The sequence below is a fragment of the Equus przewalskii genome, chromosome 4 (assembly GCF_037783145.1).
Source record: "Equus przewalskii isolate Varuska chromosome 4, EquPr2, whole genome shotgun sequence".
In the NCBI taxonomy this organism is placed as follows: Eukaryota; Metazoa; Chordata; class Mammalia; order Perissodactyla; family Equidae; genus Equus; species Equus przewalskii.
Window position 1 is genome coordinate 800,268 of NC_091834.1, and position 108,767 is coordinate 909,034.

At 38.3% G+C, this 108,767-nt stretch overlaps 1 protein-coding gene across 3 annotated transcripts; it reads left to right on the top strand.

Annotated features, from left to right (window-relative positions):
* Window positions 1-658: 658 nt before the first annotated feature.
* On the top strand, window positions 659-66,552 carry GNAT3 (G protein subunit alpha transducin 3). 3 transcript variants are annotated; one of them, XM_070615358.1, is made up of 8 exons: window positions 659-985; window positions 36,094-36,136; window positions 41,623-41,764; window positions 48,041-48,198; window positions 52,432-52,560; window positions 62,086-62,215; window positions 62,404-62,557; window positions 64,419-66,552. In XM_070615358.1, exons 2-8 carry the CDS (start codon window positions 36,132-36,134, stop codon window positions 64,607-64,609), a joined length of 909 nt encoding a protein of 302 aa, XP_070471459.1. In that variant the 5' UTR covers window positions 659-985; window positions 36,094-36,131; the 3' UTR covers window positions 64,610-66,552. The 3 variants fall into 3 exon arrangements, with proteins under 3 accessions (XP_070471459.1, XP_008520176.1, XP_070471460.1); XM_008521954.2 differs by lacking the exon at window positions 659-985 and adding an exon at window positions 18,042-18,293; XM_070615359.1 differs by lacking the exons at window positions 659-985; window positions 36,094-36,136 and adding an exon at window positions 41,290-41,327 and having other exon boundaries at window positions 64,419-65,508.
* The last annotated feature ends 42,215 nt before the right edge of the window (window positions 66,553-108,767 follow it).

The following is a 108,767-nucleotide window of genomic DNA, read 5'->3' on the forward strand; positions in this document are numbered from 1 at the left end:
TAGGTCAATGAAACTACTCTATATGATACTATAATGGTGGATATATGTCATTACACATTTATCCAAACCCATAGAATGTACAACACAAAGAGTGAACCCAAATGCAAACTATGACTTTGGGTGACAATGATGTGTCAGTGTAGGTTCATCAGTTGTAACAAATGTACCACTCCGGTGGGCACGTTGATAATGAGGGAGGCTGTGCATGTCTGGGGACAGCGGTATATGGGAAACCTCCATACATTCTGCTCAACTTTGCTGTAAACCTAAAACTGCTCTAAAAAATTAAGCCTATTAAAAAAATGAAGAGACTGTGATTCCCTTGGATGTGGGAGTGAAGTGAGAGCAAGTGACAAAGACGCCTTGGTTGACCGAATCGAAATGGTGCTGCTCGGCACAGAAAATGCAATGTGAAGTGCAGGTTTGCTGGAGATTGTGTTGCAGATTGGGGGGGGCATTCCATTTTCTCATGAGGCATCTCACTTTATGTGATTTCCTGGGAAGCCAACTGTGAAAAAGCCTTTTGTAAAGAAAGCTCAATAGGGTGTGCTCTCAGGATCAACTTCTGCGGGGGAAGTAAAACTAGCAGAATGAGGCCGAGGGAGAGGCTGGGCTGCAAGGCAGTAAATAAAACATCTCAGCTGACCTCGCGGGGAGCGCTGAAGCTGGGGTAGCCCCTCAGATTGGTCCTGACTTGAGGCACCAGTCACTGGATGCAGTCCAGCCCCCTTGGAGATGTGTGACCTTGGGTGAGGTAGATGTTTTCGACTGAGGGAAATTTCTCGAGGGAACTGACAGCTGAGCTGTGAGGCAGCAACATTCTTGCAAGTCAGGAGGTAGGTCCTTCAGTCCTGGCGGAGGATGTGGGTGGCTAGACCCAGCATCCACACAGGATATGCATGGAAAATCCTGGTAAACACGTCCGTGAGGCCACCCACAGGATAAAGAATTGTGGCGGAGATATAGTCATCTCTGGTTACCTTAGGTGAGTGCTGTCAGAACGTCTCTTTTTGTCGCAAGACCGGGAAGAATATCATTTTTTTTAAACCGCCATATGCAAGGTACTGTTCTAATATTCTCTCATGTGTTAGTTCCTTTGTTTTTGACAATAGACTGATTTTAATATCTTGACTTTTAGAGAAGAAGACTCAAGCTCAGGGATATCTGCCTGACTTTCCATTCCCCTGTGTTGCTTCCTGAGGCAGCTTTGATAGCTTGATCTTTAGAGGGGAGAATGGGTCTGAATTATAAGATTCTTTTCACTGAGAGAGATTGGGAAAAGTGTGCCATTTGGAAAACGGGAAGTTCTAGGGGCCCTCTAAGCTTTTAAGGAAGAATGTACCAAGAGATAGAAGAGAAAAACTCTCAAAATGGTGGTAGAATGGTGAAAATAATGATTTCACTCACTTCATATCAAGATAAGAATTGGTCTCAGGTCAAATAAAATTAAGCCAATGATTATTCAGTAATGTTGACCGCCCAGTCTAGGTAAATGTCATGGTGGATAATAAAGTCCTTTCTACATTCCTCCAGTGGTCCACTACTGAGAGATGTTAGGGTTTGCATTACTTTTTAAATCTAAGAAAGAGGAAGGACAACCTGATTCTTAGTTATTTTGCATCTGACACAAATTGTTTGAGTCAACACATATAATACAAATGCAATCCCCTGAATGCTAGATCTGTGTTCCCTAGAAGAAATTTTCTAATTTACATAGCACATATTTCTGATTTTAAAATGAATACAACCAAGATATCCTGGACATGTGTGGGATTCATGATGAAAAATCACATAGAAATAATTTCAGGGAACAGTGAGATCAAAGAAAGAGTTTGTTTTAAGGAACATTGAAAAGTCCTGAGAGATTCTGCCTTGAACAGCAAACCTACAGAAATGTGGTGAGATATGAGACTAAACAGAAATATTGAAGCCATATAACAGAGAGATGAGAATAACAAGCCTTCAAAATCAATGGGGATTTTCAAATGGGGCTTTGGAAAATATTCTGAGCAGCACTGTGGAGAATGAAAGGGAGAGGTGAGAATGGCTGGCTGGGAAACTTGTTACCATGGTCTAAATAAGATGCCATCAGGGTCTGGACTCAGGGATGGAGAGGGGTATGCTCATAAGCCACACAATTGTGTATCACCACAGACCTAGATTTCATCCTATAGTTCTAAAATATCCTCCATTTTCAAAGTAAAATAATAGTCTCTTTCTTGATTATTGGTCATGAATTTTCAAATGCCTGTTACAGGTGGCCTCCAAGAGGTCCCTGGGTTTAATGCCAAATTAAATGAATAAAATGTTAGTCATATTATTTTCTATTTCAAATATGCTGTCATTTTTTCCAGATTCTGTTCATTTATATTATCATCCCAATTCAGAATAAAAAATGTCTTATTATTCCATCATATTATAACCACAGAGCAAATTCACTGCTATCATTACTTTTATTTCACAGATGAGCTAAGTGAGGCTCAGAGAGATTGGGTGTATAATTCAATTCACAAAAAGAGTGAAGGCAGGATCTTGAGCCCAGCCAACATGGTGCTGGTAGGTTTCTGCTTGTAAAATGCCACTTCCCCTTGGCTACTCCCTTCCTTAAGAATATTTATTGGCTCCTTCCACTCAATACAGTAAACTCCTTACCTTGGAATGCAATGCTCTTCACAATCTTGTCTCAATCTATCTTTCTAAACGTGTCTCCTATTGCTCCCAGACGCACAGAGTCCTTGAGCCACACTGATCTGTTCCTGGTAACTCACCAGCCCGCATCTTAAGCTCACCTGTGTCTGCGGGGGTTCCTGCCTCTCAGGACATGCCATGTCCTTCATCAGGGAAAGTCATATATGCTGCTCTGTATTGAACTCCAACGATCCTCCAGGCACTATGTTGGGAGTTTTACAGACATTATTTCTAATCTTCAAAAGAATGTTGTAAGTCTCTCATTTTACAAGCGAAGAAAATAAGTCCCTAGGGCCCACCAGGTGGGGTCTGCGTAAGTTCATGTGCTCTGCTTTGGTGGCCTGGGGTTCTCAACCCGGATCCTGGGCGAGGACCCACACACGGCTCATCAAGCCATGCCATGGCGGCATCCCACGTACAAAATAGAAGAAGATGAGCACAGATGTTAGCTCAGGGATGACCTTCCTCACCAAAAGAAAAAAGAAGAAAGAAAATAAGTCCCTAAATATTAAGAAATTTGCACAAGGTGACACAACCACCAAGAAAATGCTATGTCTGCCTATAAATTCCATGTCTTTTTAGTATTCTATACTGTGTTCTGAAAGCCTTTTCTTTTATCAATTTGAAATTTTACCCCTAAGTCAAAGCATAGCTAAAATCATAATTGCTTCGTATAAATTTTTTTATGTATAAAAGCATACAAAAGCCACAGGTCTCTCTGAATTCCTTGAATCTCATTTGTGTGTGTGTGTGTATGCAATTCTTTTGACATTAAGTGTAACCTCTTGTACCACAGTTGTCTTTTCGTGTATACTTGCATTGTTGCCCTAACCGTATTTTATATTCTTCAAGGGTGTCAGTCTTTTGTATGACTATAGTTCAGAACTTCAGAGGAGATATAAGTAGGGTTGAATAGGCAGACAAATCATTTGAGGATTTCCTAGGGAAAAGATCCTTCAATGGACACATGAAATTATTCTTCAGCTAGAACAATGAAAGGAGAGAAAAATGCACAGTGATTAAAACAGATTAATTTCCCTTTCTGCTGCCATCAAGCAGCTATCGTGTAATATCTAAGAGCCACTAGCTACTTGTAGCTATTTAAATTTAAATTCAAAATAATTAAAATCAAATAAAATTTAAAATGTACTTTCTCGGTTGTACTAGCCACATTTCAAGTGCTGAATGGCCATGTGTAGCTAGTGGACACTGTATTCCACTGGGCAGAAACAGAACATTTCCATTCATTGCAGAAGATTCTACTGAACAGTGCTGATTACAGCAAAAATAACATATAGTATTTTTTTAGATTTCTCTGTCTCCAAAGCCTATAGCTTATCAATTTGTATGGGCAACAAATCAGATATATAAATAATTTAAATAAACAGCAGTAAGTTCAATGAGTATTGCAAAAGTGGTCTCAGTAAAATTTTATATTTTTCAGAGAATATATAAACAGCTTTCAGGTTTGGGTGGCATTGGAAGTAGCAGATGCAGTGACATTTGAATTGGGCATTAATAAATATTTTGAGCTGAGAAAGTGCATTGCAGCAACAAAAGCAGCAAGAGGTTAATGATGAAAATCACGAAGGCTGGCAAAATGTGTGGAAAATAGTGATTCATTTCAAGTAGGATTTAGAACAAATATAGGAAAGAAACGTAAAATTCAGGAGAAAAGTGGATTGAGATCAACTAGCGTAGGTTTAAAAGTTTGTTTTTAATTTAAACAAGGGACGGGTTATAGGGGTGTTGCCATTTGTTCCTTGGGAAGATGAACCTTCCATTGCTATGATGCCAGATGGAAGACGAGTGTAGTTGAAAGAAAAGAGGAAGTAGTATTCTTCAGAAGAATCAGGGTGGGGGAAGCCTGAGCCTGGATAAAGGAGTTGTCAATGGAAGCAGAAAACCAGGGAAGGGCTAGGAAGCACTTTTGAGTGCCACCGAACCTATGCTAGGTGTAGAAAGAGAGGGAGAGCCAGAAGAGACTCAGATGTCAAGTGAGGCACAGAGAGAATTATGCTGCACAGGGAATGGGGAGGGCTCGGGAGGAAATGCAGTGGGTTTGGTTCCATTCACGTTAATTTTGAAGTGATACAGGACTAACCACAAGCTGAGGGTGGTCTAGGTGGAGGTAAGCGTTTGGGGTTCATCGTGAACCCTCAAGAGGAAATGAGATGGCCTGGGGAAGGAGCATGGGGTTTAGAAGACCGAAGCATGAAAGAATCTGGCTTCAGAAAAGAGGCACAGGGAAAGAGTTTAGTGAAGACGGAAGACAAGATGTGAAGGCAGAAAAGGATGATAGCCAAAGCGGGAATGCCCCGTGAGAGAGAAGCTTCAGAGAGATGAGTGGTTGGCAATCTCCAAGTTCACAAAGAATTCAACCCCTGAGGGAAGAAGGACTTGGTGATCTGGAGAACCTGAGTGACTGTTAAGACGTCTTCAGGAGAGTGGATGGGTGGGGTTATATGACGATATAAATGATTATGTAGATAGGAGTTGGTAAGGAAGTAGGTAACCTTTCATTCTTTCTCTTTTCTTATCATATCTCCAACACTTCTTCTCACTCTTGCTTCTTATTTCCCTGAGAAAATGGAAGCAATCACAAGAGACTTTTAGATGCTTCCACAACCACACCTAACAGCTGTCTGCTTCTGTGTCAATTTACTTTTCCTTCTCTCTTGTTACCACGGATGCATTTTCTGGTCTTCTACTCACAGACAAATGTCCACTTGTGCACTGCATCCCCCTCCTTCTCCCCTACTCAAGGACATCACTGCAACTGTAAAGTCCCTTCTCTATTACACTTTATCAAACTGTACATGTTTCCTCTCCACTGTATCTTTCTCATCAGTATATACAAAAGCATCCTCTTTGATCAACTTCCCCTACCAGTTACCCTACCAGCCTCTCCCTTCCTTTACAAGAAAGACTCTTGGCAGCAATGTCCACTGCCATGTCTAATTCCTCTCCTTCCTACTTTTTCACTTTTAATGCTGCCTTATAACTACTTTTATCAAGATCGACATTTCAGAATTCTGTGCCACCTCTAGATTCAGTCGAGGGCAGACTCTTCCCTGGGCCCCACAACTTAGAAATCCGTGCTCTGGCCCTTTACTGGCTAAGCTCCTCCCCTATTGAGCAAGGAGTTCATGAGGCCAGGGAGAAACACCAGCCGATGCTCCCCTCCCAGACCACATTCCGGAAACCAGGACCCCCTGGCTTCCTGCTAAAGTCACTTAAACACACTTCAGGATCTGCATGGGCTTCTTTCCTGAGTCTAACTCCTCGAGAGTAGTTCCCAGCACTGGTATGGTTAACCCTAGTCCAGAGGCATTGACAAAAAGCAGCTGTGTGTAGGGGTGTTAACGGAGCTTGGCCAGAGCTTGCCATGCAGGAGTTCTGTCATGTCAGAGCACAGAGCTGATAGTGGGAAGAGAAGAGAGCAGGATCCTTCCACTGTGAGACTTCAATATTGAAAAGGAGTCAGGGTGCACTGAATCTGAACATATCTTTTCATTGCATGATGAATTTACTTTTCTTTTTAAAGGAAAGAACATTTTTTTTTTAACTGTGCTAGCTTGATCTATAACATAAATATTTACATGTGTACTATGTGACTTCCTCATGCAAAACTCCGTCTTAGATTCTGTTCTCAGGAAACTTAATCTCAGAGAGTTGGTCCCAGGAGTGGTCCTAAGAAGCAGACTCTAAAATGGGATGTTAGAACTAGATGCCTACCCTCTACCTTCAACTTCTAGCCAGCTGGATGGTTAGAATCCCACTACAGGTAGTAGGTATGTTACTGATAGCCCCTGGCTTGCAGTAGCACTTTAGTTCTTAAAGCTTTCACTGGTAGTGACCTGAGATGGGAGATGGGATATCACTGAGAGGCAAAGTTCAGGTGGGCAAAATCTCGGTGTTTGAGTCACAGAAATGAGAAATTGTAAAGACTGTGGCTGGGAGCTCTCACTTCCACAGAGAAAGACGGTGGCAGGCCAAGAGTGATTAATCACCAATTTAACGCAAAGTACGAAAGCCAGAGCTTTTCCCTGTGCTGTGTGAGAAGAGACTTTCATGTCCTGCCGTGGAGATGAGAGCAGAAAAAGTGATGATCAGGTTCAGGACTTAGTTACAAGGAGAGGAGAGTTCTAGGGAAGATTGAATGTTTAACCTTGGCAAAACTACTACATCAAAGTCAAGGTCACCATCAGAAAGAAGTGGGACCCAAAGTCAGAATAGTAATGCCTGGGTTGATGCATCAAAAAATCCTGAATCCTTAGATTCCACTTGGACCCTCTGGGTCGGGCAAAAGTGGTACACTTACCCCTTTGGAAGGCTGGCCCTGCCCCTTCTTGAAGACAATGCAGAGCCTTTGTCTTGTAAGATAACATTCAACCTAGTGAGGATCTATACCCACTGCTCCTGGAGAGCAGGTCAATAACTATAATCTACTGATGACATAATCTGGCCAGAGAAGTTCTGGATCTGTTACAAGAAAGAGCCCACGTACCAAAACAGCTCCAGAAACTGACACGTACTTGCAGGAGCTGGAAGAGTATGTACATACACACACACACACACACACACACACACACATACATGAGTATAAATAAATAAAATTGGAGTGAGAGTGCTAGGCCAAAGGAAGGTGCAACATAAAGTTGCATAGAGGAGAGGCTTATGAAAGCCTTTCCTATGATACAGGGTGCCAACACCCCTGGAGGTGATATTTACATGTTTTATAGGATGGCTCTTGGCAAACTGGATATAGTGTTGCCGCATGGCAAATGGCAGAGGAAGGCAACAAAAGGCTCAGAGAAGTTGGCATCCCAGATTGGGAAACATCAGACTTTAGGAAATCACCAAATAGCTTTCCATGTGTTAAAATAATCAAGTAGGCACTACTAAGGGGATTTCAGCTTTATTGAGGCAATTCTTTATAGGCAGAGGTTGATGATAGAGAATGCAATTACATACCTAGGCTTCCTCAAGGCAATGGGAATAATAAGATCCCAAAATAATAGAGACCAGGTGCCAGCATTTAATTATGAAAATCAACATAGCTGTAATATTATAATGAGAGTAAAGGGCAAAGTGACAGCAGGAGATTCTGATGCACAGAGACCTGTGGAAAGAATTAATAGAAGAGAGGATCTTAAAGCCAAAAAAGGAGCAGGTAATATGAGTATTGCTCAGTTTAAACAACCACAAGAGTCAAGGGTGCTCATTGGGAAGATGAGGGTGGTCATCCTTGAAAAATGTTATGATCCCCTGTCCTATTTCCAGACCTCAGCTCTTTCTCAGAGCCAGAACTTAATTACTGAAAGGTCCTCATGAGGGAGAAACTTTTAACACCATGACAAATGCTTAGTGCGAAGATTCACTAAAAACATCCTATGAGTGGATCTTGATACCCAAGGACCAGCAGTAATATCACAACCCTCATGCTAGAGTGGAGACATATGGGAACTTGGTAATAAATGGCATCCTGGACCATATCAAGGTGACAGTGGATCAAGGTGATTCATAGCCCCAGCCAGTAGTCATTTCTCAAGTTCCTGAATGTAGAATTGGAATTAATATATGTGGCAGTTGGCGGAATCCTCATATCACGTTTTGGGCTGTACAGTAAGAGTTAGCATAGCGAAGAATATCAGATGGAAGCCTCTGTTACTGCCCCATCCAGTCCCCAGCTGTTGTGGTCCTTAAATGGGGGTATACTGATTCAGTCTTTGTTCTTCATTTCACTATAAATCTGAAAGACTATCTAAGCTTTGGGGCTCCCCATAGGATTGGCTGAGTCCTCTGTTACAACTGCATTGCAATACAATTTCTCCTTCTGCCAATATTGCTTCCTTCACTCACTTACATGAATTGTTCCAAAGGACACTTTCTAGTAAACTTCCTCCATGCGTTTTTTATAATAAAGTCAGTTTTCATGGAACTTTATCCAAAACAATTGCCTTTTCAGTTAGGTCTTCCCTGGACACATTATACAAAATTGTAGGGAGTTTGATCAAGATGTCAGCATAGGTGAACTCTGAACTACCTCCTCCCACAGATACAACAAATTTAGAAATACTGTTGGAACAATTACCCCTGAGAGAGACCTGAAAACGGAGTAAAAAGAACCCCCACAACAAGGGACAGCCCTGACTGAGGTGGAAGAGACAGAAATTCCTTCTGGAGAGAAAAAAGCCACCTTTGCGAGCTGTGGCACTTCACAGCCAGCTGGGAGCAATCCTAAGGTTCTCAGCCTTCCTTGGATGAGTGGGGTAGCCAAGCAGGGGAGCATTACCATTGTAAGTATCCTTTGGACTCAGCACACCCAATACAAGGGTCATAATATCTGGCTGTGCTGTCTACTAACAACAGGGAATACCCCTAGAAAAACCACCAGACATAAGGAAAAAAAAGCCTGCTCTTAAAGGGCTCACACACAAACTCACCTGTTTCAGAAAGCAATCTAAAATCTCAAGAAAGAAAGGTGCCCAGTCCTTTGGTGAAAAAAGACTCACCGGATAGGCTCTGGGTGCATCTCACTGAGAGGTGAGACCTCTCTAGGGACTGAGACATTGGCAGCTGCCATTACTGTGACCTAGTACAGGGGTGCTGACACAGATGTTGGCAGATGCTATTGGAATTCTTCTCCTGGCCTGTTAGCCCAGAGTCTGCCCCACCCACTAGAGCACTGATATAATCCAGCTAAGTCAGAACTGGCAGCCCACCCTAGGGACTGACCCATCCAAAATCAAGCCCTCAGGCAACACGTGGACCCACATAAGCAGGGTGCCTGGAACCTCTGCAGCCCAGTGAGCCCACCTCTGTGGAGCAGGGTGTATGTGAGGAGCAGATGGAGTGTGTGGGACCACTGCAGTAGGGTGACTGGGTTTGCTTCAGTGTGTTGGGGCATACACACAGGGCAGGACCGTTTTGATGGGTGTGTGGCCCTGTAGGGGGTGGGGTGAGCAAGAGAAGAAGAAAGGAACAGAGCAGAACTACTGAACACCTAGAAAAAAATTTAAAAAATAGCAGTAAGTACATTCTTATCAATAGCTACTTTAAATGTCAGTGGACTAAATGTTCAAATCAAAAGGCGTATGGTGGCCAATTGGATAAAAAACCAAGATCCATATATTCTGCATACAAAAGACACACTTCAGACCTAAAGACACTCATAAACTGAAAGTGAAGGGATGGAAAAAGATGCTTCATGCAAATGACAAAGAAAAGAAAGCTGAGGTAGCAATATTTATATCAGAAAAAATAGACTTTCAAACAAAAACTGTAACAAGAGACAAAGAAAAGCACTGCACAATTACAAACAGAACAATCCAACAAGAGGACATAACACTTGTAATATCTATGCACCCAACACAGGAGCACCTAAATACATAAAGCAATTATTAGCAGACATCAAAGGAGAAGCAGACAGTAACACAGTAATAGTGGGGGACTTTGACACTCCACTTCTATCAATGGATAGATCATCCAAACAGAAGATCGATAGCAAAACATTGGCCTTAAACGACACATTAGATCAGATGGACTTAGTAGACATATATAGAACATTCCATCCAAAAACCACAGAATACACATCCTTTTCAAATGCTCATGGAGAATTCTCCAGGATAGATCACATATTAGGCTGCAAAACAAGTCTCAATAAATTTAAGAAGATTAAAATAATACTGTGCACCTTTTCTGACTATAACAATATGAAAGTACAATGATATGAAAGTAGAATTTAACTACAGTAAGAAAATCAGAAATCGACAAATATGTGGAGATTAAACAAAATGCTACTGAACAACGATATAGTCAAGGAAGAAATCAAAAGAGAAAACAAAAAAATACCTGGAGACAAAGGAAAATGAGAATATGACATGGTAAAATCTATGGGATACAGCAAAAGCGGTTGGAAGAGGGAAGTTTATAGCAATTCAGGGCTACCTCAACAAACAGGAAAAGTCCCAAATAAACAATCTAACAGTGCACCTAAAAGAACTGGAAAAACAAGAGCGAAGTCCAAAATCAGCAGAAGGAAGGAAATAATAAAAATCAGAGCAGAAATAAATGAAATAGAGACTAAAAAAAAAAATACAAAAAGAATCAATGAAACTAACAGCTGGTTCTTTGAAAACAAGCAAAATTTACAAACTTCTAGCTAGACTCACCAAGAAAAAAAGAGAGAAGTCTCAAATAAATAAAATCAGAAATGAAAGAGGAGAAATTATAACACACATCTCAGAAATACAAAAGAATATAAGAGAATACTATGAAAAGATATATGTCAACAAATTGCATAATCTAGAAGAAACCACTAAATTCTTAGAATCACACAATCTTCCAAAACTGAATCAAGAATAAATAGAGAACTTGAATAGCCCAATCACCAGTAAGGAAATCAAACCAGTAATCAAAAATGAAAGTCCACGACCAGACGACTTCCCTGGAGAATTCTACCAAGCATTCAAAGTAGAATTAATATCTATCCTTCTCAAACTCTTCCAAAACATTGAAGAGGAGAGGAAGCTTCCTAACTTATTCTATGAGGTTAACATTACCCTGATACCAAAACCAGATAAGGACAACACAAAAAAAGAAAATTACAGGCCAACATCACTCATGAACATTGATGCAAAAATCTTCAACAAAATACTAGCAAATCAAATACAGCAATACATTAAAATAATCATACATCATGATCAAGTAGGATTTATTCCAGGGACACAGGGATAGTTCAACATCCACAAATTAATCAATGTGACACACCACATTAACAAAATGAAGAATAAAAACCACATGATCGTCTCAATAGTTGCAGAGAAAGCATTTGACAAGATACAGCATCCATTTATGATAAAAACTCTAAATAAAATGGATATAGAAGGAAAATATCTCAAAATAATAAAGGCCATGTATGACAAACCCACAGTTAACATCATTCTCAATGAGAAAAACTGAAAGCTATCCCTCTAAGAACGGGAACCAGACAAGGATGCCTATTTTCACCACTCTTACTTAACATAGTATTGGAAGTCCTAGCCAGAGCAATCAGGCAAGAAAAAGACTTAAAAGGGATCCAAATTGGAAAGAAAGAAGTGAAACTAGCATTATTTGCAGATGACATGATTTTATATATAGAAAACCCTAAAGAATTCACCAAAACAATTTTAGACATAATAAATGAATACAGTAAAGTTGCAGGATACAAAATCAACATACAAAAATCAGTTGTGTTTCTGTACACTAACCACAAAGTAGCAGAAAGAGAAATTAAAAATACAATCCCATTTACAACTGCAACAAAAAGAATAAAATAACTAGGAATAAATTTAACCGAAGAGGTGAAAGATCTGTACACTGAAAACTATAAAACATTGTTGAAAGAAATCGAAGAAGACAAAGAAATGGAAAGATATTCTGTGCTCTTAGATTGGAAGCATCAACATGGTTAAAATGGCCATACTTACTAAAGCAATCTACAGATTCAATGCAATCCCTATCAAAGTTCCAACACATTTCTCACAGAAACAGAACAAAGAATCCTAAGTTTATATGGAACAACAAAAGACTCCTAGCAGACAAAAGAATTCTGAGAACAAAGAACAAAGCTGGAGCTATCACACTCCCTGATTTCAAAATGTACTAAAAAGCTATGATAAGCAAAACAGTATGGTACTGGCACAAAAACAGACACACAGATCAATGGAACAGATTTGAGAGCCCTGAAATAAACCCATGCATATATGGTCAATTAATTTATGACAAAGGAGCCAAGAATATGTAATGAGGAAAGAATAGTCTCTTCAATAAATGGTGTTGGGAGAACTGGACAGCCACAGGCAAACGAATGAAAGTAGATCATTATCATTCACAAAAATTAACTCAAAATAGATTAAAGACTTGAATGTAAGACCTGAAACCATAAAAATTTTAGAAGAAAACATAGGCAGTACACTCTTCTACATCAGTCTTAGCAGCATATTTTAAAGTACCATGTCTGACCGGGCAAGGGAAACAATAGAAAAAAACAAGCAAATGGGATTACATCAAACTAAAAAGCTTCTGCACAGCAAAGGAAACCATCAACAAAATGAAAAGACAAGCTAACAATTGGGAGAAGATATTTGCAAACCATATATTAGATAAGGGGTTAATATCCAAAATAGGTAAAGAACTCATACATCTCAACAAACAAAAAACTAACAACCTAATTAAAAAATGGGCAAAAGATCTCAACAGACATTTCTCCAAAGAACATATACAGACAGCAACAGGTACATGAAAAGATGTTCAAAATCACTAACTGTCAGGGAAATGCAAATCAAAACTACAGTGAGATATCACCTCACGCCGTCAGAATGGCTGTAATTAACAAGACAGGAAACAACAAGTGTTGGAGAGGATGTGGAGAGAAGGGAACACTTATACACTGCTGGTGGGAGTGCAAACTGACACAGCCACTGTGGAAAACAGTATGGAGATTCTTCAAAAAGTTAAGAATAGGACTACCATATGATCCAGCTATTCCACTACTGGGTATTTATCCAAAGAACATGAAAACATAAATGTATACAGACATATGCACCCCTATGTTCATTAGAGCATTATTCACAATAGCCAAGACTTGGAAGCAACCCAGGTGCCCATCAAGGGATGAATGGATAAACAAGATGTGGTGCATATATGCACAATGGAATACTACTCAGCCACAAGAAATGATGAAATCCGGCCATTTGTGACGACATGGATGGACCTTGAGGGTATTATGCTAAGTGAAATAAGTCAGAGGGAGAAAGTCAAATACCATATGATCTCACTCATAAGTAGAAAATAAAATCAATGACAAATAAACACATAGAGACAGAGAATGGATTGGTGGTTATCAGAGGGGATGGGGGGGGCGAAAGTGGTGATTAGGCACGTGTGTGTGGTGATGGATGGTAATCAGTCTTTGACTGGGGAACACGATGTAGTCTACACAGAAATCAAAATATAATGATGTACACCTGAAATTTATATAATGTTATAAACCACTGTTACCACAATAAAAAATAAATAATTTTTGAAAATTCTAATCTCTCATCCTCACTACCATCCCCATACTCGTTATATCCAGTCTGCTTTTTTTCTTAACACTTACCACCATCTGTAATTCTATATGCTTTAAACATTTACCATGTTTATTGTCTCTGTGAACCCCCCACACACTCACCGGCCAGAATTTAAACTCTTTGTGGGGAGGTGTCCGACTAATTTGTTTACTGCTGAATCTCCCATGCCTGGTACATAACAAATGCTGAATATATCAGTTGTTGAATAAACGAATTCCTGCAATTCTAGAGGTAATATTTCACACTTGGAATCATTTGGGAAGGAGAATCGTGCATTTCCAAGATGGAGAAAAGAGCTTCAATCACCATATATCTATCAATCACCCAATTATTTCAGTCAACGGGATTTTCTTCCATGTCATCCCAGTTTAGAGCCTGCAAACAGGAGAGAACCAGAGGGTGTGGTCACCAGAAAGTATCTTGCCTAGTTAATGAGGAAGGACAAACTGATCAGCCACTAATTCCTCTTAGGAATTTGGAAAGTAAAGAATCACCCAATGGATGGCAGTCGATGTGAAACATAGTGGAGAACGTACATGTTAGGCTCTTTCTTAAAGATTAGGCATATGGAAAAAAGCTGTGGAAGAGCAAGATATTCCCAGTGAAGAGTGAAAGCGTGAGTGAAAGCTAAGTCGGGAACCTAATTACAAAAGAGAGAAACACCCAGCCATAACAGAGAATGTGTTATAAGAAGTAATGGGAAATATATTTGGATGGTTGGGAGGTACTATCTAGATTATTGAGTGTCTAGTGGCAAGACTAAGATAGGAGGCATAACAAGGTGTTCTTTGTGTTTTCAACAAGAAAAGCATCATAATGAAAGTTGGGTTTGACAGGTTAGATTGGAAAAGGGCAGAAACTAGAATCAGGAGAGCTGAGGAGGAGGCGGTTGCAATAATCAGGACTGAAGTTACCAAGGAATAAGTTAAGGGAGTAAGTGGAAACTTTGTGTTAAGGAGACACATTAAAAATTATCTTAAAGAAAAGAGGATTTGGGACAGGAAGGGTCTCTTGGGAAATAATTATGACTCATCTTCTTTGTCATTTAGGATTGTGATATCTTTTATTTCCAATAATTATTCTATATAATCATATCCTAATCTGTAAAAAAATTATGTAGAATAAGTAAGGGTAGAAATCAACTCCAATGAATAAAAATACGTATTTGTATTACCTCAAGACATAAGAGCTGTTCAGTACTGGCATCGTAAACTTATTGCACCATCCGACTGTACGTGAAACAGCGTGTTGTGCCCTATTCCCCAAGATCAAAAGACTGGCCTCAGGAAGTCTCCGGAGACAGGAGCTCTCTGGAGGAAACACCACGCACAGAGCTCCCACAAGTGCACACTGGAGCACCATTAGTAAAGGAAGGATGATTTGCCTCAAACTTCATGGGAATATGCAAGGATAAAGGTCATTGCTAAGGCAGCCAGGACTCAAACCCCCCAGGGACCCCATGCCTGAAGTCAACACCTCGTGCAAGATATGGAAACAAAATAAAGACCAGTACAGTTGGCAGCCATACAGATGACAGTTTCCAGAAGGAGCTGAGCCACTGAAGTCAGCCACGTGTCACATTCTCAGGGGAAATCCACCTTGATGACTGCAGAAGCCCAGGTAATACTGGCAAAAGGGACGCCTCCAAAAACGTAGGTTGAAATCTCAACATTAAAAGCAGGTGGGAAACAATTGCATGTCATCTCAAGCTAGATGTTGAATTATAACTGTAAAATGTCATTACTCAAACTTTTTAAAGGCCATTGGCCCCTTCTGACGATTCCACAGAGACCCTGACAAAGATTAGCAAGAGGAAGAATTATTCACACCATGCCATCTGGTGGCATTTCAGTGACCTTTACGGCTCGCTCTGGAGCAAGGTTTAACAAAAGAAGGGAGTGTGCTGTGTTATTTTTAAGGCTGAGAAAACAAAAGTGTAACTGTTGGGCTAACAGTTGTAATTACATATATCAACACTATTTCAGACTAAAACTGGGCTTTTTCATTGAATTTTTTAAGTCACTCTAAAATTTCTAGGGTGTTGAGATAGACCCACTATGACAATGAACCTTGGAAAGAAACCCTATTTATATTATCACCTCAGCAGGACACAAGAAAAAAGACTAGGTCTCTATCAATTTATTAACAAGAAATAATTTTTCAATACTTCCTATGGCCAGCCCTGTCCCAAATACTGTGGAAGACATCCAAGCTAATAATACATTGTCTCCATGCCAGTGAAATTTACTATTTCATTTTCTGCACTTTCTTAGGTCCAAAAAGCTATAATCCTAAGTGAGGCAACATGGAGCTGTGTTAATAACCACAGCTCATTAGTGACTCTGTGTCCCAGGGACCCAGGGGAGAGGGCTCTCCCCAGCTGGCCTCCCCTAAATACAGACACACCTTGAATTTTATGTCAAGACTATTTTAGTCGCTGATGAAAAAGTCACTAATCTCACAAAGCTGATGACAAAACATTCTGGGTTACACAGAAAAGTGGAAGCTCATCATTCTATGCAGGGCAGAAAATGCACCCTTCTACTCCTGAAAGAGCTGGTCAGTTTTAGTCAGTCACCTGACTTAGGAAGTCTAAGGGAAACACACACCCTTTCAAATCCACGGTATGTCCCCACCCAAAAGCTATGGGGTACATTTACTTGAATGGGAATTATACCAAAGTATCTTGTCAATTCATAATTGCTATGGGACATACAAGAATCTTGTGTATTCGGGGTACTGTGTATATTCAATTTTGATATGAAAACAATAGGCAAACAGAGATTTATTTTAATGTTTGTGTTCTTTTGTGTTTTGGGGTGAGTGTAAATAAACCAGGCAGTGCAAATCTTGTTCCTTTGGGCAGGCCCTTTGCATTGTAAAAGCAATACCACGTGATTTGCATGAACCTTGCATGTCGACCTTTCCACGTCTTATACTGTCATAGCACGGCTTTGGAGGGTTGAAATCCAGAAAGTTTTGACAATGCTTACATATCTACAGCCTCATATTTTATGTGCAAAAGTAAACAAAGCAGGAATATGTATTTAATTTGGCAGCCTATTTCCTTGCTGTATGAATATGCAAAACCCCACCTGTTCAGACTTTGCACACAATCCCACAAGAACAGCACTGAAGTGTTGAAGGACTGAGTGTATGCCAGCATTTCCTGGTCAGGCACATTCACAAATCCCAAAATTCGTGTTGAAAGATTTGCTTGAAGCCACAGGTAGCCAACTCTGTTTATAAGGAAAATATTGATCGACCAACTCACAAGTGTTTTATGCTTCATATAAACAATAGATGTACAACATAATCTCTGTCCCCAAGCTGGCAGATCTTCAAGAAATCAAGATATCTGTGGAGGCAGCTGAAAGGCATGAAACACATTTAGATGCATTTACTGTTCGTACTTTTCAGGAAGAACCAAATTACCTACTGTTTCAAAGAAGATTGCTTTTTATTCCCTTGGCACCAAATCAATAAAAGTCCTTCCAGCACAGCAGCTGTTGCTTAATGGCCCCAAAGAGTTAATGCATTGTCTCAGGTCAACACAGTGCAGTGTCTACACTGAGTGGGCCATCAGTTAATGTTGATGGATTCACTTTCTCACAAGCAGTAAAAGCTCAATTTATAGAGATGGATCCTCTGAGACTAAAATCAATAATTTAAGAGCCTAGTGTGTTGAATTCTATGTTTGTGGCAATACCGTATGCATAAATATAAGAACTACATTCATGTTTCCATTTTTAAAAAAAAGACGTTTTCTAGTTAACTGACAGATAATAGGAGATTCTCAATAATTTTGAGTCATAATCTAAGCATAGCGAGGCTATGCATTTGGATGATTCATTATAAATATTCTGATAGTGACATTGGAGTGATTATGAAGAATTTGGAGACTCAAATATCTGAAGGTAACACGCAAACTTGTTGATTAGTAATCATAACTTTAAATCACAGTAATAGAGATTGACTACCAGTGAGAAACATTCCATTTGAGCTGTTCATTGTAGACGATCTTTGGTGTATAGATTGTGACAAGTTTCTACGGTTTTGCATGCTATTCTTTAAGGAAGAAGAGCAGGTTTTGGAAGATGTGTCTAAAGGGGCCATCTAATTTGAAAGCAAGATGAGTTTCCTCTTTAGCTTCCAACCATACAACCGTAGGGTGGTGTGGTTTACCCTTTGATCAGGTGACAGCTCAGAAAGCATCCCCTTAGTCAAAGCAGCATCTTAGCGAGGGAGGGAGTAGGGTGTTGGTACTTCAGCAGAGCATTGCTCCTGCATCCCACGTCCAAACCAGAGCTGTGCTCCACGTTTGAAAAACTCTGAGCAAATAAACTGACGGGTATCTGACACACAAGATGGGGAGCGGAATTAGTTCCGAGAGCAAGGAGTCCGCCAAAAGATCAAAAGAACTGGAGAAGAAGCTTCAGGAAGATGCGGAGCGAGATGCAAGAACTGTCAAGTTGCTGTTATTAGGTAACATTTATTCCCCCACTACTTTCAAAAGACTGATTTTTTTTTCGGTCGTGGTATATTTACTTTTCTCAACCTTTAATTTCAAGTGGAATACCATGCGAGAGATTTATTGTAAAAATGTGTTTGGAAACTTAAATAGACTTTATGTGCGCTCTATAAATACTCACCAATATCTTTTTTGTTTAGTATTTTATTATGTGTTTTTTGGTTAAACAGAGAGACAGATATTTATTAGACGATTCAATTTCTCTGTCAATAATACGAGTTACTATTATTAAAAGAAAAGTCATATACATTTCTTATTTTATTGCATCCTAATCATTTCCTGAATGTGGCTTTTTAGTACTGAAAACAATCCTTGAATTACAAGTTATAAAGATTTGTGTTATTTTGTTTGAACAGAAATATGTTGAGCTGTTTGATATCAAAGTTAATGTTAGTTAATTACTTGTGCTGTTAAAATTAATTAGTCTCAACTTATTTAGAGAGTAATGATAAGGTACTTTAAATTATATTAACAATATTATTCAGGCTTCTGAAGACTGCCTGTAATATTGTCTGAATACTTGAAAAATACTTCACTTAAATCCCTTTAGGCTATTTGTATTCATTCTGGTCAAGAACTATGTCTCTGCTCTCTTTTCATTCCCGCAAAACTCAGCACAATGTTCTACCAAGACTATAAATTCAATAAATATTCAATGAATTGAAAATAATCTATATATCACACATTTTTCTAAACATAAACAATTTAACATGTAGTGGTCTCTGGAAGATAAATATGTTTTTGAAATAAAAACCTATAAAAAGAAAACAAAACAAAAACTTTAATGGCAGTTGTGTGTTCCTCCTGCTCTTAGTAATACACAAAAGGACTTCATTTTATTTCAGAATCTTCCACGCAACAAAATGCCCTCATTTTTTTTTTTTTTTGATGAGGAAGATTGTTGCTGAGCTAACATCCATGCCAACCTTCCTCTATTTTGTATGTGGGTCGCCACCACAGCATGGCTTGATGAGCGGTATGTGGGTCTGTGCCCAGGATCCGAGCCTGTGAACCCTGTACCTCCAAAGCAGAGCGCACGAACTTAACCACTATGCCACTGGGTTGGCCCTGTCCTCATTTTCTTAAGTGCCCCTTTACTGTGCCTAATTTGCTCCCAGAGGCAAGTGTGTCTCAGAAACCAGCTGTGGGATTCCCAGCACCTGCTCCTCAAAGGGAAGGAGATGCGCTTTCCCTCTGCGCACAGGCTCTGTGGCGCACACCTGCCCACAGCACAGGCAAGTACCCACCTGGACAGAGGCAGGTGACTCAGAAAGACGTGGGCCAGCTGTTATGAAACCAGCAAACACTCTTTCCCCAACACTCTAGAGCATTCTCTGAGGCTTTGATCAAGAGCGAAAGTAATGTGGACATAGAAAAAGCAAATAAAAGGCAAGAAGGAAGGCCAAACACTCCTATAAATGCATTCTCTGTCCCTCTTGTGCTAAAAACAACCGTACAGGAGAACAAAAAAGCACATTAAAAATCCCATGTTTGAATAAAATTCCAAAAGAATAGACATATTTTCAATACACTAATTATTTTTAGGTTAAAGTGGTGGGTTAGATCAAGAAGAAAGCGTTACTTTTTGTACCAGAGATATAAAACAATCATTCGTGGCACTGTTACGTCTTCTACTTTCCAAGACAATCACAATTACACAAATTCAGTCCCCAAGTTACCATATCATACGCTTGGATTTATTTGGTTCCAACAATATATGCACCTAACTTCTCAGTCACATCGTATTTATACAAAATAAATCAAATTCTCTTAAGCTCTTCCTATCTCAATTATGTTCCAAACACTTGCGTAAGGCTTCCCTTCTGGACGCTGAGCTCTGTGCTTGATGACCCGATCGTCGAGTTTAAATCAGCAAAGTCTTGTAACAACTCTGCTTTGATTCTCGTCTTTGAATTGAACTCCAGTTCTCTAAACTGTAATTTTTATATTCAACTTGGCCTCATTAAGACATAAAAGTATTCACTGGACCTAAACTAAACCTCCCCATCCAATGAAGAAATTGATTTGATTTCTCTTATCTTTGAAACAATGATTCTCATTCATTAGTGTGGTCTGAACAAGAGTTTGTATCAACAAGCACGTGTCATGTTAAACCCTAGCAATGATCAGACCCTGAGTCTAATTCTATTTTTATAAAAGTTAGAAATCAAAAAAACATTTGTGGCAGAATTCACTCTTTATGCTTATCCTCTTATTATCTGACGGATTTCTAGGTGCTAAACATAACACGACTTTCCAAATTTCACGTGTACTGTAAGTAGATGGACCATTTGGTATCATTGGACACAAGATTTCACCGAATCTGAAGAGCTGATGAAGTGCTACTTTGCAGAAAAAGGATCACCTTGCAGACATGGTCCTCCTTTTTATGGCTTTCAGACATTTAGTAAAATTACAGAAGAGATGCTCAATCTTTTTCTTTAGCAAAAAGCTGGCTTCTAAGAAATGTTGGCGATGGCTCACGTACTCCTGGGACATTTGATAACTGCCATCAAGACAATAATGTCATGTGCTTAAAAAAAAAAATACCCCGTAAAGATGCCCTGGAAAGAGTACATTTAATAAGAAAAACAAATTCTAATGAATAAGATGTTCTTTTGCAGACTTCCTAAGTTAGTTTTTTGACGTCTTAAGTTACAAATGTTTGGATAAACTTTCATTCTATTCAAAAGAAACGCCTGCCATCAAATTGTGGGATCAGTATGATAGTGTTTCCATGTTTCCCACATCTCCTCTTTTTATATTTATTTCAAATTTCAGTTTGAATTTATTTATCTTACCACATTACTTTCTTTTTTTATCTTTGACAAATTTCCATCACCTAAGCTGGCTCGGTTCAAAGCTTTACGGGAGGCATAGGGAAGAACTTAGCTTTGTTTGTTCTTCGTGTTGGAAACATTGCCACTCGCTCCACAGCTCTCAGGGACGATGATGTAATCAGCTGCCGCCGGTGGTTTCCAGCCATGTCACAGATTGTTAGTCGTCGGTGCTCTTTTGCTTTAGTTCTGAAATTTTTATTCTTTATTTTTCTGTGTGCTATATTGTAAACATCACACTGTTATTTTTTTAATGGTGCCATCTGAGTTTCATTGTCTTAAAGTATTATTCTAATCATCTGACTCTTAAAAAGATGAACTTGGATGGAGCCTAAAGATAAAAGAATATCTACTTTAAATGTTTTTATTTTTATTTACTCAGCTAATCATCATTTTCAGATGTCGTAAATGGTCCCACTTACTCAACAAATGGATTTTTGAAGCTGTGTCTTTTTCTACTATGACAGTAGGAGAATTATAATGATTCTGACACTATCTAAAAGCTTGTTACAAAATAACCGGTAAAATAAAACTTGCACAGAATTAGCTAAATAGGTTTATCCACCTGGCAGACTGGGGAGAAGACAATTTAATAGTCGTGGAGTAGAATGTGTTTTTAAGCCCTTTGAGGTAAAAATTAGTTTGCTAATACTTTCAACAAATGTTATGCTTTTTTCACTTCTCTGAGTGAAACGAGAGATGAGAAGAGTAACCACAAAAAGATTGAGTACCAAATGATGGGGCTAGCCATGTGGCCTCAGAGAAACCACGGGTGTCAGAGTGTTGTGTGAGCTGTAAAAATCCAGATGGATGTGGTTTATTCTCGTTGTGTAATAGATTCCTAAATCTGAAATAAATCAAAAGTCAATAAGGTATACAATTTTTCTTCCTTTTATGTACACCTAAGAGAAAAGAGGACATAAGACTGAGGTTAAATCAAAGTTCTTATTTTTATTCTGTTTTTAAAAAATAGGTCTTTATTTTTTAGTTTTAGAAAGAATCTCTAGATATGAGTAGAAGAGAATGCAGAGAACTGGAGATGGCCCTGATTCGCTGCCTAGATTATAAATTCATCAAGTGTAAGAAATTCTATTTTGAATTTCCATTACACCAATAGAGTCAGAGCTTATCTATGGATGTGATCAGATAAACAGATCCCCCGGAATAACTACATTAAGATTAACCAATACATTGCTTTCTGATCAACTAGTGATAGAAGAATCTTGTGGAAAACATGTAGGACATATTCCTAAGCAATGTTTCCAATTTTTTATTTTGCTTTATTCATCCAAACTAAAGCCTTTCTTTCCTTCTTCTAATAATAACACATTTTTGTTTTAAAATATTATAAAATAATTTATTTTATTTTCTGTTTGTAAAAATATCCCGTCTTGGGGAGACATGAATACATTTAATACAAATGTTTAAAATTGCTTTTCAGTAAAGTGGAGAGAAAACAGGCAAAAAGTTCTTCCTGGAGAGTTTCAAATTGTCTGCAAAGTGCAATGGACTGTTTGCGCTGTAACAATTTAACAGTTCCAGAGACAAAGACAGATATTTATAATGGCCCATTTATTTATAAAGAATGTCAGAGGGCAGCATCCAATAGCTTTGCTGTTTAGTACTTTTAACACGTCTTTCTAAAGTCCCTTTTTTCCAACAGGCAAAAGCGTGTACACAAATGCTTTCCATGTGTTTGGTTGTCTTATCTCAAATAATCAGCACATCTTAAAAATAGACTCCAAGTCTCTTATGTGAAAGATGCAAACCGTTTATTGAGGTACATTCCCTAGTCTGCCAGATGATGTTACTTGTTATAATGAGATTAAAGTTCCTGTCTTGCTGAGGTGACTCTTGTCAACCGTAATTTAACAGAACCTCTCTAGTAATATCACAGAATATTTTAATATTCACTTTTTCATTCATACCCTGAATTATCAATTCAGGAACAGTACTGCACCTTTAAAGACATTTATATAAGCAACGTGAGCAGTTAATACAAAGCTGTTTGCCCCTCGGTGCTGTTAGAAAGGAAGAGGGCGGTGAAACATTGGATAGTGTAGACTCCATGATGTTTCATATAAAATGTAGCTCCAATTAAGATTTTAGGCTCCGATTCAGAATCCAGCTCCCTACTGGAGTTCCCTGCAAACACTGATGTGTAAATACATCAATGTGGAATTTGAACCGGAAGAAGTAGGATTCAAGATGAGACTGAGGGTGAGACTCATCCAGAGATAAAAAATACCCATTCAGGGGCCAGCCTCGTGGCTGGGTGGTTAAGTGCACACACTCCACTTCTGCGGCCCAGGGTTTCACTGCTTCGGATCCTGGAGGCGGACATGGCACCGCTCATCAGGCCATGCTGAGGCGGCGTCCCACATGCCACAACCAGAAGGACCTACGACTAGAATATACAGCTATGTACCAGGGGGCTTTGAGGAGAAGAAGGAAAGGAAATGAAAGGAGATGAGCAACAGATACTAGCTCAGGTGCCAATCTTTTAAAAAAACCCCAAATACCCATTCAGTTTATTAGCTCCTGATGCTTATAAAGTAGAAGACGTGAGTTTAATTCCTGCCTCAATATTTTATGTTTAAATAGAATAAATTTGCTACTTTGAATTGTTCCTTTTTTTAATCATGGTAACATTGGTTTACAACATTATATAAATTTCCAGTGTACATCATTGCATTTTGAAAAATATGCCCACTACCAGGGTCCTAACCCCAGAGATTGATTTATTTGACCAGAATCAGATGCAGGTGTGATATATATATATATGTATATATATATAAATTTTTTTTTTTTTTTTTTTTTTGGTGAGGAAGATTGGTCGTGAGCTAACATCTGTTGCCAGTCGTCCTCTTTTTGCTTGAGGAAGATTGGCCCTCAGCTAACATCTGTGCCAGTCTTCCTCTATTTTATGTGGTACACCACCACAGCATGGCTTGATGAGCAGTGTGTAGGTCTGCGCCTGGGATCCGAACCCAGAACCCCAGGCCACCGAAGCAGAGTGCGTGAACTTAACCATTATGCCACTGGGCTGGCGCTGTTTCATTTTAGCTCTGTTTCTGATAGAATGAATCTCATATTTCTCTCCACTGCTTCTGTTATTGTTTTCAATCTACAAAAAAAATTGTATGAAATAGATATCGTTATTTTCATTATGGAGAAGAAGAAAATGAGAACTTAAGATTAATTCTGTTTCTAAGACCACAAATTAGTTTACAGGAAAACAAAGCCTCATGTTTTTATCTGTGTCAGTTTTAAATTAGCATCTGCATTTGAAGCTCTATGAAACAGAGAACACATCTGCTTTGCTTTTCACTGAATTGCCCTGGCTTAGCAGGAAAGCGTGCCTCGTGCACGGAGCAAAGACAGAATCAGAATCTAAAAGGTTTCTGAGAGTCGTTCATGGTAACTAAAGCACAGACGTACATTTGGCTCGTGGAAATAGAGCTAGAAAAGAGCCATATGTGCGATTCCATAAGGAGTTTGTTTTTTAAGTCACCAGGAACACATTGATGGGTTTTAAGAATCTAAGTGAGAATGAGAATACTTGGATTTCTTTGTCAAAGACCATCCTGGCTACACTGTGAGACAAAGATCTCATGAGGATGTTTGAGGTAGCGAGGCCAGTTAGGAAATTGTCACTACTATGCAAATATTTGATAAGATTGTAAATGAAGACAGAAATTACGAGTTTGGAAGTAAGATTTGAGGGACATTAGGAAACAAAATCCACAGACCTTGATGGCTGACTGCATGTGGGTGTCAAGTGAGAGGAATGATGATGGGCAGAATTGGGTATAGTGATTATGTTATTCATCGGTGTGTGAAACTCAGGACAAAGTTTAGGTTGGGGAAGAAATGAAAGGAGTAACAATTTGGGACATCCAAATTTGTGATATTTGTGGCACAATCAAAAGGAGATATCCATTAAATAGATAAACATATGGGTCTGGAAATTAGGAAGGATAACTTGAGTGAGAGCCATAGATCTGATATAGTCTATCCTCTGTGTTCCTTTTCATCCAGTGTGTGTGGGCTGAACATGTAATCAACAAAGGCCTTTATTCGAACCTTAATTTATATAAAACATTGTGTACATAGCTGCTCCCACAGTTATGAACACTTAGACAAATATCAGTTTATCATCTATGTTTCTATCTAAAATAGGCCTATGTGAGAAAAATCACAAAATTCTGTATTTATTTTCCTCCCTTTTTAGGTTAAAAGGTATATTCATAAGCTAAGAAAGATGACAAATTTGTTAAAATACTCCAAAATCCAAGAAGACTTACATGACGTATTCAATATTATCAGATTTTTTAAAACAAGTATAAAATTGGAAATATTCAGATGAAATTTCATTAGGAAAGAGTTCATAGCCACAACATTCTTTCCCACAAGTGAAGCATGCTGGTTTGGCTGATGAGGAATTTTATGGATTCACGATGCTTATTATTACTGTGTCGCAGAAGGAGGTACCCAAACATACTAATAGTCGTAGAAATATATCTGACACCACATGCCTACTGATGTGATACACTGAAAAAAACCAGTATTATTTATACCATATTTATGCTAAAATATTTAATTGAATCTAATCATCAAACATATACAGAATTGGACATTATGTAATAAATTGTCCTAGACCTTAGAAAAATGTCATGAAAACAAAATAGCAACAACAACAACATGACAAGGGAAATGTTCTAAATTAAAAGAGTTTAAATAGCATTATAACCAAAGGAAATGTATAAACTTTGGTTGGATCTTGGATCCAAGAAATATAAACGGTATGAAAAGCATATTTTGGAACAATCAGACAAATATGAATATGGAGTGTATATTAGATAACATTTTGGATTAATATAAATTTTCTTAAGCCTGAAAATAGTATTGTGGTTTAGTATTGAAAAATAGCCTTATTCTTAGAAGACATATTCTGAAATATTTATGAGTGAAGTGTCTGATTGCTTTCAAAGTGTCAGCAGAACAAAGCATATGAATATATACATGCATGTGTGTGCAAGTTTATATCTATATAAAACCTGTATAATATATGTATAGGAAAGAAGGCAAACACAACAAAGCACCAATAACTGGTAACGGTGAACGTTATAAAATGCAAGTTTCTAATGTACTATTTTCTCAAACTTCTGTAGGTTTTAAGACTATCAAAATAAAAAGTTTGGGGAAAAGGAGTGAACATTAGGATATTAATTATTTTTCTGGTAAAAGAAAGTATACAAATTTATCTGCAAATTCATCCATTTAGCTTTACAAATGAATTCTACCAAATAGCTCATGAATAGATCATTTAAAAATTACATAAGCTTTTTTTAGGAAATTCTTCTCAGTGTATTAACTGACAACCTTGACAACAAATTTTGAAAAGACGATAATCACAGGCCAATCTCCCTCGCAAACATAGATACAAAAACCAAAGCAAAATGTTAGCAAACTGATTCCAGCAATGTATAAAATGTAAACATAAATTAATTAAATAGTGTGGGGGGGTATCCCAAGAATGGCTGGTTGAAATACTAGTAGAACGTTAATTAATGTTATTCACCAAGTTATCAAAATAAAGGAAAAAAGCATCACGACTATGTCAGGGCACGCACACACAATGTAGATAAACTTCTTTCATCCGTTCACGCCATTGTTGGTGGCGAGCGTTTAGCGTTGTTGACTACAGACAGTAACAAGGACTTAGAATGATGGATGGGAGTGACGCACTTTCCTGCCCTTGACCTTCTCCTCTTCAATGCTCTTCTCAGCGGTTTGGGTGAAGGTGGATAAGGCAGCATTTCACACGAGTAAGATTCAGGGTTTGGAAGGATATAGTAACAGATAAAGTTAAAATTCCAAGTGATCTCAACTAGCAGAAACGCTTTGCCCGAATAAGTAAGATGGAATTTAATAGATACTGTTAATTGAGGTTCAAAATCAATTATACACACGTATGTGGGAGAATCTGTTTGCTAAGTGGTGATGTGGAAAAGAGTAGAAAAAATTTAACTACTGCAAGCCCAATATATGATAAAGCTACAAAGAATAAAAGAAAGCAGACAAACTAATCATGGTCCTTATTAAGAAAAGTGTTCTACGTATTTAAAAACAAGTACCAGGCCTGAGGCCAACCTAGGTTGCATTTCTATCCTGCTCCATCAGAAAATCAGTGCTGTTGATAAAAGACCTGGTATATGGCACAATTTTCAGTTCCAGAGTTCCAGAAGGGCATCGGCTCTTGCATGGAGTGTGGTTCAGAGGGTAAGGGTCAAAAAACCACGTTCCATGAGAAAGGATTAAAGGAATGGAACACATTAATACTTAAAAAGTCTCTTAGAAAAGAGAGAGCGCACGCTTCAAATAACAGAAAACGTGGAGAGCTCACTGTATGTTAGAGTGTGTCCCAGGCATTTCACATCTGTCATTTAATCTGCCAAAACGCCAAGAGGTAGATATTAATAACCCAATTTTATAAAAGAGGAAACCGACTCTCAGAGAGATTAAATCTGATCAAGACACTCCAAGTCAGAAATGTGTGCCAGTTCATATTTATTTAATTCCAAAACATGAGAATGCCTACTGCATTTTCCTGCCTTCTGTCTAGACTGTTTGAAGTGCTGTCGGGAGGGAGAGACTGATAATCTTGTTGTTGCTCCATGAGAAAGAGGAATGGTGAGTGGAACAAAATGAAGTTGGTTCAAAAAGGGCTACTCTCAAACTATTACATGCCAACAGTCTCCCAACCGATGACAAGCAGACACTGCATCCCAACATGTCTACGAAAGCACAGTGCTTTCATATTAATTCAAAATAAGTGAATTTAAAATAATGTATAAGTGTTGCAATCATTTTGATGTTGACATTACTAGCGCATAGTTAAAAAGAAAGCAACAGCATAGCATTCACGTGGGAGTCAGGAGACAGTTTGTTTCAAGGTACATCTGGGACTTGGGTGACTATCATAATCTCTACTGGATATATTTTTCTTGTGTGTAGAAGGAAGAAATGTGCATAGCTGGTTGCTTTCTAAAGTTTCCTCCTTCTGTACAATTATGTGATTTTTAAGACCAACTCCAAAACACCTTCTGCATAACCGTTAGTCAAAGTGTTTATTCTCTTTTTGTTTGTTTTAACATGTTGTACCAAATAAGCAATGAAGCCTTGAGTGTGTTCAGTTGAAGTTTAGTTATAGGTGTAGATATCATGTAGCTTTAAAATCGTTTTTAGTATTTGTAAATTAAAATGTGGACTAGAATCTCTAATTTATTCTTATTAAGAATGAAATAATTTGAGTGTTAAAGTATGAATTAAGCACAAATTTAAATATTTAACTACTTAAGGCACTATCTACTTCAAAGAAATAAATGCGTATCTTGGTAAAATTCCCTTGGTGCCCCTTGACCCAGATAATAACTTTAGTGATGGCCGCAGTCTTGAAGGAAAAGATTATTTGAGGACACCCACGGCCCGTGTGAACGTGCTGTTCGAGGTCTATATTTGACTCTGGAACATGATCTAATCTTACAAGAATGGAATGATTATTGTGAACTAAGACCTAGAAACATTGTGAGAATGGGCCTCAACGCTTTCTGAAATAACTTTGCAGTGGAGTTCCAAACAATAAACGAGATTTTTGGAGAGATTGCTTTTCTTCAGGAATTTTCCCGTTAGTGCTGTGTTTGACTATACTGGAGCTTCGTATAGAAAGACTGAAGTCGCTATGTTGAGCCAGGAGTGATCCAGAAACCTTTTTTAAAGGCTTCCAAGGGAAAGAAGTAATGTTTCATTATAGTTTTATAAAAATCTACATTTTTTAAAGCAGTTGATCATTCTGCTTATCTGAGACACATCCTTCATGACCAGCTGAGTTATAAAGACTCTTTATGTAATAACGTACCCACTGGCGTCAGAAATAACTTTGGAAACTTGCCATGTCGTAGTGTCATCTGTATGACTACCGGTTGGCCACATTTGTGAAGCCTGAAAGACGATTTTGAATGTACATTAACTCTCTGACATTGTCTAAAAGTCACTTTTTTTCAGATTTATGATAAATTTTTTGCTAGTCAGTAATACAGAATGAATATAATGAAATTGGATTATGATTATTTAACAGTTTTAATGTATTCAATACCGGTTCTTAGTGGATACTGTATTCGTCCATGATGTATATGCTGATACAATTCGGAAAAATTCTTTACACATTTTTTTTCATTATTCTCAAGGTAGATAATTTATTTAAGTGAAAATTCTCTAAATTTCTTTCACTTCATGTAGAAGTCATAGATATTATAGAATTATTTAAAGAAATGTTTATTGATAGAAACGAGACATTCTTTTCTCGGTCTCAGATTTTCTCGGCAGTTTCTCTCCCCGATATTTCCACTCTGTTTGAACAAAATACAGCACTAAATACAGCGGAGCGGACAAGTACTGGGGTTCCTATTGGGCCCGTCGGTTTTCCTCCCACTTCCCCGTCACTCAGCGATTTTCCATATAGCAAAATTGAAAAAATATATTTGAAGAAGTGAGATATTCTCCAAATCCATCAACTGGCTAGGATGATGATATAATTTCTACCGTCCACGTCTATTGTTGGCGAGTTTAAAACAAAAACCATCAAGAGCAGTTTTATAATCTTGTTGGATAACTTTCCTTTCAAAGTGACACACATCCTGGAGCAAAATAGCTATTTTTCTAAAGCCAGCAAAGCAAGATATTGTGCAAAGCTCACTGATCTGCTCTTGCCACTCTTGCAAACAAGCAGTGCTCAGCTTTGTAAAATAATATAGCCAGTCGTCTTCTGAAAATGGGTGAGGTGATATTTTAGTGTGATTTTTATTTTATTCTCGAATGTTTCGTGATTGGACATGGCAGCCTCCATTCAACGAGGCACTCGTGCCCAATCTGTCACTTTGCGTTTATGTTAACAAAAGTCTGTGAAGAAAGGTTAGCAAATTGCTGGGGTTGATTTTGCGTTCATCAACTTTGTTCCAAATTTCACAGTGTGGTGTGGACCACACTAGCACAAAACCACAAAGCCAAGTGCGCTGGAGGTTTACCCAAGAGGAAGAATCCACACGTCACGACCAGGCAATACAGCATCGCTTCCCAGGGCCCCCCCACTCTGCTTTCCTCAGTGTCCTACAAGGCGGGCAGCTGTTTCAGGTAACGGCAGAAATAAGATCCATTTGGGTATGCCCGAGACAAGACAAGTTTGCCGTGAAATAGAACTAAATTGCAAATGTATATGACCTTGCAAATCAGGCAGAAATGTTTCAATGTGGAAAAAAAAGATACATAATACTGAGGACAAAATGTTATTTTTGGAGTGTCAGTTTTCTTCGTACTGTTCTCGGTGCAACGAATGAAGACCCCGGCCCTTGTGGTGTTTACCTTGCAGTGACGAAAGACAGACAGGAAAAATTGAAAACACCATGTGAATCGTTTGTAAGGTTGTAGAATAAGATAAGCGCTAGGAACAAAGTGGAGTAGGCAAAGGACGATAAAGTGGGTGACAGTGGGGTTAAATATCTACATAGGGTAGTCGGAGTCCTCTGGTTCAACATATATTTTGATGTAATTTGAATAAAATTCTGAGACTCGGGGTTACCAAAAGTCATATTACTTTTGCTTCCACAAAATCATACTAGTTTTGGTAAAACTAGGCACTTGACTACCAAGCTGAGGGATATGTCTATGTCTATTAGTTTTCATGAATTTAGGGTTTTCCCTGGGAAATTTTAAAATTGTCTTAGTTGTGCTACTTTGAAGTAGGTCCAAAATTTGCAGGCACACGGAGACTTCAAAGATATCCTATGACCCAGTTCCTGGAACTTCCAGTAAATACCGAGCCCTCTGCTTCTCTTAAAGCTACAGAAATTAGTATGAGACTGAAAATTTACTGCTGGGCATTTTATGCCAGACCCTTGGTCACTATCATTTTTCAATATCATATTTTTAATGATAAGTGTTCATTGTAACCTGAGGAAACATCCTAAAGGACATGATTTTGCATCGATTATAAAATACTGAGTTTTCCTCAGTACTTTAGAGATTTATTGGTGATTCTATCTAAACATTTTACAAACAAATTCATATTATCAAGTTTTATCAACTCTTGGTGACTCTGCTTTTCTCCCGTCTGTAAAACCAGAACTTTTAAACTTCAAGAAGCCCCCTGAATTTGCTCCTTCCCCACCCCCATCCCTCACATGTCGACTCATAAATAAGTAAAAACTAAAAAGTTTGTTCTTGTACTCTATCCATACCTTACATATTGTAGTAATTTTAAGGAAATTCTTTCATCTTTTTTGCTCTCGAGTCATATTCATTTTCAGTTTCTTTTCATGTGGCAGTCACCCTTACACCATTATCATTTTAAACATCCTTGTATGAATCCTCCTGAGTCCCACGGCATTTATTCTACTGCTGAGAATACAGCTATAAATATGTAATGCCCTACTTTATAAAGCAGACATAGATTCAAGTTATTATGGCAGCATAGTGTTGAAGTGTTTTGATTTACGTGCTGTATTCTTCCTAATAATGACATATAATGTTGTTGGTTTTCTAAATGTTGGTGGTTTATATTTTTTCAACAAGATTATCGAGACAAAATTTATATATAATAATTTACAGATACTTAAAGGGTCCAATTTGATGACCTCTGACAGATGTATACACCCACGAAACCATCACTATCATGGTCAAGATACTGATATTTTCATCACCTCCCCATTTTTCTCATGCCGCTTTGTGATCCATCCCTTCCTCCTCCCTCTTGTACAGGTAACCAGTGATGTGGATTCTGTCACTGTGCTGTGGTTTGTACTTTCTAGAATTTTTTTTTAATTTTTTTTTTTCGGATGTACATCGTATTTCAAATTCTGGATACATTACATCATGTTCACCACCCGAACACTAATTATAGTGCATCCCCTCACATGTGAGCCTGATCACCCCTTGTGCCCTCCCCCCTCCCCCCTTCCCCAATGGTAACCACCAGTCCAATCTCCAATGCTATGTGCTTTTTTTTTTTGTCGTTTGTATCTTCTACTTATGAGTGAGCTCATATGGTATTTGACTTTCTCCCTCTGACTTATTTCACTCAGCATAATACCCTCAAGGTCCATCCATGTTGTCACAAATGGCCGGATTTCATCATTTCTTATGGCTGAGTAGTAGTCCGTCATGTACAAACACCACATCTTCTTTATCCATTCGTCCCTTGATGGGCACCAAGGTGCTTCCAAGTCTTGGCTATTGTGTATAATGCCGCAATGAACATAGGGGTGCAGGTATCTTTATGCCTTTGTGTTTTCAAGATCTTTGGATAAATACCCAGCAGTGGAATAGCTGGATCATATGGTAGATCTATTCTTAATTTTCTGAGGATACTCCAAACTGTTTTCCATAGTGGCTGCACCAGTTTGCACTCCCACCAGCAGTATACAAGGGTTCCCTTCTCTTTACATCCTCTCCAACATTTGTTGTTTCCTGACTTGTTAATTATAGCCATTCTGACCAGAGTGAGGTGATACCTCATTGCAGTTTTGATTTGCATTTCCCTGATAGCTAACGATGTTGAGCATCTTTTCATATACCTGTTGGCCATCCGTATATCTTCTTTGGAGAAATCTCTGTTCAGATCTTTTTCCCATTTTTGAATTGGGTTGTTGGTTTTTTTGTTGTCAAGCTGTATGAGTTCTTTGTATATTTTGGATATTAACCCCTTATCTGATATATGGTTTGCAAATATCTTCTCCCAGTTAGGTTGTCTTTTCGTTTTGTTGATGGTTTCCTTTGCAGTGCAGAAGATTTTTAGTTTGATGTAGTCCCATTTGTTCATTTTTTCTTTTGTTTCCCTTGCCCGGTCAGACATGGGACTTGAAAATATGCTGCTCAGACCAATGTCATACAGCGTACTGCCTATGTTTTCTTCTAGAGGTCTCATGGTTTCAGGTCTTACATTCAAGTCTTTAATCCATTTTGAGTTGATTTTTGTGCACGGTGTAAGGTAATGGTCTACATTCATTCTTTTGCATAGCAATCTATAGATTCAATGCAATCCCTATCAAAGTTCCAACAGCATTTTTCACAGAAATAGAAGAAAGAATCCTAAAATTTATATGGAACAACAAAAGACCCCGAATAGCCAAAGGATTCCTGAGAAAAAAGAACAAAGCTGGAGGTATCACACTCCCTGATTTCAAATTATACTACAAAGCCATAGCAACCAAAACAGCATGGTACTGGCACAAAAACAGACACACAGATCAATGGAACAAAATTGAGAGCCCAGAAGTAAATCCACACGTTTATGGACAGCTAATATTCGACAAGGGAGCCAAGAGTATACCATGGAGAAAGGAGCGTCTCTTCAATAAATGGTGTTGGGAAAACTGTACTTTCTAGAATTTTATGTAAATAGAATAAATGTACTGTGGAGTATACAGAATAAATATACATACGGAATGTATAAAACAAATATACCCTTTTGTACCTTGCTTCTTTCACTGGGCATAATTATCTTGAGTTCACTGATGTTGTTGTGTGTGTCTATAGTTTGTTTCCTTTTATTGCTGGTTGCATTTTGTTGCAAAGATATGCTGCGTTTTGTTTATTTGTTTACCTGTTATTGGGCATTTGGGTGTCACTGCTTTGGGACTATTACGAGTAAAGCCGTTAGGAACATTCCTGTACAAATCCTAGAGAGGACACACATTTTCATTTCTTTGGAGTAGATACCTAGGAAGGTAATTGCTGGATTACACGATGCGTGTGTGCTTAATGTTTTAAGAGACTGCTACCTGTTTTCCAAAGTGACTGTACCATTTTCCTTCCAACCAGCAACGTCAGAGTATTTCAATTGCTCCACATCCTTGCCAATTCTTGGTATTGTGAACTTTTAAATTTTAGCCATTCTAACGGATATGTCATGCCATCTCTCTTTGGTTTAATTTGCATTTCCTTGATTACTAATGATATTGAACATTTTTTAATAAGATTATTGGTCACATATATCTTCCTTTGAGAAATATCAATTCAAATTTTTTTGTCTAATTTTATTGTTATGTCTTATTATGAACTTATCAGAATTTTTGTAAACCTAGCTACCAGTCTTTTGTTTGCTATATGTGATGTGAATATTTTCTCCTAGTCAGAGGCTTGTCATTTCATTTTCTTTTTCTTTTTTTTTTTTTGAGGAAGATTAGTCCTGAGCTAACTACTACCAATCCTCCTCTTTATGCTGAGGAAGACTGGCTCTGAGCTCACATCCATGCCCATCTTCCTCTGCTTTATATGTGTGATGACTGCCACAGCATGGCTTGCCAAGTGGTGCCGTGCCTGCACCTGGGATCTGAACTGGGGAACCCCAGGCCACCGAAGCAGAACATGCAAACTTAACCGCTGCACCACTGGGATGGCCCCAGTCATTTCATTTTCTTAATAATGTCTTTTGAAGAGCAAACATTTTTAACTTTGATTGGTCCAATTTATCAATTTTTTACTTTTTGCTTGTTTGTTTTTATGTCTTATCTCAGAAAATTTTGGCTACTGCAAGGTTACAAAGATTTTTCATCCACGTATCCCTCTCGAACTTTCATAGTTTTAGTATATATACGTATATTTATCAATCACTACAAATTATTTCTAGTGTGTTGTCATATAAGAGTTTTTCCACATCTGGTTGCTCCCACATCATTTGTTTAACATGTGAAGGGTATCTTTATACTGTTCTCCTTACAAAACGTTGCAAAATTTCTTACATCTTGGGATTTTCAGACTACCTTGCTTTATGTTTTATTTTGCACTAGAGATTGCAAAGAATTTCATGCTTATTATGTCATTGTAGTCTTCTAATAATCTTGTGAGTTAAGTATTCTCAATTTACAGATGAGGAAATTAAGGTGTTAAAGGACTTGTGAAGATATTTCACACACACACGCACACACATGGAGCCAAAACTCAAAGCCAGGTCATCACATTTTACTTCACTACTTCTCAGTTTTCATTTCCCAAGGAAATACTTCTTAATGGCAAAGGAGACTCAAGAAATATGTTCAAAAAGCCTTGAGACATAGCCTGAACAATGGTTGATTTTTTTCACTAAAAGTTCATGTTTTATATTCTAAAATTCATGTGACTTTTGTATTCCTCTACATGATGTTTGCAGAATGGACAAGACCAAAGTAAAGTTGTATGTTGTATGTCATCAATTAAACAAATGTTCCAGGTAAGTGCAGCAGGTTCCCTATGATGCTACTGCTGTCCGCCCCAGGAATGTGGAATCCATCCCCAGACACTCCCGTGTCATTCTCACCCCTTGGCTCTTGAGGTTTGTTTAGTGCTATTAGCAACTTTCCTTTGTTTAAACAGAAGAGAAATGTCTGTGTACTAATGGAATAGGCTGAGTGGTTCTGGAAATGAAAGATTACTGCTTAGTGGGGTTTTTCTTCTTGCTATTTAATCAAATAGGATATATAAGGAGACATTCTGGGAGAATGAGAGTGATACAGAGACCACGAAGCTGGGACCACTTTCCTTGGGTTGCAAATCCAGGAAATGCAAGCTTTCCAAATTATGTTCAAATGTGATAAGAGCATTTTTTCCTGCTGGTCTATGCATTTTGCTTTAGAAGATGCTCTCCACCTGGAACCAGACCCAAACCTGGGGCTAACATCAGTATAGAAGGGTTTGATCTTCTTCTGCTATCCTGGAAGGTAGACAGCTAACGCCTTCCAAGACCTGACTGAGAGATTCCTCTCCCTCTTTGTGTTGGAAAGGTATCTGCTAAAAATTCGCCCATGAGATAGCGATAGTCACAGGTTTAACATCTAGATGAATTTCGTGACTATTGGTTGGTAACACTTCCCTCTTTCTGTTGCAGGAGCAGGAGAATCTGGAAAGAGTACTATCGTTAAACAAATGAAGTAGGTACACAGTATTTTACATGTTGAATATTTGATGTCTGTCCATGTATTTGACTGTTCCTAAAATAAATACTTCTGGAAAATATGATTGGTAGTCGCTAAATCACAGGAAGTGGCAGAGCTGTCACGATTCCTCTGCTAATATTCTTCCTATCCTTTAGCAGAAAGCATAACAGATGAGTAATATTATAATTTCCATTTTTCTTTTAAATTTTGTCTCTCAGCAAGGTGAATAGTAAAAGCAGGTCTGTTTTAAATATGTTAATCTGCATATGATCTAGGGCTCTAATATTGTGGGTATCAGCCATAAACAATTCAAAATATGTCAATCAATGATCCCTGTGAATTTAGGAGAAAAGAATATTTTTAACCTAATTGGCATTTTGCCTACGTGGGAATTAAACGCATATTTAAAGTTATCCCAATCATACATTTCAATTTGTTCTGGTATTATTTTCCCTACTTTTTTTCTCTTTATAATGAAATAAGTAAACCTGAATTTCTTACTAAGGATATAATGAACACATAGGTGGTATATTCAAGAATGCAATGTCTAAATGAAAAATATGGAAATCGTCAAGTGGCGATGAGTATGTGAAACTGCATGGCTCTGTGACTGATGGAGAATTTTAAAGGACAATTCTTGCTATAGGAGAAAATGACAATCATTTTTTAGCTCATTGGTAATTATATGTTTGAGGACCTTGTTTTTTGGAACTTATCATATGAAGGAATAAGCCCAGTCAATGAAATTGTCTATTTATAGTCTAAACCACTCTGTTTTCTTCTTTCTGGTTAATAATGCCATGTAAGTTCCATATCAACCAATATTTAAGCCCCACCTTTGAAACTCCTCTCCCCTATATCTGCAACCATGTTTTTGACCTTCTCTCCTGTCTTCGAAGAACAGACTTTCTTTGTCCTGAACACTGATCAGCTCCTTCCTTGCACCCACATCACCTGGCCTTGCCTTGTAACATCACACTGTGTCTGCCTGTTCTCGTCCAGCTCATAGTCATGCTCGAACCTCTCAGACCCTGTCCATTCTCTATGAGGTTAAGAGCAGTAAAAAAAAAAAAATGACCAATTTTCTGACTATATGACCATTAAAACTTTTAAATATATTAAACCATACATATTATTAAACAAAAAATAGAAAACTAGAAAAAAATCTATAATAAATATGACAGATAAATAATTGACTACCTCAATATATGAAGACATAGATTTTTAAGAAAAACAATAAGCTGCCCAATATCTATATAAATGGGAAGAGACTGTCAACGGACAGTTCACTACAGACAATATTCGAATATTAAATATAAGTATTTTAGTTTAACCCCACTAATATAAAATAAATAAAAATTAAAGCAAAAATGAGCTATTTTTCATCTTTGTAAATTAGCAAACAATATTTTTTTGGGTGGGGGGTGAGGAAGATCTTCCCTGAGCCAACATCTGTGCCTATCTTCCTCCACTTTGTATATGGGGTGCTGCCACAGCATGGCTTGATGAGCAGTACGTAGGTCTGTGCCTGGGATCTGAAACAACCAATCCTGGGACACCAAAGCAGAGCATGCAACCTTAACCAGTACACCACCAGGCCAGCCCCAGAAAACAATGATTTTAAAACAATATTAGCCAATAAGGGTGAGGTAGTAAGAAGTGAATATTTCTCTTCACTACTTGTAAAATTATATGTTCTAGCAAATTTGTATAAATAATTTTTGCAATATACACAGTAAGCTGGGAAAATAATAACTATTGATCTTCTAAATACCTTTCTGAGAATTTTTAACAAAATGCTTTAAATTTGAAAAAGTATGAAAATAAAATAATGTAAATATGAAAAATTCATGTGTAAAGAGATGTATGTCAGTCTTACTTAAATAATGAAATATGAGCTAGAATGAAGTACCCTAAATTAAAATAAAACACAAGCAAATAGATTGTGAAACTATGGGACTATTCACCCTTCAACTGAAATATTTTACATCCATTACAAGTTTTATGGATACAAGAAAGTTTTAGTAGGAGAAAATACTTAATGTTAACTGAAAAACCAGACACGAAAATGCGTAAACATCTTTATCTCAACTGACAAACAGATAATTTTTTTAAATGGAAGGACGTATACCAATGTTCAAAGAAATTTGACTTCGGTAATGAGATTTAAAGTTACACTGCACCTTCGTTTTTAACATTGCTGGGCTTTTCACATTTTCAACAATGAACAAGTAATACTTCTATTATTAAAAACGAGTGAGTCCCCTCATTCTTCCTCATCCTCCCTTCCTTTTCTCGGTAGAGTCTCCAGGTCAAGACTAGCTCTCTTTACTCTTTCTCTTCCCGTTTAGTCTTCAGCCATTTCCATCACTCTTGAGTCTGGCAGGTCACAGAAACTGCCCTTGTCAACATCAATTATGATCTCCTAATTGCCATTTTTGATGAGCGTTCTTGAGTCCTTATTTTAATTCCATTTGGCCCCTTTGGGCTTTTCCTTCCTAAAACTTCTTCCTGGAGTCTGGGATAGCTGTCTTTCCTAGCTCACCTGCTTTAGTCCCTGATTCTCGCCTACGTCTTAAGTGTCTGTGTCTCTGATGTACAAGGTCCTCTTCTCTGCTTATTCTACACCTTCATCAAACGAAAACTGGTGGAGTCCAGTGATTCTCACTACCATCTTCAAGTGGATTGTCCCAGAACATTTCTTTCAAACTCAGACACTTTGTCTAAACCGGGAAAGAAGATACATCTACTTCTATATTGTATAAATAGGTCCAAATCAGAATAAATGACATTAAGATTATCTCCCCATCTGGCCTCTATCCCCCTAAAATGACTTACACCAACATCGGCCTCTGAAGCAATAAATCTAGGTACAGTTATGCTGACCCCTCACCGTCTCACCAAATTATGCCACATCTACGCAAGTTATGTCTCCAGACATGGCATTTCTCACTATTGTCACTACCTTAACTTCGAAACCTCAGTATTTCTAACCTAAATTAACAAAATATCTTGCTAAATAGTTTCTACCTCCCTCATCTTCCTTCCACTGCACCCGTTATCCATGCTGCCACCAACTGATCTCTTAAAAAAATTGTTGTGTCTCTTTCCTGAATCGAACACTTCACCTATGCCATCAAGATCAAACCGCTTGTCGTGGTACATAAGACACTTGAGGATCCAGCTCTTACCTGTCTCTCCATCCTAATGTGTCATAATCTCCCCCTTCCTATTTTCTGCTTCAGAAATGCTGAGCTTGTATATCCCACGGACTAGCATGCTGTGGAAGGCGGTACAGCTTGGGGGCTAAGACCATGGGCTCTAAAAGCAGACTGTGCTTGCTGCCCAGCTGCACCACGTTCTAACTGAGTGAGCCAGGGGCGTTGCTTAATACCTGTGCCTACGTTTCTTACCTGTAAAATAGAGATGAAAATTTTACCGACTTTAAAGGCCTTATTATGGGAAGTGAGAAGACAAGACATGCAAAGCTCTTAAATGGAGCTTGGTACATATGAATAGCTCGATGGTTGTAAGCATCTATTTGGTCAAACTGATCCTTCGGCCTGGAATGGTCTCCTTCCTTTTGACTCTGAACATGACTATTTATCCCTGAAAAATCAACTGATGATCACCGCTTCCAGGCAGTCTCCCCTGATCCCCTACACTCGCGTATCCAGTAGAGATTATCACTTTTTCTTTACTAGTTCGTCGTACCATGTGCAGACGTTGTTGCTGGACATCATCGACTGTACAAAACTGGATTATGTTCTCTATCTTCCCATGGTCCAGTCCTCCCCCATAGAACTTTCTGCCGTGTAGGAAGGTTCTCTATCCGCCCACTCCAATATGGTAGCTGCTAGCCTCGTGTGGCTATTACGTGGCTAGTGTGATTGAGGAACAGAATTTTTAACTTTATTTAAATCTAATTAATGTGTCTAGTGGGGACTGTATTGGACAGTGGAGCTCTACTCTATAGGTTTTGTGGAGGAAGGACTCATATAATTTATTCATTCTCTTCAGCACATAATGCAGTATGTTACAGAAAATGCCAGTAGTTATTACTTTGAACAGACCTAGGAATCAACTTGCAGGCAGAGAGTCTATTCACAGACATGTACTTGTGCAGCCCAGAGAAAAACAATGTTGTTTACACTCCCACTACAACGGGACATTTTTAAGTCTGCGTTGTGATAGATATTTCCTAGTCCTATGATGAAAGGATAGATTAAAACCTGTTCCAGTAAGAAAACCTAAATGCCCCCAGTTTATCTGTAATTGCCATTTTAATTTAACATTTAAAATACTTCTGCAGTTTCAATTTTTGACAGAGAACTGGAGATTCTTTAATGAACTTATTCATGACCTATCCGTAAAGACATTTTACTGCATTTTTTCTACAGCCTTTGTCTGTTTTATTTCTTTATTTAAGTTATTTAATTGTTTAATACAACACGACAAACATGGCCAGGTTTAAAGTAAAAAGACAGAAAACTGGCAATCAAATATCAAAAACAAGAAGTAATAGCTATAGGTACTGCCTTTATCCTCTCACTGCAGAACCCGTGTATTTGAAGGTTTTAACATCTCGAGAGGCATTTGTGTTCTCTTCCTCCTTTCCTACAGCCTCTGTGCCTATAGACACAACACAAATCCTCAGTGATATGACATCCAAAATGATGCCTAATGAACACAAATCACTTCAAAAACAATAAGAATAAAATGACAGGAAGGATCAAGAATGTATTATGCAAGAAAGATGCAATAAAGTAATTAGGATATGCAAAGAATCTAGTTCTTAACAGGCAGATCTATTTTAATGTATTATTTCAAAACTATTATTAAAACTTTGAGTTCTGATTGAATGAGTGGAAGGAAAAGAAGAGTTCAGCCAAACAGAGTGTCTGGGCTTTCCCACTTGGAGAGTTCAGTGGCACGCACACAGAGGCAAAGTGACACAGGATTTAACAGCAGGTAATTACCCACGTTGAGAAAAGACGCCTTTGTTAATCCTATAAATAGAAAGAGGCACTCTTATTTTCTAGCGTGTCTTAAGTGACAGGAAAAGACACTGATGTTCTACTAAATTACGTCACTTCCTCTAGACATCAGGTTATAAACACCACACGCATTTCCAGAACTCTGGGAATCTGAAAATATTTGTCTTGAACAGAAATAAACTTTCTAAGTAAAATGCTTATCATTTACTCATTTTAAATAGAGGTTTATCTACAGCAAATCCTAAGTCCTCCTTATATTTAGCCTGAGGAGCTCAGAAAAAAAAAAATTGTATTAAACCCCAATGATAATAAAAATTCAAAGCCATAAAAATTGTTCAGATTTAGCATATACATATGGACAAAATTCTTCCTTTTTTAACAAATTATACCGTAATTTTATTCAAGCAAATTATTACCGATGTGTTCTGGTATTACAAGAGGTTGATTATTCAGCTCACAAAAGCTTTCCACGTTACGTTGTAGGATCATCCATAAGAACGGATACAGCGAGCAAGAATGCATGGAGTTCAAAGCAGTGATCCACAGCAATACGTTGCAGTCCATCCTCGCTATCGTGAAAGCCATGGGCACCCTCGGCATTGACTACGTGCATCCCAGAAGTGTCGTAAGTACGCTAGGGTGACCATCGTGGGTCCTAGAGTGGAGTTTGAGCCATAAAACAGTAGGACTTTTACTACATCTGTAGTACTAATCTGTACTGAAATTTTCAGGATATGAAAACAGAGAGGAACGTGGCTCCAGCCAGTTGCCGCCTTCTCTAGGTTACAATTTGCCTCCAGTAAAAAGCGGCTGCGGGAACTGACCGCCAACATCCTTTTGTTCTTCACCATGCTGTGACTTAGTGGTTATGTTTTCACTTGAGGGTAGTTCAGTTGTGGGTCCGACTCTGGCTTCTTCTAACAACCCAGCATTTAACCTAGCCCTTAAGACAACCTGGCCTAACTCCCGTATTGAAAGATGTGAAAAACAGGGGCCAAAGAGGATTAGAAATCTGGCCTGCCTTAAAATAGCTAGAGTTGAGGGCAAAACCCACTCCTCCTGGCTTCTGTCAGAGCGCTTTTCCTATGCAAGGATTTTTGTAAAAATACCTATAGTGATTAGGAATATTTCTTTTATTCTTTCCTTCTAAGCAATAGTAGTTCCTGAAACAGGGGTTCCTTCTGCATTCCTTTGAGGATGATTTAACAGTGCTTGAATTTGCATGTGTAATATTCCACATATTTGCATGGCAGAAGTTGGAAATCACCACCTTGCCTAGTGCTACTTATTTAAATACATCATGTACTTTGTATGGCCCAGTGTTTGCAAATCAGTGATGCCAGTCATCACCAAAGGCCTGAAATCTGTTGGTTAAGAGTGTAGATGGCCTGGCATGCAGGTGGAGTGAAAATAATAGATTCCGTACATTGCTGCCGTATACTGAGCTAAAAAATAAAAGTAAATGCAATTTATTCACATCGGACATTGAACGGTGTAAGCAGAGTAACTTAAGCAGCACCAAGCAATAGGTACAACTTCTCAGGAGTACCTATGTCTTCAAATATCAGTATCACCGTTGTCAGGCGCTGACTTGATGTAAACTACAGCAGTTTCAATCACATTCTTTATTATTTGATTTTCAGATTAATACAGCCTGCATCTGGCTTAAATGGTTTATTCAACAGATTAATTACTACACACTTTACCTGCACGTGGTTTTCTGAGTTGTGATGTCCTATGGCTTTCTGTTACCTTTTGAGTTGTCTATTTATGCCAGTTTATGTGTTTTTACACATCCATCTGTACATCATCAAAGAGAGAAGATTCCTGATAGAAAATTTGCATCAGCTTTTTCAGTCACTAATTCTATAAGTTTGGACGAGTTACTTAATCTCTATGATTTTCAGTTTTTTCATCCACAAAATGTTAGTACTTTCCTCACTAAATTCCAAGGACTATTATAGGACAAAGCAGAAACACAAGAAATCCACTTAAATGCAAAGTTTTGCAGAATGTAAGCTCCCAGCAAATCATTCCTTTTCAATAATCACTTTGAATGTAGGCTCATTAAAATTTGTGTATCAAAGTCTACACATTGAACATCATTTGAAAGAAATATTTTTCATTAAACTATTATGATATGGCAGACATCTATCCGGACACTGGGGATATACCTAGGAATCAGCACTAAATGAGATGGAGATAGATTGGCCCTCGAGAGAGGAAAGACTAATGTTGGACAAGCAATTACAAAGCATCGGCTGTTACAAAAGGGCAGCACAGCTGGATGTGGGGCTGGATCCTACTCGCCCCTAGAATTACTGAGAAAGAGAGTTGTTTCACAAGAGGGGATGCAGGAGTACTCAATAGTTTTGTTTTGGAAATGTTGAGTTTGTAAGTGCTGTGGGATGTCCACATGCGTAAGCAGTTGAAGATGTACCTTTGAAGTTCAAAAGAGATATTTTGGTTAGAGATCTAAGTCTTGCCATCATTGGCATCCTGTTACCCTACGGCAGGCACGTGGTTTACGCTGAGGGAGTGGACGGGATGGCAGGGGACAAGCGCTCCGATTGAGAGGAGAAGGGGAATTTAGGTAACAATGTTGAAAGACTCCATCATTTCCTGGTCATTGAGAGGAAGAGGAAACGTTGGAAGAGAGGATGGAATACAAAAAGGAAAACTAGGAGTATGTGGAGTCACAGAATTCAAGAGAAATGTTCCAATGGGAGATTATCTAAGTTGAAAGGTCTTGAGAGGTCAAGGAAGAAGTATACTTAAAAGAATCTATTGGATTTAATAGTACAGAGGTCATTGGGGATCTAACAGAAGAAGCGTTAGAGGATTTGTGGATGAAGAATCCAGTGAACTGTGTTGAGAAATGAGACGAGAATATGGGAAGCATTTAAAGGTGATTTCAGGAACGAGAGTGAGGAGCAGGAGAGAGACGGCCTCTGCAGTTGAAGAAGGACGCAGCTAGAGGGGGCTTGTTCTCATTTTGGTTTAATATTTGACAGACTAAGTTCTCGAATATAGAACTTATAAAGAGAGTAAAGCTGAAGAGACAAGAGGGGCATAACAAAGGCATTTACTAAATTTCTGTTTATCCTCTCTGAATGTTATTCCATCCTATTTTAGAACATCTAAAACATTCACCAGACCAACATAAAAGAATGTTGAAAGTTCTCACACTTTTATCACATGATTTAGGTAGTTTTGCGACCGTCTTTGACACAGCTCCCTACAATATGAGCCAAAGAACATTGACTCCTCAAGACATTCTATGATAAAAGCTCTGGGATCAGATAAGTTTGGGATGCATACATGCTATAACAACTTCTTGGAAATTGGCAAACAAAATTAGTCTCCCAAGGCTCTGAAAACCTTGTAGCAACAAAACTCGGCATTTTTAAACTGACATTTTCCAAAATTACTAGGTTATGATAGCCTCTCCTTTCTTTGACATATCTTTTCTACAAGCTCTGGAAATGTGACTGTAGAGTTCAGAATGAGCTCCATGAGGTCCCACCTGAGGTTCCTAATATTGATCAGGAAGGTCTGGTAACCTGTAGAGAAAATACGTATTTTGCTTTCTATGCAAGATTGTTCCAGAACTGTACAAGCTTGAGAGAGCAAACCATTCTAGAACCACCACGATTCCCAACCTTTTCCAAATAAATCATAAGGAGATAAAATCTTCAGGAAGCCACTCAAACCCCCTTGGAGCTATTTGAAAAATGTTGGAAGTTATTGGAGATTTCTTATAGTTTCTCTAGATCATGAAGTTGGAGCTAATTAGCATATTCATTTAATTGATTCCTTCATTAAACAATATTTCAGGGACATGTACTATGTGTTAGGTTCTCTCCTCAGTCTTAAGGATGTAGAAATGAGCAAAACAATACAGACTGTTAGTCTTCATGGGGCTTATAGTCTAATATAAAAGATGCAAAGTAAATAAAGAAAAATGCACTATACAGATAGTAATAAGTGTCATGATGTAAAATTAAGGAGGTAAGGGACCAAAGAGTGATGAGAGGATGGAAGAAAGGTGGCCATAGAAGGCATTCTTCAGGGGATGGTATTTGGGAAGAGACGTGAAAAAACAGGAAGCAAGCCACAGGGAAGACGTGGAGGGAACAGGCCTTCAAATGCTCTGAAATGGGGGCTGGGCGAGTTCAAGTTGCAGGAAGGAGTTCAGTGCATCTTGAGGAAAGATGGGGAAGGATGGAGAGAGAAGGAAATAACATTGGAGAGACAGATGTGGGTCAAACCACGTGGAACCTCGTGAGCCATAAGGGCTTTCAGTTTTATTTTGAGTTTGTGGGGAAATTACTGGAGTTTTCTAAAGATAAGAGTAAGATAATCAGTTTTCAATCAATTTGGCTGTTATGTAGAAGGCAACTTCTCATAAGGCCGGTTAATTTTGGTGTCATATATTAAAAAAAATTCAGATTTGATCAGTGGGCCCAATCCCTTAAACAAGTGAATTTCGATTCTATAAATTACTGTGTCAGCTCTTTCATAACTGCAGAAGAACTTCAAGAATCAAAATACAGTGTGTTCCAATGAGATGTTGTGTATGGTTAATAAAACTGTATATTGCCAGATTCTCAGTTCGGGCTGCTCAGTTCGAACTTGGAGGTTTTTAACTTGGGAGGTTTTTAAAAATACCTTTGCAGAATCTGACACCCAGAGATTATGATTGATTTTATTTGGGTTGAGGTCCTGGTATCAGTATTTTTTTAAAGTGCGCCGCGTGCCTATAATGTGCAGCCTGGTTTGAAAATCACCACCACTGGCTTTACCAATGCATGCAATAAACTAAAAAAATTAAACTTCTCAAGAAACAAAAATGAAACTGACAGGATGGCCGGTCCCTAGGGGAGGTACTAGGGTTGAAATGGGGTCAGTCAGTCTTCAGGACATTTAAATGTTCAAGGTGAGCCTTTACTCATGATATCTATATAAGTAAAGAATATTTAAATTAAAAATGGAACATTTTAAAAAGAAATGGAAGAGTATATTAGCTTGGTTTATAAAGGTATGCTAAGAGGGCGTGTAACTTTCTCCCTTTAGGGACAAAACTGAGCAACTGTTTCATTGCATGATTTGTCCTAAATGGCACTGTAACAGTGAAAGGATGACGCCAGCAATGTGACTGGATCATATTTCGCTGGATTTGCAATTCTCCTTTACATCCAACTAATTGGGAAGAAGGATATTGAGATTTACCCCGTGCTGATGCAAGAAAATGGGGTCAAGCCTTTGATTTTGGCCATTTCTAATTTTTGGCCTCATGATCATCTGATCAGTTTGGTTTGGCAATTAAATCTGAATGTGAAGAAAGACGAAATAAGGTTTTTAGTCTTGACAGAGCCTCTCTTTAACAATGAGAGACATATCCTTAGTTTTGCATGCAAAGAGCAGATTTTTAATAAAACGGTGAAATAAACCTGTCATCAATTTAAAATAATAACAAACTGAACTGTATCAGAAAAGCAATGGGTCCTTAGTGGACATGCTTCATTGGTAGCCACCTGACATCGCACAAAATATGTGTGGATTTGGCTCTCTCAATGCTTATTGTCCTTATTGGTTTGCCAAATTGACCTCCCAGTTTTAGACTGCCCCTTTGTAAAATGGGAAAATACAGTATCTGTGTGGCTGTTATTGTGAGGACTGTGTGAGATGTTAAACGTGCTGTCATGAGTATAATAATATGTACTAGAAGGAGTATGAGCGAGAAGGAGTACAAGCTTTGGAGAAGCATGATTTGAGCCTAGTCTTCCTTTGCCTGGTCTTGAATCATGGTCAATACTTTAATTATTCTGAAACCCACATTCTTAATCTTAAAATTTTTTTTCATCATAAATGTCTTTGATGATTAGTTGAAATAAACCATGGACTGTATTATTTACTCAATAAACTGTTTTTGGGGCTGGCCCCGTGGCCGAGTGGTTAAGTTCGTGCGCTCCGCTGCAGGCGGCCCAGTGTTTCGTTGGTTTGAATCCTGGGTGTGGACATGGCACTGTTCATCAAACCACGCTGAGGCAGTGTCCCACATGCCACAACTAGAAGGACCCACAACGAAGAATATACAACTATGTACCAGGGGGCTTTGGGGAGAAAAAGGAAAAATAAAATCTTTAAAAAAATAAATAAATAAAATAAACTGTTTTTTTCCTTCTGCTCTTGTTACTCCAAATATCCTATTAGGACTACCACAATTCTTGCTTTCTATTTTTTTTCCTCTCCTCTCTTCCTTAATGAAGTCTCACCTGTGCCCTACTGATTTACTCTAAAGGCAAGCAATTAGCAACACCTGCAGGAATGTTCAAAAACAGTGCGTGAATCAAAATGTTGACCATTCCTTATTTATATGATTACAAAGAGGTCTGTGATGGCAAATAATATTGTATATCAATTTTTTTTTAACAAATACAATTTTAAAGATTTTTACTCCAATTCTTACTTGGTACTTTTATTTTCTGGAAGATATATGGCCATGATCAAAGGAAGACAATATGCCAGATTAGATCAGTTCCTTCCCGCTTCACCCCAGCATTCTGACCCTACGACAGCTCAACGGAATTACACCAAAGTACTGTTAAACATTTTGACATCATAGTCAGAAGTTAGTGATATATACCAAAATATCCTATGTTCTCCCCATAATATTTCCTAGTTTTTGTAACGGAGAACTCTTCTGGACATCAGCCAACCATTATAAGAAACGTTAGTTCTGTTAACCTTAAGATATATTGAACAGATGTTCAATGGAACTATTACCTAAAGGAATAAGACAAAAATCATCAAATTGAAATGCTCTATTTAGAAAAAAAGAACATGTGATTCCAAATAACAACCCATTTTTATCCCTCTCACGAAAACATTCCCATAGGAAGACGAACGGCAACTTTGCGCGATGGCGAACACCCTGGAAGATGGCAGCATGACGCAGGAACTGGCTGAGCTGATAAAGCGGCTGTGGAGAGACCCAGGCATTCAGGCCTGCTTTGAGAGGGCGTCTGAATATCAGCTCAACGACTCAGCCGCTTAGTAAGTGCACGCGTTTTGATAGGAACAAGCTGAAACATTTAAACTGAAGAATTATAACTCTGTGTACTCTGTATTTATAGTCGCAAATGAAGAAAATAAAATGGCTTTACATTTTATTATACGAAAAAGTGGTAATTGAAGAGAAATAAAAATCACCAAGAGGATAGAATGAGATGTAAAAAATACAACAAAGGGAACATTTTAAATAGGTAATTTTGCAACCATTTGCCTGAGAAGATCCTTATCTTGTAAATATTTTCTCCCAATTAAAAAGAATTAATCATTGTGCATTGCGTTCAACATAAACACACACAGGGGATGTGCACACTGAGGTTTTGGGCTATCCATTTCATTACTAAAATTATCTTCTAAAATAATCTTATTAATGACATATGCTTTGGCTCCATTGGTTTGATGACCTTGATAAAGAATTCTGGAAGAAAGTAACACAATGATTTTCAAAATACTTACATATTGTGGCATTCTTTTTGAGTCTCAAGAAAGATTATATAACTTTCACAGCTAATATCATCCAGTTAGCAATTATCAGCCACCAGGAAATTAGGAGGTTGTGACACTATTTATAACTTCTCTGTAAAAACGAACTTGAATTTCCATTTTGGAAAGTGGTTCTTAACCTATCCCGTAGTTATATGCCTGCATGCATGCGTGCACAAGCATGTAAATACAATCTAAGTACTTGCTCTGTATTCCTGTCCATGCATATGAATGTGTACAAAGGTATACACAGAGTCCTTTTGATGAACTCCCAACAGATGATGCTAGCAGGACTTTGAAAAAAAACAGCAGTGCAAAAGAGAAACAAATGAAAAATTATCTGGGGACAGAACAATGAAACTTGAATGATACTTCAGATTTTTAATCATGATGGGCAGAAAGATTATGGAGAGAAAGCAAACCACGTAAATTCTAGGAAAACAAAACGACAGTCTTCTGTGAATACTCATTCATGCTCATTTTAAATTCCAAACTCCACGAACACACGCCCTGGGAGGAAGGTCCAGCTCTCCTCCCTCTGGAAGGAGAGAATGGATCTCATCCTGCGCTTACATAAACTTGAATAACTGTTTTCATACGTGTCCCACTGCCTGGCCACATTTTAAGACGAAGAGAGTTCTCTGTAGTACAGAAAACATTGATTTTCTGTATGAATCGTTGATAAAGGCAGTTAGAATTAATAAGAAACTTTTGTGGAATATTCTCATAAAATGTGGCTTAGCAAAGTTCTGGGGAGGGAGGAAGAGAATAGAGAAGTAAGATCGATAGATAGACGATAGCTGTAATTAATATATTTAGTTTTGGATACATATTTTTTATTAAACATGATTTTTCTCTTAAAATACTGTAAGAAATGTATTTGCAATTATATTATCATTATGTTTACCAAATTCTTTGCTCTTTGATAGCAAAAAATGTTTACATATTGTAGCGTCAAAATGGGCAGATAAAATGACATTTTATTGTGTTTTCTAGACTTTCTAATGTTAGTTTTAGCTTTCTCCTTTGTTTTGAAGCATAAAATGTATTTTACACTGGGACTATCCATCACATTATAAATTCAGGTTAAAAGCGTTTATCCGTTCTTCAAGTTAAACCCATCTACACAATATCCTCTTATACCCATTTTGTGAACGTCGCCTGTGTTGTAATGGTTTTTAACTACCCAGATTTGTTTGCAGAGCAAGAGAAAAACAACAAGAAAGCTGATATCCCCCTTGTGTCTAAGAAAGATTTCATGTAAAATAAAAGTTTAAAAGGTTAATGGTTTTTTGCCCATGGGAGTCCTTAAAAGGAAGATTAAGTAAAAGCTTGCTAAGAAAAAATGTTGAATGGCATTGCTTTCTTCCAAAAATTAACAGAGAATTTTTTTCAAACACTGAATTACATTCACACTTTAAAACTAAATGTCATAGCAGATGGGGACTTTATCCACGGCTACTTCATATGCATTATGTAGGGCAGTGGTCGCTTTCTCTCTCTCCCTCTTCCACTCCCTCTGTCTTCTTTCACTCCTTTCTTTCACTTTTTGGTGAAAGCGCGATATTTGTTCTCTCAAACTCAGAGACCCTTCAAGTTGGGGCTAAGGAAGAGGCGGGTGAGTCCACACAGCTGTGGTCCCGTCCCCAACACCCCCATCATTACTAGCAAACTGAAAGGGAAGCTTCCTAACAGTGGCAAACAGGGAAGATTTCAATTAATCCTTCACGGTTTACAGATCAAGGCTGTTTGGTGTGCTACTTAAATTCCATGTGCTTTAAGATTCAAGTAGACTTCACCAGGAAAAATACTATTTTTTCGTGATTAGAAAAAGAATCAGACTTTTTAAAGTGATTTGCGCTACATGTATTTAGGAACTCTGGTTTGCTTTAAGCTTTAGACCACAGGGTTGAGCACTCAAATCCTATATTTGTGTATTAAAACAAGCATTTTAAATGTAAATTTGTCCCTGGGCTAAGGCCTCTGCCTTGCCTGACATCATTTACACATGCAAATAAAAGTACATTCAAACGTGTCTTTACCAAGCATTCATTTAGCTGCATTAAAATGAGCTTTACCTCTCTGATGGCAGGTATGTTTCTGCTTTGTTCTGGCTCCTGCAAGAACCAGTTGACCAGTTGCACCCACCACACACGCAGACTTAGCCAACAGGAAATTCACAAAGGAACTCGCTTCACAAACTAGAAAGTAGATAAACCAGAAAAATCTTCCCATACTTCCTTCTGATATATTTATATCTTGATTTGTCTCTCTTTTTAAGAAAAAATAAACTTTATTACAATAAAACATGATGATAAATTTTCATGTTATATATATACACATATATGTGTTTCTGAAATGTGATTGTCTATTTGTCCGTGGGCCAAAATCCCTTTTGGGCATTTGCCTTTTCTTAGTTTGTTTCAGCTTAAAAGTGGAAAGATTCTCCAAGAAAAAATTATCTATATTGCTGTTAATTTATTGTTTAAAAATGATTAAATAGCTTTGTTTTTTAAAGGCATTTGTGCTAGGTGCTAAGGCATTAACAGCTCAACTTAGTCCCTGAAAACTTCAGCTTTTGAATAATGACTAATATTCAGCTGGACTCTACCTCTCAAATTCTGTCTGGATGGCTGTACGCCCATCATGGTCTTTCTATTTAAGCTATGCACGTAAACTTGGTTGAATGTGATGGCCAAATTTGTCATAAAAAGCTTACCAGGCTGTTACTACCTCTATTTAGCATTTTCGCAGAAATAGCCATATTGCTAAGCTATTAAAAAAACCTTAGTATCAAAAGTCTAAAACAATGGTTTTCAGCTGTTCTTAAAGCAATAAAACACTTTGGTTTAGTCTAAAGACATCACCTGGTTTCAAGGATGAAGCTAGGAGCAGGCTCTTCACTCTAGTCTAACAGACTCTTAGCACACGCAGCTTAATCAGACAGTCCTGCCTCTCACCAGCCCCCTGGATCCCGTGGACAGAAAGATGACAGTGTGCAGCCTGGCGACAGTAGGGTTTTCAAATACAGCCTCCGGGTAAGAGTTAAGGACACACTGATGGAAGAGAAGAGCAGGAAGGAATGGTCTAATGTGTGACTTCAGCCTTCTGCCCCCAGAAGTGCTGGCTCAGGGATGGGTCAGCAATTTCGTGAGCTAGTTCCAGCATGAATCAGCAAGAAAGTCAAAAGCTGCTTTTATGGAGCTAACTGGATACAGTCACGGCACTTAAAGAAAATGCTTCTGAGTCCCAAGCTAGACCATCCATGGGGAAACAACACAACAACCTTCAAATTATATCATTAAAACCGATCATTCTCTTAAAATTCAAAGTGCTGGAAGTCAAACTAGAGCGTTCTGAGGATAATCCAGTGACTGGCATTAGAAGGTAGCATTTTTTTGGTCTAGATCAAACCCCATAAAGAAAACTTTTCTCTCAAACGCCTACCCATATTCCAGCAAATCTATCACTGACACCTTATAAAATGCAAACTAGGGCAGCACTGACGTGTCCACCTCTAAAGGAAGCCCCAACCATCAGCGTGGGCCACACTCAGGGCTCTGCAGCATCCCGGCCACGGCGCTCTTGCAATTCCCATGAGCCAGAGTTTGAGAAGCACCACTCTGCAGTCGATAATGTTAATGGACCCTAGACTAAAAATTCGTTTGTACTGAATCCTAATATCTTCAAATGCAAAGTTACAAATCTACATGCTATTTCATTTCTTTTTATTAGCTATCTTAATGATTTGGACAGAATAACAGCTCCTGGATACGTCCCAAATGAGCAAGACGTTCTACACTCTCGAGTGAAAACGACGGGAATCATTGAAACTCAGTTCTCCTTTAAAGACTTGCATTTCAGGTATGATCAAATGTCTTTCCTAACTATCAAGAGAAATATGCCGCAGGCTCAGTGTCTCTTCACGGAGAACAGCTCTCACCCCTGGTCATGAGCCGTGAGTCTCGGGCGTGCTCACTAGACATGGTTAGCTCCCAACATGCTTAGCCCTCCTACAGCCCTGCACCCAACCCTCGTCCCAGCCTCATCCCTGTCTCCAAAAACAACGTTTCTTTCTCGAGCAGATGGGAGCTCGATTTTATTTTCCTCATTCTTGAAACTGATATCCTACTCAAAAAAAAAAAAAGGGAATATAGCTAACATTTAAGCAACAGGTGCCAAGGATCCTATTTCCTTTGCTTTCCTATCTCCTATTTGCTTGAAATATTTTTATTAATTTTTCCTTAATTAAAAAATTGCAAATAAGAAGAGAATTATTTGAATGAGATACTATTTACTGGAATAACAAGGCCTATTTATAAGCATGATCTGGGTATGAAAATGAGGCCATTATTTTCATTGCTGTTGCATTATCAAGAACTTCCTAGAAGTTCCATTGCCAAATTACTCATTTACTGCACCAGGAAATGGAAATCTAAACACAGTGTTAGAAAATGCCCCCTTGGGGCTGGCCTGGTGGTGCAGCAGTTAAGTTTGCACGTTCTGCTTCTTGGCGGCCCGGGGTTCACTGGTTCGGATCCCGGGTGTGGACATGGAACCGCTTGGCAAGCCATGCTGTGGTAGTTGTCCCACATATAAAGTAGAGGAAAATGGGCACGGATGTTAGCTCAGGGCCAGGCTTCCTCAGCAAAAAGAGGAGGATTGGCAGCAGTTAGCTCACGGCTAATCTTCCTCAAAAAAAAAAGAAAAAGAAAATGTCCCCTGACACTTAAGCACCTCTCCCTATGGACTGTGGGTGAGATTGGCTATTTAAACATTAAAACCAGGCTTTAGATGGACCCTTTAGAAAAGAAAAAAAAATTAATAAAAATGTAATTAATAAAGTCATTCACATATGCAAAAATGGGAATATTTTTAAAAAGGAGAAAATCTGGAGAAAAGATGGCAAATATTTGTGAGGAAAAATTTGTTTCAGTGGGATAAAAGCTTTAACATTTTTTAAGTACTAAAGTTAGTGACACATAATATCTAATTAGAATGGCTATTACTTAGAGGGTCAGAATATTTTCCAGTTAATATACAAGAAAGCTCTTCAAAATAGATACCTAAATTTCAGGCCTCGCAAATAGTTGATTTTCTGAAAGATGAGCCCAGATCAAACCAGGATAAAGGGGCTTCGAAGACCAGGATCGACACCCACTCTCAGCAAATGTAAGCAGACCTCAGTTCTCTCCTCACCATGGTATAGCTCCTCTCTGACAACTGCTTTCTCCAGACTCCTGATCTTTGATCCAGGTTCTGGGGTTTCCCTTTGGGAGCCCACGTCCGGTTGCTTCTCCCCTCTGCCCCTCTAAAGCCCGCTGGGTTGTTGTTGACTCATTCCTTCTTCTCTCTTACTCTGTTTTCCTCTCCAACTTTCTCACCTAAAGACAGACCAGAAGCTGAGTGTAGTTCTTGAGTGTGGTCCTACACCCTGGGGCTGAGATCCAGGCCAGGGTCGTCATTAATCAGCAGTAGTCGTTGAGGAACAAAGAAACCTTTACTTGCCTAATGAGTTTGTTGTACAGATTAGATGTAGTTAAGTCACAGCGAAGAGCTCTATCTTGATGTCACCTTAGCTTCCATAAGCCAGTGGGATTGTCTGGATCCTCCACTGTCTGGATCATAAGCCAGTTTTGAAAATTAATGTTACATATTGAACATCTAGAAGCTCACAACCCTGGTCGTTCTCTACGACACCAGTCATTTTAGCATCTTCTCAGAGATGGTCAGCATCATGAACTACCCTTTTATCTATTTGTTCCTTGAAAGATTTCTCCAGGATCATATGTAGAAGTGCCAGAAATGTGATTAGAATTCACCTCTTTCTAACTTCAAACACCACACTCCTTCCCCTGTATAACACTGATGGGCTATTGGGTAAATTGGAGCGAAAACCATTCTTCTTCTGTGGAGTAAGTACTCTTTCCAGTGTTGTTGGTCCTCTACAATTCCTTTCAGACAGAAGCGGGAGGGGGAGTAAAATGGCGGCCTATTGGTGAGGTACCTTTGAGTTAGGGGGGCTCTGAGGTACTCACACGTCTGTGCTTCTAAAACCAGGGTGACACAAAGATTGCCAAAGAACACACAGAACCTCAGGAAGTCGTGTTCCTTTCCTGGAACATCTATTTCTCTTAGTACAAGTATTATGTATGTACTTAGTACATGTCTACTTAGTACGAGTATTTCACAAGTATTATCAATATTTATAAATTTTTTAAACAATTTTATTCTGAGTAGGATACAGCATTTGCATTAATCTTTTTAGGTAAAACATTATTTTAAAGATATGTTTCCCTCATAGTAGGCTTCTCCGGAGTAGACATCTTGACCCCATTGGCGCGTCATCGTTCTCCTGTCCTTTGTGGTTCTGCGGTTAATTTTGTGAAGTGGTGTCTTAAGCCCCATAGGGAGGCGATGTTCTGTTCTCCTTTGGAGCATCGCTGTGCCTTAGGAAGGAATGACTGCCCAACTACGATCTCTTTGCCATCCACTAAAACAGATTTTGAGCCCTTTTGTTTTCTTACTGGGTTTTGCCTGCCCTCTGGCTCAAGGCTGTGCTGTTAAAGCATCGTCTGTGAGGAAGAGAATGGAGATACTAGCTACTCACTCAAATGCAGGGAATTTCTCTAAAAGCAAGTTCTTAAACAATAAAAGTTTGGAAATATATTTAAATTTTACTACAGGATATAAAAAACAACTCTACTTTTTTCTTAAGGAACTATTTAAAATCATTTGAATATATTTTTAAGTTTGGTGACAGCAACCAAGATATGTTAATCCCTTAATAAATTCCCACCGTTAAATCCCTTTTTTTTGAAGTGCTGAATAGGATTATCCAAAAGTGCACAGGCTTTTGCAGTGTGATGTTTTGTAGTATTTCAAAATAGGAAGTATAAAAATAATGTATCTTCCAACTCCATTTCGGTAAGTGCCCAGGTATTAAAATATATTGCATTAGCATTAATTTGTATTCACATGGCATAAATCATCCTACAGCTGTTGAAAACTAAAGACCTAATTTACATATTAAATTAGAGAACTCTAGAATTTTAAACAGGAACATCAAAATGAAAAGTCCTGTCTGCCAATGTGGTGTATTGTCGTCATGTATTACCTAAATTAATGAAAATTACCTTGGAGTTCTTGTCAGACCAGAACTCCAACTGTCAAGCGACAAAATAAATTATCTTTACAGATGTTACTGTACTATGTAAATGAAAATGCAATGCAATGCAAATGTGAGCCCTTTTATTGTTATAAAATAATTCCTCAGGATAAAGAACTTATAGATTTACCAAGCCATTCTAGAGATGTCACTTTCTCCCTAATTGCTCCATGATTAAAAAACAGAATTGAAAGGACATAAAACCATATGGGAGCCAAGAAAAAAGTTCAGCAACTATTACAACATAGAGCTTTAGATTTCGTAAATTTAACATAACTATTTTCAACAATGTTTGAGTAGAGCTATGATATAAAATAAATTGTAATTTTCCTGAATTTGAAGTTGAATCGTGTGCACTCTGTTCATTTCTGTGGGGTACCATCATCGTAGCTCAGCAGTTAGTCTGGTTGTCTGCTCAGCAGCTGTATCAACTGAGCTTTGTCCCTCTCTAGTCGACCTCACAGAGCGATCACCCACATATGACTGTATATTTGTTTCAGGTATGTTTCTGGTTAATATGGCAAAACAATAAGCTATATAGCATGATGTCTAATTTATTCTAGTCATAGAATCTATTTTAATGACTGTATGAATTACATTATTTAATCATCAGAGAATTATCTATTGAACGTTTTGGGTTCTAAACACACACACACATTTAGTAGAAAGAATACAGGGGTGTTAATAATTGTGTGAGTTTAGAAACCCTGGCTCCTGTGTGGTTATAAGCCCTTTTAATTCTGGTTTTTAATCACAAGCAATTAAGGGATTTAGAGTGAGCTCTTCGCGTATCCTTTGTGTCTGCAAGCATCTCCCTGATCTGTTTCCAGAACCGGGCACAAGGGAAAGAGGGGGTTGGGCCATTTTGCTGTGGCTGTGTAGTGATGACACAGATCCGCCTGTTGGCCCTGCCATGTGAGGTCATCTTAGGAAGTTATACTAATTCTGATACAACCAAGTATCTTGAATAAATCCCATTCAACAGAATATTTCAAATAAATTCCTACTCAGATTAGATCTTTTCCTGTCGTCAAATATATAGATGTCAGAAATTGCGATTTTTTTCCAAGAGAGTTGCATGCTTATAGGATGAGCAAAGATGCCTAACAACTAAATTAGCTGCAGTAGCATTTTTAGCTATCCTAGATTTTTCAGCAACTATAACAGGCAGATTACTTCATAATAACCTATTCTGATAGGAAGTGTGAATAATCTTATGGTCAAACATTTAGCCTACTGTTAAACCTATGAAACTCAACAGCTTTCCCAACTGTTTAAAATAGACTATAAAACTCAACTCTTTAGTGGACTGTCCAACCTAAAGCCGTAAAACTCCGATGGCTTGCCCTATATTAATGCCATGCGCAGTTTAACAAATAATCAATGTTCAGCTGTTACTTAAAAGCGTGCCCTGTTAGCTTTTAGCTAAGTCATACATTTCAGGCATTTTAAAACTCTTTTTTTAAATTTAATAATCCTAATTTAAATATCAGACTTAATAAGGAATACGTATTACCGAAAAAACAAATAAATAAAACAAAAAAAACTTCACTCAAAATGAGGACTCCAAGTTCCATCGAATCTCTCTAAGGCTCTGGGTACCTTGACCATTCAGGGAATCAAGTGTATTCAAGCTGAGTCACGTACCCATTCACCTCATTGATTGTCCGTGTAGACTTGACCACCAAATGTTCAGTCAACAGGTATACGCGTTCCTCTCTGATTTCTATGTTGTTTTTCACAGAATGGTCATGATGGCATGTGAGTAGATATGCATGTACAGGAGAATACGTCTTCAATGAAATACATAATAAGTAAATGCCCCTCCTTGGGAATCTCCAAATTGTTTCAGTAGTTTATAAGGCTTTATTCCTCTAAAATAAGCCCCAAATTAAAATTTGGAGGACAAGCTAAAAGTGAAAAGAGATGCATGAAAAATAAACTACTACAACAGCAGCAAAACGAAGTGTAAGTCTTCTCAGAGCTAACGCAGTAACCAGGACAATCAACACGAAAGCAGAACTCCAGCCACGGCTCTGATTTGCTAAGGAGCCCTACGGTTCAGTAACAGCAGGTGGCTTTAGAGAAACGCTCAGTGCCCCCTGGACCTGTGTGTCTGATGTCCATCTGCACAGAAAAAAAATATTATTCATCAAGTGAGTCATAACGGGAGAAGATTGTTACCTGCGTTCTGACAGACTTTCAGCAGCCGTTTTGTCAATATAAGCAAAACTCTAAGACTGAGTAATGCTTGTCCTCCCTTCGTCGGGAGAAAGCTGAGTCTATTAGAACGTGTTTGCTGGATGCTGCGTGATATGCTGAAAGAACGCTGGGCTAGGGTCATATTACATAAGATACACCCCTTCCTAATTGCGTCTGTTGACCTGAAGGGGAGAAGAGCTCCCGTACGCACAGGTGCTGGTATCCATGGAAGGCTGCACAGGAGCTGAATCATCAGAGAAACTAAGGGGGTAGCCAGCAGAACTGCTGTCCTGCTTTCACTCTGACTTTCATCTCAAAGAGTTTTTAGATGTTCCATTTCTTGGAAAAGCCATTTGAGATCATTATGTTGTAGAAAAGAAATGTGTCGGAAATACATGAAATTTCCCTTTTTCCTTTTCCTAGGAAGTTTATATCCCGCCCCCCCCCCCCCCCCCAGAGTCCATAAACTGGGAAAACCCATATCTTGATACTTCTTATTTCTGTTTCATTACTACGGACTCCCTGTAAAATTTTTTAAAAAAAATTTAAAATCTATTATCACCCGATGACTCTGTCCTGGTTCCGTGAGCAGTTAGCTCTCCGCTCTATGACACCGACTATGGAAGCAGACCCTGAGCGGAGGATCAGAGCAAAAGAGGAACCCAGAACTGTGGAGGTTCCCACTTGTTAAAATCTAGTGGGTGGGGATCCAAGGGGTGGCTTTAGTTTGAAAAGCCCACGAGAGTTTACCCCTAGAGATGAATACTCCATCCTCCACTCTCCAAAAGCCGTGAGTTAACGCATCCTTGTCCAATCACAGTATCACATTTCTCTGCCAACAAGTGATCCATCGTACATTTATATATGAGCAAATGGAGAAGATGTACACCACCTCGAATCTAGACTGTCTACACTATCTCCATTAAAAGAATGGCACACAACCCCTGTGAAGGGGAGAGTTTAACATTTTTGCCCAGTAACCTGTTTGACAACACACAGAACTACTGCCTGACCCGGGGCAAGGACGGACTCCACAGAAAAGATCATTCCAGTCCACTCGGGGAAAGTTTGAGAGCTCACTGTAGACATTATGTACTATTGGGGTCCCCTGATGCAAGTAAATAGATTTATACCTGATGAGCTTCACAACAAAGTTTGACAACTTTCACAGCGTAACTATCGTACCACTGACTTTGTTACGGCATCCGGTACGTAGCAGCCTCAACAAGTATTGGTTGAATTGATAAGCCTTGGGCAAGTTGCTTAAAGGGCTCATCTGAAAAATAGAAATAATAATTGTACCTACCTCCCAAGTTTATGGTGAAGTTGAAATGAGTTAATTATTATGGAATGCTTACATGCATGGCCGATAGTAAACTCTTATAAGCTGTGTTAAATTAAGATTAAGACATTGTAATTGGCCATGTGGGAATTTATGGAGGAAATAAAAGTCACGATCTGAACTGGTTCCATTTCTCTCACATTTTAGAGTTTATTTTAATAAAGGTAATTTCAATAAAGCAATAGATAAAACTATTTTTCAATGTCTGAAAAAAAGACTAAGATTACTTTTATGGATTAACAAAACATTTGACTAAAACATTGAAAAAGAAAGGTCTGAATGCATGTTTACTGTCCTTGTTTTCATAAAAATGTTGACTGATTTTTGAAAATTAAATTTATTTGGTTAATTTTCACATAATATAACCTTAAAGTCAAAACTCTACTCTCTTCCTCCATTTATTTCGAGAGTCTGAAACTGCAGAGGGTTTGGCAACTAGTGGCACATATAATAGTCTTTGTCGACACTGAATTTCAATTTTCAAAGCACACAACTATTGAACTCTTAAGCATTATCTTCCATATTGTGAGCGTCTTCTTTTTCAATCTAGTACTGCATGGAATGATTTTTCATTGGTGCGTATTTATATTCGAGGAATTTGGGTTCTGTGTATATCTGTTTTCTACCTGGGTAATATGTGCAATATGAAGTACAACGTATAATACTTTCAATTATCTTCAATAAGTCAGCTGACTGCCATTTATACCCCAAGGATTGTTGTCACCTTTTCTATCTCTGTATAGCTTGGATGCTTCTTGGGCTTAAACTATTACAAAAGTCCCATAATTTCTTTCTTTGTCTCTACTCTCTTCCTCATCAAATCTACCTTCTGGACTCAGATCAAAGTGCCCTAACATGGCAACAAACAAACAACAAAATGTTAATTCTGTACCCAAAATCTCCATTAGTCCCTCACTGACCACAATATAATATCTGCTCTTCTCGTGTCACATAAAAGACACAGCAAGCCTATTTCTGGCCTGATGCCTCAGGCTCGCTCCTGGTTGCTCAAGTCCTTTGCTCTTGCTGTTCCTCTGTTGCTCTGTCTGGAACATTCCTCACCAGACATCCGCTGGGGTCTCCCTCATCTCCCTCGGTTTTTGCACAGTTGTCATCTTCTGCAGCTTCTGATCACGCCATTTCAAATTACCACCCATCCCCTATGCTCCCTATCGTGTACTGATGCCTGAGACTATTTACACACACACACACCCCAGATTACAAGATTCTCGAGACTGAATCTCTGGTACCTGGAATATCATAAATGAATAAATATTTGTTGAATAGATGAATAATTTTCTGGCCATATATCTCAATGTTTTTACCTTAATCTCTACATTCCCCAAAATATAAATTATTTGCTTATCCCCAATATGCCGTGTTCACTTATGCCTTGATGATTTGCATATCTGCTTTACATAAAAATCTACCTTCCATCCCGTTAACAAGGAATCTCTTCATTTATTAGCAACCATTTATTGCATTTGTATTGTGTGTCAGGCACGGTGCCTGGCACTGGGAGTACAGCAGTCACTAACACAGATAAGGTCTCTGCCGCCCAAGGCAGCTTTCCTAATAGGGAGGTGATAGCTATGAAACATGTAAGAAAAACAAACAAACCAGTTAGTTATTGACTGTGACAATTTCCGTAAAGGAAATAAGCAAGGTGGTGGGGTAGACAGTCAATGGGGGATGGAGAGAAACAGTTTATGTGGACATGCAAGGAGCCCTCTTTGTGATGGAGGTAATGACTGGAAATTGAGAAAGAAGAGTCTTACATGAGGAAAAAAGGAATTGTGTCACATGGAAAGGAGATAGGCTGTGCAAACGTCCTGAGGTAGCAAAAAGGTTGATATTAAAGGACCTGAAAGAGTAGTCTGTGATTGGACTGTAATGAAAAGAGGAAAGAGGTACAAGGGGTTTAACTCCTAGTTTCTTTATTGAGCTGCCTTGTCCACAATGGTGCCTTTTACCAAAATACCAAAACAGAGGGACGGCCGAATGTTCAAACACCTCCTCTGAGAGGGTTTCATGATCCCTCAGGCTGACATCAATCTTCCTCTTGGCTCACTTTTACCTTGTATGTTATAATATTTATTATATAGTATTATAATAACGTATTTGTTTTTCTCTCTACAAGACAGCAAGCTCTTTGCAGAGAGTGACCAAATCCTTCCACCTCTGTCCGTCCGCCCAGCACACTATCTAGTACATAGAATGCAGACAATAATTGTGTGAATGAATGAATGAATGAATGAATGCAGGAACAGGTAGGAGAACAGGCTTCATAGAACCAGAACCATGGTAGCTTCCAATCTTCTTGAAGGTTCTGTTAATTTAAGACTATACGTAAACTTTGGTCAGAATCTCCTAAAGCTAATAAATTTCTCACTAAAATTCTAAACCGCTTCAAATTTTCCAGTTGCTCAAAGTCAGTATGTAAATTATTTTACTCTAGCATGAATACAAAAAAAAAAAAAGATGAACTTTCTCTTTTTTACTGTAGTTCTTGGGCTGCAAACTGGCCAAATAAGACTTATTTTATAAAGAATAAAGTCAAGAGAATACTTTTTTAAAATATGAAAACACCCATTTATAACTCTAAATGTTAATCTTGATATAAATTTTGGAGGATATTTGCAAGATTTGTTATTCAGTGATTTTTATCTTTTTAAAGAATGTTCGACGTGGGTGGACAGAGATCTGAGAGAAAGAAGTGGATCCACTGCTTTGAAGGGGTCACGTGCATTATATTTTGTGCTGCACTCAGTGCCTATGACATGGTCCTGGTGGAAGATGAAGAGGTGGTAAGTCCACAAGGAAAATAGGCCGGGGTGAGAAACAAGAGTTTGTGCTTTCCCGTATTCCTCCCACTTTTCCCAACTCAATTACAGCCTTCCAAAGATGGACGTACCTCTAGAGACTTATTTTCAGTGCCCAACAGTGCTATTTGCAGATAATAATTCTATGCATTCTCCTCTTTTACGCCTCACAGAACAGAATGCACGAAAGCCTGCACTTGTTCAACAGCATCTGTAATCACAAGTACTTTGCCACCACCTCCATCGTCCTGTTTCTTAATAAAAAAGATCTCTTTCAAGAAAAAGTAACCAAGGTGCACCTTAGTATCTGCTTCCCTGAGTACACTGGTGAGATTCTTTTCCTTTAGTTCCGTGGTAGTCAATTCTTACACAGACATGCATTTTCCTTTCTGAATCTTGACATGTGAGGTTTATGAGGCTGAGGCTTATAATAATTTCTTGAGTCCTGTGTATGATGCAAACTGGAAAGAATCGTGCAGAGGAAGAGGAAACCCTCCCTCCACCGTCTGCATTGAGGCGAAGCTCCAAGGAGTAAATGGGAGGCGGCTGGAGAGACAGGGTCCCTGCTCTGGATAATGTATCAGACTGTGTTATCTTAAACGTTGGAAGACGAACTTAAATTTTATTCCAAAATGACGTTTTTTATATATTTCCTTAGGAAATCTCGTAACATTGTTCTGGATCTCAGAGTGGCTCTTGAGAGTCTTGAGTTACGTTTCTGGAGCGACAGCTTGAAGGAATTTGAGAATAGTGACATCTTCTCTTCTTCCGGTTATCGCGTCTTCTGACTGACTTCTTTCACTTCTAAATTTTAAATGCAAAATGCATTTAATTTTCCTGAATGCCTTTTCATGGCTTAATGGCTTATTTCCTTTTATTGCTGAAAAATATTCCATTCTGTAAACGAACCACGTTCTTTATCCTTTCACCTATGAAAGGACATCTTGGTGCTTCCAATTTTGGGCAATTATGAATAAAGCTGCTATAAACACCCACATGCAGGTTCTTGTGCACACGTAGTATTTGTGTAAATACCTAGGATTGCCAACGCTGGATTATATGGTAAGATAGTATGTTTAGCTCAATAAGAAGCTGCTAAACTACCTTCAAAGCGGCTGTACATTTTGCGTTCCCACCAGCAATGAACGAGAGTTCCTGTGGCTGCACATACTTGTTAGCATTTGGTATTGTCAGTGTTCTGGATTTTAGCCACGTCACATTGTTTTAAAGATAGTCCCTCATGGAATTTTTCTCCTAGTTACAGTAAAGTGGGGGAGAAAATCTTATCTTCTTGGAAAATCTTTGTGTCACTGGCCTATCCTGGGTTAGGTCCCCACGAAGCACATTCTGTTATAAAGGCAATCAATGGGGCACTTTTAGCTGCCTGTGTTTGTTTAGCCCTCCTATTTTATGTCTGCCTTTTCCCGACTGATCGTTGTCTATCCTGCTATGAGACTAAACTTCCTCAAGAATGGCCTTCCTCAGCTTTTCATTTAGCTCTACCGTGCATGAGTCAAGACTCGCTCTCTATAGTCTTACACGTCTCATCTCAGCTACTTTGTTTAGTTCATAATCTGGCCCATACCTTCTATTCTGCAAGATTTCCTACAATTCCTCTATAAAATCTTTCATTTCTGCCTGACCAGATTCTCCAAAGTGCTTATTCGGGTCTCAGCCCTACCCCCAAGCCTAGTGGACAGGCCATTCTCACTCATCCTATTTTTCTTCTCTCTTCTATTTATCACTCAAGGTCCAGTTCAAATACCACTCATCCTGTGGTCCCCTCATCTATGATTTCTGTTCTTTTCTTCTTTTAGTTCCTATTAAAATGCACGCACACACTCACATGCACATATAGACGCGCAGCCTTTGACATATGTAAAGGCTTTATGAGTCGCTCACTTTGTTGCATAAATATGTTAGTATTTCTCCCGTATTCTGAGCTTCTTAATGCAGAGGTTAGATTTTAGCATCTGAAGCCCCCAGTGGGGAAGCATAGTTCCCAGCATAAAGTGGATGCTGTGTGAATCCCTGATAAATTAAGCAATTTGACTTTAATTTTTCAATACTGAGTACACTCAATAGCAGCACACAAAGGAAAATCCTAAAACTTACTAATGTTACTTATACCCTTTTAAAAATGCAATTAATGTTTACTTCTTTCATTTTTTTTTTGTTGTTTAACAAGGGCCAAATACATTCGAAGATGCAGGGAACTACATCAAGAACCAGTTTCTGGACCTGAATTTAAAAAAGGAAGATAAGGAAATTTATTCCCACATGACCTGCGCTACAGACACCCAAAATGTCAAGTTCGTGTTCGACGCGGTTACAGACATCATAATCAAGGAGAATCTGAAGGACTGCGGGCTTTTCTGATCCATCCTTTTCTTCTTTCACTCTTGCCCATGTACGCTTTTCAAGATATAAAAGGAATGGTGCCGTGTGATGTCTTTAGTTTTAATAGATATTAACTTGTCTAGCAATATAACTAGCATTATAGAGCAAAACATTTTCACGCAAAAGTTTTAATGTATTGTCACCTGTATCTGAATAAGTTTTGATTTCTCTGGGACATGGAGGATGGGGGTATCTTTGAAGTTCTCAGGTGTGAAAACTGATAAATTTTGGTAACTCTGTAACAGTACACGTTAGTGACACTGAATTTGCTTGGAACTAAAACTTCTGCGTTGTGGCCTGTTTTTAATCACAGCAATGAAAAATGCAGGGCATTTCACATTACTTCCATTGACCAGATCTTGAGAGGCATTCGTTTTTGCTGATACTGTAGCTGTGCCTGTACTGGAGATACTATTCAAAGATGGTCCCTGGGGGTTTTTATTGGTGATTTACTCCTATTCAGCCAGCTGCAAGTGAAATGTTCACTACACGTGTGTTTGTTGATGGGAAATTACATATGCAGAAGAAAGGCAATTTTATCTGCTCCATGTTTTTTCCTTAGGAAAAATCATTAATGCCGAATTTACCCTTAGAATTTAGGATTTCAATAAAATATCTCTTTGCACCAAACTGATTGAAAACAGGCGAACTTGTATGGTCAAGAACACTGTGCAAGGTTGTTCAGGCTGAACAATAGTCCTCCATGGAGAACTTATTTCCCACATTTTATTCCAGGGTGGCATGGAACATTGTTAGAATTGATGGTTTGGGGTCAGGAATTCTAGACCACAGGAGAGAAAAATAATTCATGTCTTAGCACTAGTATGTTTTGGTTTTGTGAATAAGAAGTAGGGAGTAATTAAAAGATATTTTTAGAAGAGAAACGTTGAGCTGTGTGGTTCATTCTAAATGTTGTATGGTATGCTAATAGTCACAGCCTAATTTTACAGGCCAATTTGGTGTCTTACAAATCAAGTCATGTTATTTATGACCAGAAAAGATGACTTTTTTCTTCTTGAAAGTGTGTACCATTTTCCAGCTTGTCTCAGAGTCATGTACCCTCTATACTTGCAGAAGGTGACATACAGGTCAGAATAGAGGTCAGTGCATAAGACTTATAACTATTCTCAAAAGACAGCTAATTAGGTTTGCACAAGCTGGATGGGTTGGAGGGAACACAAATTAAGTAATTTGCCAATCTGTAGCTCAGGAGGAGTTTGGTAGCTCTGCTTCCGTGTCATTACTGTATTGTTCTCTGACACATTTCCATTCTAAACACATACGACTGCTCACTATTCAATAAGTAACTTCGAAGGCAGTCCCTGGCTTTATTTTCAAAAACACAAATGACTTATCAACAAATACAATCCAATAAAACGTGTTGTAGTAAGAAAAATTAATTTGAAGTTCCTTTGCAGAATATAAATTTTTAAGGAGCCTAAGATACCAAGGACAAAAAACCTAGAGAGAACATTTAATTCGGGCATTCAGTAAGATGTTCTGGATAAGTACCAACATCTATATGACGACAACCCAACATTTTGCCAGGAGATATTCAGAGCTTTGAGATTTAAGTTAAGATTACAAATGCTATCTTTTCATCCATTGCTCTGTCCTTTTTTTCCCCTTCTACTCTACTCTGTTTTTCTCCATCAGTGTGAAGATAATTTTCCAGAAAGGAATAAGATAATCTTTTGAAATATAACTATTATTACTATTTAGATTTTCACTCCAACTTATCTTTTGGGTTCCTCTTTTAGATAACATAGGTGGAAAGGGGGGGTTCAGAAATGGTTCAGTTTGCTGTTTAAAAATACATAACTCATTTCAATCTGTGCAAAAAATTGACAGGCATCAAGATTTATTTATGAAATTCTGTTCTCTGAGAAATTTAAAAAATATATTAATTGACTAAACCAAAATTAGAGGTCAGTTTGGATTATTAAAAAAAAACAGAGCCAGCCCTGATGGCCTAGCAGTTAAAGTTGGTGCATTCTGCTTCAGTGACCTGGGTTCGGTTCCTGGAGCAGAAACACGCCACTCGTCTGTCAGCAGCCATACTGTGGTGGCAGCTTACATGGAAGAACCAGAATAACTTACAACTATACACAATTATGTACTGGAGCTTTGGGGAGATAAAGGAAGGGAAAAAAAGGAGGAAGATTGTCAAAGATGTTAGCTTAGAGCCAGTCTTCCTCTGCAAAAAGAAAAAAAAACCAAGTGAAATGCTTTCAAATCCTATGATTAAAATTTTAAAAACTTTTTTCACAATCACAATGAGTTGCTATTCTAAGCAATAAATTTTAATTAAGAAGAGACATTTTTAGTAGAGAAAATATAAAATAGATGCTTGCATTATTTCTTTAATGATTGCACTCCTTAAAATTGAGTCTAATTTCTGACTTGACTTTTTAAAATTTTTAATAAAAAAAGGTTGGAGTAGATGCACAGCATTTGGGGCTAATTAAAGAAAGTAACAAAGTGGCAAATATCAAAAGCTGTGCTTTAGGCAGAAGAAACTTGCACTGAGACCAGTAATGGTCAAGTTGGTTAGAATTGAAACACCTGCTTCAATCGAAAATTCAGCATTTTCCCTGGTAGTGTTCTTGCTTGTGTAGAGTCTCAGAGATGCCTGCTTAGCCATTGTCGTGCAAAGTTCCAGTGAGATTATGCTGATATTTTCCTTTTCTATTTGAGGTTTCTCTTCTACCTCAGAATGCTCCCTAATTCTGCTTCCCTTAGATTTTTGACACCCCCAACTGATTCATTTCTAAGAGTTGTCCAGTTGTAGACACACTGCTCCACCTCAGAGACCTGGCGTGGGGTTATATCTAATGGGATCACTAACAGCTAGTCCCTGCAGAGATTTTTCCAGAAGCATGAACTGGTCAATAGATAAGTCTTTGCCGCTTAGGACTAGTAACCGGAGATTTAAATGAAGAAGAGTGTTAACTGGGTAATATTTTCATATCAAAATATAAAGTTGGCAACTCTACCAAGAAGCTCAAAGGGATTTCAAATTCTGTGCGATCTGCCGTACACATTGTAGACACCCAATATTCTATTGATCAACCAAACTTACAGACAAATAACAGTCTTCGTGTGTATCACACAAATGGGCAGACTACTTTTTAGGCCATGGGCCTGTCCTAACATAAATTTTCTTACATGATCCATTACCCTATTTAATCCCCAAATGCATTTTAAGTTACCTGCAGAGAATTAATTGAACACTAAGTATATGAGGAGAAATAACTCTTTGTGTCGACTTATGTGTTTTTACTATGTTATACCACTTCAGAATCAGAGGTGGATGTGTTAGTCAACATGTATGGCTACGAAAAATAAAATATGTGTGGGGCCGGCCTGTTGGCATAGTAGTTAAGTTCATGCCCTCTGCTTCAGCAGCCTTGGGGGTCTTTGTGGGTTCAGATCCCAGGAGCAGACCTACACATCGCTCATCAGCTATGCTGTGGCAGGCATCCCACATACAAAAGAGAGGAAGATTGGCACAGATCTTAGCTCAGGGCCAATCTTCCTCACCAAAGAGATAAATAAAATAAAATTTTTTAATTTAAATTAAAAAAAATTTGTAAGAACTACAGGAAAAATTGTAAATCCTCTAACTTAGAATAACTTTAAAAATAAGAAAGACTACCCTTTGGCTGGGATGGTGTAAGCATCCTTCTGTTTAGCCGTTTTCTGTCTTTCTTTACAGACTAGACAACAGCCACAGGAGGGCACACTTACATCATGTGTTTTTCTACCCAATTGTTGCAAACAATAAATTTGGATTATGGATAACTTTAATGAAATAGATAATAAAATCCTATTAAAAACCATAGTTCATTTTGTGCTTCTTGCTCAGTAGTATATGATAATCTTCTGATCATAATATGCACTATTTTAGTCAAATTTGTGAATAACAAAGCTATTGAAACAGTTCCAAATTTGTTGTTTTACAGACATTTAGTCTCTTCTCATGCTTTTATTACTATTTTTTTGCCATTTTCAAACTGTTGTTTAAATGTCAGTAACCATTAATTTTGTAAAGTTTTTTTTTTCTTATTAATCTGCATTGTGTCTAAAATCTTAATTAGCTTACAGGGAAAGCTAGGAGAAAAATAATTTGATGCCTAACAACGATGTTTTGTGAATAGTAATCAATTGGCTGCTTATTAATATGTGCCTTTTCAGTAAATCAAAGTAAAATTCCATTTCCTACAACATTAACTGTTCCATTATTCTTTATTACAACCTTTTCCAGAGCCACCACTCCACCAGGTCAAGAGGAAAATGAATGCTCTGTGACATTTTGTTACCAGCACTCCTGCTGCCAACATATTTTTCATTACTAATAGTATTTCAAACCACATTTGTCACAGTAGTTAAGAAATAAAGAAAGTCACATAAAAAAAAAAGAAATAAAAAGACCCTAATTTACTTAACAGGAACAGTAATGGCCCTCTAATTATTATACCTTTCAGATAAAGAATAATATATGAAGACACATAAGCAAAGTGATTACTTTATTTGAAAGACATTCATATTTTCTAAATTGGTCAGATTGACACAAAACCTAGCAGACGTATTTGATTGAAAATCATTTTTTCAATATATATTGCTGTGCATTTTCTTTTCTGAAAAAGACAAATGGTCAAATATTAAATGCCATTATAATGTCAAAACCAATGGAGACTGTTTCTATTTTAACAGATTAAAAGCTTCACATTAGAGAAAATGGTAGACGATTGTACTTATAGTTAGCATAAGAAAGTTTAGCATAAAAAGCACCGTGTGCAGAATGTCAAAGAATTGACCATCTATGATGCGATTATCTTATCCAATTAGAATCTGAATATTTTATTACATGTTAAAGATATCAATTGATGTACAAGCGCACATTTATTTACAGCTAAAGCGATGTGAGATAATTTAGCAAAAGAAACAATTTTAGGAGGAGAGTAGTTCAAGATGGTGACATGGGAAGACCCTGAACTCACCTCCTCCCACAGACCACCAAATCTACAGCCGAATGCAGAGCAATTCCCTCTGAAAAAGACCTGAACGCTAGCTGAACAGCTTGTCCACAGGCAGGATAAAAGGGCCACATGGAGACAGGAAGGAGAGCCAGAGACAGAGTCTTGCCAAAAGCCCACCCCCACACCGTGACCCAAGATCAGGAGGGAACTCGCAGATATGGAGCTTTCCCAGAGGAGCGAGGGGTTCAAACCCTCAACAGGCACCCCAACGTTTGGGACGTGCGCCAGAGAGTCAAGCCCCCGAAACATCTGGCTTTGAAAACCGATGGGGCTCATGTTCAGGAGAGCTAAGGGATTCTAGGAAACTGAGATTCTCCTCCTAAAGGGCTCATGCACAGACTGACCCCGGGGACCCAGCACAAAAGCAGCAGTGTGAGAAATGCCCAGACCACACGTGAAGGGGACTCATCTGTTAACCTTAAAGCATCTGCCGGAGGGCAGGGGTCTCCAGAGGCAGGGGCAATGTCTGGTACCAGTTTTGCTCTCTCCATGCAGCTTGCTAGCCCTGGAGGGCTGACCCTGTGACTGCTGGTAGCCTGGCTAATGGTGGAGGGCATGAGCAGTCCACACAGAGGACGATGCTCAAATGCCTCCATCACTCTGGTGGCCCAGGAGTTCTCCTGAAGCCCATTTTCCTCCTGGAACAGGGGATGTGGGCTCTGGGGGGGCCCTGGACTCTGCTTGAGAGTTTCAGTTTAAACTTCAACGCTAGCACCAACCACCTCCCTGAGGGACCTGAACAATTCTTCGTTTATTCCAGGTGGCTATTTTTCTTTGTCGTGCATGAACAGAGTAGATTAAAGATCACCACAGACCAGTACAGACTGAGTTCTGAGTCAGCAATTTCTTTTCAAAACTGATGCCAGAGCCAGTTTGTCTTAATTGAGTCATTAAAAGAAAACAGAAATAGGACGAGGAATGATAAGGATAGGATTTTTAATTAACATGTAAAATGTGACAACGCTTTATAAATTGTGATTTCCTTTTCTTTTTGATTTTAAATTGAGGGCTTAGCGGTGTTAATTATTCCTGGGAAGAAGAATAAAGAACCTAACAGGCCCCTAGGAGAGTCTTTACAGGGGGTAACATCTTATTCATCCCTTGCCATCCAAGGGAGGAAAAATGCACTGATTCGTGTCTAAAAATTTCCTTAAAGAATAATGTGACAACTTGGTAAAGTTACCAAACACTGAATTATACACTTAAAATAGGTGAATTTACGAATTATCCCGCAAATCGTCGTCGTCATAACGTTAAAGATGCTTTAAAAAAAATAATATGGCACTAACTCTTCCCCACAGGGTCTCACATATGTAATGCAATTAATAAATATTTAGTAAGTTAATAAACATTGAGTTCCTATTCCCCATAATAACCTCTCAACCTGAAACAGAAATTCTCTTAACTCCAACATCTTTGTCTATCCAGGTCCACCCTCCCTGCCGGGCTGGTTGCCTAAAAGTAGTGATTTAGTTTTAAAAACTCCTGGAAGCTGAGGTCATTCTTATGCTCCAATCTTGTTTCGGGATGACTCCTAGTGCCCAGGGCACGCGGCCACCTCTTTCACAGAGCAGGTCCTTTGCAGTTCTTGTTTCATTGCCAGGATGCCCTCTCCCATCCCAGGGCTCATTGGCTCCAGTGGATTCTTCAGCTCTGAAGTCAGAGGTCACCTCTGGAGACAAGGGTTTCCAGACCTCCCAGGTGGAAGTTCAATAATTTTACTCTTTACCACTTGTTGAAGTCTACAGTGAAATATTTGCGTGTGTGACTGTTTGATTTATATTTGTTTCTCTACTTTACTGAGAGCTCCCTGAGGAGAGAGTCCATGTGTGGATTGTCCATGGTTGTGCTTGGGGCAAAGCTGGAACTGCATGAATATTTGTGAATTAATGAACCAATGGTTGTTGACCAAGTCCTCCTGGAATGTCATACTACCTTGAGTTTTCTGCTCTCTCTCTGACTTCTCAGACTCCTCTGACCATCCTGTAAATGTTAGTATTACTAAAAATACCTATCTAGATCATCATCTCTTATTTCCCTCTCCATATTCCCCAAGGGAAATCTTAAGTACTTCCACGGCTGCATTTTTTTCCAGGAAAGATTAGTGTCCTGATCCTAGATGTCCATCTTAACTGCCTCTTGAGACATATCCAGCCAAATAAAACTCAACCTTCCCAAAAGTGAGCTCATGATTTAATGAGTTTAATTAAATTTAGACTCACCAAATCTATCCGTCCTCACATGATCTCTCAGTTGTTTAATCCAGACATTAGGTTTTGCTCTTCTTCTCTCTCACCTCTTCCCCATCTCAGATTACTCAACAAATTCTGTTTATTCTACATCCTAAGTATTTCTTTAATTATTTGCTTTTTTCCATCATCGCTGCCCCTTGTCTAGTTCCAGTCTCTCTCTGGCAGCGATTTCTGGAACAGCTCCTTAAGCTGCCCACTCGGCTTCCATTCTCTCCACTTCCAATCTGTTTTCCATCCAGCTGACAGGACGATCTTTCTAAACTGCAGAACAATTACGCTGCACGACTTCCAATGCCTCCGTGGTTCTCCAAAGTTATAGGAGAAAGTCCAACTGCCATGATGCTGAAACGTTCTCCATGGTCTCTGCCTTTCTACCTCTCTAGCTCAATCTTCTGCCATTCTTCTGTCGAAATCCACTCACAGTTGTGTTCCCTCCTAGAACATTCTTTCTTCTCCCCATTCGTTGACTGATTAACTCAACCTTTAGGTTTTTACTTTTTTCGGAAAGTCCTCTCCTCACCTGTCAGGTCTTGGCTATCTGCCTGTCCTATGTGCTCCCTGGCCACCTTGTGTCTCCTTTGCTGTAGGCCTTACATCATAACAAAGTCGGATAAATCCATTTCAGCCCCTGTTAAGGGTACACAAAGCAGACAAATCACTTTAAGATAAGAACAACTGTGTGTGTGTTCTGTTACTCTGTGTGTGTGCGTGTGTGTCTGTGTGTTTTAAAGTTCCCGACTCTGTGCTAATGTTCTCGGCAGAGTAGGGATGAAAATAAAAAGGTCTAAAGAAAATGATGGATCATGAGCAAAAAGACGTCATCAACTGCGTCTAATCAGTTCAGACTTGAAAAAAATCTTGGATGCATTTGGCAAAGTTTCCAATTGGTAAATCTTACATACGTATTTTATATTCCAAACGAGGCTTTGTAAATATGTCAGCAATCTGTTTTCCCAAAGCCATTTACCACATCCCATTGGTATCAACAGGAAGTAGACAAGCTTCTGGAGAAGTCAAACCCGTCATTATTTGGAGGAGTAATGGCACTGTCCTCAACACATTTGAAAGGAAGCAGCTCCACTCTTGCCTCTGCTGCTGGAACCTGCTCATACAGACACATCAAGACGTCTCAGAAGGGCTCACACGAGATGGCTGGTCCAGAGCAGACAAGTCAGACAAATGATGTTTCTGCCACTTTGGATAATGAACAGCAGCACCACAAAGGCCGGGAACAATTAGTCCATTGTATAAAAAACATGAACCTTAAATGTGAGCATTTCCTTTGTCTAACTGCTTGGGAAGGTGGAATTATGTCTTATGAGGCATTGTCTTTAGAACAGCAAACACAACAATAAAGGAGTCAACCGTTAGAATCCTCAAACATTTTGTTTCATAATTATTTATGATATTTTTATAATAATCAGAGAGTCTAGACTTACCACTATTTTTTATACTTTTTTAAACTGTCTTCAAGCCTTTCAAAAGCAACTTTTATTCCCTTAACCGAACAGACTCTGAACTGCATCTCTATGCAACCACTTTACACACGTAAATCATAACTTCCCAAGTATCAGTAACTTCTAAAGCTAGTGCCATCTGGGCTATAAATGACCCCTATATGGAGCATTCCAAAAGATGATAAATCAGACACCTGATCAAAGTTCCATTATAGAGCTTTGCAAAACACACTTCAAAACTTGCAATGTAACAGAGAATTATCAGACAGATTAACGATCCTTTAATGTCTACAAATATAAGTAGATAATAGTGGAACTCTTATTTGTATGTTTTCTATAATCTGAATATATTCTGTTTCCTTTTAAATTTCTCACATTTTAAAATATCTTTATATGAAAATATTTCCTTCACTGAGATAAAAATATATTCAGTTTTTGGTGATAGATTTCAGTTGAAAATCAATAAAGACTTATTCTTGAAGTCTAGCAGTTGTGACCTTTGATACAGATTTAGGTGTTTGGTCATTTCCATTAACTGTGTATATATATATATATATATTATATTATTATATTATATTATAATATATATATTATAGGGAAATCATCATAAAATTTTTAGATTTCTTCTGTTGTCCTTCCTTAAATTTGTAAACTCATCAAGTCTGGCCAATCCCAGATCTTTGCCTTCTCGCTGTAATCTATAAAGTCAAGTTGCTGAATACAATTGCCTATAATTACCTCATGCTTCACATGACCCAAAACACCTTTGTTAAATATGGTTTAAAAAGTGTTCTTTAAAGGGAACCCTCATACACTGCGGGTCAGAGTGCAAACTGGTACAGCCACTATGGGAAACAGTGTGGAGATTCCTCAAACAACTAAAAATAGAAATACTATATGACCCAGCTATCCTACTACTGGGTATCTACTGAAACAACTTGAAATCAACAATCCAAAGTAACATTTGCACCCCTGTGTTCACTGCAGCATTATTCACAATAGCCAAGACGTGGAAGCAATCCAAGTGCCCATCGACTGATGATTGGATAAAGAAGATGTGGTATATTTATACCATGGAATATTACTCAGCCATAAAAAAGACAAAATCATCCCATTTGCAACAACATGGATAGACCTGGAGGGAATCATGCTAAGTGAGATAAGTATGACTGAGAAAGACAAACACCATATGATTTCACTCATATGTGGAATATAAACAAACACATGCACCAGTTTGCACTGCCACCCCCGGCCATTTGTGACACCATGGATGGACCTTGAGGGTATTATGCTGAGTGAAATAAGTCAGAGGGAGAAAGTCAAATACTATATGATCTCACTCGTAAGTAGAAGATAAAAACGACAGGAAAAAAAAAAAACACACAGCATTGGAGATTGGACTGGTGGTTACGTTTGGGGAAGGGGGGGTTAGGGCAAAAGGAGTGATCAGGATCACATGTGAGGGGGTGCACTATAATTAGTGTTGGGGTGGTGAACATGATGTAATGTATACAGAATTCGAAATATGATCTACATCCGAAAAAAATAAAAAATAAAATTAAAATAAAAATTAAAAAAAACACATGGACAAAGAAAACAGTTCAGTGGTTCACTGTTCAGTGAACAGTGGGAGAGGGGTGTGGAGGGTGGGCACAGGGAGTGAAGGGGAGCACTTATGTGGTGACAGACAAGAAATAATGTACAACTGAAACTTCACAATGATGTAAACTACTATGAATGCAATTTAAAAAAAAGTGTCTTTAAGATAATGAAACCCGTCTGTTACTTAGTCCTTCTTGAACTCATAAATTTAAATCCAACCAGTTGGGGGTTGTAAATTTTTTCTATACAATTCATGGGACTTTTTTAATGAAAAATTAAATTTAAAAAACTTTTAGGGAAGAATCAACGAATTTCTACTGTCCAGGGACTCAGTCTGTGCTATCTCTCAGCTGTGTTTCAATTCTAAAAATATAACTAGCATCCGTTTCAATTTTTAAAGAGACTTGAAGAGGCAAATTTTCCCTTATGCATAATGACCAAACCAAATTACAACCAGCTTGCAATCTATTAAACTCACACAGTGTGAATGGATACAATTTGACTTTCTGATGGTCATACAACACTCTACAAAATATGTTGTATATTTACCTGCTGAAAACAATATTTTCACTTTGAAAGTCTTTTTTCTGTTTCAGGTTAAACCAAGCCTTGCTCCATAAGAGGCCTGTCTTCAAACCCCATCTCTCAGTGGCCGGGCAGGTGTCCCTCGATATCCCCTTTGTGAGCCATGACGACAGCAGGCCCAGGTGAGCGCATAGCGTCTGACAAGTGCTCCCAGCCCAGGAGGTTGGCGTATCAAACATCCACATGCTAATTATGACACTAATCTCCAACCATTTACGGATGTTTGAGCCGTATTGGAAACCTGTTGCAGCTTTAAATGACTCCATCAAGTAACTCAGGTAGGGCCATATTTTATTACTACTCTAACAAGAAGAGGCAAAAAGCAAGAATAGTATAACTGAGTATGAATTTTGAAACGAAAAAGCTGTTTAGATACATAAGTTGTGTAAGCAGAATATGATAAAACTGTGCCATCCAGAACTCAAAGGGCATTATTTATTTTGGATCACCTGTCTATATATGGGGGATTTCTTACTAAACAGAGTGTTTTCAAACTAGCATTTACTCCTTTCAAACCTTGGTATTTTAAACCATAATGAACAGTTCAACTGTATTATAGACTATTCTGTCCTCCGAGATAGAATATTTTCAACATATTTTATCCTTTCCTTAAGGCCCCATAATCATTATGAGGAACAATAATTACTATATTGTAGTGCAGTGATGCTCTGAGTTTCAATTAGGCGTGTGGGTTTCATTTTTCTCGTTATCCTAGGGACTCATGTGTGAGGAGCTAATATGAGTTACTGAGAGAAAAAGCCCTTGCCTTTAAAGACTAACAAGACAGAGAAAGCCCCTCTCTTGTGTGGAGAGAAATAGATAGAGGAGATCAGGGCCCAGTGAGGGCTCTTCAGCCTGACATCTGGGCTGACCACTCAGCTCTCTCACTGATCAGCTGCACAGCCCGGAGCAAGGTCCTCAGTCCTCAGTACACACATCCCTAAAATGGGGAAAATCGTAACAGCTACGGGTCAGAGCCCAGGAATAAAGGAGACAGTCTGTGTGGAGAGCTTGGTAGAGTGTCGGGTACTTGTTAGAGGTTGTTGGTTACTAGCGGAGGGGGCAGAAAACTGAAAGTGCACTTGTAATGTTGTGGGATAGAAATACAGACAGAGGACCTGCTGGGGCAGGAGGAAGGACGTGAGAAAGGCAGACGTGAAGGAAGAGAGCATTGGAGGAAGCAGCCTCTAAAAGGTTAACTCATTGATGGAAAGGATGATGTCAGAGAATTTTTCTTTATATATTGTAAATCTTAGTTCATCTTACTGGTAGCATCTGACTTTAGCAACCCTTACTTCCTCTTTACTATAACTACATTTAATAATTATATTCATTTTATTAGGCCCAAGGATTATTTTTATTCATTTATTTACTGGCTCATCCTTCCATCTGTCTATCCAGCTATCCATTCACTAACTCCCTCGTTTATTCACTCAGTTTTTCAACAAAGAAGTACTGTAAATAGACACTTTGAAAGCGACTGTGGAGTCATGAGAGTTCATGTCACCAAGATACTTTCAAATTAATAGAGCCGTTCCCCACATTGGACTACCTCAGAGAAAACGAGTTGAGGGATCAGCTTTGTCAAGTTTTTGACATAAAGGGTTAAATAAAGTTAAACACTTCTTTAATGCTATGTATCTTTGAGAAGGAGACACAGCGTAAGAACTCCTTCTTTTTGGAACCACTATTTTTTCAGCTAGTGTCTTGGGAAATATTAGATAATAAGTTAACAGCAATAACATTATTGCATGGACTTTGTGACAGGTTTTTTGGGCAAAGGCCTTTTCTACTTGCTTCCTGGTTTTCGGTTCTGTTCAGCATAAGGTGACACGGCCACACACAAAATTTCAATGAAGTAAGGAACTGGTGTCTTCCTTTAGACCATACACACGGGTCACAGGCTTCAACATGGCAAGCCTGGCTCTCAGGAGAGGGAGAAACGCCCTGAGCCTGGCAAGGCCATCTTGTGGATTATGGTTTTGTGCCAGGAGTCAGCACTGCCTTTTCCGAATGGAGCATAAATACAATTTTGCACAGCAATTTTCTTTTTTAAAAATGCCCTGGATAAGGGGAAAACCTTGGAGCTCTCCAGGGACTTCACTCTGAGGCTGACTCACCAAGGCGAATTGAGCAGCCATCTTTAAGACACGAAATCATAATGCTTAGACCCAAATCCTACCCTAGCAGAAATCTTAATGGTTCCAAAATTGGAACCACGACAATGTCATTCATCTTATTTATTACCATTTTAAAAGGCTGAACCAAAGACAAGATCCTCTCTCTCTTTCCCTAGGAAACCACTTGCCCCTTTCTATAAAATTCATACGAGGTCATTCATCTGAGTGCAACTCTCCCTTGACACTCTTAATTTTTCACTAAAATGCTACTGTAATGATCTTAACATGGTTTTCTCAGCCCAGCTATTTTCCAGACAATTTAACCCACACAGCTGAACCTAGAAAAATGTTAGCACTCAGGCTGAGATTTCCCAAAAGAACACGCAGTAGAATGTTTGAGACATAATGGCACCATTGTGGACTAGGATAAATCACACTTCGTTAGGTACAACCACGCCATCAGCATCCAGCCTTAACTAGTGTATCGCCGGCCTTAGGACACAAGCAACAACCGATCACACAGCAGGGCGAACACACTTCTGCCCTTAGCAAAGAACTGATCAGATGAAACCCAAAATGCACTTATGAATCAGGAAAAAAGGGGCAAGATTGTAAGTCTGTTGTAAATAAACTTGATTTTGATTTTGAACTACAATGTTAACATATGGATGGAAGAAAGAAAGGAAAGTAGGAATAATAGAAGGAAGGATTTTTTTTTTTTTCCGTAAGATGTATAGATGTCACTGGATTTTCCTTTTCATGTCTGTTATAAACACAAATGTATCAACCATATTAAATTGACATTTCTCAAACTCACCTTGCTAACACCAGAGATGATGGTTTGAAAATGTAGATTCATGGCTTCCCACTCTAATTCTGTTGCTTTGAGGAACACCCCGAAATTTGTAATCTCCACTTATACTTTTTTAGTTTAAATGTTAACAAAGCACTAAGGATATTCCAATTTAGGCATCTGAGGAAAATGTGAGTGGATAGATTTGTGTCTACTTTAAATACAGACTATTCTAGGAAGGGAGATAAGCCATGTGTCTCAAGAGGAATTATATGAGAAGGATAATATCTCCAATCTTGCGTTTATTTAGTCATTCGCTTATTCATTCACTACTCAGTAAATATACATTATTCACCTATTAAAGATAGGCATTGTGTCAAATCAGGGGACTACAACAGTGAGCAAAAGCAAGCCCAAGTTCTACCTTCAAGGAACTTCTAGTCTAGGAGAGAGAAAGCCATTACGCAAATTAATAACACGATACATATAAAATGCAGTGTCTGTTGTGAAAGCAGTGAGTATGAGCCCATGGGCACACAGCATGCAAACAGTGAGCTCGTTAGAGGGGGAAGTTTTTTTCTGAGTTAATGAGCTTGAACTGAGGATGAGGATGCAGTAATAAGACGAAGGGAGAAAGGGAACGTTCCAGACCTCAGGATGTGCATGTGCAAAGGCCCTGAGGTGAGAGAAATCATTCTGCATGTGAGACTGCGGTGGCTGAAGCTGGAAGAGGAAGGGGGAGACTCGAGTGAGTCAAGCCTGAAAAGATCAGAGGACACAAGATCCTTTAAGACACAGTGAGGATTTTTGCCTTTATTTTAAAAACAAGCCTTCAGAAATGGGATGGCATGATAAGATTTACAATCTGAAAAGATCATCTTGGCCGTGGTGTGGAAAAATGACCAAGGGAGGGAAGATTAGATCTGGACAGATGAGTGGGCAGCTATTCAAAATGTTCCAAGGAGATAGTAATAACCTGACCTAGGATGATTGAGGTGGAGAATAAAATGACAGACAGACATACAATGTATTCTGGAGGCCAAACCAACAGACCCTGGTGATTAATTCCTGATGATCAGATTTGGGGGGTCTAGTGGGCACTCAGGGGGGCACATCTCAGGGTGGTGACTTACTGAGGTGGGGAATGGTGGAAGAGGCCCAGCTTGGAGGAAGGGAGAGGGAGTATGTGAGGATGGTTTCGAACATGATAAGTTTGAGGTGCCTTTGAGACATCCCACTAGACCTGAGTGGGTGGTTGGAAATTCTGATCCAGAGATTGGAGGAGAATCTGCATTGGAGACAGACACTTGTGAATCATCAAGAAATAGACGGTAACAGAAACTGTGGGTCAAATGAGATTGTCTAACGACCTAGAGCAGGAAGGAAAAAGAGCCTTGAAGAATTCTAACGGTTATTTGGCAAAGAGGAGGAGATTCCAAAGGAGCCTGAAAAGGACAGGATTCAGACCAGAGAGTGCGCAGGAACAAAACCACACAGGAGAATTTTCAAAAACGGAGAAAAGCAATCAATGGTGTAAGTACGGAAAAAGGAACAAAGATGAGGCCTGAAGATATCCATTGGATTCAGGGACACTGATGTCACTGGTGACATTTTGGCAAACTGGCATGGCTGGAAGTCAGACAGTCATGGGTCGAGGAATAAGAGGATGACAGGGATAGCCTCTTTGCTTTTTTAGAAGTTTGACTATAAAGAGGAGAGATAAGGCAGTGCTGATTTCAAACTCCAATGGACATCTCAAATCCAGTATTTCCCAGTTAAAAACGTCATCTTTACTTTCTTACTCACCCCTTTAGCTTCCTTTTACATTTCTTTTCTATTCCATACACATGGACCGCTCTGTCACTGAAGCTGGGAGTCTTGCTCCAAAGCACCCCCTTGACCAAGCCTTCAGGGGTCCCATCCCTCCCCGAGACCGTCCTCCAGACTCTGAACTCTCCCCTCTACACGATGAGCATGTGACTTGATCTCACCAGAATATCCACCCAGGTCTACCATTTAGTTAACAACGTAACCTTCAGGAAATAAGGAAACTTCCCCTAATCACAGTCTGCTCAACTAGAAGGAAAGAGCTATCCTTAATTCACGAGTTTCTGTGCAAGCTGAATGAGACAGTGAATCCAGAGCACTCGCTACATTTCCTGATCACTGTAGATCTCGGTGATTATCCGCCGAATTTGACGTGAGTCCTCCCTGCATGATGAATAGGCCCCAAATGGAGTGGCCCGTGTTAAGCTCCACGTCACCAAACCGAGGCTTAGCTTAATTACAATGTGGCTCTCCCAGAAATGGAGTCTTACACCAGTCACCAGGAGACCCCTGGGCAGCACCGGTCAAATGAGCTGCCTGGTGACCCTGCCGTCCCCTAAGGGAAGCGACCTTGCAACAGCCAACCTGCCTCTGCCCAGGATAACTTCCTGTTCCCGCTCCCTTCTGTCTGTAACACCTTCCATTTTGCACAGCTCCTCTCTCTCTGCTAGACTGGATGTTGCCCGATTCATAAATTGTTGCGTAAAGCCAATGAGATCTTTAAAATTTACTCAGGTGAATTTTGTTTTTTAATACCAGTTTCCACTCAGTAACTACATATAAAAATAAATAAGAATGCTATAAAATGCCGGTGAAAACATTAACATTTGAATAGCAATGCAGATTAGGTTGAATCATGAAGATACATTTATAGCTAAAGTTTATAATCATCATCACATTACTTTAAAATAGACACATAGTGTGCTATTTCAATCCCACCATTCAAAAAAACAAAACCACAAACTGAGAGCAGATTAGTTCAAGTAATGTACAATAACATTCCTACCACTGTTTACTAAAAAATTAAGAGCTTTGCTTTAAAATAATTTACTTGATAATTTAGTTCATAATCTTTTTCACTTAAGGAGAATTTCTTTACAAATTTTCAAACAGATGTGAAAAAAATGAAAGTTTATAATTTGCTTTCCTCACTTTTATCTTTAATATTAGGGATGGGCAAAAATGTTCTACACATAGGAGTAGAGATATAATTTCTACTCACTCCTTTGAGTTTGCGAATTAAAAAGGGAAAACAAGCATGTAAATGGAGACCCAGATGAATGGCAGAAGAGAAAAATCCAAGAGTCATTTTACCAAAGGATGGTGGAAAATCATGCGTTAATTTCTTTAAATGTCCACACTTCCCTTTGTGTGAGTGACACGTCTTCGAGATCTCAAACAGAACTAAACCAGGAGCAGGTGATCTAACGAGGTGGATGGGAGCGAAAGGAATGTCTCGTCACGCTGTCATTTACTCTTTGATATAAAGATGGAAAGTTTCTAAGATGGAAGCAATGATTCCAGAAGGAAAACATTGAGACAGATGAGCGGTTGCCTGGGGACAGGAACGGAACAACATCTGGATTGCAAGGGTATAAAGAAAAGCACCTCGGTTTTCTGTCTACTCACTCCTCTGTTACTACTCTCAGTATTTCACTCTGACACCAAGTATGTAGGGGTTTTTTGCCACACCAAGCAATTCTCTAATTCTCCAGACACCAGCTGGTGTGTGCTATAATTTAACTCAATTCTGACAATATCCATCTGAAGGTAGTGGTGGATCCCACAGGTTAAGGGCTCAGTCCCACAAGACTTCTCCCAATTCAGATGTCAATCAAAACTCCAGGTTGTCACCTATGCTTCTGACCAACCCACTATGAATCAGGGATTCCTGATCTCCTACTCCAGTTCTACCATTTTCCAGAATGGCTCTGAAAACTCAGGAAAACAGTTTATGTATTAGATTATCAGTTTGTTATAATAGGATACCACTCGGGAACGGCCATAAGGAAGAGATGCTTAGGAAAGGTGTGTGGGAAGGGGCACAGAGCTTCCGTACCCTCTACAAGCAAGCCGCTCTCCTAGGACTGCCACCTCTGTACCACCCAGAAGTTCCTGGAACCCATCCTTTTGGGTTTTTACGAAGGCTGCTTTACATAGGCATAACTGATTAAATCACTGCCCCTTGGTGATTAATTCAAATTTCAGTCCCTCTTCCCAGCCCAAAGGTCTGAGATAGAGCTGAAAGCTTTGACCCTCTCTGTAATTACACGGTTGGTCCCCTTGGTAACCAGTCCCCAACCTGTAGTTATCCAGGGTCTTTACAAACATCATCTCATTGACAGAAATTCAGGGGGTTGAAAGGGCTTGTTACGAATAACAAAAGACATCTTTATCGCTCTTCATATTTCAATATTTCTTCATATTTCAATATTTCTTATTATAAATTACAATATCATAAATGGGCACAAGGAAACTTTTTGGAGTTACAGAAGTATTTGTTACCCTCATTAAAATGATGGTGTTACAGGTATATATAAATATGAAAACTAGCCCAATTGCATACTTTAAATGTGCCATTGATTGTATCCCAATTATGCCTCAATTAAGTTGTAAAGAATGGAAAAACTGTATTGCAAGGTGCAGCTATTATTAAATGTCCTTCACAGATAGGTTGCACTGTGAAGGTATACAGCTTGTCCAAAAGGTTAGGAATGGCCTACAAGTCAGAGAAGGAAGCTCGGCAGGGTGGACCACAGGGAGGGATCCAGGAGAAGAGGATGGGAAGCAAACGGGCCACCTGAGGAGGAGGACAGTGTTCCAGGAAAAAGAATCGGGACCAAAGGAGGAGGCAGTCCCTTCAGGACAAGGCTTTTCATGGTTTTCTGGGTGATGGACTCTGTCTGTTTCTAGAGATCCTCCACCCTCACCCTCATCCTCATGGTCCTGCTCAGGCAACGTCTTCTGAAGGACGCTGAAGAACAGCAGAGGAGGACGCTACGGGAGGTTGTCTGCTTTGTTACTGGTGCTGCTGAGCCATCTTGGTCTCAATCCTTCTCAGGTTTCTTAACTCACCAGGAGGCATCCTACAGGGAGGATTCAAACACTTATATCATGATCGTGGGAATGAGGTGGCATGGTTTTTGGAAAGATCATGAGATCTGGAGTCAGGCCTGTGTTTGAATCTAACTTCGCCAGCTATGTGATAACAGGTAATGTACAAAATCTACTTAAGCCTCTTTTCAGCTGTAAAATAATGTATTAATTAAGCGATATAATATACACAAAGCTCCTGTTAGGTTGCTTGGCAAATCTAAGTTTATTTTAAGTAGGTAACTCTGAACTCTCTGAAGCTAGGATTAATGAACTTTTAAATTTTATGTTTATTAAGGAAAATATTCAAGATGGCCTTGGAACATAATGTCGCTTCATCTTTGGCCAAAAAGCTTAATGACAAGATGGTTTGAAATTCTCTTGTGGTATTTCTAAAATTTCTAGTCTGTGTCCTCAGTCAACAGCCATGATTTTTCTTCTGTACATTTAATAATATCATCAAACTGAAGGAATACTTTTTTAAAAACAAAGTATCTGATGCAATAGCAGTGATTGGAACCCAATTAATAAAACAGCAAACATAGGACGTGCCATATTCATAACAGAAATCTGAAATAACCGAGTGGCCTTCTAAATACAAAATTAAATTCCATCCTGTGGTAGTATCACGTTCTCTGTAATGTAGCTAATAACCAACATTACTTTCTTACTCATACTTCAAATTTTCAGTTGCTAGAAAATCTTAAATGCGCCAATTTCCAAGCATTAATGTTGCAAAATTCCTCTTATTATTCTGAAGAATTATTCTTATGTTTGATATTAAATTAAATTTTGTTTGATCTTGAGATTAAACATTTCATTCTCTAAGAAGCTCCCTTAAGACTCTCAAACAGAATTGACAACATAGCTCTTCCAACTAATGAATATTTAATAAGGAGCAAAACTCTAATCTGTGTATTTCACAAAATGCTTTCTCAAGGCAGGACCCCATTCCTGCAGGTTCAGTTCCTTCACTGCCTTCATGCAGTGGACTCGTCAGAGGTCTGTCTGTCTTACTTGTGCTGCTTGCAGGTCCAGCGAATGGCTGTGTGTGTCGGGGTGCACTGCTCCCCACTGCAGAAGGGCGAAGCTACGTATCCATGAGGAGGGCATGGGCTCAACACGCCTTCCCATCCTAGTTTTCTCAGCTCTGTTACAGACAGACACTTAGGAATGAGAAATACTTAACTCAAGCTTTCATATTTCATGTCTACCCTAGATTTACATTCTAGACATGAAAACAGGTCAGAAATCTAACCCAACATATATCATACTCCAAATGTCAGCAATTGATATCTTCTCCTAATTTATGAAAAGATTAAGGCCAACATAATAGAGAGACTAATATATCGAATAAAAGCAGATTCATACAGGCCTGGGTTTAAAATCACACCTTCGTTGTTCTGTGATCTTGGGTAAATTGCCTAAACGTTAAGCCTTAGTTTTATCATCCGTAAATTGTGATTAATAATCTTACCCCAGAAATCGCCGTGAGAATTAAATTCACACAGGAAGCACTTAACACAGTTTCTGGAATAAAATACGTGCTTAATAAACGTCAAAGAAATAATGATCATTGAGTGAAAATTTCTCCACTTCCTGGTCACCTCAACCTGTACCTGTCAGAAAGGTGTTCCCTCCTCGTGAGGCTCCGCCCTGCGCTAGGATTCTTCCTCTTAGATTACATCGCCTCACTTGCTACTTTTCTCAGTCCACGGTTCCCTCTCTCTTAGGTTCCTTTTCTTTGTACTGACTTCTCCTTCAGGTTACAAACATGCTTTCCTCCTTGGAGCTGTAGCCCTGTCACAGTCTATCCTTTCAAAATCAGAATTCCTGAATCTTGCCCTAAGTTGGTCCCCTCCCCAACTCTTCCTCCTCAAATCTTTGTTCCATAGTTCCACTTCTTTCAATCTACCAAAACTTTCTCTCCCAGGTCACCGATGTTTGATCTCCTTTTTCCACCTTTCGTATCCACGTCTCTATGCTTGTTCCTCATGAACCATTTGTAGCTTTGACGTGGTTTTCTTCTTCGCTTCAGAACACAGCTCTGTTTTCCTCCCTTCTTCAATATCACCCTCCCATCGACTGCTTCAATATGTATATACCCTTGACTCCACATTTTTCCTTGTTCCTTTTTGCTCTGTAGCGTTCGTGACCTTACCTTTATTTTCGTGTTATCTTATTGCTCATCACCCCTCTATGAATGAGTGTCGAATCCACCATTCCCATACAGATACCTTACAACCCAGCAATTCCACTCATTTATAAACCCGAGAGAAGAGAAAACATACATCTAAACAAAAAGTGGAACATAAATGTTCCTGGCAGCATTACTCACAATAGCCAAAAAGTGGAAACAACTCAAAGGTCCGTCAACTGATGAATGGATAAAGAAGATATAGCATATCTATACGACGGAGTATTATTTCACAATAAAAAGAAGTGAGATATAGATACATACAGCAACAGAGATGAAGTTTGAAAACATTAAGAAGGCAATTACAAAAGTCCATGTATTATGTGATTCCTTATATATGAAGTATTTAGACTATGCAAATCTATGCAGACAGAATGTAGATTAAGAGTTGATCAGAGGCGTAGGGTGGGAGAGGGTGGGAATGCTGACTGCTAACGAGTGCATAGTTTCTTTCAGGAGAGAAGAAATGTGCTAAAATTGGATTATGCTGATATTTGCAAAATCTTGTCAATATACTAAAATATTGAGTTGTACACTTCAAATGAGTGAATCATGGCATGTGAATTATCTCAACAAAGCCATTGAAATGAAATAAATAAATGCATACACAAGTAAATCACTTATAAGCATCCAAGGAACCTTTTAGGAAATGATTTTTCCTTAAAATAAAGTGCTTTCATTTTGAAAATGTTTCTGGTTTACCCCTTTTTCATTTCTAAAGCTCAACTTAGTGACTTTCACATCTTCCTCTGTTTTATGTAACTATGCATTTCTTGTCTAGTTCATCAGGCAGTCTGAACCTAGAGAACCAGAGACAGAATTCTACCTTTATTTACTTTTCTCTAAGAGAGCACAGACTAAGGAAACCAACAGAATACCAAATTTATTTTTTACTTAATGTGGAAACAGTACATACTTGTTTTTTAATCTGCAGTGACAACTCAAATCCTTTAACCTTGAGTTTCCTTTATGGCAAATTTTCTATCCTCCTAATGTTCAAATGGAAAATATGAAGTTTTAGATGTCTATGACAATATACATACCAAGTTGTTAGCTCGGAATGCCAGTTATTGCATAGAATACTTGTGCTCTAAGGAAGCAATGTCAGAGGTTTTTTTTTTTTTTTAAAGATTTTTTTTTTTCCTTTTTCTCCCCAAAGCCCCCGGTACATAGTTGTATATTCTTCGTTGTGGGTCCTTCTAGTTGTAGCACGTGGGACGCTGCCTCAGCGTGGTTTGATGAGCAGTGCCATGTCCGCGCCCAGGATTTGAACCAACGAAACACTGGGCCGCCTGCAGCGGAGCGCGCGAACTTAACCACTCAGCCACAGAGCCAGCCCCTCAGAGGTTTTTTTTTTGGTTTTTTTTTTTTTAAAATGCCATATATGACCTTTGTTTCTCCGAGCTTTTGCTCCTACAGTATAACAAAGGTAAGCGACAGGAAAACGGGAGCATGTTTTCAGAGAGAATGTTCATCAAACTTAGCTTGTTTTTACCATCTGACTGCACACATTGCTGAAGTTAATGCCTCATCACTAAAGACACAGAAGACAGGTGTGGGTTTGTCTTTTTTAACAGCACGTATTATTTTTCATAGGAAAATTCAGAGTATTGTTTTCTGTCGATAGGTCTTACTGAGCTGCTGAAAGCGGTGAGGAGCCACAGATCTTGACTAATCTACTCTGATCAGAAGAATGTTAATACTATTTTCTGAAATACACATTCAAAGAGTGAAATGCAGAGAAATTGGAGAGGAAAAAATAAGGTAAGCTTAGCAGACAGAGACTACCTGAATAACACTTGAAAAAAAAGATAAGAACCGTATCACTGGAAATATCTGACATCTGAGAACAATAGGAAAGTGCTGTTTGTTCTCAGACACGGTTGGCGATGTTCACAGTTTCAATTTTCACTCCCTTTGCTATGGATGAAGAATTTTTTTAAAGCATCTTTGTGTGTTGCTGATTCTGAAACTTCTCAGGTCTAAATATTTTTTCTCTTTCCTTTATTCATAAATATGTTTTCTTAACATATTTAATGACAAAGTTACTTATGATATAGTATATATATGAAAACAACTTGTATGGTTTCTACAAGTTTTCTTATGCTTTATCTCAGTTTCCCCCTTACAAAATTCCCAGATCTTAGGTAGGTCAAATATTGTTATACACAATTTACAAATGTAAGATTGAGCTTTAGAAAGCTTGAATAAGTTGTCTAAGGTATGTGGTTAATAAGTAACATGATCAAGTAACATTATCGGTCCTTTCAGCCCTAAATTCAAGTGTTCTTTCTAAAATTTTAATTCTGATTTGCTTTTTAAATAAAAGTATCATTTTTCCTTTTCTCAAATCAGAAGGATATTACATACACATTAGAAAATATTCCTATAATGTAGAAATTTATGGAGCAAAACGTGAGAAGCCCCTAATTTTAAATTCCAGCGCTAACCACTGTTAAGTGTTTGGTATTCACTCTTCCTTTTTCTTCCCTTAATATACACACATTAGGATTTTTAACAAAATAGGTTTATATAAACCTCTTAGTCAGCTAGGGCTCCCATAACAAATACCATAGCCTGAGTGGCTTAAGCAACACAAGTTTGTTTCCCTCGGTTCTGGAGGATGGGCAGTCTAAGGTCAAGATGCTGTCCAGGTAGGTCTTTTGTTCTGAGGGCTCTTCTCTTTGATGGTGGGCAGCCAGCATCTTGCTAGGTGCTCACGTGACCTCTTCTTGGGCACCCATGGGGAGGAGAGAGAGAGCAAGCCCTCTGGTGTCGCTCCTTGTGAGGGCTCTAACCCCATCAGGAGAGCCCCACCCATGACCTCATCTAACCCAACTTACTTCGCAAAGGCCCCTCTGCCGACACCGTCACATGGGGCATTAGGGCTTCAACAGACGAATTCTGGGGGCACACAAACATTCAGTCCATAACAACAACACAGGCTTTTCTGCAAACTATTTTCATGAACTATATTTGTAAAAGACCCCCGTTAGTACAAACATGTTGTATCATTAATTGAATGGCCATATATTAATCTACCACATGGACTCAGTAAAACATAGTTTATATTTTGAAGTGTTGCTAAAACGAATATTCTTCTATGTACCATTGTGTACTTGATGGGCAGTTCCTATAGATAGAAATAACTATATTGGCAAGTATGAACATATATCAATTTAAATAGTATCACTATTAATATTTGTTTCTTGAGAGAAATTCTATGAAGAAATGAAAACTTTGGGCTTAAATAATTTAATAGCATGAAGACATTTCACATCTATTATGCTATTTGATTCTCCCAAGGACCATGTACAACAAGCAGTAAACACATTTAATTCTACTTTTACACATTAAGAAATCAAGAACAGGATTTGGAGACAAAGTACCTAACCAATTATATTGTGTGCCCTAGAAGTCCTTAAATACGCCCTCCCACCTACTAAGTTTTTTCACAGTCCCTGATATTTTCTTCCCGGTTTCCATTTTCTCACAGTGACTGAATTATCATCAATTGAATATTTATTAAGGTTAAAATGTCTTATTTTAAAATGCAAATTTTTCTCGAAAGGTTTGGAAGTGGGTGTGGGTTATCAGCTATTCGTACTTCTGGTATCAATTAGTATAATCTAATCGCTTTCCTTTTAGATGCAGCTGGCATCCAGGTCTGAGTGGAGATACACAGAGTGCTGTAAAGGCAGCAGAGAAGGTGGGCCTCTGTGGATCTCTAGTGCATCAGGAGGCTTTTTTTTTTTTTAGTGAGAGGACACTGAGCCCAAGGGGAGGGCAGAGGAGAGAGCTCTCAGCTCACCCAGGCCTGAGAAAAGCAGGGATGAAGCCAGAGCCAAACTCTGTCCCCAGTGATGTCTCTCTGGGGGACTGTCCTTGAGGGGACAAGTAAGGCATAAAATAAGCGTCTTAATCTACAATCTTTCGACGTCTATAGAACAGTATTGAGATTTGCCGGTCACCAGTTCTTGCTGTGCTGGTCTCATCTTTCGGGCATCTTCCCTTCAGTACCCTTCATTGCAGCCCGAGCTTCTTCCCCTGTGATCCACCTGCTGTTGCCCTCGGCGTCTCTCTGGTTTCAACGCCCCTTTGTGTGGACAGACTAACATACGCATCAACAGCTCACGCAGACTCATTGTCGTCCGACTCCAGGCCCTTTGCCATATCACTCTCCACCACTGCGCCCCAACAAAAGCAAGGCTAAATACAGAATTCAAAAGTGAGTGAGCAGGTCTATGCACTCTTGATCCAGAGAAGGACCTCACACCAACATCAAGGCCAGACAGACTTTAACAGGCCACGGCTTAATACAGCTGCTCAGCTGTCTGATTCACGGAGTCCGTTATTCTGGTTCTTGAAGATTATTCTTGGCTTCCAAGATAAATTCTTAAAGAAATATGCTCAAACTGAGATAGTTTGTCTTGAGTGGACAATCACACATAGGCACCTCAGCTTATGCAGAAGTGGAAATGCTTCCCTTCCACCCAGCACAAACAGTCCACAACGTTTTTTTCCACATGGTCCGAAATGCTAATCCTTCAAATATCAACAGACGAGTGTATTCACATAGTTACAGACTAGTTTCTTCTTTCACAGGATTATTAATTTCTGCTATGAAGAATTCTTTGATCGCCATACTGAACCCATGCCATTGTCTTGTAGATCCATATCTGAACACTCTCACGGCCTCACCCTTCTTGACAGACTCCAGATTCACATCTTGATGTGTTTTTATTTCTTTTACTGTCTTGATTTGTGACATTTCAATTGTTTTTTCTATAACTTTTAAATTTTATTATCTGTCTAATCGTTAACTTTTTTCCTTTTAGTTTTTCTTGGTCCTGTTTATTGTCATTGTTTTTGTATTGTAATTAACACAATTCTTTTAATTCTTAATTCTTACTCATATTCCACAATCTTACCTATCTAAATGTTTGTAACAATGTATGAGATATTTTATGTGTGTTTTTATGTTTTATAAACTTTTTATCTCTTCACATTTTATCTAACATACTGTATCTAATAAATGTTATCCATGCTTTTTTGGTTTTTATTTTTCTGATTTCTAATTCCTTCATTTTTTAAATCACATATTACTTCTTTAAATACTTTTATTTGTACCTCTTTTATTTTTTTCTTAGTTTTAATCCCTTAACTTCTGTTTTCCATTTATTAATTTAGTTTAATTTTCCTTATTTTTTCCTCCCATTTTATATATATATATATATATATATATATTTTTTGTTTTTTGTTTTTTTTGAGGAAGATTAGCCCTGAGCTAACATCTGTCACCAATCGTCCTCTTTTTGCTAAGGAAGACTGGCCCTGAGCTAACATCCGTATCTATCTTCCTCCACTTTATACGTGGGATGCCTGCCACACGGCGGCTTGTCAAGAGGTACCATGTCAGCACCCAGGATCCGAACCGGCGAACCCCGGGCCACTGAAGCATGTGAACTTAAGTACAATGCCACCGGGCCCTCCCATTATAATTTTTTTAATAAATTGTTTTATGATAATCACAATAATTATGGCTGTGGGCTAGGCATGTGTATAAAGCTGCATCACAAATTAGGGCATTGGGAAGCCGTCTCTGCCTCGACGGCCCATGTGGCTACTGTCTATCCTTTCAAGGAACGCTTCCCATACGTCCTTATCATAACCGGCCCCCAGGAATAACAGGTTATTTGCACAGGGAAAATCACTCCCTCGGCATAAAGGTTAAGCTTAAAATACTGCTATTGGTGCAATACATTTAGCTCCTTCCATCATGAGCCTGTGTCAGTATTTGTTTGTTTAATGTCTGTTCTGTGAAGTACATTAACATTAGACCTGGAGAAGATGTGGCAACAGCCTGTTTAGGCTGAGAAACCAATGTCTGGATAATGAGGGCCAGGGGGTGCTGCTCTTCTCCATGACATCCAGGGCAGGAAGCGTCGGAAGGTGCTGTCATTTCAACCTGTGCTTCCTGCTAAGGTGTTTATCAGCCCTCCTCCCTGTTCCTTAGGTACGCGGAAGAGTTTGCCACCCTGAAATTATGGTCATTCTCAGAGGATAAATCAGAAAGACTCAATATGCAAAGAGTAAGGTTAGCCCTTTGCAAGAGATGACACAAGCACTCAGTCAAAGTAACCCTGAGTATAAGCTCGAGGATGCAAGACTGGAAAGTGACTATAAGTGAGGACGCTCGCAACTCAGTAAATTCTTTTTCTCTGTCTGACATTAAAAAAAAAAAGTTTTCAGGAGAAGAAAATGGCCTAAACATCATCTACAAAAGAGAAAGGAGAGAGAAAACTGCCTGGTATCTTCAGCATTAGCCAGGGGTGCCTTGACCCACAGACACATGTTCCATGAGGCGGGTATATGCACCCACGGTGAAAGTGTAGCATACAGAGCTGTGGTTTAGAGAAGCATTAAGACCATCCAATGATATCCCCATATTCTCATTATTTGCATGCCTATCGTCAACTTCATCATCTGAGACATGGGCAAAGTAAGAGTATCTACCTTATACTATGAAGTTTAAATAATATAACTTAAGAGTATCTGCCTTATACTATGAGGTTTAAATAATGTAACTATGTGTCCTAGGAGATAAGTGCTCAATAAACATAAGGTATCTTTGTTATTATTATATAATTATCAGACTTCAGGATTTGTAACTGCTGTTGCAAATATGTTGTTGACACACATATAATAAGCATACTATTTTAGAGTCTTTGCTAAATACAGCAGTGACATTGTGAGGGAGATTTTTCATCCTACAGTTGGAAGGGAAAGTATTGCTTTTTGCCTGTGGCTATTGTCCAATTAAGTACAATTCATAATTAGTTTGTTTTAAAATCTGTGATGCATCTTGTTCAGTGTGCCAGCAGACCGTCCATCAAAGCTCACTAATTATACACTGCTGTCTGAGTCAGCTCAGGCTGCCATGGTAAGACACCACAGACTGAGTGGCTTAAACCACAGAAATTTGTTTTCTCACCCTTCTGGAGGCTGGAAAGCCCAAGATCAAGATGTGGCAGGTTCAGTGCCTGCAGAGAGCTCTCTTCCTGGCTTGCAGGGGCCCACCTTCCAGATGTGACCTCAGAGGACAGACAGAGATCTCTTCCCCTTCTCTGAAGGCCACAGTTCCATCAGATTATGGCCCCACCCTTATGACCTCCTTTAACTTGAATCAGCTCCCACAGACCCTTTCTCCAGATACAGCCGTGTCAGGGCTTGGGACTCCAACATAGGAATTCTGTGGGGACACAATCAGTCCACAGCAACCGCACAGTCCAATTAGGGAGAACTGTCATGTTTTGAAGACAGGCAGCCAGCTTCCAGAGTACTCAAGATAGCAGAAGTCTAGAAATAACATGTACAGCGTGTTCTTCTCCTTGATGAGAGGAGTCAGATCCTTATATTAGCAAGAGAAAACATTCACTTACATAGACCAGGATATTTGTTTTCAAACTATGAGAAGAAATAGATTAGGGGAGGTGGGCTATTTGTTATACTGGAATGTTTACCACTGGGGATCTGCTTAGGACATTTATAGGGAAAGTTTCTTAATTCTTTAAAATAATTGCAATAAGCCCAGTTTGTTTACAGACACTATCCAAAGACAGGCGGGAACCAGGAAGACGAGTTAAATATATTTCATCCCTAAAGGATGATGCTAATCCTTTATAAAGGAATCATATCTCCATTTTAGTCAGGGTGTTTATGCTTCAAATGAGGTGCATTAATTGAAGTTAGGTTTCCACTTGGTCACTGAGTCGCAAAAGGCGTGCCGGATGTCACTGTTCCTTTGCAGAGCAATATTACCACCACCAATAGCTGCGTCATCCTCATCTATCAACAAAGAAGCTGATAATAATAATAACAAATTGACTCACTTATAATCTCATCATTCCATATGCATGGAGCAATCTATCAACTCATAAAACTCAATATTTGGTCAATATCATATGCCATGTAAGAAAAGGTCCATAACGTGTATAAAACATGCATAAATCCCGTAGAAAAAAAGCAGAATCTGTTTCCAAGAAACCCAGGCCTTTCTAGCATTAGTGTCTTTGTAAGAGAAGATTTTGTATTAACACAGGATAGAAAAGATCAAATGATAATACAGAATTTAGAGGGAATTAGAGAACTGTTGTGTTCACGTCATCTGTAAATTCTCGGGTTTCTGAGAAGAGAGGATAATGTTCCAATCTGTGAGGATCGGCGTTTCCCAGGATGAGAGGAGCTGAGCTGTTTCCACAAGTAAGGCATGACGGCTTCGGTCAGCCACACATTCGGTCAGAACAAAGCACTGGTCACACAGCGAGGGCTTCTGCTCTGGGACGTGGGGGCAGCGCTGGGTCTGGCCTTCCATCTGACCTTCTCTGGACTGTTGTAAAGGTCAGTTCACAGGCTAACTGATTTTGTTTCTGTTTCACATATACGGATACTTAGAAATAAAACTTCTATAGAGCAATCACATTTTGTCTAGGATGGTTGTTGGTATTGTTGTTGCATGGTTTGTGATTTTCCTTTATGTGTTCTTACTGCAATCATATTGTGTTTACTGTACTTCACCCTTTTTTCGAGCATTTGGAATCACTGTATAAAATAATAATTTCTCTTAAACAACTCACATCGGTCACGACCCAGGTCATAATCATTTGTAGAGTTTTATACATTTGTCCACATCTTACTTCTGCTTCATGCATCAAAGGGAGGCTGGCCGCGAGAGACATACAACAACATGATTTTGCCCTGGGTGTTCTTTTCTGTTACATAGAAACAGCCATTTAAAAAATCTTAAAAACTTAATTCTTAGAACACAACACTTACCCTTTTTATAAGATAAGCTAAAAAAAAAAATTAGAAACAGTTTTGGTGACTTGAAAACTAATTTGCCAAGCTCCAGATGTCAAGCACAACTGGGTTTTTGTATGTTAAAAACAAATAAGGGGATTTACCCCACCAGTCTCTCTGGAAGTAGAACATCTGAGAGTCAGTCACATGGCGCAGCTGGAACTAATAACGGACCCTTAGGATGATCTGACTAAGAAGCTCAGCTGGGACCAAGACAAGCAGTTCCTAATTCTAGTCTCCTGGGCCATCATTCAAACATATTATTATTCAAATAGCTAATGAGACAGGAAGAGCTGGAAGCGTAATTGACTTGTATTCTCTCGGGAAGTCAGCTCTGAGAGTAGATCTACATAAACTCCCCAAGTGTATTGTAGACAGAAAGTACTGTAATTAATTTACTCGTCAGGCCCAAAGCACCAGGAAGGAGAGCATTGCCCAGTTCCTCCTTTCCCAACTCCTACACTCCAACCTCTCCAGGAAAAAAATGAAAACCTACTTCCACATCTTCTGAAATGGATACAGATGTGGTGTGAAACATGAAATGTGTGATGTATAACATAGGCATTCCCCTACTTTTCCGGGGAATATGGTGCAAAGAAAATAAAAGCACACACGCATGGCACTGTGCAGTTCTGGGCATCACAGATCGTCAGTAATATTAAGTGTTGTGGTATCATTATTATATGAATAAAGACAATCATCATATGACTGCTATATATACATGCCCTTTGTCCTAAAAACTAATTTACTTACAAATTTTTAAAAATTAATTGTAAAATCGTAGTTAAACATGGCTAGAACTATTTCTTCCCAAACAACAGTAAGAGTAAAAATATTTTAAAAAGATATTTATAAAACCACGATCACAAAGATGAAAGAAAACGAGACAACACAGATGAGAAATTTCACACATTTTGGAAGGCTGAAAGCACACAGATGAGTGGTAAGTGGCTTTTTAAAGTGGAAAAAGCTAAAAGCTGGTGTCTGTAGAGGAACGTCCTGGTGGAAAAAAAGGCATAATTTCTTCACAGAGCTTGGGAGTGCAAAAGGCTATTGAAAAAGGGAACGTGAAATATAGAGCAGATGCAAGGAGGTTTATTGACAGTCCACACTGACTATAGACGGGATCCTCAGATGACTTCATTCCTCCACTGACCCCAACAGAGCCTGAAGTTCCATTGTTCCGAATAATTGAATCAGAGAGTTTCTAGACCAGCATAGGAAAAAGAAGAGGGAAGCAGGAGGTCAGAGGCTAAGATTAGGGCAACTAATTGAATGAGGAGATGCTCAGGGCCCCGTTCCCATACAGTTTCTCATATGAGCTTCAGGAAAGTGGACACTATACCAACCTTTTCTACAGGCAGGAGATCATAGATTCTTCTAGAGGAAAATGGCATGGCCCCAGAGAACTTCATATATAAATGTTGGGAATAGATGACACCCAAAAAGAACGTTATCTAACGTGAAACACAGGAATCAGCAAACCCTAATCACACACACGTAGCTTCCAGTTAACTCAAATATGAGCAGATAGCCAAGGATCACCAGGAATCTGAGGAATGCTTCCAACATTGAAGGAAAGGCCAGACTGAACAAGAGGAAGAAAAGGAACTAGAGAAGCCAGACATAATGTGAAAACTCTAAAATTAATATCCTCAGAGTAGAAATATAGACTATTGCATGCATGCCAAAAAATAGGATACAATAAAAATACAGCAGAGAACAGGAAGAAAAGCTATTACAAATTAATAATAGGATAGCAGGTATTTTTAGAGTACAACAAAAATATTTGAAAAATCGAAGGAAAATCTCTCCCCTATGAACACACACACACACACACGAGAAAGAACAACAACAAAAAAGACAAAATAACAGATCATGAGAGAAAAAAGGTAAGAAAATTAGGGGATCATTCTAGGTAGGCCAATATCCAACTAAAAAAAGTTTCAGAAAGAAGAGGGGGAGGAAATTATTCTTCTTCAGAATTCAAAAGCTTGTGTTCTGGTTATTATTGACAACTAACAAAACACCCTAAAATTCAGCTGCTTTAAACAATCATTTAATCATGAGCATGGCTTCAAGGGTTAAGAATTCTGACAGGGAACAGTGAGAATGGCTCATCTCTGCTCAACAATTTCTGCGCCCTCACCTGGAGCACTAGGTGGATAGGGGTGACTTAATGATGGGCGCCGGGATCATTCGAAGCCATCTTTACTCATATCTGGCAATTGATGCTAGCTGGCACCTGTAACCTCAGCTGACTGCAGGTGAACTACATGTGGCCTCTCCATGTGCCCTGGCCTTCCACGCAGAATGGAAGTTACAAGTAGTCACGATTCTTACACGATGGCTCAAGTCACCCATGAGCGCTTCAGCAAGAAATACAGAAGATGAATCACCTCCTGTGACCTAGCCCTGGAGGGTCACACAGCATCATTGCCATTGCAACTGTGGGTTGTGAACAAGTCGTAATTCCAGCCCAGATTCAAGGAAGTGGGACATAGACCCAACTCCCTATAAGAGGAGTGTCAGAGATATGCAGATATGATATAAAACTGCCACAGCTTGAATATTAGAATAAAGGCCCAGCATAAGGAGCACAAAACTTCCTATACCAAAGCATTGATAGTAAAATTTCAAAACATTTAAAATTAATAGATCTTTCTAGAAGTTTCCAGAAAGAGAAAAATAACCAAATACAAAGAATAGACTATAAAAATGATGTGGGATTTCTGAAGGTTTATACTAGAATCTAGAATACTATATCCATGCCTCCAAGTTTCTACACACTCAATTTTTGACAAAGAGGCCAAGAAAATTAAATGTGGAAAAATAATCTTTTCAACAAATGATCTAGGACAATGAGGTAGCAACAAGCCAAAGAATAAAGTTGTACCCCTGCCTCGTATCATATGTGAAAACTAACTCAAAATGGATCAAATACCCAAATATGAGTTCTTATTACCTCTTCTAAACTCTTAGAAAAACATAGGTATAAATCTTTCTGAGCTTGAATTAGACAATGGGTTTTTTTTCTTTTTTTTTTTTAAAAAAAAGTTGTTATTCTTTTTGTGTGTGTGTGTGAGGAAGAGTCACCCCAAGCTAACATCCGTTGCCAATCCTGCTCTTTTTTTTTTTTTTGAGGAAGATTGGCCCTGAGCTAACTTCTGTGCCAATCTTCCTCTACTTTGTATGTGGGATGTGTCCACAGCATGGCTAATGAATGAAGCAGGTCCCCACTCAGGATCCAAACCCGTGAACCTGGGCTACTGAAGCAGAGCATGTGGAAAACCACTCAGCTACAGGGCCAGCCCCTGTGATGATTTCTTACATATGGTTCCTAAAGCTCAAGCAACCAAATAAAAATTAAATGATCCTTCATCAAAATTAAAAAATTTTGTGCATGAAAAGAAACTATCACAAAAGTGAAAAGACAAACCACAAAATAGAAGAAAATATCTGTACATCATATATCTGATATGGGTCTAGTATCCAGTATATATAAAAAGTTCTTATAACACAACAAGAAGGAAATAATTTCATTTTTAAAATGAGCAAAGAAATTGAATAGATGTTTCTCCAAAGAAGAGGTACATACAAATGACAAGCTCATGAAAAAAGCGCTTAACATCATTAGTCATCATGGAAACACAAATCAAAATTACCATGAGATCTCATTTTATATTTACTAGTATGGCTAGAATCAAACAACAGAAAATAACAAGCAGGAGCTCTCCCACCTTAAACAAAATGGCAGGAGTATACTAAGCTTTATGCAAGGTGATAAACAGAGAGACGAAATTAGAAAATTGCAATTCTATATCAGAATAGGTTAGTAAACAGTTAATTATAACATAAGGGTTAAAAGGGAAAGGAAGCATTAAAAACAACTATAACCACTTCAATTTGGTCATGAGCTCACTATATGAAAAGAGACAATTTTTGACAAGAAAACATGGAAAAGGAAGAGGAAAAGGACAGAACCTGCACAGAAAAATGAAGATAAAATGTTATCAGCAAAAAAAGGACTATCTCATCTATGAGACCTTTCATATAAACCTCATGGTAACCACAAAGGAATTCAGTGCAGATTCATGAAACATAAAAAGAAGGAAACTGAGAAACACATCACAGAAAACAACAAACTGAAATGGCAAATAAAAACACAGGGAAAATGAAACCATGGAAATACAGAGCAATCAGAAAACAAAAGACAAATGACAGTGCAGTCCTCGTATATCAATAATCACCCTAAGTGTAAATGGATTGAATTCACCAAAAGATACAGAGTGCCAAGATGGACTAAAAAACAAGAGCAAACACTATGCTGCCTCCAGGAAACACATTTCAGCTCTAAAGACCAACACAGTCTCAGAGGGAAGGGATGGAAGATGATAAACCATGTAAATGACAATCAAAAACAGCAGGTGTAGCCATACTTAGATTAGAGAAAATAGACTTCAAGCCAAAAATAATAATAAGAGACAAAGATGGACATTATATGATGATAAAGAGGACAATCTATCAAGGAGACATAATATTTATTAATATATATGCATCTCACATGAGAGCACCAAAGTGCAAGAAGCAATTATTAACAGACCTAAAGGGAGAAATCGACAGCAATACAACAATAGTAGGTGGTTTAATATGCCACTTACTTATATCAATGCATAGATCATCCAGACAGAAAGTCAACAAGGAAACTTTGGCCTTAAATGAAACATTAGACCAGATGGAGAAATATATATATATATATATATATATATATATATATATATATATATATATATATATATAACATTCCACTCAAAAGTAGCAGAGTACACATTCTTCTCAAGTGCACATGGGATATTCTCAAAGACAGACCATATGTTGGGAAACAAGTCTCAATAAATTTAAGAAGACTGAAATTATATCAAGCAACTTTTCCAACCACAATGGTTGAAACTAGAAATCAACTACTACAAGAAAGCTAGAAAAGTCACAAATATTTGGAGACCAAATATCATGCTACTGAACAAATATTGGGTCAACAAATAAATCAAAGGAAAAATTAAAAACAAACTGGAGACAAACAAAAACCTCAAGAAACAGGAAAAATCTCAAACAATCCAACATTACATGTAAAGGAACTAGAAAAAGAAAACCAGAAGCCCAAAGTCAGTAGAAGGAAGAAAACAATGAAAATCAGAGTGGAAATGAATGAAATGGAGACTAAATAGATAATAGAAAAGATGAAACTAAGAGCTGGTTCTTTGGGAAGATAAACAAAATTGACAAACCTTTAGCTAGACTCACTAAGAAAAAAGGAGAGAAGGCTCAAATAAATAAAATCAGAAATAAAAGAGGAGAAATTACAACAGATACCATAGAAATACAAAGCATTTTAAGAGAACACAATGGAAAGCTATCTGCCAATAAATTGAATAACATGAAAGAAATAGATAAATTCTTAGAATTATACAACCTTCAAAAACTGAACCAAGAAGAAATACGGGCCAACCCAGTGGTGTAGTGGTTAAGTTTCAGTGCTCCGCTTCAGCAGCCTGGGGTTCATGGGTTCAGATCCCAGGCATGGACCTACACACCACTTGTCAAGCCATGCTGTGGTGGTGTCACACATACAAAACAGAGGAAGATTGGCACAGATGTTAGCTCAGGACCAGTCTTCCTCACCACCCCCTCCAAAAAAGCCCTGAATCAAGAAGAAATAGAGAATCTGAACAAACTGATCACTAGTAAGAAGATTGAATTAGTAATCAAAAACCTCCCCAAAAACTGAAAGCCCAGAACCAGACGACTTCTTCAGTGAATTCTACCTAACAGTCAAAGAAAATTTAATACCTATCCTTCTCGAAAAATTCCAAAAAATTGAAGAGGGAGTGCTTCCTATCAAATTATTGGAGGTCAATATTACCCTGATACCAAAACCAGATAAAGATAACATAAAAAATAAAATTACAGGCCAATATTGCTGATGAACATAGAAGCAAAAAGTCTCAACAAAATACCAGCAAATCAAATGCAATACAGTAAAAGGATCATACAGCATGATCAAGTGGGATTTATTCCAGGGATGCAGGGATGGTTCAACATCCGCAAAACTATCAACATGATACACCACATTAACAAAATGAAAGATAAAATCACATGATCATCTCAATAGATTCAGGAAAAGCATTCAACAAGACACAGCATCCATTTATGATGAAACCTCTCAGTAAAATGGGTATAATAGAAAAGTTCCACAACATAATAAAGGCTATATATGACAGACCCACAGCTAACATCATACCTAAGAAAAAACTATTAGAAATAATAAATGGATACAGTAATGTTGCAGGGTACAAAATCAAAATACAAAAATCAGTTGCATTCCTATATACTAACAATGAACTAGCAGAAACAGAAATCAAGAATATAATCCCACCCACTTACAGTTGCAAGAAAAAGAACAAAATACTCAGAATAAATTTAACCAAGGAGGTGAAAGACCTATATGCTGAAAACTATAAAACATTGCTGAAAGAAATCAAAGATATAAAGAAATAGAAAGATATTCTGTGCTCATGGATTGGAAGAATTAACAGTTAAAATGTCCATTCTTCCTAATGCAATCTACAGATTCAATGCAATCCCTATTTAAGTCCCAATGACATTTTTCACAGAAATAGAGCAAAGAATCCTAAAATTTATATGGAACAATAAAAGACCCCAAATAGCCAAAGCAATCATGAGAGAAAAAAACAAAGCTGGAGGTATCACACTCCTTCATTTCAAAACATACTACAAAGCCATAGTAACCAAAACAGTATGGTACTGGCACAAAAACAGACACACAGATCAATGGAACAGAACTGAGAGCCCATAAATAAACTCACACATCTATGGAGAGCTAATTTTCAACAAAAGAGTGAAGAACATACAATGGAGAAAGGAAAGTCTCAACAATAAATGGTGCTGGGAAAACTGGACAGCCAGATGCAGAAAAAAAAAAAAAAGAAAGATGACCATTATCTTACACCATACGCAAAAATTAACTCAAATGGATCAAAGACTTGAATGTAAGACATGAAACTATAAAATCCCCTAGAAGAAAACACAGGCAGCACACTCTTTGACATGGGTCGTAGCAATACCTTTGTGAATATCATGTCCCCCCAGGCAAGGGAAACAATAGAAAAAATAAACAAATGGGACTACATCAGACTAAAAAGCTTCCTCATGGCAAAAGAAACCATCACAAAATGGAAGGACAACTTACTGATTAGAAGACGATATTTGCAAATCATATGCCTGATAAGGGGTTAATATTCAAAATAAAGAACTCACACAACTTTACAACAAAAAAAAAATCAAACAACCTGATTGAAAAATAGGCAGAAGATCTGAACAGACACATAGAAATCTAATGCACAATATAAAGAACATAGACAATAATACTGTACAACAATTATGTAACGTGATAAATATTACTACTTTGGCAATGATATTACAATATATAAATGTGTCAAAGTGACATGCTGTACACTTTAAACTTACACAATGTTACATTTCAAATTTATTAAGTGAAAAGTGAAAAAAGCGTATGAAATATCATTAATAATTTTATGTTGATTATATGTTGAAATTATAATATTTGGGATTAAATAAAACATGACAAGATTCAAAAGAGAATTGGGACAGATTAGAAAGTGATTATAGAATCCTCAAATTATTAAGAAAAATACGATTTTTTAAAAAAATCATAAACGCCTATTCTACATAATAGCTACCAATAAATATTTTTTACTTTAATTTCCCATGAAACATATTTTCCATTCAATGTCTCTGGTTAATTACGTAAGTCAATACCTAAGGAATTATGAATATAGTTTTATGTATTCTATCATATAAGCATGTAAAATATCAAAGAGGAACTTTGTATGTTTGCTTGGCATAGCAGTAAACCAATAAAGACTGTCAAAACATTACAATCCATCAAAATGACTCAAAGCAGAACAGGTTTTATTAGGATTCCTTTGTAATTTAATGAATGCATTTGCCTTTAGATTTGTAAAGCTTTCATTAGAAGACTGAAAAATAAGTTATAAAATATTGTCAAGCAAATATGAAAAATTCCATATTGATTGGAGGTAATGTTACAGAGAAGAAAGAATATTGACATGGAAGTTGTTAAATATGAATGGAATCTAGTCTTAATTTTTCTTATTATCTGGAAAATTTCAAATACGCCTCAGGGTTTTAATGTATTTATCTGTATAAAGGTCGTTTTGAAGTTAAATTCGATTATCTGTAAGGTGCAAGGACATTTCATAATTTGGCCTACTTTTGTCGTTCTCAATCATCGTTTGGTGATAAACATATAATTAAGTTAACTTTACAGCCAAATATTCAAAATATAACTGCTTCATTGAGTAGTAAACCCAGGTTATTAGAAAATGATGCCACCCTTGAAGGACCCTATCAAGAACAACGGGCATGTCTTCTGTACAAAACTAAGGTTGCAAGTAGAAACTGTATAATTTACTAGGCAACTAGAGGAAATGAAATGGTTACAATTTTGAGCCATCAGGATGATGAATGACTGAGTGAGATGTCTCTCGTCTGCCTTTGTCTGGTACTTGAATAGAAGTAATTAAAGCGCATGTTTATTCCAAGAGTAGCTGGTGTGTGTAAGAAAGACAAAGAGAAGCTTTCAATTCTTACCATTGATAAAATCAGTACCGATTTATCATACTTTTCATCAAAAACAATTATGGTTTTATGATTATAATAGTTACTACATGTTAATCAATAAACTTTCAGCCAAGATATGAAGCAAGAAGAAAAAGTTAGAAGCAACCATCACTGCGTATGAAGAGATTACAGTCACTAATACTTTAGTGACTTGCGGGGGAGGCAGTGTTGGGTGGTGGCTAACAGCACCCCCCTGGAGCCAGGCTGTCTGAGTCCCAGCTCTATAAAACACTATTTCAGGTTCCTTCTTTCGTGACTTAGTGTCAGCAATATTATAGCCAGCCCTGGTGCTCTCCCCACCACGGCCCACGTTCGTTTCCCGGTCAGGGAGCCACACCACCCATCTGCCGGTTGTCATACTGTGGAGGCTGCGTGTTGCTGTGATGCTGAAAGCTATGCCACCAGGATTTCAAATACCAGCAGGGTCACCACGGTGCGCAGGTTTCAGCAGAGCTTCCAGACTAGACAGTCTGGGAAGAAGGACCTGGCCACCCACTGCAGAGAAAACTGGCCATGAAAACCCTACGAAGAGCGGTGGAGCACGTCTGATAGAGGACCAGAAGGTGGGGATGGCGCCCAAAGACCAGAGAGGGTTCTGCTCTGCTGGACACAGAGTCACTAGGAGTTGGAATTGACTCGACTGCACTTACAACAACCAAAAAATATATATAAACATACATTTTTTTTTTACAAACTTCAGAACTGCATCATTCAGTTATCACACTTCAAATTTTAATCCTGACCATTTTCTCAAAAAATATTATTAAAAATCAGCTATTTCATGTTTTTAAATTCTGACATTATAAAGTTATTACAGAATCTTCAAATTAAGAAGAAATGTATACATTTTTTCAGAAACCATAATTGCCTACTCTATGTAACAGCTACAAGTTTGCATTTTTTATTTTGATATATTATAAAATATATTCTTCACTCAATATCGCCAGTTAATGGACTTACACAGACTACAGAGTATTTGCAACTTACAGGTATACCTTAATTGATTTAGTATATTCCACTATTAGTCAGTATTTAGGTTGGTTTTAGTATTTTACTGTTGTAAATAAGTCTTGCAAGTCTAAAATAGACTTGTTTTTAGTCCTATATGCAGTAAGATTTACAATTATGTGATAGTATGATCTGTAAAATTTTTGTCATATTCTCCATATTCATCTAAATAAAATTCTAAAAAATACACCTCTAAATTTTTGAAACACTAAAATATTCATGTGTTTCCATGTAAAAAATATCAATTTTATAGTGACAAACTTGAGGAGAGAATGTAAGATTCATGAATTCTCATCTGCTTCCTTAGCCTCACACATATTCCTGCATATGTATATACCATTTATAATTGACTGTTGCTTTAAAATATTGGATCCAAAATAGATAGGTAACATGTTTAAAGATTAAGTTTTAAAATAAATTCATGCTTATTGTAGCTATTACTCCAGTGAGGGGAGAAAGAAAGCTAAGTGGGTCATTGGACATGTTATGTTGTGTTAGTCAACTTTTATTCTTCTATATTCTATTATTTAAATATTAGATTGTCATGTAGAGTTCTTTGTTTTACTGAGGTAAAATTGGGATATAAGTTTAACCCACCAAATCTATCTAATTAGTAAAATGTCTATTGTCTTCATTCAAGACTCAGCTCCTTTTTTTGGTCCTGTCAGTCTTTCTTCATTCTCATTCTCAAGAAAAAGGTCATCCTTTGTGATTGTACCAAACCTTCGAAATATCTGTCATATTGTTCTTATCGTGCTGAATAAACTCTCTCTCTTATATTTCTCTGAAATATATTTGCTCCTTAAAGGCGGAATCCGTGTTGAATGGTTACATGTATCATCCAAGGACTTAGCACCTTATTATCTTCGTATACTTAGCACCCAGCACATCTCCTGGCTTAGGGCTAACAATGAGTGAATGAATGAACAGATATTCTGGGGGAATTTAATTCAGGATCATATGTGAAATCTCTTGTGCCCTTTTAATTTCAAGTTCTAAGAAAATTTTGCTACACAGAGAATATCATTTAAGACGTAGTTGTTTCCTTATCTTTTCTATTTTATAGAACTAGTTCTCAAAAATATATTAAGGAACAAATATAAAATGATGATTGGCAATCTTGCAGAAATGGTATTTTTATAAATTCATCCTTGGCACAGAGAAAATTGTGATCACAACCTGTCACCATCTCAAACATCATTTTTACGGTTGTGAACAAAATATATTTGGTGGGGAATAATTTTAGAAAGAAAAAAAATATCACCCTGATTTCTTAAATGGGAATGGAAAATTTCCTGTGCTATCACCAACATATTAAGGTCACCCACAGACATGTTTTTAGACGTATTGTATGTGCTAGAGATGTTTTTATTTATAAGGTTACCACAGTGATAATTGCATATGTAAATTCACAAAATTCTTTTTAAAAACAAATTCAAACTTAGGGGAAGCCTAGAAAATACTGAAGGAAAACAAGCTTGAGTATTTATATCCCTGGTGAATATTTATTGCATTTTAGTGAAGCCATGTACTTCTTTAAAAAAAAAAAGAAGAAAGAATCATGCAAATAGAGTTTAGCCTAAGGAAAACCCACTGAGGAGGTGAAGGTGGATGCTTTGGTTTCCCTGCTCCTCTTCCCGTCCACAGATGTTGGCCCCTGACCAGAAGACCCTCCCCCATTTCTGGCAAGATGCTTTTGATAAAGAGCAGTGCTGGCCCCCTGTAGAGTGTCTTCACTTTGATGGGACTTTTTGAAGATCCCAGAGCAATGCGTCTTCCACTGAGTTTGGCAGCAGACCTTGGAAGGCCCCTTCTTATTCTCCTGCAATCTCACCCTGCAGCGGCCCGTCCACTTAGGGTATGTCCTAAACTGACTCTCTGTGGAAAGGTCCTCTCTCAAACAATGTTCTCTTTTCTCTATGAAACACTATTTTCTCCTCTTTTATAAACTGGCTGGAACCAGGGATAGAAAGAAGTAAATAAATTGGAGAAATGCTAAGATCTAATTGTATTACAGATAATATTAAATTATATTACAGATATATTATGATATAATATAATGTATATATATAAATTATACATTATATAATGTATAATATAATACACAGATATATTATAATAAATTATATTACATATCTTTAATAAACAATATAATTATTGATCATTGAAAAAACTTCTGCTGCAGGTGGGGGTATGTGTGGTCATCGTCCCCATTTTACAGATGGATCTATTGAGACCAGAATTATCCAGTCAGTCAGCAAAAAGAGCTAGGACTGGAATCCAGATAGTTTGCTTCAAAATCCCATGTCATTGTGGCAACAAAATAGAAAAAAACCTAGAGACTTTAAAGGGAAGAGCAAATAAAACTCGAGTTAATGTTGAAAATGTGCTTATCTATGCTGAACCACCCTTCTTGCCCACGCAGCTGCCAAGGCTTAAACAAAGAAATGAGCCACATGGCACCAACCCATTCCAAGAGGAAGAACTCCCCACAGTGTTGAAAGTCCTCTCTGGCAGCCGCAGGACAGTAGGGGCTTCTGAGAAGAGTGAGAGGAAGAACTCCCCACAGTGTTGAAAGTCCTCTCTGGCAGCCGCAGGACAGTAGGGGCTTCTGAGAAGAGTGAGAGGAAGAACTCCCCACAGTGTTGAAAGTCCTCTCTGGCAGCCACAGGACAGTAGGGGCTTCTGAGAAGAGTGAGATGTTTTAAGGGCAGTCGTGACCCCAGAGTCAAGGTCTTCAAGGAAGTAAACAATTAGGTTTGACCCTGAGCCTAGGGAGAAGGGACCCTTATTTGAGCCTATACCTTGGACGTCTTACATTTGGTTCCACTGTAAGGACGTAAATGTCTGTTCTCTCGCATCCTCCGTTCTCCTGCTATACTCATTCAAGCCACATCACATACTTTGCACGATGGGGAAGATGTATGATAAACCGGATGTTGCAGAAGGGAGCAGAGGACCACAAGCTCACAAACCAATCGAATGATCATTTGACTTCGACTCCACTGACAACTGCACCTTGCTTTTGCATTTTGCATTTAGTTTTACTTGCCCATTCTTAAAAAGATAATAATCAAAATTAATCATTTATTTTAAAACTAAATTTTAAAATTCTTTGGCATTCTAAAAATGCCCTGAGTTGAAGAAAGTGAAGAAAAATACGTCTAGAGCATGTTGAAATGAAAAGGAAAAAGCGTCATTCCAAAGCAACACCATTAATAGAACTTAACATATTAAAACACATATTTGTGTGCAAATAATTTAATAAATATGTCATCATACATTTTGATTGAAGAATTCAGAAAAGGAAAACATGTTCAGTTTTTTTCCATGTGAAATACACGGAAATGCATGCCAGTCTCAGTTATGGTAAATTATTCTGTGGGAGGCAATGTATATTGATATGTGTGTAACCAGAATTAATATAGCTTCACAGACGGCGAGAACATGAATGTTTTCCACCAGCAGATGGCAGAAATAAAGCTACAGGACTTTAGAATCTGAAGGTTCAGATTATACCCAGAAACTGTAATGCAGTGCCTGTCTTGATTCTATTTTTATTTGAATAAACATAATACATTGGTGCAAAATTCTGCAGTGTGTTAAGTAGAAAAAAATTATTTTGATTAACAGCAGCTTTCCATTTGAATGGGCTGCGAACTCATTATTTTTCCATCAGTTAGATTACGGAGCCTTTTAGAAGAATCATTGTTAAAGAGAAGCTACAACCAGATCTGGACTATAAAAGAATTACCCATTCAATTAGCATCTCCTTCTGGAAGGCATTCTAAATCAATTCCACCTGTTTCCAGCTATGCACACTCTCCTCATTTTACTTCTCAACCTTTTATCCTTCTCATTTTTCAAAAGCGATCAGGTGTCCACACCTCTGAACTGCTCTGGATGGCTGGGTTTGCTTACATCACTCTATCATAGGCACTTGTGTGTTTTCTTGTGATCTCCAGTACTGACAATATGGGTTTAAATTTGGTTTGTTACACTAATATTTCACAGCCACGTAATATATAAAGTTAACCATGAAAATAACAACAATGAAGAGAAAATGTCCCTTTAACACATATATAAACAAACTTTCATTCTAGGAATCTGGAATTTCCTCATTCCATGGTGTAAATAGTGATATTTCAATATTTCTCTTACCTTCTATAAGAGATACTAGGAAAGAGTTACCTAGTTGATCAAATTAAATGGCTTCTATGAGATGTAATATTTGGTCTTCCTTAAATTAGCTAGAATTTTAAATATCTTAATGTAACATTATTTTATTAATGTAAATTAACAACAGTAGCAACAATATTAAGTGTTTACTGAGTGCTAGAAAGTGCTTTCAGCATTATAAAGGGATTCAACATTTAAACTTTATAACCACCCATGAGGTAAGTACAGCAAATGTCCCCATCTTACACATTGGGATGCTGAGCATTTAGGGTACACCGCTTCCCCAAATCCCACAGATAATATGTAGCTGAGCCCTGATTTACATCCCAATAGTTGGATTCTTCAGTTTCTGCCCTTAACCATCTCTCCATTCTACCTGAA

What these genes read in the sequence shown, in the direction of transcription:
- GNAT3 (XM_008521954.2), top strand. Translation starts at nt 18,176, where the DNA reads ATGGGGAGCGGAATTAGTTCCGAGAGCAAGGAGTCCGCCAAAAGATCA. An exon ending in ACGTGCATCCCAGAAGTGTC is followed by an intron (nt 41,765 to 48,040) that starts GTAAGTACGCTA and finishes ACATTCCCATAG; the next exon opens with GAAGACGAACGGCAACTTTG. An exon ending in TTTAAAGACTTGCATTTCAG is followed by an intron (nt 52,561 to 62,085) that starts GTATGATCAAAT and finishes ATCTTTTTAAAG; the next exon opens with AATGTTCGACGTGGGTGGAC.